Source organism: Saccopteryx bilineata, chromosome 1 (genome assembly GCF_036850765.1).
Source record: "Saccopteryx bilineata isolate mSacBil1 chromosome 1, mSacBil1_pri_phased_curated, whole genome shotgun sequence".
Taxonomy (NCBI): Eukaryota; Metazoa; Chordata; class Mammalia; order Chiroptera; family Emballonuridae; genus Saccopteryx; species Saccopteryx bilineata.
In genome coordinates, this window is record NC_089490.1 from 158,770,153 (window position 1) to 158,914,331 (window position 144,179).

Sequence of the window (144,179 nt, forward strand, 5' to 3'; positions counted from 1 at the left end):
TTCCTGTCAATGGGTGTTTAGAAGCAGTCATGGATGTCAATTGATGGTTATTTTCACACTGTTCAAGGCTGTCAGATGGAAAAATTCACCTTGCCCCGTGTGGTTCCAGAAGATAAAATGATGGATAGAAGTCACCCTGACTCTGCTCAGGAAAGTAACTATTTCTAATAGCGAAAGAACTTCATAAAGTAATAAACTGCCCATCTCTAGATGCATGCATGCTGAGACTGGAGGAATTCTGCTTCAGGATGTTGTACAGGGCACAGAAGTGTGAGCTTGGCTCAGAGGACCTTTCCAGTCCCTTCCAACCTCCACAGGCTATGATTCTATGAAGCCTGTACCTTATGCCTGTGAAGGAAAGCTAGAATCTGATTCTGAAACAAAAGAGATTTGTTTTTAAATATACGCACTCTATTTTGACAGCCATTTTCTTTTTACATCATTACATTGGTTTAGAAGAGTCAGGCATCATACACCTCACATTTCTAAGATTTCAATGGCAGAGAGCTTGGAAACTCATCTCCCACCCCCAGAGGTATAGCTTTTCCAGATGTGCTGTAAGATTCTTGGTACCAGAGGGGTACCTAGGTCCTGTGTTCAACCTCCCATTCAACAGCAAGAGCACAATATGGACGCACAAGGACATGGACGCTGAGACCTGTGCTATTCTCTCCTGCCACCTGCTGGCCCTTCCCTTCATCTCTCGTTTCTCCAGGACACTGGCGTTGTGCACTCAGGATAATACATTTCAGGAGTCCTCTGCCACCCAGAATTCCGTGTGTGTGTGTGTGTGTGTGTGTGTGTGCGCGCGCGCATGGGGGAGCTGCCTAAAAGGGTAAAGCTTGGCTGACTTCCAGTGGCTCCTGCTAAATCTAGGAAAACCCTAGCAGACAATGAGAACTGCAAGAGACCTTAGAACTCCTTCTACCCCAGAGCCCTCAAACTGACAGCCCTTGGGTAATGCAGAGCCCACAGACAGGCCGGTTTGGTCCAGCAGTGTTGAATAATTTTGAGCTGACATCTACAACTTGGGAAATTTGACTCAGAAATCATATTTGTAACGTAATTTGCTGCTGGATATTCCAAAGTCTCAAAGCTGAGAGCAGTCAGTAGTTGAGTACATCCACATTCCAGATGCAAGGCCCACCAATAACCAGACTACAACAGTGCCTGCCCAAAACGAGCGCTTCCCTGGCCCCTGTGGAGGAGGGTTATGGGTAACCTTCCTTAAAACCACTTCTGGAGAAGCGGCTGCTGGGGACAAGACTAGAACTAGAAGCTGGATTGATGGGTTGAATTTTGTGATTACAAATTTGATTTCAACAAGACTAAGACTTCTAATACAAGGAAGCTGACTGTTCCAGTACTGAGAAGTGACCAGAAAGTCACAGCAGCTGGTTGGTTATTCATCTAGGAAGCCGTGAAAGGGTAGGGAAGCGAAATCAAAGATTCCTAAAGAAAGTGACTGGAAGAAAAGACCATTTCTTTTTTCTTGCCTTATCAAGTCAGCCCCATTCAATAAAGTCATTGGTTTCTCTTATAAACTTTACTTCCCCATGGTGATTCTGAGCCAGGGCAGAGGAGTGGCTGTCCCAGCAGAGCGAGGAGCTCATTGCGGTGTATGCGTGCGCATGCTCACCTCGCCTCCCCAGCCCCACCCCACCACTTGCCTGAACCGTACTACAGCACTGGTGTTTATAATCCTTGCGCAAGTCCTACTCCACATTTTCCAGTGGGCACAAGGTGGTCCGGAGGGGACAAAGGAGCTGAGTTGCACTCTAAGAGTCACACTATAGGTAAAATCTAGGGGTGTAAAAGGTGTACGGCTCCCTTTGCTTCCTTATACTGTACACAACCTCACCCACACCTGATCTTTTTCTCCCATCCTCTGACATGGTAAGAAGAGGCGCTAGCTAGGGCACTGGGTGTTAAAGTAGCAGGCTGGGGGTGGGAGAGAGAACCAAAGGGGAGTTGGGGCACTGACATCTCCAGTTGCCTGAGGCCGGTCCTATTCCCTCTCTGCCCCAAAGCACAAACTGAGATGAAAGCAAGTGGCATTCTTCCTGTCCTTGGTTCATTCTTCATGGGCTAAGATTTAAACTGGAACATAGAAGCCTATTCAGAGACGACCTGTCCTGTACCTGGGTACACAAACACGTGGGTGGGGAAACCAAGGCACTCCTAACCCCCTGGTTCCTCTTTCCTTATGCTCCAGCAGCCAGGTGTGATGTCTCGGCAGTGGCTCAGCATGTTCTCTTGGATTAAAAGCCACCAGGATGCAAAGGCAGAGAGAAACCCCTCTGCCCTCATTCTGTAGCTGAGCCATGAACAGGCAGAATCCCCAAGCTCACTGAGTCCAAATCTGGAACTATTGTCTTTAATAACAAAAACTGGTAATACTGCTTGCCTCCAAGATGGGAAACTGGAAACACTTATCACCCTACACGCTTTTCTTCTTTTTAAGTAGACTCTTTTTTCGCAGTTTTAGGTTCACTGCAAAACTGAGCAGAAGTAGAGATTTCCCATTTACCCCCTACACACAAATGCACACAGCCTCTTCTGGTATCAAATTGCCTACCAGAGAGGTATAGCTTTACAGTTGACGACCCTACACTGACACGTCATAACCACCCAGAGTTCATAGTTTACAGCAGGGTTCACTCTCAGTGTTGGGTGTTCTGTGGATTTGGATCAATGTATGACAAGGACCTACCATTAGAGCATCATACAGAATAGTTCCAATGCCCTAAAAAATCTGTGCCCTATGCTCTTTTATACCTTTTGAATTCTGAACCATGTGTACCTATTCATATAAAGAAAAACATTTCAAACATTCTTCCCAACTTGGGTAGCCCAAGAGATCCTGGGGGTCATCTCCCAGTGGAGTTCAGAGCCGCACTGTGGAAGGAGTTGGCATGTGGACGAGAGGGAAGGCTGCGTGTTTCCCTTACCCTTTTTAATCCCTGATACATGAGTGGCTGTCGGGATAGAAGTGAGAGAGAAAAGAAGTCCAGATAATCCATGTATTATTGTTCTGCTCACCAAGGTCTTACTGTTACAAAGCCCCAGTCAATCACTGGTTCTAAACAAGGCAGCATAATGCTTCCACCATGGAAGAAGAGGGACCCAGCAGGGAGGGGCTTCCCTTCGGGAGGTGTGGGGCAGCACACGGACTGTCTTTGCTCTTCTTGTTGAAAAAGGCAACATCTTCTAAGGATTTATTTCAGACCTTCTACCCTTTCCTGAAGACTCTTAAAGCAATTCTAGTTTTAAAAAGTTATGTCAGCCTCATTGATGCTGAGTACATCAGCCATAAAATAAAATTTTTAGTGTTTTGAAGGGGTATAACGAAGCTAAGGGCTTCACAAATGAGGATCATTCTGGCAAGGCTGAGCTGGGCAAAAGCCTCTAATTTCTCTTTACCTTTTTCAGTCTGTAATTCTTACCTGTTGACCCTGAATTTGACCAAAGAGCCAACAGAGAAGCCTGTAACACCTGAAAGATCCTGTTCTAAAAAGTACGCCCCAGAAACGATAAGCAGATGCTGGTCTTCTCCATGCCAGGCAAACTGCTGAGGCAGAAACAAACATACCAGCAAGAGGGCAGACAGCTACAGCCCCACCTCGGCAGGATGTGGAATGTCAGGCCATTCGTCTTATATTTTCACTGCAGTGGCTACAGGATGGGGTTGGTGTGGGAATGAAAAACAATACTGACTCGGGAGAATTCCTTCTTTTTTTCAGCTTTAGATGATACCACTCACTAGGTTTGGAAACTAGCAAAAGCTATATGGGCTTCTAGGGTGAGCATTCATTTCCTCTGGCCTCCATTCCTTGGCTGTGGACAAAGGCTGAAAATGCCAAGTCAGCGCCCATCAGTGCATGCCAACAGCAGAGACCTGTTTCTTATTTCATCTGGCTACAGTGCAGAACTAGTCATAAGCACTAAGGTAGAAAGCTCAGAATTCCTCCAATAATTGATACCACCACGAAATCAGGAAGACAAAATGAAGCACTCATGGTGAGACAAAAAAAGAGGTACATGCATTCTAATGAAAAACTATAGTTAATGCAGGACATCTGATAGGTATTTGTATTTTCAGTATACTCCTGAGTCCACTAAGTATACACACAGATATCTACATTTTTCTATATGAAAATCCTGGTTTCAACTTACATTCCCTATATAGATTAATTTTACTCAAAAGCCTGAACCCTAGCCCTGGCTGTGTAGCTCAGTTTCAGCATTGTCCAGAAGCTCAGAGGTTGTAGGTATGATCCCAGCTCAGGGCACATACAGGAACAGATCTACGTTCCTGTCTCTCTCTAAAATAAATAAACAAACAAACAAACAAACCAAACCAAACCCCACTTAAACCCCAGAAATCTAGTAGCTAAGGCCCTTAAAAACCAAAAGGAGGCCCTGACCAGTTGGCTCAATGGTAGAGCATTGGCCCAGTGTGTGGATGTCTCAGGTTAGATTCCCAGTCAGGGCACACAGGAAAAGCGACCATCTGCTTCTATACCCCTCCCCAAGCCATGGCTGGATTGGTTCCAGCACATTGGCCCCTGGCGCTGAGAATGGCTCTGTGGAGCCTCTGCCTCAGGTGCTAAAAATAGCTTGTTGCGCGCATAGCCCCAGATGGGCCGAGACTCAGCCCCTGACAAGGCTTGCTGGGTGGATCCCAGTTGAGGTACATGCAGGAGTCTATCTCCCCTCCCCTCTCTTGGAAAAAAAAAAAGATCTAAGAATTGTCCCAATTACTGAGAAATAGAACCCACATGCCCACTAATAAAATATTTAAGAATTCAAACATGCTTTTACACCTGAAAAAGAAATGTGAATGTTTCTGTGGCTCCCTCTACCCCAGTACCTCTCTGCAATATACTGCGGTTAGAATAAGCACTACCACAGAAGGGGTGAAGCTATAAACAGAACATGGGTCCAGAGCCACTACCTTCATCAATGATACCCTTCCAAAAAGCCTTCATGTTGGCAGCCTTGTCTTGGTCAAGATCTCTGGCAGAATCCTAGAAACCTGGGGGTTGGGGGGATAAACTTCAAATTCTAGAGCTCAAACATCATGATCTTTGAGGTCCAGTTTCTTTAGTTCTCTTCTTGGAATCCTTGGGCAATCTTCCCTTTACTCTAATTTGCATTCGTCCTGCTAAGGAGCAACTCTGTTTGAAGGCATCATCTCAGGTAGCCAAGAACCTCCTTCTCCCCACTTGCACATTTGAGACTGAGGCATGGAGGAGAAAGGTGGAAAGTAAAATCACACATACACAATGGTTCTACTCAAAGTATATAAGCTTTTATTATATTTTATGTAACATTCATCGAAGACACAGTGAATAGACAGGTGACATCATCTCATTTGTGAAATGACAGAATGTACATCTTGCATTATATAGTCTCTCGCCTAAGCTAGGCCCACGTGTGCCTGGCAGAGCTCTCACCAGGTAAACTGAAACGTGAGTCTGTTGGGCACCCGCAGTGCCATCCCATTTTCGAGCTGTCACAGTCACTGAAGTTAGATGGGTTGAGAATAACATTTAGCTTGGACTTTTAAGTTTCTCATTTTATACTTTTAATTACTGTTGGATTGTTTTACAGACTTTACACCCGCTCCTCCTACTCTGATCATTCTGAGTGTGGCATATGTTATACACAATGCTGCATTTCAAATCTAACAGAGAAAGAGCAGGTTCCAGCATCACAGCTCAGGAGAGACTAGACAAGTGTTCCATTTCTTCATCCCGCTCAGTTTTTTCCATAACCTGTCCCAGCCTGGAAGATAAGAACTTCCCCTTTCAGATGTGAAAGTGGGAGGTAGAGCTTTGTTCTTCAACTGGAGGCCAGGGCCCAACTCTCCCTAACCTTCCTGTGTGTGCCCCCCTCCCTTTCCAAGTGGGGGGAACCGTTGGCGCTAAACAGTTAAAAGATTGACCAAAACCCATGCTTCAAGTAAGTTAAAAATAATATAACAAAAGATACTGAAAGGCTTCAACTAAAGTTAATGCCGCTGGCTAATGTACAAACCTTCCATGTGTTGGTAAACTTCCCAAGCACTGTGACAAAGTCCTCTTGTCCAAAGACTGTGACCCTAGATCCACAAAGGTAGATAAGAAACAAATTCTAAAGCTACAGGAATATAACAGAGCAGTGTGTGAATTAAGTGACAGTGTGAACCTCACCTGCATGCAAATCAGAGTGGGGAAAACTGGAGGTGAGAGTTAGAAAGAGAAATCTTCAGGATGATGCATGCATTACACCAAGGGCACAGCTCCTAAAAATACCGATAATTTGGAATTTTCCTATAGGAAGCTTAATAAACAAGCCAACAGCAAGAAATGAGATCACTTCAGGGTTGGCACTGAATCAGAGTTCTCAAAAGGCAAGATCCTTGCTTCCTCTGGGACCAGAAAGCTGTGGGGAAAGCTACCCTGCACACAGGCAGAGGTAGGAGGGAATCGACGTAGAGCAGCTGAAAAGGTTGGAGAGCTCAGATTCAACTTGGAGAACTCAGAAGAGAGGCCTTGAGATTTTAAACCAGCGAAAGCTGAAAAATGTATCATGTTTAAAATTTGGACTCCCAGATCTCTGACACTCGGTGAAAATAGACGTCGTCTTCTAAAGCTCCACCTGGGTATGCTGTCATGTGGGCTACCGGAGTTCGGAAGCAGCAGAAACCTGAGGGGACACAGGTTATGCTGGAGGCACTTGAGCAGTTTGCAGCAGTGTTACAGAAGTGCCCAGTAACCAGGGGAGAGCACAGCCGCTACCCTACACTCAGTCAAGTGTGCCTGGGAAAGGTCAGCCACTGAGACCTAGTGGGCATCTGGGGAGACACACATTTACCAGGCAGAGATGACACCCCATAGAACCAGCCTGATCAAACCTATGATAGACGATGTGTGTCTGTGTGTGTGTGTGTTAATAGCGAGAGCCCCTTCAAAACCAGCTAGGGGAAAGGGATTACAAACAAATTCTAAAAATTCATTTATCAATATCCTTACAAATTAAAAAGATTCTTTATTATTATATTTTTAAATCACAGAACGCCAGGCTGAGTATCATTAGACATACGCACACACTCAATCACTAATTTCAAGAGTTGTCACCCAGTCTCAAAATTTGGCCAGCTAATGTACAATTCAGGGGATTTTCCAGTTCAATCCCACACACCAATTTAGGATAAATAGGAACACTGAAGTAAGTCTTTTGGTGTCAGCTACCGCCTTAAGTGCTATTATAGACAGAAAATTTGTTGGAGGTCATTGTCGCTGGGTTAGAACAAGAATCAGAATGCTGCATGTCCAGTTCTTGGCGTAATTAAAATGTGAACTTGGGTGCCTCCTGGTCTGCAGGCTTTGTGCTCTTAATCCGTTGTGTTGTTTTGTTTTCTTTCTATGGGGCTGTCTTATACACATAAGTAAAATATCTTATGTTCAGAATCACACTGGTGAGCAGGTGGTGTGAATGAGCAGTACTGTTATGTATTAAGTTACTGAGTCTACAATTAAGAAATCTAAACTTTGGGGTTATAGCTCAAAATAAATATTATCTCAAGGTAAATAAACAAATTACTTGGCTGGCTAGTGAAATGCTTGATTCTTTTTTAAAATCATAATTACAACATGAACTTTACTTTATGCTGCATTCCAAGACAAAACTTAGGTAACCTGCATCTTCAGAGCCATGACTCAGAGCATCCTTCCTGTTTCTCCCCTCAGTGCCAAGAAACGGCTCCAGGGCCTGCGAGCTGTAGTCTGTGTGGCTCGGGTTGTTTGGTGTTCAGGTAAAAACTGCCACAAGCCCCAACCTTAACACCAACTACTTCTGTAAGTCTGATGGTACCGAGACGGAAGCTCTCCCTCACGGGTAACAAGGATGTGGAGTGCAGAGGCTAGGGCACGCTGAGAGCCGAGGACAACTCTGCTAACTGCCTTTAGACAACACAGCGGAACATGAGTACTGAAGCCAGCAATCTTCTCAAATATAACTATCCTTTTCAAAACCGATATGCTTCTTTCTCTAATCAGGAAATCAAGGGTGAGAGGAATTCTGCTATATATTGCTCACCAGTACATTCTTCTTAACAGAAGTGAAGCTATTTTAAGAATATAAAAAGGTTTCCAAGACATCTGTTTTCAGGGACAGCCACAAAAGCAGAAATACTTTTTCAGAACCGGTTCGTTCTGAAGTCTGCCCCAAGAACAGGGGCGCCAACTTTGTGAGCTGCCCACACGTGTTCCGGCACAGAAGAGTTTCCCTTTGCTACAGCTGTGATGGTTTCAGGTCTGACTGTATCTGATAGATATATACACACACACAAACACACATATCTTCTTCTGTCGGCAAAAGAGGGAATAATGTTTTTTAACTCCCAAGTTGATATTTGTATAGACTAAAGGTAGAATTTAGGTTGTTTTTCATAACTCAGAACATAGGTGAAATCAAAACATCTGCAACTGTCCCTAAATTCCCGTCTTTAAAAATGTCCTTTTCTCCAGTCACATGAATTCATCTGAATCATTGCCGTCCTGTAGAAAACAAGAAAGTGAAATCATAAAAGCCTTCAAAATAAATAACTCAGTCTGTAAAATTTACAATTAAGTGTTAATAGCAAGCCTTTCTGTATGTCTAATTGTAGAATTCAGAGAAAAAAAAAGTAAAATAATTAAATTCACTCATCACTCCTCTATCTTAAATTGTTATTTAGAGTAAGTGGTTAGCAGCTATAATCTCCAAGATGTCATTACATGGCCTGGATTACACAACAGGCGACAAATGATACCCAAAGTGTGAAATAAGGCCCAGCCAACTAAGTATAGGACGTAACAGGAAATGCAAGTGCTTCTTCCACAAATATACCATATAACGTGAAACCAAACACTGCCTCAGTGTCCTCACGCCAGCAATGCTGCTGATAGGCAAAGATACTTTTGGCCTAACTGCCACTATTTTGAGCTTCAAGATTGTCACATATTTTGACTTTAGAGATGGCTCTGATTTTTTTTAAACTAGAAAAAGTCATTAGGAAGCCACAAGCTAGTTACTAAGTTAGGTGGCCTGCCAAGTTTTTGATGAAAAAAACCTTCCCTGATAGTATACAGTATAAAGGGACTGACTTGCCTATGTGGCTTATAAACCAGTCCTGGAGAACAAGTACAAAAACAGAGCCCCGACTCCTCTGACAATACAGCGTGTCCTTGGCCAGCTCCCCTGAAGGCTGACGACATTCACTAAGAGTGTAAGTTCTGGTACCATTTGCTTGAAAATGTCACAACTTGAACATGTCACTTGTTTCAGCTTCTCTCACTTTCCCACTGCACAATACCTGGCTTAGAGGTATACATGCTTTTCTTCTTCCTAACAGCTCTTATTCAAGGTAGAGAGGCAAATATGAGATACAGTTAGAAAATGATTTCTGCAAAGTCTGGTTCAATCTCCACTTTCATTCAGTAGTTTCTGTGAGATTCTCTTCAATTAGCACAACGAAATGGGGCCATACTTAAAATGCCTTAGGTAAAAACTGTATAAAGAGCACACTAATGTTTGTCTTCTATGCAAGCCGCAGAACTGTGACAGCCCTAGAGACCTAAGCTGAGTAACAGCATTAGAGAGGTTGAAAGAAATCATCCTGTGTCTTTGAAGGCCAACTTTAGGTCCCAAACATTAAGAATGAAAAACTCACCAAGATAATTTAAGTTGGTGACCATGAAAATGCATTGCTCCCTCCCTATAAGGGCTGTGAGCTGTATTTGCAAAGAGTTCCCATGGGTCTGAGAATCTGTATTTTAGGATTATAGTGACTTAAATATACAGTATATCTAAGATTTAAGACTTTATTAGGACAATTTTTATATATTAGATTCCCTTTTAAGAGTCAATATATATATATTTCAATATAGCAAGAATAAGTTTCCTCTCATCCACTTATAAAATAAGCAAATAAGATGTTAAAAGAAATTAACATTAAAGAGAATTAATCTAAATAGAAGAGCACAAACTCAAAATTAAAACTAACTTCAGAGTAAAAGATTATTTTTCCCACTTGTATAAACTAACTTAAAAGTTTTATTATATAAATGCCACCCTTTAAACTAAAAATTGACTGATCATAGTGCCAAATTGGATCATAGAAGGTCTGTATCCCCTTAACAAAAGATAGTTACCAGGAGAAATAAAGATTATTCTTTCAAAGTAGGGGGAAAAGCTATAAGAATCTTTCCACTGCAAGAAAGAATCAATAAGCCCAGTGCAAAATTTCTCTGGAAACTTGAACCTGATTCAAACATGAAGCTCAGGAACAGGGGAGGGGCAGCAAGCAACAGAAGGACAGGAAAAGCAGAAAGATTAGTAACCCTTGGGTCCACAAATCTGATTTCCTAATCCTGGAACTTCTGTTTAACATATGTTGATAATCAGATGGTATATGTGTGTGTATTCATGTGAATGTATGTGTGTGTGTTTACTTCATAATTTCAGAATGACATCCAAACTTTAAAAATCCATAATGATGGAAATTAAAATGCCTAAAATCGTAACATACATATAGGTGCCAGATTTCTGCTGGAAAGTAGCCCCTAAATAACAGAAGCCTTCAAACACCACAACAAAGACATTAGATTTGGGGTATGTTAAAATTAAGACTTCTGTTTAACTGTTAAAATACTTTAAGAGTTTCAGGAAATCTATGAATAGTTTCCAGATGAGACTAAAAAAAATCTCATTTTTTGATACTAATACTTTGTGGAAAAATAATGACTAAGGACTATATAATTAACAACTAACAATGACCATTTATATTCATAGAATGACTAGGTCGAGGAAGAATGCTCACATATACTATGTCCTTGTTTAAATTTTAGAACAGCCCCATTAGGTAATTTTTTCTCCTTTTTATCGCTGATGAATATACCCTCAGAGAGGTTAAATGACTTTATTAGGCTTATTCAATTAGTAAGTGACAGTTTAAGTCTCCAAACTTCATATTCAAGTCTCTACTTAATTATATAATGATATTATGAATTTTTTCAGGAAAAAATTATAAAGAGACATCTCTGACTCATAAAGAAGCCTCATAAATTTAATTCTTCACAGAGATAAGAATAAAGATATAGTTCTTATTAAACTTAGAAGGATATATGGATATGATAAGATGTAAAATCCTATTAACATTTCCAATTCATGCACTAAATACAGAGTTTGACTAGATGACCTTTAAGGGACCTTAAATTCTGTTAATTATTTCCAAGTATTAAAACTGCTGTTTAATAGTATTTCCTGTGATGATAGCAATGTTCTATTTCTGCACTAAAATTATAGTCCCCGGCCACATGTGGTCAGTAATGACTAAGAAATTGAATTTTTAAATCATATTAAATTTTAATTAATTTAAGTTTAAATAGCCACATGCAGTCAGTGCTTAGTACTTTGGAAAACACAGCTCTAAAGCACATATTTGTAAACTATACTATAAAACATTCAATATATATCCACTCAGTTCTAATTCTGTGCAAAGACTGTTTAATAATAGCTAAACTGTGCTATCTCCAGACACTTCAAAATAAATTTTGGGCAGGACAGTACTCATGGACAGTAAGTCCCTGACAGAGTTCCAAAAAATAACTAGATGCTAATGCTAAGGATACCCTTTCAGCACCATAAGAGAGATTGCCATTTCTCTTTATCACAGGTCCCGAGGAGCATGAAAACCACCAATGCAGTCACTCAGACTACAGATAAGATCTCAGGGCTAATACCTCTGTTTTATTTTTAATCGGGATGATACTGTATTTCCCCATGTATAAGATGCACACTTTTTGGCCCTGGCCAGTTGGCTCAGTGGTACAGCATCGGCCTGGCGTGCAGGAGTCCCGGGTTCGATTCCCGGCCAGGGCACACAGGAGAAGCACCCATCTGCTTCTCCACCCCTGCCCCTCTCCTTCCTCTCTGTCTCCCTCTTTCCCTCCCGCAGCCAAGGCTCCATTGGAGCAAAGTTGGCCCAGGTGCTTGAGGATGGCTCTGTGGCCTCTGCCTCAGGCGCTAGAATGGCTCTGGATGCAACAGAGCAACGCCCCAGATGGGCAGAGCATTGCCCCCTGGTGGGCATGCCGGGTGGATCCCGGTCGGGCGCATGCGGGAGTCTGTCTGACTGCCTCCCTGTTTTTCCAACTTCAGAAAAATACAAAAAAAAAAAAAATGCACATTTTTTTTGAAAAATTTGGGGTCTAAAAACTGGGTGCATCTCATACAGTGGTTGTAGATTTTTACTTGCATTTCCCGCTTTTTCACGCTTGTTTTTGTGCTAATTGTTGAAAACAGTGATTCATCATCAGAGAGAGATGAGGAATTGTATGAATTTTATGATGAACAAAACTTGAGTTCGCCTGACCAGGCGGTGGCGCAGTGGATAGAGCGTCGGACTGGGATGCAGAGGACCCAGGTTCGAGACCCCAAGGTCACCAGCTTGAACGTGGGCTCATCTAGTTTGAGCAAAAGCTCACCAGCTTGCCTGACCTGTGGTGGCACAGTGGATAAAGCGTCGACCTGGAAATGCTGAGGTCGCCGGTTTGAAACCCTGGGCTTGCCTGGTCAAGGCACATATGGGAGTTGATGCTTCCAGCTCCTCCCCCCTTCTCTCTCTCTCTGTCTCTCCCTCTCCTCTGTAAGATGAATAAAAATAAAAAAAATAAAATAAATAAAATAAAAAAAAAAGCTCACCAGCTTGAACCCAATATCGCTGGCTCCAGCAGGAGGTTACTCAGTTTGCTGAAGGCCTGCAGTCAAGGCACATATGGGAAAGCAATCAATGAACAACTAAGGTGTCACAACGCGCAATGAAGAACTGATGATTGATGCTTCTCATCTCTCTCCGTTCCTGTCTGTCTGTCCCTGTCTATCCCTCTCTGACTCACTCTCTGTCTCTGTAAAAAATAAATAAAAATAAAAAAAAAGTCAGTTTAAAACTTGAGTTCAATAACTTTATGTAATACATTTTTTTTCAAATTTCGGGCCCCCAAATTAAGGTGCATCTTATACATGGGAGCATCTTATACATAGGGAAATATGGTAATCTTGTTCTCACTCAATTTTAATATAGAATCTATAGACACATTAATATAGAACACTATAAATAAAGGCTCTCTTGCATACCTACAACCAGAAAAGAGGGAAATGAGGAATGGGAAAGTCCTGCAGCTACTAAAAGACCGACATTTCACAACAGACAAGATACACACAAGGTGACCTACTTAAAAACAAGCCCACGGGGAAGTCCGTAGGGAGGAGAGGCAATGCCTAGAGCACATCTGAGTGGACTATAGGTGCCAAATCTCATCAAGCTATATGAACATGTGAGTCAATATTGACCAGTAACTCAATTATTAAAAGCTTTTAGTGAATTATTTCAAGGCACAACATTAGTGCAAATAACTTGAGCATACCTGATTTGAAGACATATTCTCAGCTTTCATTAGTGATGAATAGCTCCTGGAAGAAAAAACATTTAAAATAAGGTTATCCAAATGGCAAACATTATGCAAACATTACGTGTTTATATAAATACCTATAAACAATAAGATGTGCACAGCACTTTATAGTTTATGAAGCACTCACTCATACTCATTTCATGTCACCCCCAAAATAACTGTGTGGAAGGTGGCACTATTCAAATGAAGAAATTCATCCCTACCCCAGAGCAGATGTGATTCAGAGCTGAACTGCACTGCCCAGACAGCCAATGCTACAGGAATTCAGAAGAGGAAATGCATCAGTCTGGGCAGGGGACATGGGGCACTCTGTTTCCTCGGATGAGGCAAAATCCAAATTGAGCCCAACTAGTGGGGGCGAAGGAGGGGAACAGATTCAGAGAATGGTCTGAACAGCAGCAAAGGAATGGTATGTATAATGACATTTCAAACCAATGCAAGTGGAGCTGAAAGCAAAGTAGTGGGAAATCAGGCTGAATGTGTGGGACCCAATTATGTTGTCCTAATTGCATGAACTCGATGACATCAGCAAGAAGCCATAACACATGATGGAGTAGAGGAGAGACATATGAGATTTGATAAGTATTTATTAAATATCCACAAAAGACAAGACCCTGTGATATGGGTTGAGGATGGAATGGGAAGAAAATAAAAAAGATAAATAAAAACAAAGCGTAGCCCCCAAAGAACTTGCCAGGAGGGGAAATAAGATACACAGTGTGTCCGTAAAGTCATGGTGCACTTTTGACCAGTCACAGGAAAGCAACAAAAGACGACAGAAATGTGAAATCTGCACCAAATAAAAGGAAAACCCTCCTAGTTTCTGTAGGATGATGTGGCAGCATGTGCGCATGTGCAGATGATGACGTAACACCGTGTATACAGTGGAGCAGCCCACGGCCATGCCAGTCGAGATGTGGACGGTACAGAGGAAAGTTCAGTGTGTTCTGTGGCTCACTAAATTCGAATCCGTGACCAAAGTGCAATGTGAATATCGGCGTGTTTATAACGAAGTGCCACCACATAGGAATAACATTACTCAGTGGGATAAGCAGTTGAAGGAAACTGGCAGTTTGGTGGAGAAACCCGTTCTGGTAGGCCATCAGTCAGTGACGAGTCTGCAGAGGCTACCTAAGGAGCCCTAAAAAAATGTGTGTGTGAGCCCACATCGAACTGCATTGAATAGGTATGAAACTGGGAGAGTTTTCCTTTTATTTGGTGCAGATTTCACATTTCTATCGTCTTTTGTTGTTTTCCTGTGATCGGTCAAAAGTGCACCATGACTTTATGGATACACTGTATTTGACAATAGCTATGCTAAAAGTTCTATTAAAAATATACAAAGAGACAAAAGAAAGTGAGATAAAATACCAGGGTTTTACAAAGAATAAGGTAAAGCAGACAGAACAGAGAAGGGGAGATTTAAGCAAAGATCAGTTAATAGCAGAATTTACCAAATATCCTTTACTTGCCAGGACCTGTGTGTTATGTGCTTAATAAATCACTGCTAATCCTCACAACCACCTTATAAGGGAAGGGATGGATGTCATCATGCCCACTGTACACATAGAGAATAGTCAGGGAGGTTTCAGAGTCAGGGAAATTGAGAAAGTTATCCAAGGTCTCACAGAGAAGCTAGATTTTGGAGCCAGGTCTGCCTCTGATTCTCACTCTTGCCATCGTGCTCCAGTCTACTGCAATACTCCAACCCCAGAGCATACCACCTCAGCATGAACAGCTGTGCTGGTAAGAAGGGAATATCTGAGAGGAGTCGACAATGACATCAAGGCTTCTAGCTTGGATGAAATAATGCTCAAACTAAGAGAAATAGGGAACAGGACAATTTCACCGACAGTGAGCTAGGACAGTGGTCGGCAAACTCATTAGTCAACAGAGCCAAAATCAACAGTACAACAATTGAAATTTCTTTTGAGAGCCAAATTTTTTAAACTTAATCTATATAGGTAGGTACATTTCTTATTGAGGTAACACCTGCATGTGGTATTTTGTGGAAGAGCCACACTCAAGGGACCAAAGAGCCACATGTGGCTCACAAGCCATGGTTTGCCAACCACTGAGCTAGGAGAAGACATTCTGATAGAGATATTGGCAACAGTAAGTTCTATCTATAAGAAATAAATAAAGAGATAAGATCAATAAGCTACATGAGCGAAAGAGTAAGCCATATTGATTAAAAAATGGTTAGAACAGAGAATCTCTATCCTGGCTGCATTTTAAAATCACCTGGCAGATTAAAACATATTCAGGTGCTCGTTATGGGCATCTACAATCCATGTTCAAGAACCACTGGAACCCTGGCCAGTTGGCTCAGTGGTAGAGCATTGGCCTGGTGTGTGAAAGTCCTGGGTTCGATTCCCAGTCAGGGCACACAGCAGAAGCAACCATCTGCTTCTTCACACTTCCCCTTCCCCTCTCTTTCTCCTCCTGCAGCCAAAGCTCAAATGGTTTGAACAAGTTGGCCCTGGGCACTGAGGATGGCTCTATGGCCTGGCTTCAGGTCCTAAAATAGCTCAGTTGCCAAACAACAGAGCAGTGGTCCCAGATGGGCAGAGCATCACCTAGTAGGGGGCTTGCCGGGTGGATCCTGGTCCAGGTGCATGCGGGAGTTTGTCTCTCTACCTCCCCACCTCTCCCTTAATAAAAAGAACCACTGAATCTAAATTCCTACTTACCATATATGAAAGCAATACACAAATTTACCCTTCCTTAGGCCACACATTCCTTCTGAGCTCCATCATCCCATCAATCCAGCTACCTATTTGACATTTTTTTGGATGCTGTGAAGGCATTTTCAGGTTTACATATGCATACTGAACTCACGGCCTTTCCAACTATCAAAAACAGCTTGCTTCTTTTCCAGTATCCCCCAGCTCAAATAACTGCATCGCTACCCGTTCCATTTCTCAAACCAGAAACCCAGGAGTCATTCTTTTTCCCTGCCTCTCCCCTCAATCCAATCTATCTTCATTCAAATCTTGTCATTTTATTTTCCAGGCTCCCACTTTAAATACCCGTATCTCAGGCAGGCAGTCCCTACCCTTTGTCTTTTCTGATCTGTTACTCATTTATTCTTTATTAACAACATTTTTTATTGTTATAAACTGACTATTGTTTATTTCAATATCCACATGGTGAGCTTGACCTTGATGTTAAACATCTGTTACAATACCACAAAAGTCAAATAATACAGAATTAAAACAGCAGGTAAGCTTTCATTGGATTATAAGAACTTGAATCACTGAAGATTTAAAAGAGCTTTAATATCATTACTTGTGGCCCAATACTTAGATTCTCGCAGCCTGAGATCTGAAGCTCCTTACAAAAGCATAGCTTTGCTCTTTTGGGCTCCTAAACCACCTGCAGATCAAGCAGCCGCCCTGTGCCCATTGTACTGTTTGATAAATCATACTCTTTGCTTTGTTAATAAATAACACTCCCTATACTGTTAGTTGTGTGACAAAAAAACACCCCTTTTGTCCAACCTGCCTAGGCTGAAACTAGGACGCTGAGAAATGTTTAATCATGTATTACCCACTGTCCTCATCTCATAACCCTACTTGCTTGACCACTGAGTCAGTTGAATGTTGAAAGTCCAGTTGCCCACACCAATCAGAAAACAAAATGAAATTTGTGGTCTTGTTTCCTAGCAAACCATCTCTTTAATCATCAGCCCCTGTAGCTTCCGCTTTTAGAAACCCTGCCCCACCTCTCCCAACTCTCAAATTGTGAAGAGTATTCTCAGTTCATGCCAAGGGCTACATGTCTTGGTTTGCAAATCATTCTGAAAAAAAAATTTTAATTTCTCAAGAGGATCTTCTGGACTTTACCACAAATTCAACTCCTCAGATGAAATGTTCCTATGACACACTGAAGGGAGTCATAAATACTCTCCTGCATGTCAAGAAGTGCCAATTCCCGGCCCTGGCCGGTTGGCTTAGTGGTAGAGCGTCAGCCTGGCGTGCAGAAGTCCCGGGTTCGATTCCCGGCCAGGGCATTCAGGAGAAGCGCCCATCTGCTTCTCCACCCCTCCCCCTCTCCTTCCTCTCTGTCTCTCTCTTCCCCTCCCGCAGCCAGGGCTCCATTGGAGCAAGGATGGCCCGGGCGCTGGGGATAGCTCCTTGGCCACTGACCCAGGCCCTAGAGTGGCTCTGGTCACAACAGAGCGACGCCCCGGAGGGGCAGAGCATCGCCCCCTGGTGGGCAGAGCGTCGTCCCCTGGTGGGCGTGCCGGGTGGATCCCGGTCGGGCGCATGCGGGAGTCTGTCTGACTGTCTCTCCCCGTTTCCAGCTTCAGAAAAAAAAAAAAAATAAATAAATAAAATAAAAAATAAAGAAGTGCCAATTTCCTCCACAAGTTTGGCTGCTGTAGCTGTGTATCACCTGGACTAATATTCGTATCTATCTATATGCTGCCTTCATAGCCCTTCCGTTTTCACAGTCTGCCTACCTCTAAGCAGTAACATCCATTAAATCACAAGTCTGGCCCTGGCCGGTTGGCTCAGCGGTAGAGCGTTGGCCTGGTGTGAGGGGGACCCGGGTTCGATTCCCGGCCAGGGCACATAGGAGAAACGCCCATTTGCTTCTCCACACACGCCCCCCCCCACCCCGTCTCTCTCTTCCCCTCCCGCAGCCGAGGCTCCATTGGAGCAAAGATGGCCCGGGCGCTGGGGATGGCTCCTTGGCCTCTGCCCCAGGCACTAGAGTGGCTCTGGTTGCGGCAGAGCGACGCCTCGGAGGGGCAGAGCATCGCCCCCTGGTGGGCAGAGAGTGGCCCCTGGTGGGCGTGCCGGGTAGCTCCCGGTCGGGCACATGCGGGAGTCTGTCTGACTGTCTCTCCCCGTTTCCAGCTTCAGAAAAATACAAAAAAAAAAAAAAAAATCACAAGTCTGATGTGCTAGTTTTCCTAATACTCACTAAAAATAATTACATAACTGTTAAAACATGTCCATGGACATAGCATCTAAATTCAACTCATGATACCTGTGATATTCTTTCCACACTTTGAGTAATTTCTGAGCTGTCAATTTATGATATGGATAAACAATAAAACAATTATGCTAAAAAAAAGGGCAGTAACTTTGGACTCACAGGTATCAGTCTAAAAGACTTCTTTCTTTTGAAGATGTTATTTATTGATTTTACAGAGAGAAGAACTGAGGAGCGAGAAGCATCAACTCATAGTTGCTTCACTTTAGTTGTTCACTGATTGCTTGTCTTATGTGCCCTGACTGGGCAAGCCCAGGGCTTTGAAACACGCTTAGCTTAGCTTTCCAGGTCGTGACAATATCCACTGCACCACCACAGGCCAGTCAGTCCAAAGGACTTCTAAAACCAAATGTAGATTAAGTGAAAGATGTTCTGCTACTCTAATTCTCCCAGCAAGATCACTTCCACGGCTCCAAATACTTTCAAACCTATGTTGAGTCTCCTCTGCTACTTTCTCTTAACTCTGTGTAAGGCTTCCAGCACAGCAGGTATGGAAAGGAAACAACACATGGCTTCCTCCTCATACCTAACCCTACGCAGATTCTCTAAATGAAATCCCCACTACATCTTAACTGACAGGTGTGAGCCAAAAGAACCCAAAACACCTGTCTAAAGAGCTAACAAGTAAGATGGATAAGTGAAATTAGTATGTGAGGTCTAGCCTGGCCTGTGGTGGTGCAGTGGACAGAGCGTCAACCTGGAACTGACGTTGCTAGTTTGATATCCTAGGTTTGCCTGGTCAAGGCACATACAAGCAGCCAATGAACAGCTGGAATGAAGACACTACTTCTTGTCCCCAACCCCTACTCCCTCTGAAAAATCAGTAAATAAAATCTTAAAAAAGTAAGTATAAGGAAGGGGAAATTTTCATTATTGTTTAAATGAATAAAATGATTAGCACTAGGTGTTAATATATTGCTATTATCTATCCTTCACATTTTGACACCCTCTCAACAACCCAAATATTTCTAAAAAACTACCTAAAAATGGGACAACCATTATGCAGACCTGTTTACATTATTGGATCATTACAATTTCTGCACACTAAGGACAAGGAGCAAGGCGCTTATTTGCAAGAACAAGGTGGAGCTTCAAGAGCTACTGCTCTTTCATCAGGCCACACTTTCTATGCGGCAGGCTTTGCTCTGTTCACTTCCGAGCCATGGATCATGGATCCGGTCCCGGATAGAGCTCAGAGAATGTGGACTATACAACAGCACTTCTGCCCACTTTAATTCCCCAGTAGAAATTAGAAATAAAAAGCTTCCTGCCATTTTTGTTCAAATAGTTAGAATGGAGTCCAAAGTCTTAGAATTGGAAATAAGTTGAAATGTAGCTCTTCTTATCAGGCTTAGCACTTCTTCACTGAAACCATGTGGAAACACTAGTGATACTGCCTGGGATAAGAATATAGTCTTGATTTATCTGTGGAATCCGCTGAAGATTCAAAAGTCAATTTCTTAAGCAATCACAGCACTAAACTGGACAATCCTTACCAGATGGTCCAAATAAAAGGATCAACGGTTGGTGAAATTCAATGTTGTTTTCTGTGTCAGAAGCCAAGTGAAAACCTTTGGAATGAGATTTTATAGGCACAGCACTTGATCTCTTCGGTGGAAGAGTCAAAGACAGAAATAAAAGTGATGCCAACATTACGAATGCATAAAAACAGATTATAAAACATCAGAAGCTTAGACTCTGTTGTTAGAATTTCACAAAAGCAGAGCACAGCATGCAACAGCAGCTCTGCACATGCCGAGCAGACCTCTGAGACACCGCCCCGCCCCTCACGCCACAGCCTGCCTCACGTTCTGCCACCTTGTGTAGCACGTGGAAGGCGTTTACATGGCACGTTTCAGAGAAATAAACACATGAACTGTTTTTGATTTTCTGAGGCCCATGATGATTTATTAACAATAAAGCAGGAGGAATAAAAGTGTACGAAAAAACATGGGCTAGAAAAATTGCTTTGAGTTTTTATTTTACTTGCATTTTTCCTTTTTATATACAAGTACCAGAGTAATATATAACTTTATGTCTCAAACAAATGGAAAAACTACAAGTGACTAGTGACAGCTTAGAAAATGGAAATGATTAAATTTCTGAATCCAAAATTTTTATTGAACAATGAGAATTCTCTCCCTCCATTAATGTCTATTTTATAATGACATTATTAAGAAAGTCCAGGTGATATGAACACTGTTTTAAAGGATGGATGCTTGTAGTTCAAAAGCTTGCAAGTTTTTAAACTATGGGATCAAACATAAAAAATTCCCTAAATTTTTGCTGTGTATAAAACAAAAATGCAATTTAAGGTAAATTATGGCATCTATATATTAGTTGATCGATGTATATGGAAGAAACACTACTTTAACACTGAAGAGACTGAACAGAAGGCTGAAGAGTGTGGTGATAATGTGTGTGAACTTGAGGATTAGACTGAGACTACTGCATAACTTTGGGCAAGTTACTTAACTGCTTCCCAGTCTCCTCATCTACAAGGTGCAAAAGGTATTTACCTCACATGACTATTTTAAGGATTAAATGAGATAATGCAGTAAAGCACTGTATAATAGTTGGCAGATGACAAGTGTCCAAAAATGTTATTCTTTCTTACTAAATGTTTAAGAGAATTAAGTGATTTATATTGCTAACATATAACATTTATGTATCCAAATAAAACTGTTAGAATTGTAAAGGGCACAAGAAGGCATGTGTACAATTTTTCCCCACTCCACACTGAAAACAAAAAAGAATAAATGATTGCCCTGGCCAGATAGCTCGGCTGGTTGGAGTACTGTCCTGAAGTGCAGAGGTTGCCAGTTCGATCCCCAATCAGGGCACATACAGGAACAGAACAATGTTCCTATCTTTTTCTTTCTATCTCCCTCTCTTAAGTCAATAAATAAAGACTTAAAAAATTAATAAAAGAATAACTATTCAAAATCCCACATCACTCAAAATTCTACATATTATACCACACTGATGAAGTTGATTATTTTTCTTTCACTCCTAACAGAAACACAACCTACAATTCTAGGTCATATCAAATGTTTAAATCTATCATTAGTCTTCCTCATGTTAGCAAATGTAACTCAGAATAATACTTTTGGAGTTCTCCTTTTGACTATTATATTTTAAAGGGAACTTCTCACTCTGTTTTAGCTTCCTGAATGGAAAGAGGTGTGTGTGTGTGTGTGTGTGTGTGTGTGTGTGTAACTAATAAGTACCAGTACTTGATCATAATACTGAATTCTGACCCAACAATCTTTCCAACAATCCAGGTGTTCCAAGGAAACTGGGTCAAGACATGGCAAGACAGCTCATTTTGATACTATTCCCTTCCCAAAGGGAATAACACATCAACACCTTTTTTTTTTTTCTTTTTGGTATACTTAACTCATGATATCTATGAACAGTGGAAAAGCCTAGGAATTTGGTGACTGGAAGTAACAATCAATTTCCTTCTTTCACAAAGAAAAACTAGGGGCCTCTTCAGGTATAGAACTATACACTATATAGATTCAGTGTGGTAGCAAAATAACGATCCTATGAAAATATATCCACATGCTAATCTCCAGAACCCAAGAATATGCTACTTCATATGGCAAAAGGGACTACTCTGCAGATGTAATTAAGTGAAGGCTCTTAGATGGAGAGAGTATCATGGATTACCTGGGGGGCCAATATCATCATACTGGAATTTAAAAGCAAAGAAGTTCTGATCAAAGAAGGGGCTCTAACTATGGAAGAACGGTCAGAGAGATGCAATGTTGCTGACTTTGAAGATGAAAAAAGGGATCACAAGCCAAGAAATGTGGGCGGCCTCTAAGAGCTGGAAAAGAAAATCTCCAGATTCTTTGCTAGAGCTCCAGAAAAAAACACAGCCCAGCCAATGCCTGGATTTTAGCCTGTGAGAACCGCATCAAACTTCTAACATACAAAACTAGAAAATAATAGATCTGTGTAGAAAATAATATGTGTGTTGCTTTAAGCCACTAAATTTGTGGTAATGTGTTATAGTAGCAATAGAAAATTAATAGCCAGGTATTCCTACGGCCTTATGCACTAGAATTTCAGGATCCAAATTATATTTTAACTACTATTATTTAAAAATGCGGTGTTTTGGAAAAAAAACCCAACAACTCATAGACACAGATAATAAATAGTATGGTGATTACCAAAGGAGAGGGGTTGGTGTGGGGGGAGTACAAGAGGGTATGGGGGGAATAAATGGTGATGGGAAGAGACTTGTAGTGGTGAACACACAATACAATATACAGATGATGTATTACAGAATTGTACAACTGAAACCTATATAACTTTATTGACCAATGTCACCTCAATAAATTCAATAAAAAAAAGAAAAAACAATGTTTTAGAGACCTTACCAATTAATTACTTTAAGCTTTTAAAATATAAAAAGAAAAAAATGTAAAAAAGAAGTTTTAAAAACAACTTTTAAGTGCTACTAGCACTGGCCTTTAGAACTAAGACTTTAATCAAATATCATAGCTAGCCCATGTTAAACACTTAACACAGCATCTTTTCTTTTCCTAAAGGTGTTACAAACAGACTTTGAGGATAACTTATGATGGTTTATCCAAGTATCCTGCCCCTAAAAAAGGGTACTTCACTTGACCAACATATTAGATAAATGTCTTTTTCTACTCATTTAAAGCTCTGAACTTGTTACATGTCCCTTCCTCCATTTTTTTTCTTTCAATATATCATTCTTAAGGGATAGTGCCTGATTAAAATCAGTGAAGAATCTTCACGGTCAATACTGACACCACAGCTCCAACGTACCTAAGTTCATCCATTTCCCGCTTCTTCTTCATCTCTTCCTTTTCTCTCCTTTTCATTTCCTGGATTTGAGCTTTTTTCTCATTCCTCTCCTCACGGTCTCTGCATTCCTTCTCCGCAGCTAGGTCTGGGAACCGTTCCATTTTGGTCTTTTCTAATCGGTTTAAGATCTCATTCACTTTCTTCTCCACTGTCACAATTTTCACCTTTGAGGGACATGGGTAAAAGTATTGATTTTTTTTTTTTTATCAGCATGCGAGAGAGAAACAGGAGAGAGAGATGGGAAGCATCAACTCATAGTTGTGGCATCTTAGTTGTTCACTGATTGCTTTCTCATATGTGCCTTGGGGGGCTCAGCCAAACCAGTGACCTTGTGCTCAAGCTGGTGAGCCCAAGCTAAAGCCAATGACCTTGGGGTTTCAAACCTGGGTCCTTCAGCATCCCAGTCCGACACTCTATCCACTGTGCCACTGCCTGGTAAGGCTTGAATATTTATTATATGATTCCCCCCAGAATAATGAGAAGGCTTTCCAGGGGATCAGCAACCCGGCTAACTCCTTTTAGAAAACATATATCATGGCAAGTCCTCAACAGCAAAGCTGTCAGACAGAAAAGACAGACAGTCCACCCGGTGGCGGGAGCCCACCTCCTTCGGTGGTGCAGAACACTTACATCCCTCTGCCTGTGAAAGCCTATCTGGCCCACGTCCATGTCTGCTGTTTTCTTCAGGTTAGACCACGGCGTATAGACCACATTCACGTTGTTCATCTTGCAGCCTGCCAAGAGAGACTGTCTTCAATATGCAGGCAGGATGACACTGAGCAAAATGCTCCCTTACCCCCTGGCAAATTACCATAATCCAACAAAAGGAAAGCTTATAATGAACAAGGCATCAAGTGTTTCACATCACAAAATACTTAAACACACACGGCAAATGGTAAAGCTGCCAAACACAATCAAGCTGAAGTATTACAGTGGAAAGCAGGGTCCATGGGTTCACCTCAGGGACTTTTGAGACTCCCTGAAATTGAATGCAAAAGTTACTAGGTGCGTTGTTTTGAAAGAGAAAAGGTCCAAACAGATTTGCTCAGATTCTCAGAAGAGTCCTTCATCCAATAAAAGTTAAACAGTAAGATAAAATCAAATGCCATGGTCTGGGATTCAAGAGACCTGCCCTCTGTCCTGGTCCTACCACAACCAGCTGTGTCACTTGGGAAAAGTCTCAAGGCTTTTGGAATCTCACCTGAAACATGAGGAAACTGGACCAGTGCTGTCCAATTTTGTTTTCTTGTTTATTTGTTTTAGCAGTGGAATCTCTTTTACCAAAGAAACGTTTCAACTACTCAAAGCAGAGATGCTGCGGATGAACAGGGCACCAGGTACCCTGTTTACTCCTCCCCTCTCCCTCATCACGTCCATGCCCCGTTTCTCATCTACACCAGCAGCCTCCCAGGCAGCTCGGATTTCACAGTTTAATGGCTGGTGCAACACTTGGCCCTTCAAAACAGGATGGCGATTTATTTCATACTTTATTAAATCATCACATACATCGGAGAAATCTGGTGAACAGCACCTTCACTTATGAAGTACTCCTGCCTGAAAATTTGTCATGTGATCCTACTCAAGAGGAAGAACCAGACTGATCTAGTCTCCCCTAAAAGTATCAATGTCCTGAAAGACAAAAGAAGATTAGAGAGGCAGGACAAGCAAATTTAACACATGATCCTGGCTCAGAAAAAGTGCTCTAAAGGCACTGGGAAACTTATATACAGACTGTACAGCCATGAACAGTATTTGATTCATGTTAAATTTTCTTAATTAATCCTTGTAATGCAGTTACTTAAGAAAACATCTTTGTTCTCAGGACATAAATGACAGGTTACAATGTCTACAATTTTCTTTCCTATAGTTTAGCTAAAAATGTTATTCATGAGTGTTACAGAAAGAAAGCAAATACAGAAAAATTGTTGGATCTAAGTGAAGAGTATTTTTTTGCAACTTCTCTGTAGGTTTGAGATTTTTTCAAAATCAAGTTTTTGGCCCTGGCCGGTTGGCTCAGCGGTAGAGCGTCGGCCTGGCATGCGGGGGACCTGGGTTCGATTCCCGGCCAGGGCACATAGGAGAAGCGCCCATTTGCTTCTCCACCCCACCCCTCCTTCCTCTCTGTCTCTCTCTTCCCCTCCCGCAGCGGAGGCTCCATTGGAGCAAAGATGGCCCGGGCGCTGGGGATGGCTCCTTGGCCTCTGCCCCAGGCGCTGGAGTGGTTCTGGTCGCAGCAGAGCTACGCCCGGAGGGGCAGAGCATCGCCCCCTGGTGGGCAGAGCCTCCCCCCTGGTGGGCATGCCGGGTGGATCCCGGTCGGGCGCATGCGGGAGTCTGTCTGACTGTCTCTCCCCGTTTCCAGCTTCAGAAAAAATACAAAAAAAAAAAATCAAGTTTTTAACAAGTCTGCAATGCTCAAGGGGAATACGACATGGATTAAACAATGGATCCAGCCTTCCAAGACTAAAGGAGGCAGACAGATGAATAAGGGACTTCAGGTAAAAGCGGAACTCACTGAATACTGGAAGGAACAGGTAAATGCTAAGGGGTACAGAGAAGGCAGTGGTCGCTCACAGCTGGAGGAAAAGGCCCCATGAGAGGTTAGAGCTGATCAGATAAGACAGAACACTTTAAAGTCAGACTGCCGACTTCAAATGCGATCTCTATAGAGCTCTGGTACAGTGGGGAAATTCCTTAATTCTCTTTAAGTTTTGCTTTCCCGTCTATAAAATGACAATAATAATATCTAACTCAGTTGGGTTGATGAATGGAATACTCTGTCAAATTTCTCTAACATCATGCCACACATATTATTAACACTCAACATTAGCTATTGCTACAACTATTATGTGAACCTTGAACCTCAGCTTGGATCTGGACTTGATATGACTGACAAGGACAAAATGGAGAGCAGAGGGAATGATACAATCATGCACTGCATAACAAACATTCCGGTCAATGGCGAACCGCACATGACTGTTGTCCCATAAGATTATAATGGATTTGAAAAGTTTCTATTGCCTAGCGATGTATGAATGGCATCTGGAAGACACTCAAGAGGTTCGTCCATGACTTCAAAGGATTTGCCAAGGATGAGGAGATTGCAAAAATCAACAGGGCTGTGGTTGAGACGGCAACCAGCTTTAGCCTGGGTATGGTTAAGGATGACACTAAGAGGCCCCTGGAGGTGGGTCCTGAGGAATGACTAAGAAGTGGTTGCTGGAATGGGTCAGGAATGCATAGCTGAAGAGACAAGAGAACAGGAAACTCAGGATAAGAAAATGAAGAACCCCCAAGAAAATTCAGTGAAGGAGGGTTTAGCAGAACTTTTGCAGACTTCAACAAGATGCTTACAGTTAGAAAACGTGGACCACCACCCCTCCAACACCAAAAGGTTTCATTAATAGAGAAAAATATTAATATTTATAGTGTACTATCTGCTTACAAGCAAATCTATGATGGGAAAAAAAATCCAAAAAATAAAAAACAAGCCAAGCAAATCACCATGGACATATTTCTGGAAAGAGTGACACTTCTTCAAGAAGAGCCTCAGGCAGGTCCTTCAGGGGGTGTTCCAGAAGGAGGCACTGCTGTCACCGGAGATGACAGCTCCATTTGTGTCATCCCCTTAAGTCCTTCCCATGGGACAAGCCTTGCAGGTGGGAGACAGTGATATTGATGATCCTGACCCTGTATAGGCTTTGGCTAATGTGTATTTAGGTGTCTTGTTTTTAATGAAAAAGTTTAAAAAGTAAAAAAAAAAAAGTTTAAATAAATTAAAAATGAATAAAAACCTTACAGAATAAGGTTATAAAGAAAATATTTTGTACAATTGAACAATGTGTTTTAAGCCGTTATTACAAAGTCTAAAAGTTAAAAAAGTAAAGTTTATAAAGTTATAGTAAGCTAAAGTTACACTGAAGAAAAATTTTTTTAATAAACTTAGTGTAGCATAAGTATACAGTATTTATAAAGCTACAGCAGTAATCAGCACTGTACCAGGCCTCATACTCACAGTCACTCACTGACTCAACCAGAGCAACTTCCAGTCCTACAAGCACCATTCATGGTAAGTGCCCTACACAGGTGCACCATTTTTCATCTTTCATACCACACTTCTTTTTTTTTGTTTGTATTTTTCCGAAGTTGGAAACAGGGAGGCAGTCAGACAGACTCCTACATGCACCCGACCGGGATCCACCCGGTATGCCCACCAGGGGGCGATGCTCAGCCCATCTTGAGGTGTCGCTCTGTTGCATCCAGAGTCATTCTAGCGCCTGAGGCAGAGGCCACAGAGCCATCCTCAGCGCCCAGGCCATCTTTGCTCCAGTGGAGCCTTGGCTGCGGGAGGGGAAGAGAGAGACAGAGAGGAAGGAGAGGGGGGCAGAGAAGCAGATGGGTGCTTCTCCTGTGTGCCCTGGCCGGGAATTGAACCGGGACTCCTGCACGCCAGGCCGACGCTCTACCACTGAGCCAACCGGCCAGGGCCTCATACCACATTTTTTATTGTACTTTTCATATATATATGAATGTCATATATAGTGTATGTATGTGTGTGTTTCCGAAGTGAGAAGTGGGGGTGGGGCAGTGGGGGATGCCCACCAGGGGGCGATGCTCTGCCCATCTGGGGCGTTGCTCTGTTGCAACCAGAGCCATTCCAGCACCTGAGGCAGAGGCCATGGAGCCATCCTCAGTGCCTGGGCCAACTTTGCTTCCATAGAGCCTTGGCTAAGGGAGGGGGAGAGAGGGAGAGAGAGAGAGAGAGAGAGAGAGAGAGAGAGAGAGAAAGGAGGGGTAAGGGGTGGAGAAGCAGATGGGCGCTTCTCCTGTGTGCCCTGGCCAGGGATTGAACCCAGGACTTCCACACACCGGGCCGATGCTCTACCACTGGGCCAACTGGCCAGGGCCTTTCCTATATTTAGATACACAAATGCTTAACAATTGTGTTACAACTGTGTACAGTATTCACTACATTGACATGTTGTACAGGTCTGTAGCCTAGGAGCAATGGGCTACATGAGTAGTAGGCTATTCCACCTAGGTTTGTGTAAGTTCACTGTGTGATATTTGTACAATGACAAAATTGCCTAACAATGCATTTCTCAGAACATATTCTCATCATTTAGTGACACATGTCTGTATAGCAAAGGCACAAGGTAGAAAAACAGAAAATATTTGCTTTGGCTGAAGTAGGAAATATGTGAAGGGAAAAAGAATTCTGTAGTCAGATCAGATATGTTTAAATGCCAGCTTAGAAGTTTGGACTTGATTGTATAGACAAGGTGGGGGCATCATGAAAAGACTGAGCTTTAGAAAGTTTAATCTGGCAAGAGAGTATGAGATGAATAAACAGGCTGACCAGATGCTATGAAGACAAACAAGTTCACCCCAACTCCCTTGGTTCTCAGTGCTGAAGGTGGTCAACCACGGAGGAAAATATTTTAACTACACAGTGACACAGTGGAGTGTCCTTAGCAAATCTCACAGCAGAAGTAATCTTCAAGGCTCAACGTCCGCTGCTATTGACTCACAAGAGTGAGACTCTTAGGCCAAGCTCCTTTTTCTGCCAAGTGAGCTGCTGCTGCGAAAGACTGAAGAAGAGGAATTTTGTATCATGACTGTTCTCTCCTCTTTTCCTGTTTTCTCTAAAGCTAGTCATCTTTATTGTCTGACCTGTGGTGGCTCAGTGGATAAAGTGGTGACCTGGAACGCTGAAATCACCTGTTCAAAACGGTGGGCTTGCCCGGTCAAGGCACACCAATCAATGAACAACTAAAGTGAAGCAGCTATAAGTTGATACTTCTCACTTCATGACCTCTCTCTCTCCTCTCTGTAAAATCTATAAATAAAATCTTAAAAAAACCAACCAAACAAACAAACAAACAAAAACTAGTAATCTATAAAGCGATCAAGAAGAAAGAGGCCGGAGCTGTTTTCACACCTGTCAGCCAGGGGCACGGAAAGGGGAGGAGAACATGTAAAGAGGTTGCAACACACTAGGGAAAAAATGACAGTTTTAATTTATATCATTTTTATGCCAATAACTGAAGATCTTAACTATAAATCTTAGACACTGTTATATTCATTAAAATGGAATGTCCTAGTGCGGGGGACCCGGGTTCGATTCCCGGCCAGGGCACATAGGAGAAGCGCCCATTTGCTTCTCCATCCCCTCCCTCTCCTTCCTCTCTGTCTCTCTCTTCCCCTCCCGCAGCCAAGGCTCCATTGGAGCAAAGATGGCCCGGGCGCTGGGGATGGCTCCTTGGCCTCCGCCCCAGGTGCTGGAGTGGCTCTGGTCGCGGCAGAGCATCGCCCCCTGGTGGGCAGAGCAACGCCCCTGGTGGGCGTGCCGGGTGGATCCCAGTCGGGCGCATGCGGGAGTCTGTCTGACTGTCTCTCCCCGTTTCCAGCTTCAGAAAAAAAAAAAAAGGAATGTCCTAAAACGAACTGTAATTTAATGACTTATGGAGTGCAAATCAGTGGCTCTACAAGAGAAGATTTCCACCCTCTTTGGCAAGCTACCTGACTCATTAAAGCTGCCCAGTTAGACTAGGAAAGCACAGTCTAAGTGATGGGGGAGAGGTCACACTCCCCAGCTCCTGTTCTATAATCACCAACCCCTGGCACCTGCTGTTGGCTATGTGTCTGCCCCATGCTCATCTTCTATCCAAACCTTGTTTCTTCCCAACCCTCTTATCTTACCCCAACTTCATAATACCCAAACTTACTCCTACCCTATCTAGGTCTACACCCTCTCCCTAAAATCCAATCTACTAACTCAAACATTCTTGGCAGAACACCATCTCTTGGCTCCCCTTAACTCCCACCTCCACCTTAGTAATTGTCCTCCTTAATCTATACTACTATTGAGAGATTACACTTTGTACAGTAGAAACAGACAAGTATCAAGCCCTACCTAAAACACTTAATAGCAATTTTTCTCAACCCTCCCTGCACTCTAGAATCACCTGGAGAGCACTGCAACCACACTGATACTCACGGATTACCCAGACCTATTAAGTAAGATTCTCTGGGAGACAAAAATCAACTGACTTGATAACTTCCCAATTTACAGGGAGAAAAAAAGTAAGGAGAGAAGGGAAAAAGATAAAGCAATAGAGTTTGGAGACCTGAGTTCTAGTATATAATGACAAATAGTGGAAATAAAGACATCAAACAACTACAAATAAAGCCACGGGACACATTTCTTGCTTAGCTATTAACATAACCTGATTTCCAAAAGTCTCTCTACAAATAACTTAAGGGAAGGCAGGTACAGACAACCTATTATTCAAAGTAAGAAAAACAAAGTAAAAAGAGTTGAGAGAGGGCCATAAACATTAGAGGAGCGGGAAGATTAGTTTTTGTTTTTTGGTAGGTAGCAGAACTGCCATCTGAAGAGAACGAAACAGGGCAAAGGCATATTACATGTCAATCCTTTGGCACAAGCCAAAATCACGAACATGTTCTCTAAAAGGTAATCCATTTCAGACACAGAGAAATCCATGCTAGTTTTGGAAACACCACCAGGAAAACTGACCTTGAATGCTATTAGCCTTCACAAGATGGGCACAGTCCATCAATACTTCCTTTGGAATGTCTTCTATCGTCTCCCCCTGAAACACAAAAACAAAACAAATGGTCCACTACTTTGTTACTGGTCAATACTAGAGCACTCATTGGGCTTTGCTGCCTTACCAGGCAATTTTATTAAAAGCAGGGGCTCTTCAATTGTATTTCAGAACACTGAGCAATAAAGTCTGTTACAGGAGTGTTTATCTATGTCTGAATAATTTCTCTTCTTCTACTTATTTTTACTTCTAGAAACCTTGTGGGGAAATGGTGCCAATTTTTGACAACTGTATGTCTTCTTAGCTGAGGTCCCTACGACCTTCCTCTCAAAGCGACATCTTATAGTTTTAGATCTCAAACATCTAGTAGATCATCTACCCTCAGCCTTAGTCAGGAAGCAAACTCTTGGTGTGTTAAATAAAACCATCCACTATAAGGGAGAAATAATATTGATTCTTTTCTCTCCAGATACTGTATCAAAGTCAAAGCTGAATAAGCAAAGCCACTCTAGAAGAACATAAATATTTCAGTGGCAAGAGCAAGTGGAAATCAACTCAGTACTGGCTCCTACTAGGCATGGGATTACAGAATCACTTCTGTCTAGAAATACATTGTTCTACCTACACAGATATTTGAGATAAATTAAGTGTATTCCATTATGTTTCTACATTTTGTGTATTGACCATTTTAAATGAGAACCTCTTAAAAAAACATAAATTTGGATCCAAAACTAAGTGATTCAAGTTTGTAACTCCTTTAATGGTGCATCTCATCCTGTGTAATCCTTGACCATAGAAGATGCAAAATTTAACGTCTTGCTAACGCAATGACATCATTATGAATATCAACCATTATACTAAGCTATAATATAGTGACAATGATGCCTTCAAGGGCTTCCACAATACAGAGCAGCTGGCTGACCTTATGCTAAATAAATCAAAATAAATAATTTAAAAATACAAAACAATAACTACCTATGTAAATAGTCATATGAAATGGAGAGTATGAGCCTCACTTTACCAATGAAGAAAATGACGCTTAGTAAGGTTAAGTAGTTGGGCCAAGGTCCCACATATCTACTTAAGTGATAGAGCTGAGAGATAAACGCAGCACTAGAACTATGCTCTAAGACAGGGGTCCCCAAACTACGGCCCGGTGGGCGCATGCGGTCCCGAGGCCATTTATCCGCCCCCGCCGCACTTCCGGAAGGGGCACCTCTTTCATTGGTGGTCAGTGAGAGGAGCATAGTTCCCATTGAAATACTGGTCAGTTTGTTGATTTAAATTTACTTGTTCTTTATTTTAAATATTGTATTTGTTCTCGTTTTGTTGTTTTTACTTTAAAATAAGATATGTGCAGTGTGCATAGGGATTTGCTCATAGTTTTTTTTTTATAGTCTGGCCCTGCAACGGTCTGAGGGACAGTGAACTGGCTCCCTGTGTAAAAAGTTTGGGGACCCGGCCCTGGCCGGTTGGCTCAGCGGTAGAGCGTCGGCCTGGCGTGCGGGGGACCTGGGTTCGATTCCCGGCCAGGGCACATAGGAGAAACGCCCATTTGCTTCTCCACCCCCCCCCCCCCTTCCTCTCTGTCTCTCTCTTCCCCTCCCGCAGCCAGGGCTCCATTGGAGCAAAGATGGCCCGGGCGCTGGGGATGGCTCCTTGGCCTCTGCCCCAGGTGCTAGAGTGGCTCTGGTCGTGGCAGAGCGACGCCCCGGAGGGGCAGAGCATCGCCCCCTGGTGGGCAGAGCGTCGCCCCTGGTGGGCGTGCCGGGTGGATCCGGTCGGCACATGCGGGAGTCTGTCTGACTGTCTCTCCCCGTTTCCAGCTTCAGAAAAATACAAAAAAAAAAAAAAAAAAAGTTTGGGGACCCCTGCTCTAAGACGTGGTGCCAGAGCATGGTGCTTACAGAATTCTTGTGGAAACCTTAGTTTCTTGGCCTTGATGTCAGGCTGTCCCAATACCCCCTTCTTACTACCTGTGGCTGTCACTATTCCTGCAGCAATCTCTGCTTCCACTTTTGCAACTTCTAATATAAAATGAGGGAAAAAAACTCATTAGCATTATGCATAAACTCAGAGAAAACAAACTGAGTGGAGAGTCTAAGGTACTCTGAAGATGTAAAGGTAAGAACCTTAACTGCGGGCTTTGTGCCATCTATGTTAATAAGAAACCTCTAGATAAGGAGAATTGTCTTTGGGTTGTTAAAAATCAAAGAAGCTTAGGAAAGAGGACAGCTGAATATCTATGATCTTCAAGGTTTGGGTTGAAGTTAACTGAATTCAATTATAAAAAATTGGCCTGGCCTGTGGTGGTGCAGTGGACAGAGCATCAACCTGGAACACTGAGGTTCTCAGTTGGAAACCCTGGGCTAGCCCTGTCAAAGCACAAACAACAACAATCAATCAATCAATAAACAACTAAAGTGAAGCAACTAGGAGCTGATACTTCTCGCTTTTCCTCCCTTTCTACTTTCTTTCTAAAATCAATAAACGTAAAAATCTTTAAAAAAAAAAAAAGAATTGCCTGACCAGGCAGTGGCACAGTGAATAGAGCGTCAGACTGGGACTTGGAGGACCCAGTTTCGAAGCCCCGAGGTCGCCAGTTTGAGTACAGGTTCATCTGGTTTGAGCAAGGCTCACCAGCTTGAGCCCAAGGTCACTGGCTTGAGCAAGGGGTCACTCGGTCTGCTGTAGCCCCTCAGTCAAGGAACCTATGAGAAAGCAATCAATGAACAACCAAGGTGCCGCAACGAAGAACTGATGCTTCTCATCTCTCTCTTGTCTGTCTGTCCCTATCTGTCCCTCTCTCTGTCTCTGTCTCTGTCACACACACACACACACACACACACACACACACACACACACACACAATTAACACATATAGTGCTTAGCATGTGGTAGGTTTTATTCTAAGTGCTTCAGATAGGCAAGCTCATTTAATCCTCACAATGACCCAGCAGAACCAGTTCTGTTAGCTCCCTTTTACAGATGACAATACGGGCACAGTTAAATAATATGCTCAAAGTCACATCGCAAGCAGCAAAGCCAGGATTCAAATCCAGTGGGTTTAGAACCACTTAGTCCCACTTTATCTCCAACACTTACTTGGTGTCTACAAAGGACTGTGCTATTTACTGCAGGAGATCAACCAGGTAAGAGTTCCTTAAAGAGCATATATTTTTATTGAGCACATTATGTGCTTCCAAAAGAAAATATTACTAAAACTTCTGTTCAAACAACTAATAATTGGTGGTAATGTGAGCTTGGGGCAACCACCATTCTTTCCATTTTTTAACACAACAGAACTCAAAGGAAAAACTTTTAACATGAACCAAAGGGAACTTGGTAACACCACGCTCTATTTCTTCTAAACTTAAAATAGTTCCAAAATGGCAAGAAGTGGCCTAGGAGAATTCAGAATTTTGTTCAGGCAGAGTTCATAATTTTCCTGATTTTCTTTATATAGTATAGTTCTTAAAAAAAACAAAAGCACGAGTCAAGATGGGGTACAATGTTTAACCTTGCTAGCAAATTAAGAAATGACTATTATAACCATAATGAAATAGCACAAATGGTCAAAAGGTTGCTCACAAGTTAGAAAATTCCCCAAAGTGTTTGGAAAACCTCTATTTTTCTGATAGCATTATAATTTAGCACAATGCTTTCAGAGAGCTTTGTGGTATGTAAGGAGGTACCAAACTGTTTGTATCTTTTGACCTAGTAAATCCATTTCTGAGAATTACTCTTTAAAAAATAAATAAATAAATAAATAAATAAAACCTAGAAAGTAGTTTATAAAAATGTATTTCTTGTTGGCAAGCCACAATGCTGAAAACTAAACCTAGAGTTTGACATAGAAACTTTCATATTCATTGGGGCATACTGCCAACTCAACGCAGTCAGCCAAAAAAATAAATATGAAAATACACTGTAACATAAAAAAGTTTATAAAATTGTCACTTTAAGAAGTAATACAATCAGCCAGGATGTCATGTGAACTGAGACAAAAGAATCTAATTGTTGTAGGACACAACATCCCTGAAGGGGGTTGCCGGGGAGCGGCTTATATATTATATAAACAAACTCTGGAAAGCTGTTTTGACTGGAAGCTATAAGGCAAAAACACCCAAAAAACAACTGCACATAAACACTGCACTTTAGTTGATAAAGTCGTTTTGTAAGGGGAAGCGGGTTAACAAATCTGAAACCACTTACACATATATTGGAGTCAAAAATAAATAAGCAAATGAATGGTGGCCAATGGGAGCCAGGCTTCTCACTGTCTGAAGCAAGGGGAACAGCAAGAATAGCCCATGTAGTAATGGATCTGACAGACATTAGTATGAGGTCCTGTTTAGCTTAACGTGGATACAGATGGAGAGGTACAAAACAATTGTTCATATGAGTTCATATGAGTATGTACATGGGTTAGTACATATTTGTGTATACACACACACACAAACACACACATTTCCAGCTCTGTCAGGGAAGAGGGCCTCTGTGTTATTCTACCCCAAACCCATAACTCAGTCTACTCATGACAAAAACATAAACCCAATATAAAATACTTGCCCAATACTTCTCAAACTGCCACGGTCATGAAAAAAAGGGAAAGAGTGAGAAACTGTCCCAGACCAAAGACTGGGCAGACAGGACAACTAAATGCAACGTGGGACCCTGGACTGGATCCCGGAACAGAAAGAGAACGTTAATGGAAAAACTGATGAAATCAAAATAGAGTCTGTAGTTTAGTTAACAGTAATGTACCAATGTTGGTTTCTAAGTTGACAAATCTACCATGGCAATATGAGATGCCAACAATGAGGGAAATTGTGTGTGCAGTACATGGGAATTCTGTACTCTCTCTACAACTTTTCTGTAATCTAAAATCATTCTAAAATAAAACACTTAAAAAAGCAACACATATAACAAATGTATATACATTCTAATTCAACTATAAATCTTTTCCTCTCACTAATATAATGCTGTTTTAAACCTCCGAAAGCCCCTAATAACTGGGAACACCTGCCCTTGGTGAGGCAGGAAAACCACATGATCTCCCCTGCAGAAGACAGAAAGTCCAGCAGTGTCAATGGAAATGAAAGGGGGAGAGCCAGAGGCGACAGACAACACATCTGAACTGGCGGGAAAGGCTGTGCTTCTAGCTGGGACACAGGTACTGTCCCCAGGTCTCAAAATCACCAGAACCTGATTTTCTGGGTCAGGGGGAAGACAGTTCTTTATTTGCAAATTTTCAAACTTTTGTACATATTTATTACTTTAAGCAATTTAATTGCAGAAAAAAAGGATAGAGGACAGGATATGATACCCATCACAAAAGACAAAGTCATGAGTCCATGTTTAAATCCAGTTACCTTATGTAAGCGAAGGTATACATGAGCTGAAGAGAGTTTGTCCACATGAAACCTACAAAGAATGAAAACCACTTTTAGCACGACTTACAAGACAACCATCTCCTTGGGCCACTTGCACTTAGAGCACTCCAATTTAGACAGTATTAACTCAGTGCCTAAGACACACTCAGCACCATGGGGAGTATAAAAGTTACCACCTCCACAAGGCTCACTCTTCTCCAGGAGAGAGAAACATGGCAAGTTTTGCAGCTGTGTGAGACGAAGTGTCAGGATGAGTACTAGAGACAGTAAATGTTACATGCTCTGGGATGGGTGCTACTTCAAGCGAGAAAGCACTATCAGTGACCAAAGGCTTCACTGGCACACTGAGCTTTGGTGGGCCTCTGACTGAAGCACAGGACTTAGAGAAAACAGGGAAAGGAATTTCAGTGGAGAAGAGAAAGGAAGGAAAGTAGTCAGCAAGACTCCAGTGCTGTAAGCCTGGGGGACTTGCAGGACTGACAGAAACAGCTTACAGTTGGAGAGGGCACCAGTTTCGAGAAAAAGATGAGGAGTTTGGTTGGGGACACCCTAAATTTCAAGCAAAGGCAAAACAATCCAGAGAGAACATCAAGTAGAGTTAGAAGAGTTAGGTGAGGAATGAAGACAGTGAACAGACATAATAAAATGGGTCAGTGCAACAATTCGCCCAGCCTTATATCCAGGGATGGCACTAACATATATCTCCTGGAGGGCAAGGTGACTGCCCTTTATGACTCTGTCCTAAAAACATTCAGAATGCCCTTTGCCCCAAGTCCTAAATTTACCTTTCATTAAGGTGCTATCACCACTCACTTAATTCTTTTAAAAATAAACTTTTTCTCCTCATTGAACATTTTGTGATACTAAGTTTCTCATATTTATAATTCACCAAATGAAGTTGACATTCTCTCTTTATAACACAGAGATGCTCCCAGAATCCTAGCATTAAATGACAATAACACATGATTGTCACTGTGATTCTGTTAACTTTAGTTACATCCTCCAGAGTCCTAACCTTTCCAGACTGAAGACTATACAGTAAAACCCTAAGGTGCGATCTTGGGCTTGCCTGGTCAAGGCACATGAGAGTTGATGCTTTCTGCTCCTCCCCCTTCTCTCTCTCTCTCTAAAAATTAATAATAATAATAATAATAATAATAAAAATAAAAATCCTAAGGAGGTACCATTACACACCATTATATTATATATTTCCTAGACATTTTCTTAGCATTAATGTATTTTTTAGAAGTGAAATAGCCACACATTCATAGAGTGTGATTCTATATAAAGGTCCTCTTTAAAGAGGTTAAGCATCTTGCTAGTCACTTTGGATACAGGAAAATATTATGCATTTTTGGCAGCCTATGATGATGTTTAGCTTTATTCTTAATCAAAACTAATAGTCAGAAATGAGTAAAACATCTTAGTTTGATTTATTTATTCTAACCGTTCACTGACTCATTTGCATTCCATGTAAGAGATTCCTATAGATTATCATCTTCAGCTTGGCATTTCCTCCCACCCAGAAAATGTTTTGTTGGTTTGTTTTTTTGCAGATCTATAAATTACATATCTCACTACTCTCTTTCAAGATCTTAGGAAACTAGGCCATTAGTAAGAGAGCTCAGCTGAGAAGTAAATTTTCCCATTCTAACTTGTTTAATCCACTTCTCTATTTACAACAGCTCTCCTATAGACACATTATAGCTCAACTAAATTCTGCTTTTTCTTAATGGCCTCTGATGTCAAATTTTACTAAAAGAAATACACAAAAACGTTAGCTCTGCCTGCCTGGTGGTGGCACAGTGCATAGAACGCTGAGGTTCTAGATTCAAAACCCTAAGGTTGCCGGCCTGAGCTGGGGATCAACATGATCTCATTGTTACTGGCTTGAGACCAAAAATCATTGGCTTGAGCAAGGGGTCACTGGCTCAGCTGGAGCCCCCCAGTCAAGGCACGTATGAGAAGCAATCAATGAACTAAAGTGCTGCAGCTACAAGTTGATGCTTCTCATCTCCCTTCCTGTCTCTCCCGCTAAAAAAAACAAAACAAAACAAAACAAAAACCCAGCTCTGTAAATAAACTATCTTCCTTAAAAAGTCCTTTCAAACCTCCCAAAATGCTTACTCGAAGTTTAACTTATGCCGGCTGGTTCCCTGGTCCCCTCTTCTGTGTTAGCTTCCTCCCCCTGCTTAATCACTATTACCTTTACCGTGTGCAGAGACTAAATTTCAGCAAGTGAGCATCAGTGACCTGAGGATGAAGAGATGCAGGGCCTTAGAAGCTGGGTCGTTTAACTCCTTCTAGTGGGATCTCTAGAAAAAGTCATTAGGGAGTTTGGAGGCAGTAAATGTACATTACTTCTATTTTCCTTTGTATTAAGGTGAATTTAGCTCCATTCTCATTTACTGTGAAAAAAAATTTGATTACAGGGCACCTCAGAAAGTTTCCTGGTATAAACTCAGATGTCGACATTCAGAGGTAAAAAACCAGATCGAAGCAGTGAACCAGGAAAACCTGCCCTGGAATGTAGATCAACTGCACCCTTCTTAGCAAGCCCAGGAATGTTTCCAGGATTAACAGCTCATGCAGCAGAACAGGTCTTAAATTTAGGGCTCTTCCAGCTCACATCAGCTTCTGAAAGTAAGTCAATCACTTTCAATAACAGTCATTAATCTCAAGACTACTTAAGAGTGTCAAAAAGGGTAAAAGATGTCTAGGTATCAGCAGGCACCAATTTGTTTAGGCAGCATCCAGGAGAGAGTCAACGTTAACAAAATGAAAAACCCAAGTCATAACACATGAAGTGCATTAAGTTGAAAACTGGAAATTTCTCTTCCACTTATTTAATTTTTTTTTTTTAGCGAGGGAGAGACAGACAGACAGGGACAGACAGGAAAGGAAAGAGATGAGAAGCATCAACTCATAGTTGCGCACTTTCATTGTCCATTGACTGCTTTCTCCTACATGCCTTGACAGGAGGCTCCAACTGAGCCAGTGACCCCTTGCTCAAGCCAGCGACCTTTGAGCTCAAGCCAGCAACCATGGGGTCATGTCTATGTTCCCACGCTCAAGCCAGTGACCCTGGGGGTTTTTTTTGTTTGTTTTTTATTTATTTATTTTGTATTATATTTTTCTGAAGTTGGAAACGGGGAGGCAGTCAAGACAGACTCCCGCATGCGCCCGACGACCCTGGGGTTTTTTTTGTTTTTTGTTTTTGTGTGTGTGTGTGTGTGTGTGTGTGTGTATTTTTCCGAAGCTGGAAATGGGGAGAGACAGTCAGACAGACTCCCGCATGCGCCCGACGGGGATCCACCCAGCACGCCCACCAGAGGGCGATGCTCTGCCCCTCCGGGGTCGCTCTGCCGCGACCAGAGCCACTCTAGCGCCTGGGGCAGAGGCCAAGGAGCCATCCCCAGTGCCCGGGCCATCTTTGCTCCAATGGAGCCTCGGCTGCGGGAGGGGAAGAGAGAGACAGAGGAAGGAGAGGGGGAGGGGTGGAGAAGCAGATGGGCGCTTCTCCTGTGTGCCCTGGCCGGGAATTGAACCCGGGACTTCTGCACACCAGGCCGACGCTCTACCACTGAGCAAACCGGCCAGGGCGACCCTGGGGGTTTTTAACCTGGGTCCTCTGTGTCCCTGGTCAATGCTTTATTCACTTCACCATCACCTGGTCAGGCTATTTAATTTTTCCTAACTGTGGTAAATCGACTCACTTGGTGACCCGAATATATAACCTTTCCTATGCAGATATTTCTGCCTCAAACCTGACATGTCAAATTGACAATAGATAACTATGTAACAGGTGCAAACATTCTTTTTTCCCCTGACAGAGTCTGGAGATCTTTGGGCTCTAAGGATAACTGAAATAATCCAGCTTGAGGTGACAAGTGCTCAAAATGGAGAAAACCAGAATGCAGTTCCTGTGAAGAAATGTCCAGTGGAGACAATTTCTAGACAGTGGGAGAGCTTGTTAACTGAGAAGTCATCAAATAGCCTGACTAGAGGTGGTGTAGTGGATAGAGCATTGATCTGGGATGCTGAGGTCCCAGGTTGGAAACAGCAAGGTCGTTGGCTTGAGCCAGGGGTCACTGGCCCCTTGGTCAAGGAATGTATGAGATGCAATGAATGAAAACTAAAGTGACACAACTGTGAATTGATGTTTCTCATCTCTCACACTACCTGCCTTTCTCTTTGTTTTTACCACTCTCTCACTTAAAAAAAAAAAAGAAAAAGAAAAAAACCATTACTGAACACCTATAAGCCAGGTCCTATGCTAGGTACTGGGAACTACTAACCAAAACAGATTACTGTCCTCATGGGGCTTACAGTCTAGGATCTTAGGAAGGTAGGCAGCAACCAAACCAGAAGCCCTCAACAGTGCAAACTGCCCACGTGAGGTAAGGGAGTATTGTGCACTATCTCAACGACATATATGATGTGAGAAGACAGGTCATTGTGCTGGAACAGGGGGTAAAAAAAAAAATAAAACAACTTAAAATTCCTCAGGTCCTAGGGCCTTTTGGTTCCCTGGCATGTGGACTTTGGAGAGGGTAGACAGACAGGAATCATTTCCACTGGGATCATGAACTGGCCCCTTCATAATGGGGCAGGCTGGAGTAAGAGGGGAGGCACCCTACAGCAGTGCCTGCAGACAGGTCTGGGATAGAAAGAGTAAGCACACCAAGCCTAAGGGCAGTGTCAGTTAGTCTGTAATATTTTCCCTACTAAGTGTTCCATGCTGTACACCTTACTGAAAATCAACCAACTCTTCTGAAAAGTGGTCACTTAAACTCTGTCACTATAGGGACTTAAGTGAAAGACTTGGCACAGCAGGTGGAGAAAAGAGGTCCAAGAGAGAGCCAGAGCCACAGTGCAAGGGAAGAAAGCAGTGGCCTGCAGCCACGGGCAGCAGCTTAGAGGGACAGAGAAGCAGTGCTTTAGAACCATGGCCAGCTGGGGACCAGCAACAACCAGACCTATGCAGTTTCTCTTAGCCTTTGCTTACTTTATCTGAAAAATGGGCATAGTATCAGTAACAATTTCTCAGGGTTGTTGTGAAACTAGATGTATTAACGGAGGTAAACACTTATCTGTATTTGACATATAGTTCAGTGCTCAATAAATGTTTATAATTACTATCATTAAAGCAACAGGATCTTTAGGAAGAGCACCTAGTGGGTACATTAGGAGCTGTCGACAGGTAGAATTAGGCTCCAAGAGAGAGATATCACAAGATTCAGAATGAGTGGTGGAAGTTGAATATAAAAAAAATAAGCACACTGAGTTTGAGAATATCACAAGAAAGAAAAACAAAGTACCAGGAGTCCATGCAAGTGGCAGAAAAACCAACATGGTGTTCTAGGGCAGTTAGAAAAAGAGCAGAATTCATCTAAAATGAACAGGTCTTTTTTTGTTTATTTACTTTGTTGGGTTTTTTTGGACTAGGTTTTGTGAGCAGCATAATAAATGATCTTGAAAGGAGACTTAAGGAGTATGTATTATTATTTAATTGTCCATAAATTATTTTAGAAAGAAGGATAGGGGCTGGATGAAGACAGGGCTAAACTCATGAGGGAGTCAGAAGACAAAGGAAACCCAGTCTGTGTTGTCTTTAAAGCTGGATCTGGTCAGATGCTCTTCACAGTCCACCTGCATGGAAGCCTGTGTCTATTTTCTTCAATGCTTCTTGTGAAGCCCTCACACATCCACTCAAGAAGAGCACACTGGACGTGTATGTGCAGTGGTCTCAGTAACTTACCACGAGGAGACACACAGGAGACAAAAGAAAGCCTACGTCCGGAGGCCTTCACAGGTCTGAGATCTAACCCTAAGATATCTTTCCAGTTCAGATGGTAATTATGAAAGAAAGTAGCTGGCAGTCAGCTATCTGCCACTGAACATTCATTAATAAAATACAAAGCACAAGTTCTAGTTTTAATCGTAGGAGTCAGGCAGTTGGACAACTCTAAATAAAGTAAATGATAAACCATTAAAAGCAAAACCAAAATTGCTACTTACCAAATATCTTCAGGCCAGCCATACTTTATTAGATCCTCATCTACAGGGAGACATAAGAGAACAACAAAAGGTAAAAATCTGTCAACTAAAAATATGCCAGAGTTTACATATAATCGGAAAGGGGAGAAATAGCAATCCTTTCCACAACTTTTTTCCCTTCCTTAATGAAGAAAAGAGTAATTCAGATAGGCTTTGATGCATGAAAATTCTATAAAAATAGATTTACAACTGGGTGATTATAACTGTTATAATTTTTTATAATGGCCATTGCCAGTTGGCTCAGTGGTAGTGTTGGCCTGGTATATCATTATCCCAGGTTCGATTCCTGGTCAGGGCACACAGGAGAAGCTATCATCTGCTTCTCCACCCCTCCCACTCTCCCTTCTCTTTCAATCTCTCTCTTCCTCTCCTGTAGCCATGGCTCAGTTGGAGCAAGTTGGGTGAGGGTGCTAAGGATGGCTCCAAGGCCTTGCCTCAGGTGCTAAAATAGCTTGGTTGCTGAGCAACAGAGCATGGGCCCCAGACTGGCAGAGCATCGCCTGGTAGCAGGCTTGCTGGGTGGATCCCGGCCTAGGCATATGTAGGAGTCAGGCTCTCTGCTTTCCTGCTTCTCACTTAAGGAAAAAAATTTTTTTTATAATACTACTTATGATCTGAAGTTCAAGAGATTTCTATTTGAAGATAACAAAACTGACACATCAGAGCAGCTGAGAAGTTAGATGATATCTTACAAATGATTCACTGTAATAACACTTGTATGTGACGGCTTTGCTAAAATTTTAAAGCCGTTGAATTACATTTTACTTCTTAGGAAAAAACTCTCAATTATAAAATTGTTGAAAATTAAGGAATGAAACAACCACTGGAAGTATAAAAAAGAAAATAAAAAAACCTAAAATTCTGTCACATAAAAATAAAAATAAATTGCTAAATGTTAAAAGTAACTGTCTCGGGGGTGGTGGTGGAACATAGGTATTGGAAAGGATGGGGTAAGGAGCCTGGCCTGTGGTGGTGCAGTGGATGGAGCATTGACCTGGAACACTGAGGTTACCAGTTCGAAACCCCAGGCTTGCCTGGTCAAGGCACATGCAAAAAGCAACAATTACAAGTTGATGCTTCCTGTTCCTCCCCTCTGCCTTTCTCTCTAAAATCAGTAAATAAAACCTAAAAAAAAATTTTTTTAATTAAAAAAAAAAAAAAAAAAAAGGATGGGGTAGTGATACAGAACTGATGTGGTTTTTTTTTTTTTTTGTATTTTTCTGAAGCTAGAAACGGGGAGAGACAGTCAGACAGACTCCCGCATGCGCCCGACCGGGATCCACCCGGCACGCCCACCAGGGGGCGACGCTCTGCCCCTCGGAGGGTCGCTCTGTTGAGACCAAAGCCACTCTAGCGCCTGGGGCAGAGGCCAAGGAGCCATCCCCAGTGCCCGGGCCATCTTTGCTCCAATGGAGCCTTGGCTGCAGGAGGGGAAGAGAGAGACAGAGAGGAAGGAGAGGGGGAGGGGAGGAGAAGCAGATGGGTGCTTCTCCTGTGTGCCCTGGCCGGGAATAGAACCCGGGACTTCTGCACGCCAGGCCGACGCTGGCCAGGGCCGGAACTGATGTTTTTAATTACAAGCATTCTGTTAGTAATTAAAATTTTAAACTATGTATGTTGGGTAAAATAGATTTTAAAAAGTTCTTTGGGAACAATGACAATCCTATCAAACTTTCTACTGTTGACTTTTAGGTTGTTTACAATTATGAATGCTTCAATATATATTTTTAAGTAAATATATCCATATTCTAGATTATTTCCTTAAGGGGTATTTCTAAAAGGTAAGTATTCAAAATGTATACAGGTTAAGGTTAACAATATACATCACCACAGAAAGGTTAAATCCATACATACAGAGTGGGGCAAAAGTAGGTTTACAGTTATTCATATGGAAAATAGTATAATAATTAATAATACAAGAACTGTTTCATGTACTCATAACTATAAATCTACTTTTGCCCCATCCTGTACTTCTAATAGCCACATGAGTAATTACTAAGTGTGTTTAATACAGAAGCAGTAAAATATTATACACAAAGGTAAAAACTGTAAGGTAAGCAAAAGAATTCAAATATGATGATTTAAAATGTACCCAAGAAAGTATAACCTAGCTTCATTGGGGTCTTTATTTCCCAGAAACAGAAAAGGATGATGAACTCTGCATAAGGGTACTCTTAGCAACTGCAGATACCATTAGGCTGTGAAGGGCTTTCTACTAGGTAGTTTAAGTGGAAAGCTGAGCAAACAGCCAACAGGTAATTAGAAAAAGTGAAGGGAAATCAAAAAACCTCTTCCTCAGGTAATGTTTGGCACCCTGGTGACACCTGCTGGCTAATAAAAGAAACACACCTGAAAACTTTTTAGTGAAAGTAAATAATTCAATTAAAAATTCATTTATAGCCTGACCAGGCGGTGGCGCAGTGGATAGAGCGTCAGACTGGGATATGGAAGACCCAGGTTCGAGACCCCGAGGTCGCCAGCTTGAGTGCAGGTTCATCTGGTTTAAACAAAAGCTCACCAGCTTGGACCCAAGGTCGCTGGCTTGAGCAAGGGGTTACTTGGTCTGCTGAAGGCCCACAGTCAAGGCACATATGAGAAAGCAATCAATGAAGTAAGGTGTCGCAATGCGCAACGAAAAACTAATGATTGATACTTCTCATCTCTCTCTGTCCCTGTCTATCTGACTCTGTAAAAAAAAAAAAAAAAAAAAATCATTTATCGTCCATCCAGCCCAGTCTGAAGTCATCAAGGTTATTACAAATAAGTGTGATGTGCTAGAAGCACTAGAGGACAGGGTGCTTTAAAAATGTTATTTGCTTCTTACAAAGCCAAATAGGAAAGCTGACGTCTCCAAATAATTCCAAAAGTTCTTGGGGGAACAGTGTTATATACATAGAGTTTTCCTACATATATTTTAATAACAATAAAACACCACTCCAGTGAACTCTAGATAGAATCTAAACTTACATATGTAGAAATAAATTCTATATCTATATTTATATTTGTGGATATAAATTCCTCCAAAGGTCATTTAAAGGATTCCACTAAATAAATAAGTGAATGAATGAATGAAATAAGAGACTAAAACAAAGAATAAAGGATTCCACAATCTAGCCCATCCTATTCAACTCCTCCACAAAGTCTTCTCAGCTCTCCCTAATCACGTTTACTCTGCCTCCTCCACTTATACAATACTTGCTATTAATATTAATGTATTTGCCCATATTCTTATAGGCTTTACTTTTCAAAACAATTTGAGGTTCACAGCTAGTGGCCCACACATATTTTAATGTGTACCTCCCACTGAATACTGTGAAAACCCAGACTAAATCTTCCTCTTTGGATATCCATGGAGGCTGGCAGAAACAGACCCAGCAAACAGTAAATGGAAGTGAACGAACAAGAGATATGGCCAGAATGTCACTGGCACGGCTGCCTCTTGTCAGTCAGAACCACTGGCAGTCCATGGGCATGAACCAGAATCAAGGTCGCCCTTCACATTACAAAATACAGAAAACCCGCTCCTTCCCCCCAATACGAGCTGCACAACCACACACAGCAGCTCTGCTTAAAGTGCTGCTCAGTAACCCATCTTGGGTTTGTACACTGGATGTGGTAGAAAGAAAAGATCTGGTCAGGTTTGGATCCACATCTGCTGCAGATAAAACCATGGCTCTTATAACTGTGCCTTATTGTTCAATTTAATATAGGAAAGTAGCATCCCCTCTTCAGTTACATTCATCAGGAGGATGCTGAGGAGAAAATACAAACTACCTATGATAATTCATGGGTTACTAGGAGATATATAGAACTCTAGTATTGATATAACAGCTTCTCCATTAAGCCACATACACACATGGAGTCAATGTCATAAAATCATTATAATGAAAAACTTGATAAATGAATTACATTATTCTATTTTGGTTTTTTCTCTTGGCTAGGATGTGATAGTCTTGCTTATACTGATTCTGCTGTATAGCAAGATTCCAAACTGTTTATATAGATCTGATTTATACCTATATTTGTTTAATAATTACATATCATGTTATATATCATAATACTAGAGTATATTCATATCACATTTTAAATATAAGTATACATATACTAATTATATAATCACATCACTGCTCTCTGACATCTTTGTTTTTTTAATTACTTACTGGTTTTAGAAAGGGAAGAAGGGAGAAAGAGAGGGGGAGAAGGGGGGAGAAGGAAGAAGAGGGGGGAGGGAGAGAGGGAGTAACATCCACCTGCTGCTCCACCCATTCATGCATGCATTCACGGGCTGATTCGTGACTGGGGACTGAATCCACAACCTTGGCACATCGGAATAATACTCCAACCGAGACACCTGGCAAGGGCTATTTGGTATCTTTTCATTTTTGGCCTTATTTCATTGTCAAATGTCTCATACGGAAGAATGTTACACTTGCCTCTTTTAAAGGATCAAGTTTAAACTGCTGTCAGTTTCAAACTGCACCTAGAACAGACTGATGGTTTTAGAAATGAAAAAAAGCAATACCTGGAGGTTAAAGAAAGGTGACTGTAGTGACTTGGCCAGCTCTCGGAATACCGAGGCAGAATCCTCCAGCCCTGGAGTGTTCCCAGTGGAGGAGGTGGCGACTTTGCGGAGCTAAAGGAGCTCCAGTGACAGCAACTACTGCTCTGAGTGTCCGCTACAGCTCACTTTACCCAGGCACTCTCACTAATCCGCACGGTAGGTACCATTCCATGATCCTCTCCTTATATCTAAGAAATCTAAAGTTCTTAAGTATAACTTAGTGTTTTTCAACCCACTGGCCCACAGACTGGTCTGCCAAAACTTTCATGCCAGTATGAAAAGAGTTTAACACCCTGATGTTGTATGAATGTTACAGACCCAATGATCTTGGTCAAATTCACTTATGCTCAGGGTGATTTCTGCCTTAGCAGTCCCTGAAATAATTCTATTTTCACTGGTCCTCAAGTGTAAAATAGTTGAATAATACTTGTATAGCTATTTTGCTAAGGAGTTGAAATTTTAACCCAGATTGGGCTGATTTAAGAGCTGTCTTTTCTAAAACACTAGCCCATGAGATAAGCAGCTGTGTTTTCCAAGCTGGAAGGAGAGTAATTCTGGCATTTTCTCCCGTTGCTGTTCCTTTCTTCCTCCCTCAGTGTTCCACACTCAGGGCCAGCACCATCGGCTCAGGACTCTCCTGACCAAGGAAGCTGACCTTCACTTCCACCTCCTCCTCATGCCTGCATTCAAAAAGGTGATCCCCTCCAGTAATGTTTTCCTTTTAAACTTTAGTTCAAATTCTTTTATTTTATTTTATTTTATTTATTCATTTTAGAAAGGAGAGAGGGGGAGAGAGAGAGAGAGAGAGAGAGAGAGAGAGGAGAGAGACAGAGAGAGAAGGGGGGAGGAGCAGGAAGCATCAACTCCCAAATGTGCCCTGACCAGGCAAGCCCAGGGTTTCGAACCAGCGACCTCAGCATTTCCAGGTCAATGCTTTATCCACTGCGCCACCACAGGTCAGGCCTCAAATTCTTTAGTAAGTCAAAAAATTAATTTAGCAGGCTGAGATTAGCTTTTAAAACATGTATTAAAACCAAAAAGAGAGGGTATAGCAAATGATATGGGTATTTTTTGTAAAATTTTATTTTAGTTACATGAATGTGTGATAAGGTACTGAAGAATTGCAAAAATTGTTAACATTAGTATTTTAAAAGGAAGAGTCAGGCCCCCTTAACCCCTCCTCTCTGAAAAGAAATAAAACCTAGGGAAAGAGATTAAAGGAGCAAAAATTAGTCAGTAGCTAATCATAGTTCTCTGGAAGGACTAAGGCCCCTACTTGCTAGACAGTAAAGAAGGTAAAAGTTATCTGAAAACTTCCTCTTCCCCATCCTTAAGATCCTTTAGGAGACCATGTTTACATATCTTAATTAAAAATTCCTACATTGATTCTAACTCTTCCTCCCCTCCTGGAGTCCTGAGAGTAACGTATACCTCTAGACAAAGGAATCATGAGCCCACTCCCCTTGCTTAAAAAACCTGCATTCTGTAATATTTTATATGCTTTCTAATAAAAACCGGTAAACTAAACAAGCAGGGACAGTTTATTAGGTTTCCTAGCAAGCTAGCCCCAATACTTTTAGCAGGTAATTTCATTTAGCTTCTCTCCTTATCCTAAGCTAAGCATTTCATTGCGGTGACAGGGATGGGGGTAGACACTAGAAGATTTGGGAATGTCTTTGCCAGGTATGTAAAACAATTATCACTACTGTGTTATCTTGTGGTCTTGATATGTAAGAATGCTTTTTCCTTTTAATAGATCCTATAGCTAAATGTTGTAAGCTTGTTAGTAATTGACTATTGTATCAAGTTCCCTCTCCAGACCCCCCCAATCAGTACTTGATTTTTTTTTTTTTTTTTGAGAGAGGGAAGAGAGGAAAGAGGAGCAGCAGATGTGTTTTCTTTTTCTTTTTTTTCCTGAAGCTGGAAATGCGGAGGCAGTCAGACAGACTCCTGCATGCGCCCGACCGGGATCCACCTGGCATGCCCACCAGGGGGCGATGCTCTGTCCATCTGGGGCGTTGCTCTGCTGCAACCAGAGCCATTCTAGCGCCTGAGGCAGAGGCCATCGAGCCATCCTCAGCGCCCAGGCAAACCCTGCTCCAATGGAGTCTCAGCTGCAGGAGGGGAAGAGAGAGACAGAGAGGAAGGAAAAGGGGAGAGGTGGAGAAGCAGATGGGCACTTCTCCTGTGTGCCCTGGCCGGGAATCGAACCCGGGACTCCTGCATGCCAGGCCGACGCTCTACCACTGAGCTATCTGGCCAGGGCCCAGTACTTGATTTTGTATAAAAGAAGGATCAGAACTGTAAGAGGGCCTACATGTTTTGGGACCATGCTTCATGTAGCGTGCTCCATGTGGCTAATTAATAAACTCCTCAAATTTCTTCTGTAACCTGCCTGGTGTCTCTATGTAACCGTGGATTGCAGTGCTTTATAACAGATGTGTACACTGTTCAGTTATAATTGTGTACAGTATGTAATAATGTATATATTTCATTCTGAAAAGAACAGTCGACAAAGTTAGACAAAAACTGTTAAATTTCATGACTTAAAAAGTCATCTTCAGCCTCAGAAAACCAATAGCTATGTCTCCAATTATCTTAAATGTGCTAAAAATGTGCAGAAAATGATCTTTTTCAAAGCCTAAGTCATTTTTATTTGATTATTTTTATCTAAACCAGCAAAGTTGCCTGACCAGGCGGTGGTGCAGTGGATAGAGCGTCAAACTGGGATGCCGAGGACCCAGGTTCGAGACCCCAAGGTGCCAGCTTGAACGTGGGCTCATCTGGTTTGAGCAAAAAGCTCACCAACTTGGACCCAAGGTTGCTGGCTCGAGCAAGGGGTTACTCGGTCTGCTGAAGGCCCAGGTCAAGGCACATTTGAGAAAGCAATCAATGAACAACTATGTGTCGCAATGTGCAACTAAAAACTAATGATTGATGCTTCTCATCTCTCCATTCCTGTCTGTCTGTCTGTATCTATCCCTCTCTCTGACTCTCTCTCTGTCTCTGTTAAAAAAATAAAAAATAAAAAAAAATCATTAAACCAGCAAAGTTTAATCTCAAATTTGTATCAACCTAAACCAGATGATACCACAAAATTCTTTGTACAATAAGTTTCTATGAGCAACAGGTGGTCCAATTCTCTCAAATATTCTCTGATATAACTAAAGCAGGGGTCTTCAAACTTTTTATAAAAACCGCCCACTTTTGCAGTGCTGGTCAACCCAGTCCCTACCAACCAATGGGTGCCACGATTGGCCCATCATGAAAGCTGGACCGCCCACTAGTGGGCTGTAGGGACCAGGTTGACCAGCACTGCAAAAGTGGGCGGTTTTTATAAAAAGTTTGACGATCCTTGACAAGTCTAGGAAAGTTAATCACCTTGAGTTCTTTATAATGGGTTAGTTAGTAGTTGTTAGTTGAAAATTCATACCCACAGAGGGAAAAAGCAATTAACACTTACCTTCTGAAAATTTCAAAATCAAATGCTTTTGAAAACTTACTTTCGTATTTATCCTTTCCCATGTAAATAGTGTAAGAAGATGAGTTAACTAAGACAAAACAAAAATAAGATGTAGTTAGATAACTTTGTCACTAAAAGTGTTCAATAGTAAAAACAAGAGACAAATGTGTAGATTTGGGGTTGGCAAAACAATACATGGCCCACTGGCCAAATTCAGCCCTGTTTTTGAACAGCCCTCAAGCTAAGAATGATTTTTTTACATTTCAGCAGGTTGAAAAAGCAAAACAAGGATGAACAAGCAACAGAGATGTGGCTCACAGAGTGTTAGCCGGTGTGTGGAAGTCCCGGTTTGATTCTCAGTCAGGGCACACAGAAGTGACTACCTACTTCTCCACCTCTCTCTCTCTCCCACTCCCACAGCTATGGCTCAAATGGTTTGAGCAAGTTGGCCCAGAACGCTGAGGATGGCTCTGTGGCCTCACCTCAGGCGCTAAAATAGCTCGGTTGCCCAAGTGATGGAGCCCTACCCTCAGATGGGCCCAGCATCGCCCCAGAGGGGGACTTGCTGGGTGGATCCGGGTAGGGGCGCATGCAGGAGTCTGCCTCTGCCTCCTTGCTTCTCACTTAATAAAAAAGAGAGAAAGAGCCTGACCTGTGGTGGCGCAGTGGATAAAGCGTCGACCCAGAATGCTGAAGTTACTGGTTTGAAACCTCAGGCTTGCCTGGTCAAGGCACATTTGGGAGTTGATGCTTCCTAATCCTCCCCCTGCTCTATCTCTTTCCTCTCCCTCTCTCCAATAAAAATGAATAAATAAAATCTAAGAGAAAGAGAGATGTGGTTCACAAAGTCTCAAGTACTGTATTTATTATCTGATCCAAACAGAAAAGGTTTACTAACTTTATTTAAAATAGCGCCTGACCAGGCAGTGGCACAGTGGATAGAGCATCGGACTGGGATGCAGAGGACCCAGGTTCGACACCTCGAGGTCACCAGCTTGAGTGCAGGCTCATCTGGTTGGAGCAAAGGCTCATCAGCTTGGACCCAGGATCGCTGGTTCGAGCAGGGGGTTGCTCGGTCGCTGAGGGCCCACGGTCAAGGCACATATGAGAAAGCAATCAATGAATATCTAAGGTGTTGCAACGAGAAACTGATGATTGATGCTTCTCATCTCTGTCTGTCCCTATCTATCCCTCTCTCTGACTCTCACTCTGTCTCTGTAAAAAATTAAATAAATAAATAAAATAACTACTTTCCTGGATAGAGTTCAATGCAATTCCAGTTCAGTCCTATATATACCTTTGCCTTCTTCAAAAGAATTTTCAAAAAAGAAAATAACCAACCTTTACCTCAATCATTTAAAAATATGTCCCTATACTTAGTCAAATTTTATTTTTCATAATTTTCTTTAGCCAATATTAAATTATAATCCAGGTGTGTTGCAAATTATCATGGGTTCCCTGTCCCATTCAGAAGAAACACAGCTCTTAAACTTCTAAACAGTGGCTCTGAACCCTGGTAAAATATGTATTAGAGTTCCCTATCTCTTTATGCCCCAGTTTCACCTAAGACCAACCAAATCCTACTCTCTGGGGGGCAGGCACTGGTGTTTTCTAAAAAATCTCCAAGTGATTCTAGTATGAAGTCAATGTTGCAAACCACTATCCTGAATCAAACTAAATATTATGGGTATGGCTTACCTTAGGAATGACATTTACTTCACTGAGCTAGTGTGTTTTAACACTGAAACACTCCATCTGCAGTCAAACAAAAAGTTAAGTTTCCTAACTGAAATTCTGTGTACTGGGTTTGGTAGATTATCAAGCTCGTCTACTAAAACTTATTTGATCCCATTTGGATCTATACTCCTGGATTAATTGTCACTTGGCTCTTAGTCTATGAAGCCTGTCAGATAGGTGCAAGGTTGGGCTGGGAAGTCTATTTGCTGTCACTCTGAAGTCACATCAAACTACCAACATGTGAGTGGAGCTCTGAAGAGGGAGCAGCACTCTTTCATTACCCCATATTTTTCACTTCATAAGACACACCTGACCCTACGACACACCTAAAGTTTTAAGGAGGAAAATAAGAAAAAAAATATTCTGAACTAAATGGTGTGTTAAAATATTTAATAAAATAACGTATTTTCCATTCCATAAGATGCACGGGCATTTCCCTCTCCACTTTTTTGGGGGGAAAGTGCATCTTATGGAGCAAAATTATGGTAAGTTGTAAAATTTGGGATTGCCTGTACTTTCTGTAATGAGATGCTCCTTAAGTTATCAGACATAGTCACCTCTCTTGGGGAGGGAGAACTCTTAATTGCTTCAAAGAGCAGTTAAAATGACTGTAGTCCATAATTACTTGGAAGTAGTTGAGAGAAATATCTTGAAAGGAGAGATTGTTTGCATAGTTGATAGAAATATTTATCTATAATTGAGTATTATATTAGCTTGGTAAGCCCTTCTCATAGCATATAACAATTGTCAAAAGTGCAGGAATAAAACTAAAAAGTATTTCAGATTCTCTCTGCACAACTGGCAATATTATATGTGTATATCTTTTTGATCCTACAATGTCACCACTAGTAGTGTACCCTTCTAACTAAATATTCCATTAAACAATGATGTTCTTTTTACAACCTAAACACTGATTAAGGCTGGTTAGACACATCATAGTATATCCATAAACAAAAATGCCATGTACCCATTAAAAAGGACCACAGTATTTTTGAGTATCTATATACAGTAAGATTCAATTTGTAAAAAATAAATATGTAATTGATTATGCATATACATATTTACCTACATATTTTTAATATATGCATTCATTTTACTTATACATATGGAAGGATATACATCCGTTAACACGTTACTTTAGCTAGCTTGCTCACAAAATATACATGTGGTTCTTGCAATCAGAACAAAAGTAATTTTTAAAATTACTTTTTTAAAAGGTTAATTAAAATAAAGCTGTCCCTGTAGGACAAGTTATTTTACAGCCAAGAGAATGACAGATGATTGTTTGAATGGTTGATCTATAAAATGAGGTGATTAAGAACATTATTGGTGCAAACCCAAACTAAGGGGCATTCTACAAAATAATCCAACAGTGCCATGAAAGAGAAAGACTGAGCTAATGCTCCAGATTAGAAGAGACTAGAAAGTAATGACACCTGAATGCAGCAATGATTTGTAATTTTCCTTTGTTATAAATACATTAGGACACTGATTAGAATTGTTGCAATATTAATTTCCTAATTTTAATAACAAAGACTCTTTTAATAAGAAAATATCCTTGATTTTAGAAAAAAAAATACTTAAAATTTAGGGGTAAATTACAAATTACTAACAAACAGTTCAGGAAAAAACATTGTGCACGCATGTAGAAAGAGAAAAAAGGAAAAAATTAAGATAAGGCAAATGTTAAAATTTGGTTAGAAAAGGAAATGATTGGAAATATTAGAAAAGGTAAAAAGTCCATAGAATTTGGGGACTCTTAAGAGAATATAAAGGAAATCTTACTATATGTGTAATTTTTCTAAAAGATTGAAATTACGTCAAATATAAAATTAAAAATAAAAAGAACATGACTGCTCGTGTGGGTTAAAAGCATTGAGACAGAAAAACAAAAAGACAAACAAACAAGAACATCATTTCTGAGCACAGTCTGAATTAAGCTCCTGAACATGTAAGAGATAAAGGAAAAAATAAACTGAATTTATTTTAGGCCCTGGCCAGTTGGCTCAGCGGTAGAGCGTCGGCCTGGTGTGTGGTAAAACCCTGGGTTCAATTCCCAGCCAGGGCACACAGGAGAAGTGCCCATCTGCTTCTTCACCCCTCCCCCTCTCCTTCCTCTCTGTCTTTCTCTTCCCTTCCTGCAGCCAAGGCTCCACTGGAGCAAAGTTGGCCCTGGCGCTGAGGATGGCTCTATGGCCTCTGCCTCAAGCACTAGAATGGCTCCCGTTGCAGCAGAGCAACGCCCCAGGTGGGCCGAGCACCGCCCTCTGGTGGTCATGCCGGGTAGATTAACACCCCACCCCACCCCCACCCCCGCGCAGGGCACATGTGAGAATCTGTCTGTCTGCCCCCCCCAACGCGCTTCTCACTTCAGAAAAATACCAAAAAAAAAAATAAATTTTTTTTTAAATAGTATGGGAACTAGTCATCTTGAAAATACCTGATTCAGGTGTAGCAACTAACTCAACTTTAGAGGCCCTGTGATAATTTCCTAATTTACAGAACAATCTATCCTAAGAGAGATGCTATTAAAAAGTATAAAAGTTTGTGGGGAGGTTTCTTTAATAACCTTTACCAACTTGGGCTATTTAGGAGAATAAAGAAGACCACACTCCACAGTGGGCTATGTCACTAAACATATAGTTTGCTACTATTTTGTGGCCTACATAACAAAAAACAAACAAACAAACAAAAAGGTATTAAAAGTATGCCTGACCAGGTGGTGGTACAATGGATAGAGCGTCACACTGGGATGCGGAGGACCCAGGTTCGAGACCCCGAGGTCACCAGCTTGAGCGCAGGCTCATCTGGTTTGAGCAAAGCTCACCAGCTTGAGCCCAAGGCCACTGGCTCCAGCAAGGGCTCACTCAGTCTGCTGTAGTCATCCCCCCCACCCCGTCAAGGCACATACGAGAAAGCAATCAACGAACAACTAAGGTGCCGCAACGAAGAATTGATGCTTCTCATCTCTCTCCCTTTCTGTCTGTCTCTCTCTCTGACTCTCTCTGTCATTGTGACAAAATAAATAAATAAAATTTTAAAAAAGTACTAAAAGTACAAGTGGACTTAATGAGCAAAATACAGGAATTTTGTGGGTCTTGAATAAAGTACTTTATTTGGAAATAAAGTAAATGTTTCACTATGCCATTATACATATTATGAGAAAGCCTGAAAGACTACAATTGAACAGACCTTAGAGAACTAATCTTAAAACAAAAGGAAAGGCAAAAACTTTTTATTGAAAATTTCTCCCCATTTAAAAAAAATGGTTTTCTGCAGTAATCACTTGGTGGATAAGCTTGGCTACCTATTCGTAGTCATTACATGAAGATTCTGCATTTCAAGTTGTTTTCTGTATTGGAATATACAGTTTTACTGGAAAAATTATTTTTCCATTAACTTTGCTGCCCATGTGCAGTTGTGTTAGACTTAGGGGCTAAATATTTTTTCCAACAGGAAGCAGTTCTGACATTATAATGGAAACCAATGAGAAAAATATGATCCACAAATCTGCTGAAGCCCTCTATTCTATTAAGGGCACCTGTATATGTACGACTAGCGCTCAAAGAATTTAGAATAGGTTAAAGGAGACTAAAGTAGCTAGCATAAAATAGACTTAGTACCTACATACCCTGCCTGCACTTTTTATTCCCTTTCGGGTTTGTACAGATGTCTATGTTGGGGACTTTCAGGAGTGGAGAAGCTACGAAGAGATGTTCAAGTTATCTTATGACAGAGGGAGAAAAACAGAACAAAGGAAGAACTGAACATGCTACTAGCGGCCCAAATGATTTTTCAGACTAGTCTGAATTTTGCTTCTAGTAATTCTAATAATATGGGTAAAACAAATCAAATCTACAGAAGCAGAGAAACAGCATATGGTACACTGTAGAAGGCTAAACTATTGAGAAAAATAATGAGATGTGATAGTGATTGAGTAGGAGGGATGGGAGCTCTGTGAGTTACTTCTCTGGGCCTCAATGTTCTCATCTTTAAAGAGAAAGTACCACCCTATTCAAACCCACACAGATAACATGGAGCTCACCTTTAACAAGCAAGCAGAGACAGCAGCAACAGAATAGTGTAAGTAAAAAAATACATGCATTTATTCAACAAACATCTACTGAGTAACTATTATGAGCCAGGCGGGCACTATGCTAGGGAAAAAAGATAGGAGATCCCGTCCCTTCCTTGAAGGGGTGTATACGTCTAGCTCAAGCAGCCAGCCTTTAATACCGTAAGTGCAATGCCAAAGGTACATAGGAGTGTTATAAGGGGGTCTCTGAAGAAGTACACCTAAGCACTCTCTGGGTGGGAGCTAGCTGGGGAAAGGCATTTGAAAAAGATACCCCAGAGCTGTCTTAAGGGTGCAGCAGTTAAGTGGTGGCTGACTCTAGCAAAGGGACAACAAAGCCAGAGAAATGAAGTCTAGACACAGCATGCCTTGGAACTAAAAGCACCTTTTCCTTGACTGTCAATGACAAATCAGAAATATCATCACATGTCATTTTTCACGATCTGGGACAGCAATTCTGCCCAGTGAGTAGCTTTATTACCATTCTAGGGTCTTTTAATTGCTTTCTGTTGCATCCCAGGTTCTACAACCTTTTCCAAGAAGGGTAACGCGTAATGGGTCAGGCAGAGTTGCTGACAGGTGTCACCTTCCTTTTATCAAAGTCCACAATTTCCAGGCACAGGTAGAATAAAGGCCACGGATGGTGGGGAGGGTGTGGGGATCTTGAAGTGGGGTGCGAGGAAGCTCACAAACTGCCCAATTCCAGGTAACGACGGAAGGGCTTCCTGACTGAGACGAGAGAATATTCCCGGATGCAAAAACCGCAGAGAGGGCAGTCCCTCCACGCACCCCCAGGCCCTGACCAGGGGGCAATCGGAGACCACAGGGACAAACCCTGCAGAGGACCGACAGGGCGCAGGAAGAGGCACTCATCGACAAGGCGGCGCTTTAGGACGAGGTCCAAGCTCCGAGGTGGCATGGGGGGTCCCGGCTTCGAAAACGCACAGTGGAGCAGGGACCCCGGAGGTCGCGGCACCCACTCACCGCTGCTGCTGGTGAAGTAGAACACCATGATCCCGACCGCGGCGCAGCGGCTCCGGCGTGGAGGAGCAGCATCCAACTCTCGAAGCTCAGGTTACCAGACGCGGAGGCCGCCAGTTCCCTGTAGCCTCTCCGCGCACTTCCGGCGGACGTTGGATCGCGTCATAACGCAGGCCTGCCGGCGCCTTATTTGATCCTGGCGAGCAGGAGCGTGTTGGCGGTGCCAGGACAACTGGTGGTTGGAAAACATAGCCAGGAAAGACCAGCTTCTTAAAAGAAAAATACCATTCACTGACAGTTTTCAGAGCCTCCACTCAGTGGGCGGTTAAGCCCTAAGGGTTGTCTGTTGGTTTTATCTGCTTCCCCTCACCCTCACATGGGTTGCCTGAGGGCAGAAACCGTTTTACTTTTTCACAGCTGGGTGTTCATTGTGTCACTGTGTTATTTGAGACTTAGTGGTTCATTCAATGAATTTTGAATGAACCCAAATTCCTCTACTATTCTCATTCTAGCTCCACCACTTGTAAGGCACATATTTGGGCATACTCATTATTTCACTTACTTCATATGCAAAATAAAGATGAGAAAAGCTGCTAGTTCACAAATTATTTTGCTAGGGTTAAATAGGTTAATAGGAGGAAAGGGTTAGAACATAGTCCTCAGCTCGTGAGTTGTTAGTGATATTCCCAAAAAGTAATATGCCACCTGGAATAGGACTAGGACTGTTCTACCTTTAAGATGCCATCTGTTATCTGTGAACCTCAGATATCTTCCTGCTGTAAACTGGTTAATAATCTTCCTCCGTTAAAGCTCACAGAGTACTTAGCTTTGGTCTGTTTCTCTTTCATTCTTACTGACTTTATTCTATGAAGTTAAGTGCATCACTTAAATCTATTTAGAACTAAAAATGTTCCAGAGACGGTATCCAGGAGCTGCTTATACAAAGATAAAAGCAGTAGCTCACAACCAATGAGTGTTTTTCGAATGTTCCAGCTCCCCAAAACAAATACTTATTGAATAGTTATATTCTATAAATAATTGTTTTCAGGCCCTCGGTTTTATTTTCTGTAAAATGGAAATGATAATGCATATCTCATAGACTGCGGTGAGGAGTAAACTAAGTAAAACACCTAAAGCGTGCAAGAATGCCTGGGACAAAAAAGATATTAGTGCCATGATTTAATTTTTAAAATTAATTTTGAAAAATAAAATAAAAGAGCTAGAAATCTAACGTATTACTAATGAAAAAAAGTTAAACTAACGCTTAAGCTTCAAATTTTAAACATAACTGCCTGGAGAATCTTGTAGAGGCTACTTTACAACAACATCTTACACCAAGTTAGTTACTAGAGACTGTTCAAGAGAGCATTTTTATTCTATAGAGAACTACACTTCCCAGAATGCATCTAAACAAGGCCTGAGAAATGGAAACCCAGGGATTGTGGATGGCACGGTTTCCCAGAGAGAAGAGAGTGTTTCGTCTCCGCAGGGCGGGAGAGTCTTAGAGACTGCCTCTTGAGTGGGCGGAGCAAGGGCGAGAGTATGACCAATCACCGAGTCAGTTTGTGGAAGCTCTGAGGAGCAGCGAATCAGAACGCAGCAACTTCAGCCTTGCCTGGCGCGCGATAATTTGAATACAGTGGCAGAGCAACTGGCTTGGCTGAGAAGTGGTCGGTTCTGAGGTGCAGGTAATTTCTGCAGAGGGCCGAGTGGTGGGATGGACGGCTGAGGAAAAAGGGAGATTCTATAGAATGTGGAAGGGTCAGTGTCAAGGGGAAAAAGAACTTCTGCTTTGGGCTTGGCGCGTTGGCGGCCTGAGACCGAAGCCACCAGAGGTTCTCCGCGCTTTCGGGTCACCGGGTTTCCACCTTCTTGATGCCATTGATCTTTTGCCCTGAAAGGTATTCTTTTACTCATTCAGCCTTAAGCTGAAGCTGGACCTTAATTCCCAGAGACTCTGGTATTTCTGTTTGTTAAACTTTGAAACCACGCTTGTGTCATTTAGGGAAAATTTCACTGAGCAACATGCCATCTGCTTGGGAGTTTAAGGTGCATGACTTTATTTTCAGCAGCCTGAGGAGGTCAGGCTGTTTTATCAAAGGAAACGAGCGGCTTGGTCTGGGCTCCTCGGCTAATAAAATAGGAGAGGGTTATACTTCCCCATTTTCTTGCTGGACTCACATAAAAGTTAGAAACGCTTCATTGGATATGCAGGCTTCTGAAAATCAATTACAGCGACAAGACGGTGTGTTAAATGGAATATTAAGCATAAATGGAATAGAATCCTCGGGCAGCATCTGAGAGTGGCAGGGGTGGGTGAAGGCAATGGCAAGGTAGGCATCGCAGGAGATGACTGTTTAAATGTGATATGAATTAATCAAGCTAATTAAAGAGGAAAGCATGCCCTGGAATGGGATAAAAAATACTTCCTTCTTGGTAGGATAATTTTCCAGCTGAAACATGTACTATCCCCGCTTTTATTTCCTGTTCTAATCGCTACGGTGATGTAGTGTTATGCATTTTTTTTAAACTTCATAGTTTAAATTTTTATTAAAGTGATTTGGTTTTTTTAAAAAAAAGCCCTCTTCCTGTATCTTTATGTAGCATCACGCATCTGAAAACTTTTTCAGATCTTTCAGGTATAATTTTTTTTTTTTTTTTACAGAGACAGAGAGTGAGTCAGAGAGAGGGATAGACAGGGACAGACAGGAACGGAGAGAGGTGAGAAGCATCAATCATTAGTTTTTCATTGCACATTTTTCATTGCAACACCTTAGTTGTTCATTGATTGCTTTCTCATATGTGCTTTGACCGCGGCCTTCAGCAGACTGAGTAAACCCCTTGCTGGAGCCAGCAACCTTGGGTTCAAGCTGGTGGGCTTTTTGCTCAAACCAGATGAGCCCGCGCTCAAGCTGGCGACCTCGGGGTCTCGGACCTGAGTCCTCTGCATCACAGTCTGATGCTCTATTCACTGCGCCACCAGGTATAATTTTGATATAGTGGTTTTTATGTACATTGGATGAATTTGGTTATTATGATTGTCCTGTTGCTTTTAGGAGTTCAATTGAGAAGATGTCAGCTTTTACTCCAAGGAAAAGGAAGCAGAATCCTTTGAACTGTGACAAGTGAGTCTCATCCTATGGGTAGAAACTTAAAAAGAAAAACTCATTTTTTTGTCTTTTCTTCCTTTTCTATCTCTTAAAATTTTCATTCTTCAACTGGCCTACTACTTGTGGCCATAGTAATATTTTATGTTCCAATCCTAGCTTGGAAATACTGTATGCTTTCATAATTAATTATTTAATGCTTTTGTAGGGAATCAGAGAAAGAGCTGTTTACTATGGCTTCAAAATGTATGGCAAATCTTTCATTACCTTGCTCCTTTCTGCTCTTTTATGTAATACTTAATATAATGTTTTGCATACAGTAGTTGCTTGATAATCCTAGAAAGTCTGTGTACTTAGTACTTACTACATGTCATAAATTACTCCCTCAGAACAGGCCCTAATTACATAGAATTCATCATTTGGGGGGACTTATAGCCACTCAAGCAAAGTGTAGAGGCTATAATTTGTAAATGGCCAGGACTTTGAAATTGGTTTTAAAACACACACAAATACATGTATATCAAAGCTTCTTTGTAAAGTGTTTTCACAAACAGTCTTACTTTTGAAAAATATTTGAATAGTTTATTTGGTAAAAACAATTTGAGAAGCTTACTGTTAAACTCATAGATAATGTATATGGATATATTCTTTTTATTGTAGTATGACCTATAGGTAGATTGACATAAAATTGAAGCAAAATAACAATTCGTATCGATGATTTTGTTTCTTTTCATAGCCTATTATCAGATATTCCATCAAAGAAATCAATTTTGGACTTTACTGAAAATGTATTTTCATCGCCTAATAAAAAACACATTTGCCAAAGTAGTGATAATGAAGAAAAGGTGCGTTGCTCTCAACAAGGCCATTTCATTTCAGATCTGCTCAAGACAACTGAAAATAATAGACTACCATCTGCAAATCACAGCTCCCCTTTTAAATCTTGTGTATCTACTGTATCCTTTTACAACAAAAATACATGTTATCTCAATCCATTGGAGAGAAAGGTGATAAAAGAGAGTAGATCTATCTATCTAAAAACTAATAATGAAGATCAGTCTTTGCCCAGTGTTAAAGAAAAAAGGCAGGGAAAACCAGTTTGCTCTAAGAAGAGGAATAAAAAACCACAGAAGAGTTTAACTGCTAATGGTCAACCAAGTTATAAGTGCATCAAGCCTGCATCGAAGAATTCTAAGAATTCCAAGCAAAATCGAGTGGCCTATAAGCCAATTGTAGAGAAAGAGAACAACTGTTATTCAGCTGAAAATAACCTGAATGCTCCTCGAGTTCTAAGCCAAAAAGTCAAACCGCAAGTAACACTCCAAGGTGGAGCAGCATTTTTTGTTAGGAAAAAATCCTCTCTTAAAAAATTGTCTCTGGAAAATAAACCATTACTAGGACTCACCCAAGAGACTAAATCAGAAGTGCTTGAAGATCCTGATGTAGAGACTGTCAGTGAAAGAAAAAGTTTTGAGACAAGGCAAGTGCCAAAGTGTGTGTTACTAGAAAAGGAGCTGAACATTGAACTGCTGGGTACAAAAACTAAAAATGAGAAATTAATAAAGGTAAGGACAACTAAATATATCATCTTAAAAACTAAGGTGGGACCCTGGCCAGGTAACTCAGTTGGAATATCCCAATATGCAAAGGGTGCAGGTTTGATCCCCGGTGAGGGCACAGACAAGAATCAACCAATGAACGCATAAATAAATGAAACAACGAATTGATACCTCTCTCTCTCTCTCTCTTTCTCTCTCTCTCTCTCCCCCCCTCTCCTCTCCCTTCAACACATCAATTAAGAAAGAAAAAACTAATTGACTATATAACAAAACTTTAATATGCATACTATAATACTATACATGTAACATAATTGAACAACATTTTATTTTCTTTGCAGTCTGAAAGACTATTCTTGTGAAACCAAATACAGGAGGTCCTCAGGTTACATCACAGTTCCATTCCTACTACAGTGATGTAACCCAAATTTTGGTGTGAGTCAAAACACACCCTAGCCTAAGTAACTTACCTGTCCTAACACAGTTGTAAAATCATAATCTAGAACAGGGGTCTCAAACTCGCGGCCTGCGGGCCGCATGCAGCCCGCCGAACAATTTTGTGCGGCCCGCAGACTAATCCACGAAGTTCAAAATATTTTGGATAAAATTAAGTAAGCCTAGGGGATTAGTCTGCGGGCCGCACAAAATTGTTCAGCGGGCCGCGAGTTTGAGACCCCTGATCTAGAACATAAAAACATAACTAAGCCACAGAAAAAGAATAGTTCAGGATCTTCAGCCATGCACAAACTAGCTCATCCACATAGTAAGTATGACGCTAATGATGTAAGCTGAAATCCTCTCATTTTTTAAGTGTTTATGGGGTTAGCGTCATAAACTCAAAATGTCTATGTCTAGACTGTTGTAACCCAAGGACCCCATAATATAGTTTAATCACTATAAAAAATTTATAAGCAAGGTAGAAAGATGGGACTTTTCTCTCCTTTTTGGCTTAAGAAAGCCTACCAACATTTTCTTGGCATTAAAGTATACATTTTTATTAAATTCCTTCATGCCTGAACTTAAAGTCCAGAGAAGCTTAATAAGTTTTATTTGGTAGTAGTGCTTTTAGAAAGTAGAAATAAGCCTGACCTGTGGTGGCACAGTGGATAAAGCTTCGACCTGGAATGCTGAGGTCGCCGGTTCAAAACCCTGGGCTTGCCTGGTCAAGGCACATATGGGAGTTGATGCTTCCTGCTCCTCCCTCCCCCTTCTCTCTCTCTCTCTTTCTTTCTCACTCTCTCTCACTCTCTCTCCTCTCTAAAAATTAATAAAGAAAAAATTTTAAAAAAAAGAAAGTAGAAATAAAATTTATGTAGTAGATTTCCAGAGCATGAGCAATTTTTTTCCTTTTTTTTAAGCTAGAGAGAGATAGACAAGAAGGGAGAGATGAGAAGCATCAACTCAGAGTTACATCACTTTAGTTGTTCATTGATTGCTTCCTATAGTGCCTTGATGGGGCTGGTGTGGAAGGGGATTGCCCCCAGCCAAGCCAGTAACCCCTTGCTCAAGCCAGCAACCATGGGATCATGTCTGTGATCCCACACTTAAACCAGTGACCTCAGGGTTTTGAACCTAGGTCCTCTGCATCCCAGGTCAATGCTCTATCCACTGCGCCACCACTGGTCAGGCAGAGTATGAGCATACTGTTTTTGTTTCAGCTTATTTAAAGTACAAGATTATTCTAGAAAATTTAGAGAATACAGAAAGTGTAAAAAAATACCCTATGTAAATCCACTCCTTGGAGGTGATCACTGTTAACATTAACTAGGTTTTTATTTTTTGTAGTATGTTTTCATGATTGCCATTCTATACTTTTTTTTAATCTTACTCAAATTTAACACAGCTATCCCAGACTAATACTGTCTGATAGAAATATAATACCAACTGCATCTAATTTAAAATTTTCTAGTGGCCATGTTAAAGTTTTCAAAAAAAAGTTTAGCTCAATAGATTTTAAGTGTTACCATTTCAGTGTAATCATTATAAAAAATTATGAATACTATTTTACATTTTTTTATACTAAATCCTTGGCATCCATGTTTATTTTTCTCTTGCAGCATATTTCAGTTGGGACTAGCCAATTCTTGTGAATTCTCATTAGCCACTCGAGCTGGTGGCTACCGTAATAAACAATACAGGTCTACCCCTTCTCCTGTTGACTTCCTATCAGTAATATCATCAGAGACAAGTTTTTTGGATTTTGTTTGCTTTTTTTGTTTTCGGGTAGGTAGGGACAGAAAGCAGTTGAGGCAAGAGGCTTTAAGAAAGGTTATCTTCCAGTTTGGGGCTTCCATGTTTGTGACTTATTTATATATATCACAATCTTTGCAGCTGGAGAAGTGATAGGCTTTTACACAGTGTCCGGTATACTCTGAGACTTATATATTGAGCAATTCAAACTCTTTATAGTAATTTATGTCCATACATACCTTCTCTCATTGTTCTCTTTGTTGCCTTCTCTCAAATTCAATCCCAGATCATCTCTTGTAGTCACCTAAATTTTAAATCTCAATGGCAAACATAAATTGGTAGACAGTGAACCAAATTCCGCCATGAAATGGTTTGCTTGACCTATATAATATTTAAATTTTTTTTGAGCCAGAATCACTTTTAAAATGTAAGATAATAGGCCTGACCAGGCAGTGGCGCAGTGGATAGAGCATCGGACTAGGATGCAGAAGACCCAGGTTCGAGACCCCGAGGTCGCCAGCTCTTGAGCGCGGGCTCATCTGGTTTGAGCAAAGCTCACCAGCTTGAGCCCAAGGTCACTGGCTCGAGCAAGGGGTTACTCGGTCTGCTGAAGGCCCGTGGTCAAGGCACATATGAGAAAGCAATCAATGAACAATTAAGGTGTTGCAACGCGCAAGGAAAAACTAGTGATTGATGCTTCTCATTTCTCTGTACCTGTCTGTCTGTCCCTCTCTGACTATCACTATAAAAAAAAAAAGGAACTAAAGTGAAGCAGCTATGTCGATAAATCTTGCTCTCCCACTCCCTCTGCTCTGTCTGTAAAATCAATAAATAAAACCTTTTTTTAAAAAAGAAAAGAGAAATTAAAATATAAGATAACAGATTTCTAGTGTTTTATGAAAAACTGAGGCACAATGCTAAACCCTAATTCCTGCATGGCAATACTCTCAGAGTATCAGGCTACCATTTTACAAGTATGGGTTCTTCATTTCTCTCCACTAAGTCAGCACATGTATACCAATTTAGATCAGTTTTGCTATTTTACTTTTGCTATTAATTTTACCTACATACTGTTCTTGTAGACGTTTAAGCTTGCAGTTCCCACTGTAAATGTTTCTTCCTGTTTCTCAGGTGTTGCCAATTATACATTGTGAAATGGAACGTATTTTTACTGGCTAAGCAATGTCAGTGTAATTTTACTTATTCTTCATATTAGTAGTGCTAGTGATATTTGTCAGAATTTTTTTCTACTTTGCTTTTCCCACTTCTCAGCTACTGCCCAAAAAGTGGGTGTTAGAAGCCTCTCCAACTACTCCAGAATGTTCCTTTCCTTTACTGCCCGTTTTTAAACCTTATGATAAAAGGTTGTCCCTTTCAAGTTTGGTGGCTACTGGGGACATTTTTGCCATTTTTACTATTTTTTGTTGTTGTTCAGTTTATTATGGAAAGGACATTCTACGATCTCCCTTCAGCCACCTTTATCAGAAATTATACATTTTTGATAGGATGACAAATTAGATATGCACTCTGTCTTTTAAAAGGTTATGTGTGCTTAGTAAATATAGAGAGAATTTTCCTTAAAATAGGCTGAAAATTGAGGATGTTATAAAATAATTTATAATAAACTATGTATTTTGTTTTAGAAATAAATCTGTTGGAAATCATTCACTAAATGGAAGATGATTAAAAATTCCAGGTTTCCTTTCATTTTACCTATTCATTATCTGTAGGAATCATCAAGTGGAGTAGTTTCTTCAAGGGAACAGAAACCTGAAAATAAGTGTTCAGACGATTCTCACAATGAGAACAAGGCAGGTAAGAGAAAACTTTTCAAAATGAGTATTTACTTATTACTTCATTACATGTATCAATATGAAATCATATACAACAATATATTTTTTAATATTTAGTATGTGTGCCCATGTTTGTATCTTTTTGTGTGATAAGCCATGCAGTGCATTTTTAAAAGGAGGAGACAAGGAGACCTTAGGCTGGAGCTTAAAACAAAATACTGATGCTCAGTTGCAGATGTGGCTATGTTACGTAAGCTCTAGGGAGCTGGGTGTTTTCATACCTACCCTACCTTTTACACTAAATAATAGGAAGGACTAAAAGTTTATGTTATGTATTTGACCAAAGCCCAAATATAAGCAGAATTTACTAAGCCATAGAAAGGACACCAAATTGGGTGGGCATCAGGAACCTTGGGATTTTGTCTAAGTGTGCTACTAATTAACTGTGTGAGAGAAGCGATCTGTAAAGTAAGGGTTAATCTTAATTTTAAATTCCTCTTTATTCTGAAATCCTGTTACTAATTTATAGTATCGTTCAGTTAAACAGTATTTACTAATCTATGAATGTATAAGATGTTAATTAACATTCTACTTATCAGCCAGGTTCTTGGTAACTACCTTGTTGGTTATATCTATAAATTTGGAAATAAGTTTAAATTCTAAGAGCAGATATACTGACTAGATATAGTGAGAAACTGTATCTCATAGGGAAAAAAACCAAAAAAAGATAAAAACTAAAAGCATTACCTGGAACAATAGCCCTTAAGAGGATCTAAGTTTATATATATATATGTGTATATCTATATACACATACATACATACATACATACATACATACATACATATAATTTTATAGCCCTGGCGGGTTGGTTCAGCGGTAGAGCGTCGGCCTGGCATGCGGGGACCCGGGTTCGATTCCCGGCCAGGGCACATAGGAGAAGCACCCATTTGCTTCTCCACCCCCACCCCCTCCTTCCTCTCTGTCTCTCTCTTCCCCTCCCGCAGCCAAGGCTCCATTGGAGCAAAGATGGCCCGGGCACTGGGGATGGCTCCTTGGCCTCTGCCCCAGGCGCTGGAGTGGCTCTGGTCGCGGCAGAGCGACACCCCGGAGGGGCAGAGCATCACCCCCTGGTGGGCAGAGCCTCACCCCTGGTGGGCGTGCCGGGTGGATCCCGGTCGGGCGCATGCGGGAGTCTGTCTGACTGTCTCTCCCCGTTTCCAGCTTCAGAAAAATACAAAAAAAAATAAAATAAATAAATAAATAAATAATATTATAAATATATATATTTATACAAATATTTATATATAAAGTGATTGTTTATACTGGTAATAGCTAGTATTTACGGGGTGCTGAATATGTACCAGGCAGTGCTGTTTAGTATGCATTATATTTCCCATGGCTTGTGCTATCACTGATATAATGGAACATGTGACAAAAATAATGGCTTTCTAGTTAGAGTAGTTAAAATTTTTTTTAATTATTTTAGTACATTGTCTTAAGTCTATATAAAGAAAAATATTTAGTGAATAAAAATAATACAGATGGTATAAGGATATGGCAAAATTCATGAAGGTAGCATACAAGTGATAAAAGTTTACTACTTAATAGCTATAGTTTAGTATCAACAACCGTAAATAAATTTGTATGCACCTATTACATATGAGGAAACAGACATGGGCTAAGTAACTTAGCCATAGCAGATCAGACTCTCACCTGTCTTGACCTTGTTTCTAGACAGTGAGCTCTAATTATTTTTCAATGCAAAGTTAAGACTTTGCTGTTTACTAAATAGCCCACTTTCAGTGTGCTATTTTTATCTTATTTTAATTTTGGTCTTTTTTTTTAATAAGCTTTATTTTGTGATAACTTTAGATTTACAGAAGAATTGTGAAGACAGTACAGATAATTCCTGTATATATTCCTCACCCTATTTCCCCCATTGTTACCATCTTTTTTTTTTCCCCCTTTGGTGACAGAGTCAGAGAGGAACAAATAGGGACAGGCAGGCAGGAATGGAGAGAGATGAGAAGCACCAAAAATTCTTCGTTGTGGCTCCTTTTAGTTGTTTATTGACTGCTTTCTCATATATGCCTTGACCGAGGGCTACAGTAGAGCAAGTGGCCCCTTGCTTAAGCCAGCGACCCTGGGGTCATGTCTATGATCCCATGCTCAAGCCAGTGACCCCACACTCAAGCTGGTGAGCTCCTACTCAAGTTGGATAAGCTCAAGTCTGCGATCTCAGGGTTTTGAACCTGGGTCCTCTCCATCCCAATCCAATGCTCTATCTACTGCGCCACCACCTGGTCAGGCCATTGTTACTATCTTATATTACCACGGTACCTTTGTCAAAACTAAGGAACTGACATTAGTACATACTATTAACTAAGCTCTAGACTTTATTTGGAGTTCACACTAGTTTTTCCATTTATGTCCTCTGTTCTAGGATCCAGCTTAGGATACCACATTGCATTTAGTTTTAATGTCTCCTTAGACTATTCTCTGACATTCTCTCAGTCTTTTCCTTGTTTCCATGGTTTTTTTTTTTTAACTTGACATTCTTGAGGAGTATTGACCAGATATCTTACAGACTGTCCCTGAATCTGAATTTGTCTGATATTTTTCTCATGATTAGAATTGGGGTAAAGGGTTTTGAAGAAGAATGCCACTGAGTTGAAACGCTCTTTTCACCACATAGGGTCGAGGGTTCTGGTGTCCACATGACATCACAGATGGTGTTAACCTCTCTCACTTGGTTAGGGTGAGGTTTGCCATGTTCCTCTACTGTAAAGTTATGCTTTTCCCTTTTCATACTCTGTTCTTTGGAAGCAAGTAACTAAGTATAATCCTTACTGGGAGGGTTGGTAATTAAGCTCCATCTCCTGGAGGGGAAAATAGTTATATATATTATTTGGAATTTTTCTGTAAGGAAGAGTTGTCCCTTTGTTTTTATTTATTTATTCAATCCTTAGATAAATAAATGGACTCATGGATTCTTATCAGTATGGACTTATGGCTCATGAATATTTATTTTATATTTTGTTTTACAATCTATTTATTTATTTATTTTTTTGTTATTTTATTTTTTTCTGAAGTTGGAAACGGGGAGGCAGTCAGACAGACTCCTGCATGCCCCCGACCGGGATCTACCCAGCATGCCCACCAAGGGGCGATGCTCTGCCCATCTGGGGCATTGCTCTGTTGCAACCAGAGCCATTCTAGCGCCTGAGGCAGAGGCCACAGAGCCATCCTCAGTGCCAGGACCAACTTTGCTCCAATGGAGCCTTGGCTGCGGGAGGAGAAGAGAGAGACAGAGAGGGAAGAGAGGGGAAGGGGTGGGGAAGCAGATGGGCGCTTCTCCTGTGTGCCCTGGCCGGGTATCGAACCCGGGACTCCTGCACGCCAGGCCGACGCTCTACCACTGAGCCAACTGGCCAGGGCTATGTGTTACAATCTAATACATTATTCTATTGCTCGTTGTTCCAGTCATGCATTGGGGGGTCTTTTTAGGTCAGTTCTCTTTGGCATATTCCATCCGTTTGTATTTTTGAGCACTTCCTTACTTTCTTGCACTAGTAAGATGCTCCAAGTTCCTCTTGTATTTTCCCTACCTCAGTCCTAGAATCAGCTATTTCTCAAAGGTTTCTTCTATTGGGGAAAAATACTTAGAAACCAGTGTCTGGACACAGTATGCTCATTGCCATTGGAGTGTCTTTGTTTCTAGGTCCTCTCAGCAAACAGAGCTAGGAAATACATGTATGTATGTTAACACATGTATACACACATATCTATGATTGTTTCTGTATCTCTTCATCTGTATATATGCTAAAGAAACGTAAATTCAAATTTGACGTTTCTGACTCTAATCCAGTATCACAGGGTTTATCCCTTCCTTTCTTATTTATCTGTAACTTCCCTCAGATGGTGAGAAACCTGGTTCTCACCATTCACTATTCCCCTACATAATTCTTCAATCCCATACCTGCATAACAGTTTCAGAATTTTTTTTTAATCTTTTTTTTTTTTTTTTTTTTTTTTTTGTATTTTTCTGAAGCTGGAAACGGGGAGAGACAGTCAGGCAGACTCCCGCATGCGCCTGACCAGGATCCACCCGGCACGCCCACCGGGGGCGACGCTCTGCCACGACCAGAGCCACTCTAGCGCCTGGGGCAGAGGCCAAGGAGCCATCCCCAGCACCCGGGCCATCTTTGCTCCAATGGAACCTTGGCTGCGGGAGGGGAAGAGAGAGACAGAGCGGAAGGAGGGGGTGTGGAGAAGCAAATGGGCGCTTCTCCTATGTGCCCTGGCCGGAAATCGAAACCGGGTTCCCCGCACGCCAGGCCGACGCTCTACTGCTGAGCCAACCGGCCAGGGCCAGTTTCAGAATTTTTAATTCCATAATCCTGCGAGAAACAAATTTACTGACAGGAGTATAATATTTAAGTATGGTCCTTTTGTCTTTAGCTTTATAATTTCTATTCAAAACACTGCTTTGTAAAATTTCTTAGGTCAGCTTCTCTTTCTTTCCCTACCTCCTTTAGGACAATTATGCCATGCAGTTCTAATACAGTTAGGTTTATTTGTCACAGTCTGCAGTTCATCTCGGGATCCCTCAACACATGGTTGATTTTTTTTTTTATACATTAAATTTCACTCTTTGTTATATACAGTTCTATGCATTTTGTAAAGTGTGTAGAGCCGTGTATCAACCATTCTAGTACCCTACAGGACAGTTCTCTTAGCCCAAAATTTCTCCTGTGTATACCCTTTGTAGTCACCTGCTCCTCACTTTCCCGTCCCCTTGGCAACCACTAAATTGTTTTCTGTCCCTAATGTTTTATTGCAAATGAAATTGTGCAACATGTAGCCTTTCAGTTCTGACTTCTTTCTTTTAATAAAATACACTTAAGATTCATCCATGCTGTGCTTGTATCAATAGTTCATTGTTTTTATTTTGTTGTTGTTGAACTATAGATATACTCTACATAGTCTTTTTATCCATTTCCCCATTGAAGGACATATTGGTTTTTTTCCAGTTTTTAGCAATTATGAGTAAAACTGCTATAAGCATTTGTGTACATATTCTTGTGTAGACATAAGATTTCAAAACACTTGGGTGAATACCTAGAAGCATGATTTCTGGGTTGTGTGGTAAATCTAAGTTTTCCCTTTATAAAAAAACAGCCAAGCCTGACCAGGTGGTGGCGCAGTGGATAGAGCGTCATACTGGGATGCGGAAGACCCAGGTTCGAGACCCTGAGGTCTCCAGCTTGAGTGCAGGCTCATCTGCTTTGAGCAAAGCTCACCAGCGAGGACCCAAGGTCGCTGGCTTGAGCAAGGGTTTACTTAGTCTGCTGAAGCCCCATGATCAAGGCACATATGAGAAAGCAATCAATGAACAACTAAGTGCCACAATGAAAAACTGATGATTGATGCTTCTCATCTCTCTGCATTCCTGTGTCTGTTCCTATCTATCCCTCTCTCTGACTCTTTCTCTGTCTCTAAAAAACAAACAAACAAACAAAAAAACAGCCAGATTGCTATCTCACAGCAACTGTGCCATTTTGCATTTCCACCTGCAATGAATAAGAATTCCTGTTACTCTGCATTCTTGCTACCATTTTTATTGTGGGTTTTTTTGATGTTTAGTCATTCTAATAGGTGTGTAGTAATATCTCATTGTGCTTTTCACTTGACAAATGTGTTCCTCCTTCAACAAATGATTCAGAGTATCTTTTCATGTGTTTATTTGCCATTTGTATGTCTTTGGTGAAGTGTCTATTTAGATCTTTTGCCTGTTTTTAAATTAGATTGTTTTCTTGTTATTGAGTTTTAAGAATTCTTTTTGTATTATTGGTACAAATTCTTGATCAGAAATATGATTGCAAGTATTTACTCCCAGTCTGTAGCTTGTTTTCCGTTTCTTAAGTATTTTTTTTTTTTTGCAGAGCAAAATGTTTAAATTTGATCAAGTCCAACTTAATTTTTCTTTCATGTATTATGTTTTTTGTGTTTTATCTAAAAACTTAGCACCAAACCCATGTTCATGCACTTTTCTTCTTTATTTTTTTTCTAGAAGTTATCTAGTTTCACATTTAGATGTGTGATCCATTCTGAATGTAATTTTTTTGCATATGAACATTGAATTGTTCCAGCACTATTTGTTTACTGTCCTTTCTCCATTCGATTACCTTTGCCTTTTTGTCAAAAATCAGTTGATTATATTTCCATGGGTCTGTTTCTAGACTCTATTTTCTTCCATTGATCTATTTGTCCATCTTTTTGCCAATACCATACTGTCCTGATTGGACATAAGTCTTGAAGTCTAGTAATGTGAGTATTTTGGTCTTATTACCCTTTAAACCTAAGATATAAAGCTTGAGTTTATTTTGTAATACAAATTATTGTTATTTTTTCCCTTACCAGTTTCTCCTGAGTTTGTTGTCTATCCCATCTTCAGTGCATCTTCAGTCAACCCAAAAAGGTAGGCATCACTCTTATTTTAATGTTCAGTGATAATTTAATTATGAATCCTATGGGTCTCTTTTTCTTCTTATACTATTTAATTTAGAGAGCAATTTTCCCTTCTCTGTTAAGGGGATATTAAGAAATAGAAGATGAAATCAGATTCTTTCATAGAAACTTCCTAAGAACCTGCAAGTTGAGTGAAGAGAAGGATCTTTACGGGCTTGAGTAATAATAATTGCTAAAATTTTCATATAGAGCCTGGCTCATAATAAGTTGTTTATATTCATTATCTCAGTTAATCCTTACAACAACCTAGAAGTAATATCCTATTATCAATTCCGTTTTTAGCTGAGGAAACTTAGTAATTCAGCCACAGTTGCACAGCTATTAGGTGGCAGAGCCAGGACTAGAATCCATATCTGAATCAAAGCCCATTAGGCTATATTGTCTTCCCTAAATGAAGATATATTAATAACAGTTAATGTTTAATGACATTTACAACCTTATGATGTACGTAACATTTTTACCCCCGTTTTATAGACGAGAAAACTGGCCAGAGGAGTAAGTAACTTGCAGCAGTTTGACGCTGTTATAAATCCCAGCTGAAGCTACTTCTATCCTGGTCAAAGCTGAGAATGGAAAAAAAAAAAGCTGAGAATGGAAGATGGGGAGCATGGGTGGGTGTGAGCATGATTGGTGGAAAGCTCTGAAAAAGAAGTTCCTTATAGTCTGAGCATTTTCCTATGCAGCTTTGGTACTTCTCTCCTATTTGATGATAAATAAGAACATTCCCCCTTTAGAGGCCATAGTCCTATTTTCTTCACCTTTCCCTTTTCTCATCTTTGTCTTCTTTCATGACTTTATTAAGCGTTGAAATCTATCACAATTAGATAAAGGTGTGTAAACTAATTCAATCTAATATAAGGAGATACTAGGATATTATTGGTTGAGTCTTTTGCAATTATTCTTTATGTGGGACCCAGAAGGTTATATATCATCGATTTCTTGTGGTTTAGTCTATTACTTTTACTTTAAGTAGACTACAGATTCATTGGGTTCGCAGTTTCACATTCATTTTTTGTTGTTGTTGATTCCTTCATTTGGCAAACATTTATAGAGTACTATGTGGTATTTAGCTATACTGAGTTTTTAGAGATAGGAAGATAAATAACACATGGTCCTACTGTCAAGGAAGTTATGGTTAGAGGAGAACAGGCATGTAAACAAATACATATAATAAAGTGTTAAAATTGCTAAGATAGAAGTAGAGATTGTGGTAATGCATGCTGGAATGGGAAAAGCTGAGTCACTTAGCAAAGGTTGCATAAAGAGGAGGATGTCAGCAACCTAGACGAGTGTTTTTTATATTACAGGCATTTGCCATTAGTAGCTTGTCAAATCAGTTTAAGGGCATAGTATCCAGCATTTAAATGGAATAATGCATCTCTAACGTAGGGTGTTTAGTGAAACCCCCCCCCCTTTTTTTTAGTTAAACATGTGTGTCTCTGTAGGTCATGATGTAAAATAAATTTCTCATTATAGGTTTATTAAGTCAGTTTGAAAGCCATTCTAATCAAATGATTACAAGACAACAAGACAGGTTGGCTTAGCTGAAAGCATTCAACATTTTTTTTCCCAGTGTTTTACTTGTCAGATTTTTTCTGTTTGAATCTTTTGCTTTAGGCACTTGGTTTGTTTCCTTGCCTATGTTCTCTTACCTCTACTCTAGAGATATCTATTCCTTGGTAAACCAACTTCCTTTTTATTACAAGGCAAGGGTTACAGCCAGTGCCCTGGCTGGCTCTGTAGTGTGCGCTGTTTAGCTTCATCTAGTAGGTTCTTTGAAGAAATAGAGGTCTGGTGATTTTAAAGTGTCTTCTGCAATATTGGAAATACACATTTTTAAGTGAAATCTCTAGATTTTAAAAATATTGGTAGCTATCTAATCCAAAGTTTTAAATACCATGTGAGTCACTCAAAGCATATCTGCTACCTGAATTTAACCTGAGGGTCTTTTGTTTGCAACCTCTATGAGTCCCAACATTCTTTCCTATGGGGAGAGGGTTGCCTCAACATTTATCCAGGCCAAAAAAAAATTTTTTCCTAAGAATTTGAGAATAGTCAGGTGCTGCTTTAGGTATAAGGATAAGTGCATGTATTAGCCTCAACCACCACCCAAGTAAAAGTTATTGGGTCATATATGCTGGTGGCTGATTCCTGTGGATGTGTGAGCTTTAGTATTAGAGTATACTTAAATTTGTTGCGATATTCAGGAATTTCTGCATACCTTCAAGGGTAAATTTTGTCCTAAGATTTGATAAAGCAAACTAAAGATTGTTTTTTACAAGTGAAGTCAATTTATGAAGTGATCTTGTATATGTGCATCTGATACCACAGATGAAAGTCCCTTGGACTTGGAGTTGTAAGATGAGGATTTGAGTCTTGCCACTGTTCTTTACCTTGAGTAAATTACCGATTCTCTCTGAATGGGCCTGAGGTTTCCCATCATTCCTAGTCCTGTTACTTTGTCAAGTTAAATAATGTTTATCAACTTTCTATTTTAAGATCTCTAGTTGAAGAACCATCTTCTGTGGGATCCATCACACCTACTAATATCTTGAAACAGATGAATACACAGAAAAGTACTAATGCCAGAGATACCAATAAAGAAACAAAAGACCAGCTCATCATTGTGAGTAGATTTTTAAAAAACCTCCTCCTGTCTGACCTGTGGTGGCGCAGAGTGGATAAAGTGTTGACTAGGAATGCTGAGGTCGCTGGTTCGAAACCCTGGTCAAGGCACATAGGGGAGTTGATGCTTCCTGCTCGTCCCCCACTTCTTGCTCACTCTTTCTCTCCTCTCTAAAATGAATACATAAAATCTAAAAATTTTTTTAAAAAGTAAAACAAAGCTCCTCCTGCATAAGCTCTCAAAAGTCAAACATGAAATCAGACACCTTGTCTTATTGTAGTTAACTTGGTTATAGATATTTTGGGATATGTAAATGTCAGCTTTGTTGTTGTGGCATCATTTGAAACTAGTCAAGTATATTTTCAAATTGATAGTGTTGGGTGATACTAGTAATTTAGCAGAATGCAGATGAATGACTTGTCTTTAGATAAAGAAAATTATTGTTGATCAGCAAAAGATTTAATGAGAATAGCTGGGTTTGGCAAGCTAGGCTCATGGGCCACTTTGAACCATGGTCTATGAGCTTAAAATGGCTTTTTCATTTTATTTTTTATTTTTTATTTTTTTGTATTTTTCCAAAGCCAGAAACAGGGAGGCAGACAGACTCCTGCATGTGCCCGACCAGGATCCACCCGGCATGCCCACCAGGGGGCAATGCTCTGCCCATCCGGGGCGTCGCTCTGTTGAGACCAGAGCCACTCTAGCGCCTGAGGCAGAGGCCACAGAGCCATTCTCAGCACCCGGGCCAACTTTGCTCCAATGGAGCCTCGGCTGCGGGAGGGGAAGAGAGAGACAGAGAGGAAGGAGAGGGGGAGGGGTGGAGAAGCAGATGGGTGCTTCTCCTGTGTGCCCTGGCCAGGAATCAAACCCGGGACTACTGCACGCCAGGCCGATGCTCTACCACTGAGCCAACCGGCCAGGGCAGCTTTTTCATTTTAAAAGGTTAGGGAATAGGGAGAAGACTATGAGACAAATCATGTATGATCTGCAAAGTGTGAAATACTATTTGACCGTTTGCAAAAAAGTTTGCCAGCCCCTCTATTAGACTATTCAGAACTGGGTATTTTTAGTAGCATTAAGCAAGGCCTTATGAAATAAAATGGAACTTAGTTAATAAGCCATGACATTGAATATTTCTGACTTCCCTATATTCATTCATTTGTCTTTGCTTTCCCTTAAATTTTATTATATATTATATTTATTTTTATCAACTTTTAAGGCAAAGAATTTTAATATTCTTAAACACTTAAGGAAAAAAACACTGTGCAGTGAATATGAAAATCCTAAAGTTTCTGCCCTTTTTTGAAATAAGGCTTTTTTTGGTTCTCTATTTAAGAGCTTAATAAAGAAGTTTCAATTGTTAGCTATAAGATTTGTGATTTAATCTTATTTATTCCTTCTTAGAACTGTGGGACCTATCTAGCTAAAGAATCTTGATTTTTTTTCTTCACTGCCCTTTCCAAAAGATAGTTCCATTTCTTTTATTAATTTATTGCATTTTTAGGTCTTTCTCTTCCATTTTGTTTGGGGTGAAGGAAAGGAGGCTATAGTGACCAGATTTTCATTTAGTATTTCACTTGTGCCAGCATAAAAGAAAAATGAGCGATTTGAATGACTAGTTATATGAACTCAGTGTAGAACTCTGCCCCCTTAACAGGATGCAGGCCAGAAACACTTTGGAGCCACCATGTGCAAGTCTTGCGGCATGATCTATACTGCTTCCAGCCCTGAGGATGAGCTGCAGCATCTGCAGCATCACCACAGGTTTCTGGAGGGAATCAAATACACCGTAAGTCACAAAGTAGTCTTCCAGTTTGTTCTACAAGTTAAACTGCTTTGAAAGATACATTTCTTTTGCTTAAATTTAATGGAGAGATCTATATATATCCCTAAATATTTCATCATCAACAGTTTTGTCCTTTACTTTTGAGGCTGACAGTATTTAAAAGTTAACTTTTTTTAAAAGTGCCATTTAAACTCTCTGTACTAAAATTAGAGAAGTATTGTTCTAGGTTAAATGAATACCCTGCATTCTTACCTGTAGATTTCTGAACAGAGCTGAACAGTCAAAATACAAAATTCACACTTGAGGATTTTCCTCCTCAGCTTAATTTCGTCTTTGTGGATAGCTTCCTTTCTTGAGGGGAAAGGTCTCTTTATCAAGTAACTTTCTGGTCCAGATACATCCTATTGTTGGCCTTGTCGTTATTCTTGTACCTGCTACTCAAGTGCATCCTTTTTCTCCTGTTTTTATTGTTATAGTTCATACCTTCATAATAGTTTTAGCCTTGTTTATTATCCTACCCTTGCCCACTTTTCTGCTCCTAATAATTTATTTTTTTCCAAGTTAGTAGGTATGATGTAGCCCACATATTTCTATGAAGAGCACTTATTTAACTTTGCCATGTTTTATAATAGATTAGGTATGTACATGTCTCCCAACAGGGTGTCAGCCCCTTGAGGACAGGCACTTTGTTTTATCCATCTTTATTGTGGCTTTCCCCTATTTTGTTTGTTTATTGATGGATTTTGTTATATCTTTTTTTATATCATTCACTGTTTTTTTTGTCCTCTCCAGACTAAATTATTTAATGTTTTGTCTTTTTTCTCCTTCAAATTGAACTGTGACTTTTTTTCTTTGGCAGGGCTGGAAAAAAGAACGTGTAGTAGCAGAGTTTTGGGATGGGAAAATTGTGTTGGTCCTGCCACATGATCCAACTTATGCTATCAAAAAGGTATAGAATAATCCTTTTCTCCTACTGCCTCCCTCTCCCCCACCAAGAAATCGCCTATGTTGAAGTACAAAACCCCTTTGCTGAAAGATAGTCCACTTTGGTACATACCTAAGGATGATTTTCATAGTAGTCTTATAAAACTAAGCTTAGAATTACAAAATAAGTAAAGAAATGGCATCTGGAGATTAAAGAAAAGAGCTTATTCTTTACCTTTATCTTCCACTTGTGAATGATTAACTTTTCAGTGTTGACAGGTGAATGGCCCCAGAGTCTATTTAAGTTTGTGTTGCCTGTGTTTCTTGGGCCGGAGGGTTAGCCCCAGTGAACAAAGAGTGAAGCTGAGGCCCTGGCGGGGTGGCTCAGTTGATAAGGTGTTGACCTGGCATGCCAGATATCACGGGTTTGACTCCAGGTCAGGGCTCGTATGAGAAGCAATCAGCCTGACCTGTGGTGGCGCAGTGGATAAAGCGTTGACCTGGAAATGCTGAGGTCGCCGGTTCGAAACCCTGGGCTTGCCTGGTCAAGGCACATATGGGAGTTGATGCTTCCAGCTCCTCCCCCCTTCTCTCTCTCCTCTCTCTTCCTTTCTGTCTCTCTCTCTCTCTCCTCTCTAAAAATGAATAAATAAAATAAAAAATAAAATTAAAAAAAAAAGCAATCAATGAGTACACAACTAAGTGAAACAACAAATGGATGTCTCTCTCTCTCTCCCTCTCTCTCCCTCTCTCTCCCTTCCTCTCTTGCTCTCTCTCAAAATAAAAAAATTAAAAATTAATAAATAAGTAAAGCTGAAACAAAATCTGTTTTGGCACTTTCTACTCCTTATCCCTCCCAGTAGTCTGAATTTCTTTCTGCTGAAAGTGATCTTTAAAATAGGTTCTTTTTTTCTTTCTTTTTTTTCTCAAAATTTTTTTTTTTATACAGAGACAGAGAGTGAGTTAGAGAGAGGGATAGACAGGGACAGGCAGGAATGGAGAGAGATGAGAAGCATCAATCATTAATTTTTCATTGTGCGTTGCAACACCTTAGTTGTTCATTGATTGCTTTCTCATATGTGCCTTGACCGCGGGCCTTCAGCAGACCAAGTAACCCCTTGCTGGAGCCAGCGACCTTGGTTTCAAGCTGGTGAGCTTTTGCTCAAACCAGATGAGCCCGTGCTCAAGCTGGTGACCTCGGGGTCTCGAACCTGGGTCTTCCGCATCCCAGTCCGACGCTCTATCCACTGCGCCACTGCCTGGTCAGGCTCAAATTTTTTTATGTATTAATTTTTGAAAGAGAGAAATATCAGTTTGTTCTTCCACTTATTCACACATTTATTGGCTGAGTCATGCATGTGCCTTGACCAGGGATCAAACCCTCAAACTTTGCGTATTGGAACAATGCTCCGATCCAGTGTTTTTCAACAGTTTATAGTCATTGGGTCTATAATCTTTGTAAAGCATTCGGGTGGATAATACTTTTGCAGACCAGCGGCTGAAAATCACTGCTCTAACTATCTGAGCTACCCAATCAGAGCTAAAAGAGGTGCTTAAAACCCTGTTTCCAAAGTGACAGATACATGTGTCAATAGTGAAATAATTTGGGGGGGGTATGTAAATTTAGGAAATAAAGATAGGTTAAAATGATAGTATCAGATTTTGTGTATAGTTTCTATTGTACTTTTTAAAACAAATTCACTTCTTTTGACTTTTAACATCATTAGGTAGAAGATGTCCAAGAACTTGTTGATAATGAATTGGGCTTCCAGCAAGTTGTTCCCAGATGTCCAGACAAAACCAAAACTTTTCTCTTTATATCTGATGAAAAGAAAGTAGTTGGGTGTTTAATTGCAGAGCCCATCAAACAGGTATGTTATGAATCTTTTAAATCATTGGCATAATTTGTGAGCAAAATAAAGTAGTTGGAAAGAGTCTCAATAAGCATTTAAGACTACTACCATAAATGACTTTTTTCTCACTAAACATCCTTGACCATATGAATAATTGAAGTTATTTCTGACAGTGGTATTTTGCCGCATATAAACAAGATAAGTCCATTTTATGTTCATGTAATCATTTCTATCCCTGGCCTGTAAAGTCTAGTGATGTATAAAATAAGCAAATGTAGAGCCCAGTTACTGAATATGTGGCTTTAATGCAGGTCAGTAGTAGGGTGGGCAAATGTCGGTTTATAGTTGTGAATGTTATTATTATTTATTTGTATTAGTCTTCTTTTTCTTCTTACTTTATACCCTTATATCTTTTAGGTAATGATGGCCAGTAATTTAACATACTTTTTCCCACCCTTGTGCATTTGGCAAATATACAGTCATCATTACTTGTCCCTTAATTAGAATCTACTTTAAAGGCCCTGGCCAGTGGCTCAGTGGTAGATCGTCGACCTGGTGTGTGCAAGTCCTGGGTTTGATTTCCTGGTCAGGGCACACAGAAGAAGCGACTATCTGCTTCTCTGCGCCTCTCTCTCTCTCTCTCTCTCTCTCTCTCTCTCTTTCTCTCTTGTGCTCGCGCATCCATGGCTCAGTTGATTTGAGTGCATTGGTCCCGGCCCTGAGGATGGCTCCATGGAACCTAAAAATAGCTCAGTTGCAAGTATTGGCCCCAGATGGGGGTTGCTGTGTGGATCCTGGTTAGGGTGCATGTGGGAGTCTATCTCCCCTCCTCTCACTTAAATAAATAAGTTAATTAATTAATTAAATATAAAACAAGGATCTAATTTAGGCACTAATTAGCAATGTTCTAGAAAAGAAGTTGGCAAACAACAGCCTGTGAGCCAAATTTGGCCACTACTTGTTTTGTAAATAAAGTTTTATTGGAACATAGCCATGCTCATTCATGTCTATATTACCTGTGGTTGCTTGTGCTACAATGAATGGCAGGGCAGACTGGGTGTAGCAGAGTAGGCTCAAAGAGCCTAAAATCTTTATAATTTGGCCTCCTTACAGAAAAAAGGTCGTCAACCCTTGGCCTAAAGTAGAGATGTAGCTTTTGCCTTCAAAGAGCTTGCAGGATAATCTTTAGCTAGAGATTTATAGTTCACATGTGTTCTTTTTATCTGACTGTTTCATATTCCACACTGATGGATCCTTCCTTTTAAAAATACTTAGTACAGCCTGACCAGGTGGTGGCGCAGTGGATAGAGCATCAGACTGGGATGCGGAGGACCCAGGTTCGAGACCCTGAGGTTGCCAGTTTGAGTGCGGGCTCATCTGGCTTGAGCAAAAAGCTCGCCAGCTTGGACCCAAGATCGCTGGCTCGAGCAAGGGGTTATTCGGTCTGCTGAAGGCCCACAGTCAAGGCACATATGAGAAAGCAATCAACTAAGGTGTCACAATGCGCAACGAAAAACTAATGATTGATGCTTCTCATCTCTCCGTTCCTGTCTGTCTGTCCCTGTCTATCCCCCACTCTGACTCTCTCTCTGTCTCTGTAAAAAAATAAAATAAATAAAAATAATTATTAAAAATACTTAGTACATTGAAATGAAGCTGGCATAAATTTATCTTATTTTTGGTTGAGGGCGATGGTACATGTGATTGTAAAGAGGTAGTAGCAAGAGGAAGATTTTGGTAATGACGCAAAACCTCTGTATTTTGAGCATGGTGGTGGTTAAATGAATAAAGCATACAGGTCTGATGAATTGTCACAAAAGTATACATATGCATTACACCCAGGTTAATTTCTTGGTTTTGGAAGATGTGACCCTTGGGAGAAACTGGGTAAAGGATACACGGGGCTCTATACTAGTTTTCAACTTTCTGTGAATCTATGATTATTTCAAATAAACTTTTCTTTACAAAAGACCTTAGATGCCAACCAAATTTTGTAACATATAAAAAATCTTTAGTGTTATCAGTTTTTTAAAATATCATATATTTTTCGGCTGAAGAGAATGGGAGTGTACGTATCTTATGTACTAAAAGTCAGAGTCGGTATTTTCAGTAAAGGAGGAAAGTTTCATAATGTACGTAATACACCAGCAGGATGGAAAAGTCTCAACACCACTAGTATTTTTTCAAACACTATGTGAGTATAAAAGAACAAGAATTCAATAAATATGATAGAATTTTAACACTCTTGGTGAAGGTATATTAAGATTAGTTTTAGATTCTTAAGTTTTGTTTAAGGAGTGATTTTTAAAAAGAAATGTGAATTTATCTGTATTGCTAACTCTAGGTGCTTCTCTGTATCATTGCAGGCCTTCCGTGTCCTGTCTGAGCCAACTGGTCCAGAATGCCCAAGTTCTCAAGAGTGTCACAGGGCTTGGCAATGCTCAAATGTACCAGTACCTGCAGTCTGTGGGATAAGCAGAATCTGGGTTTTCAGACTGAAGAGAAGAAAGCGCATTGCAAGAAGACTGGTAGATACGCTCAGGTAAGAAAGAAAATCGATTTTGACCCAAATTAGCTTTCCCAGAACCTTTCCTGGCTCATGACCCACAAGGAATGACATTGATAAGACAACTTCTGTATAAATTCTATCATAGTCAGGCTAAGTTGGCACTGAAAAAAAAATACTAAATCTACTCTACATTTCTAGTAAGCTCTCAGGTAATGCTGAATGTTGCTGGTCTGCAGATCATATTTTGAGTACTAAGGCAGTTGGTTACAAATAAAAATTAAGTTGCCCTCAAAGGAGAAATATAAAACACATTCATTTGAGAACATATCTATCTTTTCCCACACATCTGAGTTGACAGCTATCTTGTCTATGAGGAGGCTTCGGCTGAATTATTCTTGTCTAACAGGCAGTACATGTTTAAATCTTCACAAGAGAATATTATTCCTATTTTAATGAGAATCACGTAAGACTTACATGGACTTATTAAGTAGAAACTTACACTGATGAGCTAGTAAAAGGACCGAGTAAGGACTCGAACCCTCAGATGTAATTTTTTTATAGCTGATATCACTAATAAAGACAGTAAGAACAATTTAATCAAACCAATATTTTGCTTTGGACAGTTAGCAGTAAACTTTGTATTGTTATGTAGTCAAGATACCAGAAGCTTCTATTTTAACTTCTAATTGAATTCAGTTCTTTAATTTTTTATTTTGAAGTAATTTTATTCAGAGTAGCAAGAATAGTACAAAGAAATGCCTTTTTTCTGATTCACCAAGTTTTAACATTTACTTTCTTTGTACTTTAGTGTATATTTCTTAAGAACAAGGATATTATTCTCCTACATACGCACATTTTAAATGATCAAATTCAGGATATTTAATATTGGTGTAATGCTTTTGTTCTAATGTATAGTTCATATTTCAGTTTTGTCATTTGTTTCGAATGTCCTTTATAGCATTTTTTTCCCATCCAGTATCACATATTGTGTTAGTCATCATGTCTCTAGTCCTCATTTGCCTTAACCTGGAACGGTTTTTAGCCTTTGTCTTTTATGACACTGAATAATTAGAAGAGTACAGGCCAGTCACTTTATAGACTATGCCTCAATTTTATTGAATTCTTTCAACCATTTAATTTTATTACTTTTAATCCCAATTGAGCTCTGGAGAGTTGTAGTCAAAATGCAGATTTGTTTTTAAGTCCTTAAAGCTCTGACTAGGTGGTGTAGTTGAAAAGAATAGTTATTGATTGAAATCGGTGATAGGTTTCCTTGGTTTTAATTATGTGTGGATTTAATTAGCAATATTACCTCATATTAGGTGCTTATTACCATGGATCACCTGGAGTCAGCTGAATGGGTTGTATGATTCCCTTTGTCTCAGCAGAATATTTTCTGGACCTCAATTTTCTCATGTGAAATATTAGACTTCCATCTCTACAATCTAAAGCATTGTCATTTTATCACTTAATAAAAATACTGATTTTAATGGAGTATTTAAAGATTGAGTTTTTATATTTGGATTTTTTAAAAATAAATTGTGCTGATGTTTAATCAAAATTTTGATTTGGTTCCACTGTTAAATTGTCTTTTCATCTTTTTTAGGAATCGCTTCATGTTTGGCTGTTTTCTCCGCACTGATGAAATAGCATTTTCTGACCCAACACTAGATGGCAAGTTATTCGCAACCAAGTACTGCAACACACCTAATTTCCTTGTATACAATTTTAATAGTTAAAGTTCATTTCAACTGCAGACAGTTACTATATGGATGAGTTCAGACATCTTATAACTATTTAGCAAATGTCAAAATAAAAATACTGAGACACACACACACCCTGTATTGTTAACTCTGGCTGTTACTTATGAATTGAAAGCGCACACACACGCGGCTGTTCCTTTTGAATCGAAAGTTACCAATAGCTTTGTTGAAAATTATCTGGAGATTTAAAGAAAGGAAAAATCTTAGGATGATATATACTAACACTTTGTATCCTTAATTATGAAACTGTAGACATACTGGAAAATTACTTGCCTCTTACATAAGAATACTAAGCAAGGTGGTTTTCCACAGAAATGTGACCACTTACTTTTATATAGCACATTTGAACTAGAATTATCTCATGTTTAATCAGAAGCAAACAGGAAAATTTAAAGACAAATAATTTCCATGCCCAACTTTTAAAGGTAATTCCTGAATTCTGTACATAGAACTCTCACCTTATAGGTAGCAGCTCAGTTTGAATATATTTAAAAAGTGTTTTAAATTTCTAGTTTGTAACAGGGTAAGATGATAAGAATAAGATTTCTATATCCTTTTATGTACTGTACAACAGAATTCTCTAGCTTAATGTTTTAATCTTTAAAAATCATTTAAAAGCACCTCACCAGATTTAATTAAAATTAAACTTAGTAATTGCACTACTACCATTTAATTTTTGTTGTATGAATATACTGATTGTGCTACTTATCTTTAGTGAACTTATTACTGGTGATTGAAATCTTCAACAAAATGAACTCCCAGTTGGGATTAGATGATTCATATGGTCGCATTTAAAATTTTTTTGCATGTCTAAAATATATCTTGTTCTAAGACATCTGACAAAATGTATAATTATCAGAACCAAGGTTAATGAATACGTATATCTAAGCTGATGGTCCAGAGAATACATTATGTAAATATACCTAAATGTTTTAATCTATTTTAAAATCAGTTTTCTAGTATAATTCTTGGATACTTTGAAAAGCAAAGAATTGCTCCAATAGTTGATTCTAAAAAACATTTCATTGCTATCTGGCAATAACACTCTAGAAAAGTAGTTTTCCAGGTTATAACTTTATGTAGAATATGTTCATTTACATTCTTTTATCTGCCTGTAAATTAACATGATTCTAAAATCTAAAAGGCCTAAGTTCCAAAAAGAATGTGGAAGTGTGGATATGTGTAATTTGCAAACATTTTAATGTTATTTTCTGCATTGCTGGTTTTAAGTATTTTATTTAAAAATTTTTATTAACATTATTTGCTTGTTCAATGCTTTAGTGATGAATTAAAATTCTTTTCATTATTCTTTGTCTATCCTCATATAATTGAATTTACTGATTTTCTTTTTAAGTTATTTTTTGTGGTTATAAAAGTAGTATATGCCCTTTGTAAAAAAAGAAACAATCATTGAAAATCCATCCGCACAAAAACCTGCACACAGATATTTATAGAAGCTTTATTCATAATTGTCAGAACTTGGAAGCTACCAAGATGTTCTTCAGTAGATGAACAAACAGCTACATCCAGACAGTGGGTTGCTATTAGGCACTAAAAAGAAGCCACAAAAAGGCATAAAGGAACCATAAATGAAAGCCAATATGAATTGACATTCTATGATTCCAATTATATGACATTCTGGACAGCAAAAATGTGGAGACTAAAAATGTATGTGGTTGCCAAGGGTGGAGGGAGGGATAAGTAGGAGCAGCACAGGATTTTTAGGGCAGTGAAAATGGAGTATACTGTGTATACTGTAATGGTGGATACATGCTAGTATATGTTTGTCCAAACTCACAGAATGGACCCCAAGAGTAAACCCTAATTTGTCAATGTAGATTCATCAATTGCAATAAAGATACCACTCTGGGGATGTTGATAATAGCACATGTGGTGGCAAGGGGTATATGGAAAATCTCTACCTTTTAATTTTGTTGTGCAACATAATAATGCTCTAAAAAAAGTCAAAAACAAGAAGTCTGGAAGATATAGCAGCCAAAGACTTAAAACAACTAAAAGTAATGTATTCTGAAAGGTATACTGGAACAGAAAAAAATGGTATTTGGTAAAAACTAAATAAGCCTGAATAAATTATGTACTTAAGTTAATAGTAATATATCAATATTGATTTGTTGTGACAAATATACTAATTTAAGATGTTAATAAGAGGAATAGGTGTGGGGTATATGGGAATTTTGTTTTTGCAACTTTTCAGTAAATCTAAAACTTCTTTGAAGGCTTATTTTTTAAAATGTACTATTATCACAAATACCTTAACTACTACCCAGATTAAAAATAATAAAACACTGTCACCTTCCCAGAACTCTTCCTCTTGTTGTCATCAATCATTACTACACCGTCTTTCTCAAATGTAACTACCTTTTGATGACTCTTTAGCTTGTTTTTGAACTTTATGTAAACTGAATCTTTAAATATATGTCAAAATGCATTTGTTATTGCATCTAGCTGAAGCTCATTTTCATTAGTGTATAATATTTCACCCCTGAGAATATACTGTTTTATACTACTGTTTATGAGCATTTTAGGTTGTAACTGTTCAAGTCTCTCGTACTTCTATCAATGTTTCTTTTTTCTTTTACTTGATTTTGCTACCTTTGACAAAATTGGTGTCCATATATGTGCAAGTCTATTTTTACCTTCTTATTTCACTAGTCTCACTCATTGGTTATTCTTATACCAATACTGCATTTTTTTTTTTTTTAGCAAGAGAGACCCAGACAGGAAGGGAGTGACATGAGAGACATCAATTCTTCATTGCTGCACTTTAGTTGTTCACTGATTGCTTTCTCATATGTGCCTTCACCAGGGGACTCACAGCTGTGCCAGTGACCTTGGGCTCCATTCCAGTGACCATGGAGTCATGTCTATGAGCCTGTGCTCAAGCCGGCATACTCAGGGTTTCAAACCTGGATCTTTGTCTCAGGCTGATGCTGTATCCACAGTGCCATAGCCTGGTCAGGCAAAATAATCTTGATATTTGGTATAGTAAAGTCTCCCACTTTCTCTTTTTATTGCTAGAGAGTGTTTTGTCTATTCTTGGTCCTTTGCATTTTCATATACATTTTAGAATCAGTTTATTAAGTTCTTCAAAAAGCTAGTATGAAGGTTAAAAGATTAGTTTTTTAGTAAAAATAATAATTAAAGAACACACATGATTTTTAAAAATGTAAAATATGACATCTAAAACAAAACATGGAGGGGGTAGTAAAAACAGAACTTTAGAATGTATTCAGGCTTAAGTTATCAACTTAAAATAGGCTGTTATAAGTTGTTATGTGTAAGTCTCATGGTAACCACAAAGCAAAAATCTGTAATAGATAAAATATGAGAAAGGAGAAGTATACCACTAAAGAAGTCATTAAACCACAAAGGAAGAGAGCAAGAGAAGAAAGGAACAGAAGAACTACAAATAACCGGAAAACAATTACCAAAATCGCAATTAGTATATACTTATCAATAATTACATTAAGTATAATGGACTAAATTCTCCAATAAAAATACTTAGGGTGTCTGAATGGAATAAAAATAAGACCATCTAGATGCTGCCTAAAAGAGACTTCAGCCTGACCAGGCAGTGGCGCAGTGGATAGAGCGTCGGACTGGGATGCGGAGGACCCAGGTTCGAGACCCCGAGGTTGCCAGCTTGAGCGTGGGCTCATCTGGTTTGAGCAAAGCTCACCAGCTTGGACCCCAAGGTCACTGGGTCGAGCAAGGGGTTACTCGGTCTGCTGTAGCCCCACGGTCAAGGCACATGAGAAAGCAATCAATGAACAACTAAGGTGTTGCAACAAAAAACTAATGATTGATGCTTCTCATCTTTCTCCGTTCCTGTCTGTCTCCCTATCTATCCCTCTCTTTGACTCTCTGTCTAAAAAAAATAAAAAAAAAAAGAGAGACTTCAAACATAAGTGTACACATAGACCAAACAAGGGAGATGGAAAAAAAGATAATGTAAATGGACACCAAAATAATACCTGGGTAGTTATATCAGACAAAATAGACTTTAAAATAGACTGTAGTAGACACAGGAGGGCATTATATAACAATAAAGGGGTTCATCCAACAAGAGGATATAATATTAGTAAATATACTGCTCACAAAACGGGATTTTTTTTTTTTTTTTTACAGAGGCAGAGATAGACAGGGACAGACAGGAACAGAGAGAGATGAGAAGCATCAATCATCAGTTTCTCGTTGCGCATTGCGACTTCTTAGTTGTTCATTGATTGCTTTCTCACATGTGCCTTAACCGTGGGCCTTCAGCAGACCGAGTAACCCCTTGCTGGAGCCAGCGACCTTGGGTCCAAGCTGGCAAGCTCTTTGCTCAAGCCAGCTGAGCCCGCGCGCGACCTCAGAGTCTCGAACCTGGGTACTTCCGCATCCCAGTCCGACGCTCTATCCACTGCGCCACCGCCTGGTCAGGCCAAAACGGGATATTTTATCGCTTTATATTTACTTTGAAATACCCCCTAAGTTCTATGAGCAGTATATTTATGCACTGAACATAGGAACATCTAAATATATAAAGCAAATATTAACAAAGGGAGACTGGCAATAATAGTAGGGGACCTTAAGAAAAGATAAATCATAGCAAGCATTTTTTCCAACAACATTGGTATGAAACTAGAAATCAATTATAAGAAGGCCCTGGCCAGTTGGCTCAGCAGTAGAGTGTCAGCCCTGTATGTGGAAATCTCAGATTCGATCCCATCAGGGCCCACAGGAGAAGCAGCTATATGCTTCTTCACCCCCTCCCCTCCCTGCTTCCCACAGCCATTGTTAAAATGGTTCAAGCAAGTTGGCCCTGGGCACTGAGGATGGTTCCATGGCCTCACCTCAGGCGCTGAAATAGCTCAGTTGCTAAGGAATGGAGCAGCAGCCCCAGATGGGCTGAGCATCGGCCCCAGACAGGGCTTGCCAGGTGGATCCCGGTCAGGACACATGTGGGACTCTGTCTCTCTGCTTCCCTGCGTCTCAAAAATAATTTTAAAAATTATAAGAAGAAAACTGGAAAATTTGCAAATATGTGGAGATACATGCTACTGAACAGCCAGTCACCAAAAAATCAAGAGAGAAAAAATACCTTGAAACAAATGAAAATGGGAATAAAACCAAAATTTGTGGGATGCAACAAAAGCAGTTCTAAGAAGGAAGCTTATAGATGCCTACTTTGAGAAACAAGAAAAATCTCAACCTCTAACTTTATACCTCAAGAGACTATAAAAAGCCTGACCAGGCAGTGGCACAGTGGATAAAGCGTTGGACTGGGATGTGGAAGGACCCAGGTTCGAGACCCTGAGGTCGCCAGCTTGAGCGCAGGCTCATCTGGCTTGAGCAAAAAGCTCACCAGCTTGGACCCAAGGTCGCTGGCTCCAGCAAGGGGTTACTCAGTCTGCTGAAGGCCCATGGTCAAGGCACATATGAGAAAGCAATCAATGAACAACTAAGAAGTCGCAACGCGCAACGAAAAACTAATGATTGATGCTTCTCATCTCTCTGTTCCTGTCTGTCTGTTCCTGTTTATCCCTCTCTCTGACTCTCTCTCTCTGTCTCTGTAAAAAAAAAAAAAAAAGACTATAAAAAGTAGAAAAATTTAATCCCAAAGTTAGTAGAGGAAGGAAATACAAAGATTAGAGCAGGAATAAATGAAATAGACCTACTAATAAGACAACAGAAAAGGTCAATGAAATCAAGAGCTGGTTCTTTGAAAACTAAATGAATTGACACTTTTAGCAAGACTCACTAAGAAAGGTCTCAAAATCAGAATGAAAGAGGAAATGTTACAACTGATACCACAGAAATACAAAAGATCATAAGATACTCTGAATGTTTATATACCAAGAAATGGGAAAACCAAAAAGACATGGGTAATTCCTATAAACATATATAACCTGCCAAGAATGAATCATGAAATAACAGAAAATCTGAACAGATTATTAGAAAGATTGAATTAGTAATTAACAACCTCCCTACAAGAAGTCCCAGAGCAATTGGCTTTACTGGTGAATTCTACCAAAAAATTAAGAATTAAGATCAACTATTTTCAAACTGTTCCAAAGAATAGAAGAGGAAGCACTTCCAAACTCATTTTATGAGGTCAGCATTATTATGCTAATACCAAGACCAGACAAAGACATACCTGACAAAAATATTATAGGCCAACATCCCTGATGAACATAGATGGAAAAATCCTCAACAAAATATTAGCAAAGTGCCTAACCTGTGGTGGCACAGTGGGTAAAGCGTTGACCTGGAATGCTGAGGTCACCGGTTCAAAACCCTGGGCCTGTCTAGTCAAGGCACATATGGGAGTTGATGCTTCCTGCTCCTCCCCCTTCTCTTTCTCTCTCTCGCTGTCTCCTCTCTCTAAAATGAATAAATAAAATCTAAAACAAAAAAAAAGAACTTCTGTTTAAAATATTAGCAAATTCAACAATACATTTAAAAAATCGCCCTGGCCGGTTGACTGTGGTAGAGCGTCAGCCTGGCGTGAAGTCCCGGGTTCGATTCCTGGCCAGGGCACACAGGAGAAGCGCCCATCTGCTTCTCCACCCCTCCCCCTCTCCTTCCTTTCTGTCTCTCTCTTCCCCTCCCGCAGCCGAGGCTCCACTGGAGCAAAGATGGCCTGGGCGCTGGGGATGGCTCCTTGGCCTCTGCCCCAGGCGCTGGAGTGGTTCTGGCTGCAACAGAGCCATGCCCCGGAGGGGCAGAGCATCACCCCCTGGTGGGCGTGCCAGGTGGATCCTGGTCGGGCACATGCGGGAGTCTGTCTGTCACTCCCCGTTTCCGCCTTCAGAAAAATATAGAAGAAAAAAAAATCATACACCATGGTAGCACGATTTATTCCAAAGAGGTAAGGATATTTCACTGTCTACAATCAATTGATGTGATAAGCCACATTAACAAAATGAAGGATAAAAATCATATGATCATAATAAATGCAGAAAAAGCATTTGACAAAATTTTAACATCCATTTATGATAAAAATTCAACAAACTGAGTATAGAGGGAACATACTTCAATGTAACAAAAACCATGTATGACAGCTAACATCATACTCACTGATGAAAAACTAAAAAATTTTCCTCTAGGATCAAGAACATAACCAGGCCTGGCCTGTGGTGGTGCAGTGGATAAAGCGTCGACCTGGAACACAGAGGTCGCCGGTTCGAAACCCTGGACTTGCCTGGTCAAGGCACATATGGGAGTTGATGCTTCCTGCTCCTCCCTTCCCTCTCTCTCTCCTTCTCTCTCTCTTTCTCTCCTTCTCTCTCTCTCTTCTCTAAAATGAATAAATAAAAAAAATCTTTAAAAATATATATAAAAAAAAAAAAAAAAAGAACATAACCAGGATGCCGCTCTTACTTTTTTTTTAATTTTTTTTTTTTTTTTACTTATTCATTTTAGAGAGGAGAGGGAGAGACAGAGAGAGAGAGAGAGAGAGAGAGAGAGGAGAGACAGAGAGAGAGAAGAGGGGGAGGTGCTGGAAGCATCAACTCCCATATGTGCCTTGACCAGGCAAGCCCAGGCTTTCAAACAGGCAACCTCAGCATTTCCAGGTCGACGCTTTATCCACTGCGCCACCACAGGTCAGGCGCCGCTCTTACCTTTTTATTCAACCTAGTACTGGAAGTCTTAGAGCAACTAAGCAAGAAAAAGAAATAAAGGGCATCAAAACTAGAAAGGAAGCCCTGGCCGGTTGGCTCAGCAGTAGAGCGTCGTCGGCCTGGCGTGCGGGGGACCAGGGTTCGATTCCCAGCCAGGGCACATAGGAGAAGCGCCCATTTGCTTCTCCACCCCCCCCCTTCCTCTCTGTCTCTCTCTTCCCCTCCCGCAGCCGAGGCTCCATTGGAGCAAAGATGGCCCGGGCGCTGGGGATGGCTCCTTGGCCTCTGCCCCAGGTGCTGGAGTGGCTCTGGCTGCAACAGAGCCATGCCCCGGAGGGGCAGAGCATCGCCCCCTGGTGGGCGTGCCAGGTGGATCCCGGTCGGGCGCATGCGGGAGTCTGTCTGTCTCTCCCCGTTTCCAGCTTCAGAAAAATACAAAAAAAAAAACCTATTAAGGAAGAAGTAAAACTATTTGCAAGTGACATGACTTTATATAAAGAAAACCCTAAACACTCTATTTTAAAAAAAACCTGTTAGAATAAATGAATTCAGTAAAGTTGCAGGATACAAAATTAATATGCAAAAATATTTCATTTTTATACACTAATAGCAAACTATCAGAAAGAGAAATTAGGAAAACAATCTCATTCCTAATTGCATCAAAAAGAATAAAAACCGCCTGACCAGGCGGTGGCGCAGTGGATAGAGCCTCGGACTGGGATACGGAAGACCCAGGTTTGAGACCCTGAGGTCACCAGCTTGAGCGAGGGCTCATCTGGTTTGAGCAAAAACCCACCAGCTTGAACCCAAGGTCGCTGGCTCCAGCAAGGGGTTACTTGGTCTGCTGAAGGCCCGCGGTCAAGGCACATATGAGAAAGCAATCAATGGACAACTGAGGTGTTGCAACGCGCAATGAAAAACTAATGATTGATGCTTCTCATCTCTCTCCGTTCCTGTCTGTCTGTCCCTGTCTATCCCTCTCTCTGACTCACTCTCTGTCTCTGTAAAAAATAAAAAAAAATTAAAAAAAAGAATAAAAACCTAGGAATAAATTTAACCAAGGAGGTGAAAAACCTATACATTCAAAACTAAGTCATCAATGAAAGAACTTGAGGCACAAATGAAAGAAAAGAGTCTGTAGTCAGATTGAAAGAATTATTAGTTAAAATGTCCAAACTACCCAGAACAATCCACAAAGTCAATGCAATCTCGATCAAAATTCAAATGGCATTTTTCACAGAAATTTTTTTTAAATCCTAAAATTGGTATGGGACAACCAAAGACCCCAAATAGCCAAAGTAATCTTGAGAAAGAAAAGCAAACCTGGAGGTCTCATGCTCCCTGATTTCAAACTATATTACAAAGCTATAGTAATTAAAACAGTATGATAATGGCATAAAAACAGACTTACCAGATCAATGGAACAAAACAGAGTCCAGAAATAAACCTATGCATATATTGTCAATTAATTTATGACAAAGGAGCCAAGTATATAAAATGAGGAAAGGACAGTCTTTTCATTTTTGTTTTAAGTGAGAGGATGGGAGAGAGAGAGACTCCTGCATGCAGTTTGGGATCCACCTGGCAAGCCCGTCTGGGGCCGTTGCTCGAATCAACCAAGCTATCCTCAGCACCCTGGGCTGATGTTCGAACCAATCAAACCACTGGCTGTGAGAGGGGAAGAGAGAAGGGGAGAGAGAGAGGAAGAGAAGCAGATGATTGCTTCTCATGTGTGCCCTCACGGGGAATTGAACCCAGGATGTCCACATGCCAAGCCGACGCTCCATCCACTGAACCAGCCAGCCAGGACCAGGAAAGTCTTTTCTATAAATGGTTGGGAAAACTAAAACACTACCACCATAGACAAAAATCAACTTAAAATGGATTAAAGTCTTGAATGTGAAGACCAGGAACCAGCCCTGGCCAGATGGCTCAGTTGGTTGGAGCATCATCTCAAAGCACAGAAGTTGCTGGTTCGATCCCTGGTCAGGGCACATACAGGAACAGATTGATGTTCCTGTCTCTCTCTCTCTTTCCCTTCCTCTCTAAAATCAATAAAATAAACATTAAAAAAAGAGGAACCATAAAATTCTTAGAAGATAACACAATAGTCTCCTTGACATTGATCTTGTCAATGATTTTTTTGGATTCAACACCAAAAGCGAAAGCAACAAAGGAAAAAATAAAGAGATGGGACTGCATCAAACTAAAAATCTTCTGCAAAGCAAAGGAAACCATCAGCAAAATGAAAAGGCAAGCCAGCAAATGAATGGGAGTCATATAACTGATAATGTGTTACTATTCAAAATACAGAGTTCATATAACCTAATAGCAAAAATAGAAGACAATCCAATTTAAAAATAGGCAGAGAATCAAAACAGACATTTTTCAAAAGAAGATATTCAAATGGCCAACTAGTAAAGGAAAATATGCTCAACATCACTCATCATCAGAGAAATGAAAATTAAAAGCACAATGAGATATCAATGCACACCTGTTAGAATGGCTATTATAAAAAAATCAAGAAATAACAAGTGTTGGCAAGGATACAGAGAAAAGGGAACCCTGGTGCACTATTGGTGGGAATGCAGACTGGTGCAGCTACCAAGGAAAACAGTACAGAGCGTCCTCAAAAAACTAAAAATAGAACTACTGTATGACCCACCAATTCTACTTCTGGGTATTTATCTGAAGAAAACAAAAACACTAACTGGAAAAGATATATGCACCCCCATGTTCACTGTAGCATTCTTCACAACAGCCAAGACGTGAAAACAACCTAAATGTACATCAATGGATGAATGAATGGATAAAGAAAATGTAGTATATATGGTTATTTGCCACATAACGATGTCCCATAAGATTATAATGGAACTGAAAATTTCCTTTTGCCTAGTGATATCAAAGTCATCATAACCACACATTTCTCCTGTGGTTTGTGGTGATCCTGTTTTAAACAAACCTGAGTTGCCAGTTGTATAAAAGAATAGCACTTTTTTCATTATATCAGTGTACTTATTAAAAAAGGTCTACTCTAAACTAGTATGCTGTTACACCAGTAGCAGCCTCATATAGCTCATGTTTAATGCATCTCTTAACTGCATCATTTTCTCTTGTACTTGATTTCACCTCATGTTTTGTTCATCATGGCGCCTAAGCATATAAAATCCACTGCTAACGTTGCAGTAAGAGGTCACCTTGAGTGACTGACCTGGAAACAAATTTAAAGTGATTAAGGACTGCAAAGGTGGAAAATCAGTGATGGTTTTTGCTCACCAGTCAGATATGCCCCATTCCACCATAGCCGCAACGTTGAAAAACAAGAACAAAGTGATGGAAGCTGTTAAGGAACCTGCTTCACTGAAGGCAATGAGACTAACGAAAATTGCAGAAACTTCTAAACCTGGAGACCAGACATTAGGCATGACCCTGTCAGCATGATGATCACTGGCAAAGCAAAAACTTTGTTTGGGATGTTGCTGTTGAGATGTTTGCTAGCGCTGAGTGGTTTAAATGAATGGTTTTCAACCTTTTTACACCTGGGGACCATGAAAATAGATTTCGGAGACCACTAAGGCAGAAATCACCAAGCATAGCCGAATTGAACTGAAACCATTGGGTCTATAATCTTCATACATCAGGGCAGTTGGTTAACTTTTGCAGACGGGCACGAAATTTCTGGCAGACCAGCTTGCAGACTAGCGGTTGAAAAACACTGGTTTAAATGATTCAAGAATTGTTCTTTATCCACTGCCTAATATAAAAGTGAGTGAAGAGTCACTAATGTGAAAACAGCTGAAGAATTTTTAGAAACTCTAGATAAGCTGATTGTGGAGGGAAATTGCATGCCAGGGCCAAAATTCAACATGGATGAAATCTTATTCTACAAATCTTGCTATCGCCCACAAGTTTATACAATATTCTCATTATTAAAAAAACTTTCCTAATTTTATTTTGATTAGCAAATTATAGGCTAAGTACTAGGATGAAATAATAGTCCTCAAATTTTCTCCAGCAGCTGCTTGTCCACTTTATAGTGGTGCAAACAGGTTCCTGAAGTCCTTACACTAGAGTGAAAGTAGATTTTCTCTTTGGGAGAATCATGTTAATGAGGCAAATGGCTAAAAAAGGAGATAGTATCTGAGACTAAAAGAGCAAGTTCTAGGACAAGAACAAAAAAGTTTTCTTGCGGTTGGTAGCAAATTGCGACTTGGTGTTGAGGTCTTCAAGGCTTATCCAAGCTCAAGGGGAGCCCAGCATCATTCTGCAATGTTTGCCATAAAAAATTGTTGTGAATGTGCTAGCCCAGTCCTTGTTCCCATTTAGATATTCCAAGTATAGGAAATGGAAATAAATTTCTCAAGGAAAGGTATTTAAGTACTAAAAAAAAGTTGCAATTCATAATGATGGCTTAAAATAAAGTGCTTTTAGCTTGGCAGGCCTAGTAAGAATTGACACAACATGTAAGTCAGAGAGGTAAGTTGTGTTGCAAAATTGTACATAGGATTCTTCCATAATAAAGTCAGCTTTCATAACATTTTTGTCGTTAATTTTTTTTTTTTTTTTAGTGAGAGACACAGAGAGGGACAGACAGACAGGAAAGGAGAGAGATGAGAGGCATCAATTCTTCATTGCAGCACCTTGGTTGTTCACTGATTGCTTTCTCACATATGCCTCTACTGGGGGGCTCTGGCTGAGCCATTGACCCCTTGCTCAAGCCAGCAACCTTTGGGCTCAAGCCAGCGACCCCGTGCTCAAGCCAGCAACCTCAGAGTTTTGAACCTGGGTCCTCTGCATCCCAAGCCAACACTCTATTCACTGTGCCACTGCCTGGTCAGGCTGTCACGTTAATATTTTGATAGAAGTTATGCTCATTAATGACATGTGTACCACTGCTTGATACAATCTCACATAAAAGCAACCCTCCAGTGAATTCTAAAATTGCTTAAACCTCAGAGTGCAATGGTTCCTAATCTAAGATCCTCAATTTGACAGTAATTTTAAAAATTCTTTCTTGAATCTAGGCATATCACCTAAATTCACAAGCACAATTCAATAACTGAAAATTCCCTGAGGTTCAGCTAGAAACGACTGATCCAAATCACCCTCATTTTACAGCTTAACAAAATAAGGCTGAGAGAGAAAGAAACCTATTCAAATTCACTCAGCAACTTTAATGACAACATAAGATCAATGGAGTATAAAATAGATAATACACTTTCTGGTAACTAAAGTATCCTTTATTCTATTATCGTCCTATCAGCTTTATTATTTTTATACCAGAACTTTGAAATATTAATGCCCTAGATTAGTAAATAAAAAACTAAAAAAGAGATCTCAGTGCAGAAAGTACATTTAATAAATGAAAGCAAAAACCAAAGATCAGGGGAGAACCAAGAGGGCAAGACAAGTCTTAATGGAAAACGTTTCGAAATACCCAAAGAGCTGCTCTTTGAGCCATATTCTCTCAGCTTCCAGTGACCATATTTAAAAAGCACATCAACCAGGAAAGACCAGGGAAGTTTAATGTTTTAAAAGATAAGCAAATGTAGACTTATTTTGTACTGCATAGTGCTACGTTAAATAGATCCATTAACATACAGACTATTTAAGAAAGATCATTAATAACAGTATCGGTCACTCTACCCAACTTAATACTAGATATAGGAGTTTATAGCATTTTATTGCTAGTGGTTTAAATCTCTAGGAATGGTTCAATACTTGTTTCTTAAACTTTATAAAAAAACTCACTACAATATCAAATGTTGATCATAAGGATACATAAAATACCTTTATAATAGAAATAGTTTTCAAATATTAACAAGGTATTTTGGCTCTAAAATAAGCCACATTCAAAGAGTCTAATAACTATGGATTATCACACTAACTACATAAATGTATCATAGAAAGCAGAACAGTTATATGCATGAGCCATACTTGAAGCTCAGGTAGTCATAAATATGAGGTCACTGGACATCTATTTCCAAAGCTTCAACAATGTGTGCAGCAGAAGGCCGATCTTTAGGATCTTCATTAGTGCATACAGAGAAGAGCTCAATCACCTTCCGGTACGTTTCATCCAGTTCTTCCATATTAACAGGTGGCCTGGTTCCCAAAGCTGCATAGTATGCTTCGTCATCGAAGTCACTTTCATCAAAAGTTTTATCTGCACATGAAGGAGTTTGAAACAAATACCACTTTAAATCGTGGAAAAATTTATCAACTACTCAAACACCCTTCTGAAACAAGAATTTGTCATCCAATATACTTTTCATCATACTACAAACTCAATTGTCCTGCAATGGTGTAGATCAGGGGTAGTCAACCTTTTTATACCTACTGCCCACTTTTGTATCTCTGTTAATAGTAAAATTTTCTCACCGCCCACCGGTTCCACAGTAATGGTGATTTATAAAGTAGGGAAGTAAATTTTATAAATTTTACTTTATAAAATTTATAAAGCAGAGTTACAGCAAGTTAAAGCATATAATAATAATTACTTACCAAGTACTTTATGTCGGATTTTCGCTAAGTTCGGCAGAATAAATCTTCATAAAACAACTTACTATAGTTAAATCTATCTTTTTATGTATGCTTTAGCTGCTCCGCTACCGCCCACCACGAAAACTGGAACACCCACTAGTGGGCGGTAGGGACTAGGTTGACTACCACTGGTGTAGATGGTATAGATTAGCTATTGTCATGGATTTAATCCATGGTTATCAACCCTTACTATTATTGTTTTCTAATCTTTTCAGGCCATGGGAGTTTTTAAGGTAATTCTTTGCTTCTCTGAATTTTGTCAATTTATCTGTTCTGAATTAATTTATCTCATTTGGATGAAATTAAACTAAGATGGTACCAAATAAGTCAATCAGCATTAATATAATCTATATAGCTCATTCCATTAAATCAAACACCTTGTTATTTTTTAAATTAACAGAAAAATAAGATATTATTTTATAAACTAATCTTATTTCAAACTATACAGATTAAGATTTATGTGAAAAGTATATAATTATACCTTCATCATCATCATCATCTGAAAGAGTAATGTGTGGAATAGATAAAGTCAGCATTTCCCACAGAGTAAGGCCAAAGGCAAATATGTCTGCCTTGTCAGTAATAATACCATTCTCCTCCAAAGCTTCCTTAGGTTTCCAAGGCTCAGTGCCAATATAACAGGCCTCGGGATCAGTTACTGAAACAAGTGAAAAACAAGTAAAATTGTCATAAGGGCAAGCACTGGAAATCACTAAGAAAGACATAAAATCCCCCCTGCTCCCAAAAAATATGGGCAAATGATTTGACAGGTAATTTAAAAGTTATTAAACTCTGGAACTAGACTGCCTTGCCTGGGGTTCAAAGACATTTGCATGCTGAATTACCTTAAGCAGATCATTTAATTTCTGTGCCTGTTTCTTCATTTTCAAACTACGTTATTATTAAGCTGAGACAAGTACCTTTCTATGCTTCTCCTGATTGCTAAATCAGGGAAAAGGGAAAGGGTCAAATCACATTTTGGCTTCTGCTCAGGAATGACAAAGATCCACTCACATTTCCATTTAAATTTCAGTCAACTTGTCGATTTCAATGAAAAAGCCAGCTAAAATTTTGATTGGACTGGACAGAATCTCTAGATCAATTTGGGAAGAATAAATATCAGTATTGAGTTTGCTGACCCACAATCATCTTTCTCCACTTATACCTTATTCCATTCTCTCAGTGATGTTTTATGGTGTTCAGTATATAGTTCAGACTTTTTCGTTAGGTTTATTCTGAAATATTTTGTTTTGGTACTTGTAAATAGAATTATTTTCATTTTCCAATTATTAACTATATATAGGAATATAATAGTTCACTTATTAATTCTAGCTCTTTTTAGATTGAGATTTTCTCCTTAAACAATCACATCAATTGTAAATATGAACAATTTCCTTTCCTTTCCAATTTTATGCCTTTTCTCTTGCTTTAATAGTAGGACTATAGGACAGTATTAAATAACACTGTCCAGAACAGGAATGCTGACCCTGTCCTCTATTTAAGTATAATGTTGCCTGTAGGTTTTCCTGTAGATACCCTTCTGAGGTTAAGTTCCCTTCCATGTCTATTTAGCAAGTTGGTTTTTTTTTTTATCGTGAATGGAAGATAAGATTTTTGTCAAATGCTTTTTCTGTATCTATTGAGATAACTAGTTTTCAGATCTGTTAATATGGTGAATTGTGTTGACTTTTAAGTATTAACTTGTCTTTCCTAGGATAAACCCTAGTTGCTCAGATGTATTATGCTTTTTATATACTGTTAGATTCAATTTCCTAATAATTCTGTTAAGGGTTTCTGTAACTATGCTTATGAAGGATTCTAGACTATGATTTTTCTTTATAATGCATATATCAGGCTTTGATATCAAAGCTATGCTGGTCTCAGGACAAATTGGGCAGTGTTCCTCGCTCCCCTATTTTCTGAAAAAAAATTGTATAAAATCAGTGTCATTTCTTCCTTGGATATTTGATAGAAAATAACTGTGAAAACATCTGGGTTTTGGGTTTCCTTTGGGGAATGTTTCTTTCATATAGGGCTATTTGGATTTCCAATTTCTTCCTGTATCCATTTTGGTAAGATGTATTTTTTTAACTGATTTTTTTTAGAGAGGAGAAGGAGAGAGAGAGAAATATCAATTTGCTGTTCCACTTATTTATACATTCATTGGCTGATTCTTATATATGTCCTGACAAGGGATTGAATCTGCAACGTTGGTATATTGGGACAATGCTCTAACCAACTGACTACCAAGCCAGGGATCACTTTTAAACAAACAAGCAAAAAACAGGGAGCATGTTTAATGAAAACTTATCTTCAGAACTAAAGACCTGCTTTGAGAGTCTCAAGAAACTCAAAAAAAGGGGAGAAAGAAGAAAACTAGTATTTGAAGAAGAGGTCTGAGAAAAGTAAGAATCGAGAAACTGAGGGTTCCAGTCAATAAGCACTCATTCATTTGTTCAACATTTTGTTGGGTATAGTTAATAAGAAAGTAGGCTTTGTTTGAAGACTAAGGGAGAACAAAGATGCCAGATCAGGTCAGCACCCAGCATCATGTGCAAGCATAAATCTCTACTACAGCCTTTTTACTTAACTCAGCTTTAGGACAGTCATGTCCAGTATAAGCTCCCTGAAAGTCTTCCCTTGTACCACCTTACTCCTAAGAGGCACTAAACAGTATAAATAACTAGGTTAGAGTCTACAGACATGGTCCACTTGGCACTGCCTGGCAATAAAGGATTCTTATGCCATTCTAAGTCAAAGTACTACAGGGATCTGCCAGGCTGAAGAGCAGCTTTCTAGAATTCTGGGTCTAATATATCATTTCCAGTTGAAGACTCTAGCAACCACAAGTGCATTGCTTATCAGTCTGCTTACATTTATCCAAGTTTGTGATTAGAATTTAAATATAATGAAAGCAGTTCCCCGATGTTGCTGATTAAGTTTGCTCCTCTATGAAGATGCATTGTTCTGACAAGTTTGATGAGATCATAAATTAATGGTCAGTCATTCCTTTTTGTCAATACAGAAACAATATTATTTTATTGCCCTTAAATAAATGCAAAGATCTTGCCTGACCAGGCAGTGGCGCAGTGGATAGAGCGTCGGACTGGGATGCGGAGGACCCAGGTTCGAGACCCCGAGGTCGCCAGCTTGAGCGTGGGCTCATCTGGTTTGAGCAAAGCTCACCAGCTTGGACCCCAAGGTCACTGGGTCGAGCAAGGGGTTACTCGGTCTGCTGTAGCCCCACGGTCAAGGCACATGAGAAAGCAATCAATGAACAACTAAGGTGTCGCAACGAAAAACTGATGATTGATGCTTCTCGTCTCTCTCCGTTCCTGTTTGTCTGTCCCTATCTATCCCTCTCTCTGTAAAAAAAAAAAAAAAAAAGCAAAGATTTTAAGCGAACACTACCTCAGTTCTCATGAATACTATCTCATTAAAAATGAAACTGCGGCCTGACCAGCGGTGGCGCAGTGGATAGAACGTCGGATTGGGATGCAGAGGACCCCGGGTTCGAGACCCCATGGTCGCCAGCTTGAGTGCGGGCTCATCTGGTTTGAGGAAAAAGCCCACCAGCTTGAACCCAAGGTCGCTGGCTCCAGCAAGGGGTTACTCGGTCTGCTGAAGGCCCGCGGTCAAGGCACATATGAGAAAGCAATCAATGAACAACTAAGGTGTTGCAACGCGCAATGAAAAACTAATGATTGATGCTTCTCATCTCTCTCCGTTCCTGTCTGTCTGTCCCTGTCTATCCCTCTCTCTGACTCACTCTCTGTCTCTGTAAAAAATAAATAAATAAAAAAATTAAAAAAAAAAAAAAAAGAAACTGCGGCCTGACCTGTGGTGGCGCAGTGGATAAAACATCGACCTGGAAATGCTGAAGTCGCCGGTTCGAGACCCTGGGCTTGCCTGGTCAAGGCACATATGGGAGTTGATGCTTCCAGCTCCCCCCCCCCCCTGTCTTTCTCTCCTCTCTAAAAAATGAATAAAAATAAGTAAATAAATAAATAAATAAAAAGATTTCATTCCTTTGCCTGACCTGTGGTGGCGCAGTGGATAAAGCGTCAACCTGGAAACGCTGAGGTTACCGGTTCAAAACACTGGGCTTGCCTGGTCAAGGCACATATGGGAGTTGATGCTTCCTGCTCCTCCCCCCTTCTCTCTCTCTCTCTTTCCCCTCTCTATAATGAATAAATAAAATCTTAAAAAAAAAATGAAACTGAAGCTGTTGTTCATCCTTCAATTCTCAACTTACCATTATTGATTTTAAGACCTTTCTCAGCATCTAGGCTGAATAAGTAGCACTGCTGTGTTTACATAATTCCTTGTATCATAATGGTCATTTATTCTAGTGATATTGCTCAAGAACTACTTTCCATCCTAGATTATGAGCCCTAAAAGGGTAAGGACCAGGTCTACCCCATTCTCCTCTACATATCATTTTTTATAAAAATTTCCTGATGATATTTGAAAATGCATCCTCAAGGATAAACTCCGCATTCACTTTGACACTCGAAATTAAAATAGGCCATATCAAAATATAGTCCCTGGCCAGTTGGCTCAGCAGTAAAGCATCAGCCTGGCATGTGGAAGTCCTGAGTTTGATTCCCAGTCAGGGCACACAGAAGTGCCCATCTGCATCTCCACCCTTTTTCCTCTCCTCTCTGTCTCTCTCTTCCCCTCTTGCAGCCAAGGCTCCACTGGAGCAAAGTTGGCCGGGGAGCTGAGTATGGCTCCATGGCCTCCGCCTCAGGTGCTAGAATGGCTCCAGCCCCAATGGAGCAATGCCCCAGATAGGCAGAGCAACACCCCCTAGTGGGCATGCGGGTGGATCCCATTTGGGCACATGCAGGAGTCTGTCTCTCTGCCTCCCCACTTCTCACTTCAGAAAAATACAAAAATATATATATATTATAGATTTGAGACTTATTCATTCATTCATTTCTGCTTTCTAGGGAGCTTCATTCTTTTTCCTGATTTGAGTTAAATACTTAACTTCTTTAAGGTTAAATAATGAAATTTTCCTTTGAGTAGCTTTTGACCTTATCAAATAGCTTTTGATTTGTTATTATACTCTCAATGTTTTCTAAATATTTTATAACTGGAATTTGATTTCTTCTTTCAGCCAAGAATCAATCAGAGTATTTTAAATTCCTAAAAAACGTAACTGTTCTTGTTTTCAATTGTGTTATTAGTGTCTGGATGTATAAAACTGAGGGCACGAATGTTGGCCATTAAACTATTTCTACTTTTTTGTAAACAGGTTTTCCTTTGTGGAAAACCTAACTATGTGGTCACTTTTAATAAAACTTTTTTTAAGATTTTACTTATTGATTTTACAAAGAGAGAAGGGAGGGGTGGAGCAAGAAGCATCAACTCCCATATGTGCCTTGACCAGGCAAGCCTAGGATTTCAAACCGGCGACCTCAGCATTCCAGGTCAATGCTTTATCCACTGCGCCACTACTGGTAGGGCCTAATAAATAATCTAATGCATAGATATTGACCTTATTATCTACTTAATCTTCTACATCTCAGTTTTATCTATTTGCTTTATCAAGAACTGAGAAAATTACGTAAAAAGTCCTTTTTTTATTCTTTTTGACAAATTCTTTTATTTTCTAATGTTTCAAATTTGTAGCAGTTATTTAGCCTGAGGGTCCATGACTTCATTTATTTTGACTTTTTCCTTCAATTCAACTCATAGGTTTAAACTTTAGAAATTGCCTGACCAGGTGGTGGCACAGTGGATAGAGCGTCGGACTGGGATGCGGAGGACCCAAGTTCGAGACCCCGAGGTCGCCAGCTTGAGAGCGGGCTCATCTGGTTTGAGCAAAAAGTCCACCAGCTTGAACCCAAGGTCACTGGCTCCAGCAAGGGGTTACTCGGTCTGCTGAAGGCCCATGGTCAAGGCACATATGAGAAAGCAATCAATGATCAACTAAGGTGTCGCAATGCGCAATGAAAAACTAATGATTGATGCTTCTCATCTCTCTCTGTTCCTGTCTGTCTGTCCCTGTCTATCCCTCTCTCTGACTCACTCTCTGTCTCTGTAAAAAATAAATTAATTAATTAAAAAAAAACTTTAGAAATTAAGGTGTACATATGTTCTAAACAGCATTCATATAAAGAGGAAAACTTAAATGTTATTTATTAAATATGTTGAAAGCAGCTTTCTCTTTGAGGCTGTCTCTTGGTTCTCACTAAGAATGTATCTTTATTCCCCAGGACAAGAATGATCAGTTCTTACAACAGAGAGAGCAGAATGAGTGGGTAAGACGGGGAATAAGCAGAAGCCTGGCCTTTACCAGCAACCCCTCTCCTACTTCCATTCCACTTCCTTCTTCCATCAGTTCCCGAACCTTATCACTACACTGATGCTAAACGAATTCCTTCCTAAAACCGGATTAACATTTTATTTTCTATCCACAGGTCTTCTACCACTTATCCCAATCTAGGTTAAAAATTGTTCCCAAAGTTATCTTCAGTTAAAATATATATTAATAAGGAAACAATAATTTATATAGTATATGTGGCAAGAGGAGGGCTGGAGGCTGAGTGAAAGAGACAGGAGGAATACTTTTTATTGAACAATTCTTTAATTAATAGTTTTTGATTTTTGAAGAATGTGATCTTATCTGTTTAAACACATAAAAATTAGAAATTTAGAAATTATGTTAAAAAAATTTTTTTAAAGTAGGATACTACTCACCTGTCATATTTTCATCCAATGGTAAAGAGACTCCTACATCACAGATTTTAATTGTTTCAAAATCACCTTTAATTACAACATTTGAAGATTTTATGTCTCCGTGAAGCAATTTCTTATCTTGGTGCAGATACTAAAATTGTAGAAGATTTAATAAATCTGAGCAAAAATACAAACTATATAAAAATATATACAATAACCTTTAAGCAAATATAATTTGAACCACTTCCTAAACTAAAAAATTATATCTGTCCATCATTTCAAATTACTTGCAGCTAGAGATGGAAGCATCCATGTTATCTGCCATACCAACAAGAAATATAGAAGATTAATTGGAAACAGAAGTCTATTTATAGACAAACTTAACTGTTTATTTACAAACCCATCTGAGATACTTTTATACCAGAAGATGCTACAGCAGATAACAAAATATACCACAATTTTACTTGAGGCTAGAAATTTTTAGGAATGATTTTGGAATCTCTTCACAATGAGGCATATTTTCTTCAAGCAAATTGAGATAATGCAAAATAATAGATGACTCAGGGCTACACATAACTCACAAGATGAAGCAGAAGTATAATCTAAGACAGAGGTCCCCAAACTTTTTACACAGGGGGCCAGTTCACTGTCCCTCAGACCATTGGAGGGCCGGACTGTAAAAAAAACTATGAACAAATCCCTATGCACACTGCACATATCTTATTTTAAAGTAAAAAAACAAAACGGGAACAAATACAATATTTAAAATAAAGAACAAGTAAATTTAAATCAACAAACTGACCAGTATTTCAATGGGAACTATGGGTTTGCTTTTGGCTAATGAGATGGTCAATGTGCTCCTCTCAATGACCACCAATGAAAGAGGTGCTTCTTCCAGAAGTGCGGCGGGGGCCGGATAAATGGCCTCAGGGGGCCGCATGCGACCTGTGGGCCGTAGTTTGGGGACCCCTGATCTAAGACTATATTTCGTTTTACACATTAACCCTTTCTTAAAATTGACAAACAACAATATTCATCCATAATCCATAAAAATGTCCTATAAAACTTATTTTTTTATCAGCATTTGAGCATCTAATCTGTGACCGGGTTTGAAAATCACACAGAGACAATTCTTGGAATGTAATTTGAAACTCACTGTGCTTACTTTAAGTATTGCTCATCATAAAGAGAATATGCTAGAACATATTTATAACATCCAATGGTAAAGACACTCCTACATCACAGATTTTGTTTCAAAATTACCTTCAATTACATTTGAAGACTTATTAATTCCATTATATATAAATTCAAAAACACTTATTAAATAATTTAAATTATTTACTTTATCCTCTCCGTTTAAAATTGGTTTTTCTACACACATTTTAATATATAATTAGAAATATCGCCTTTCTCCAGTTTCATGAATCAATTTTATTTCAACTTTAGATGTCAACTTTGACATCAGTATCACTACATGATCTGCTTTTGAGTCACACCACAGTTTTCTGGGGCCATCAATACTTCTGTTATTTGGAATATAGAATTCTTTTCATTTCTTAAACTATGTCTGTCAAAAAGCACAAAAACTCGTTTGCATAAAATTGAGAGCACTTTTCATTTGTGCTATAGATGACCATTCATGATGCCCAAAACTTACCCACAAAGCAATCTTTAAGTGGCTTGTTTACATCAGTAAGGAGTTAGGCTATACTCCCAGGAATAATTATTAAATTTGTGTTAAATATAATAACTTTATAGCTTAATCTAATATGTAATCTCTGTAAATAAAACCACCTGACTTATTTCAGGCTATGCAAAGGCCTCAAACAATCAAATTTGTTGATCAAAATAAGGAAATATTTTTCCCTCTGCAATATAAAAGATTCCATAAGACAACTTTCATTTAAGGAAACCCCTTCTTTTGGAGGGAAAAAGTTCTACCATCTAATTAGGTATATAAAGTATTTTATTTTTTTTAGAGAGAGAGGGAGGAAGGGAGAAAGAGAGAGACATCAATTTGTTGTTCTACTTATTTATGCATTCATTGGTTGATTCTTTTTTTTTTTTTTTTTTTGTATTTTCCCAAAGTTAGAAGCAGGGAGGCAGTCAGACTCCCACATGCGCCCCACCGGGATCCACCTGGCATGCCCACCAGGGGGCGATGCTCTGCCCATCTGGGGCATTGCGCCTTGCAGCCAAAGCCATTCTAGCGCCTGAGGTGGAAGCCATGGAGCCATCCTCAGTGCCCAAGCCAACTTTGCTCCAGTGGAGCCTTGCCGGCGGAAGGGGAAAAGAGAGATAAAGGAGAGGAAGAAGGGTGCAGAAGCAGATGGACACTTCTCCTGTGTGCCCTGGCGGGGAATCCAACCCAGGACATCCACACAACATACCACGATCTACCGCTGAGCCAACCGGCCAGGGCCTGATTCTTTTATTTGCTCTGAATAGGGATTGAACCTGCAACCTTGGTGTATTGAAACAATGCTCTAACCAACTGAGCTACCCAGCCAGGGTGTGTTTCATTTTTTTAATGTTTCATAAAAGTCACATAAAATGTAATGACATAATTACCTTTAACCCTCTTGCCATGTTCAAAGCAACTTTTAAAATTACGGCTGCTGGAAAAGGACAGTGGCTATCTTTATTTCGTTCTTCTATTAAGTCATTTAGAGACTTTTCACCCCCATATTCCATAGCAAGACACAGACTACCATCACTGGCTTCTGTGAAAGCACGATAACCTTAAAGAAACATAACATTTTCTTACTTGAATAGGGAAGAACAACAGTACTTAAGTTTTTTATAGTACGGTGACTGAAAATGGACCTGGATTAACACTGACAAATATACAATGAAACAGCTTTATTTACATAACTAATTCAGTAGATCTAATTTAAAATGCCTTCAGTGTTTGCAAATAGTATCACAAATTAAAATTTTTAAGTACTTTATGCATTCCTAAATATAATGGTTCATGAGCTCTATAAATATGTATTAAAAATGAAAATAAAAAAATTATCTCAATGAAGGTCATTTTATATGTCTGAATTCTTCATGACTGTATCTATTCCCATAAAGTTTTAAATATATACTTAAGCATCTAAAAATATTATGGTAAATACTAATTTTTATTTTACACTGTTCACATTAATTTGATTCTTACCAAACTCTGCCACCGTCCTCTCCCTTTTTATTACTGAAACTGGTTAAGAGATTATATAAACTGTTTCTGATAAACAGAATAATATACCAGGCACTGCTACCAAGTAAATTTAAACTTACCTATAATGTTTGGATGATGAAGGCTTTTCAAAATCTTAGCTTCATCAGTTAGTCTCTTTTGATACATACTTTGATAATGGCCATTACATCTAGAATTAATCTTCTTCACAGCCCAAGGAGAATGAGACATGCCTCTTGGCGATCTTTAAAAAAATAATAATTTATCATAAAATTTATAAAGACTAACAACCATAATACATTTCAAACGACTAACAAGAACTTCCAAATTTTGAAAAGAACTTGACAGTAATCTGTTGCTTTTTAAAAAAATATTTACAAATTTTATACCCTCAAGCACTCTGCTACATTTCCTTTTTAACTGGGAGATAAACAGCTGATACATCTATTGAACAAAAGTGGTCTGTTATCTATTGCTGGAAGGGATAAAAAGAGAGCTAGAAGAAAAAAGATGAAATTTTCAACTTTAAGATTAATATTTTTAAATTTTCTATTCAAGCATGTTGCACTACCAACCAAGTCAAACATTTAACTATATGTACCAGAAGAGAGTTCTAGAATGCCAAAGTAACAAACATTAATGTCTTAAAACAATTTAAAGAGACATACCAGAAATATTAGGCCCATATATAATCATCCAAAGAATAGAAGACTATTCCTCACCAACAAATATTTTGCCTCTCCACTAACCAGTCGACCTTATACCTTTCTCTGCATCCTCAAAGACATGAGCTTAAAGCAATGATACAAAAGAGAAAAAAAATGTAAGTTGTCTATTTTCTAAGAATATCAGCCATTTTCCTATTTAAAGTATGTTTTGAGACCTAAATAAACAAACCGATAAAACAAAGTCAGAGAAAGGTTTACCCGATAAGGTAGCCATTTATCTATGAGTATAGCGAATTAAGAAAGACAAAGTAGCCCTGGCCGGTTGGCTCGGTGGTAGAGCGTCGGCCTGGCATGCAGGAGTCCTGGGTTCGATTCCCGGCCAGGGCGCACAGGAGAGGCGTCCATCTGCTTCTCCACCCCTCCCCCTCTCCTTCCTCTCTGTCTCTCTCTTCCCCTCCCACAGCCAAGGCTCCATTGGAGCAGAGTTTGCCCGGGCGTTAAGGATGGCTCTGTGGCTTCTGCCTCAGGCGCTAGAATGGCTCTGATAGCGACAGAGCAACGCCCCAGATGGGCAGAGCATCGCCCACTGGTGGGCATGCTGGGTGGATCCTGGTCGGGCGCATACGGGAGTCTGTCTGACTGCCTCCCCGCTTCCAGCTTCGGAAAAATACAAGAAAAAAAAAAAAAGAAAAAGAAAGACAAAGTACATGCAACATACAGGCCTGAAAGAAAGAGAGCCTCAAAAGTTCAAGTTTATCTAGAGGAGCATAACAAGAAGCAAGAATCCAGATAACGGAATGATATCCTCAAAATTCTGGAGGAAAATGATGTCCAAACGAGAATTCTGGCCCAGAAAAACAAAAAAAGGCCATTCAAGTTTGAGGGTAAAATGAAAACATTTTCAGAAATGCAAATTCTCAAAAATGTATCGCTGGTGTATAGGGAGCTGCCAGATGTCCTCAAACAAAACATGATATAAACCAAGAAATAGTAAGACATGAAAGACAGAGGATCCAATTCACCAGAAACGCAAAGGAAACCTCCAGGTTTGCATCGGGATGGGATGCAAAGAAAGGGACACTATACTGGTAGGATCAGGCAGGAGCTGCTCTTTTCCAATTATTAGCTGTATGAAGGGTTTTGATTAAGTTACACACAGTATAACTTTGTTAACACACTTTACACTTTACATTTAAAAACAGTTTTTATAAGAAGTAAAAAAGAAACTAGCCATGAACCCACAAGAATGTTTTTCTTTTAAAATAACTTAGACAAGAGTTTTTAGGCACTAAAAAAAATGAATCTTCACAAAACAGCATATTAACACAGAGGTTCTTTAAACTGCACAAATGCTTCAAGAATACCCACTTACATAATATTGCTATGCCAATCTCCCTTCATTAGCTTTTTATTAAAGAAAGCAGTTCTGTCTAGAAACAACATAAAACTAAAAACATGCTGTTTGGGTCAGGCTAATTCCCTTTCCCTTTCCACACAAGCCAAGGAAAACTTGTAAGGTAAATTAGGGCTCCTTTAATAATCCATCAGGAGAAAAACTAGAAGAAAAGTATACCGGGTAGAGTTCTGGTAGTTATACAAGGTTCTAAGACAGGCATATAGCAACCAGGTAGGACCAGGAATATACTTCAAATCTAAATATTTAAATTTTCATAGTCTTTTGTCTCCAAGTACAGTGCAACTATGGTTCCATATAAAAATGTTAATCTAAAATCTTTTATTTACCTTTTCATAAGGTAGACATTGACCCCTGTGCCATAGCCAAGCTTCTGCATAAAAGGAGAGGCAGGAATATTTATACATGGAGTTGAACCTAATACTAAACATCAGAAAGAAATAAAAAATAAAATTAGTATTTGAAAAGGCCTCTACAAATGTATCCTAACATTTGCAACATACTTTAGTTAAGAGTATTAATTGGCCTGACAGGTGGTGGCACAGTGAATAGAGCATCGGGATAAGATGCAAAAGACTCAGGTTCAAAACCCCAAGGTCATCGGCTTGAGCACAGGCCAATCGGCTTGGGGAGGGGGCACTGGTGAGCATGGGATCATAGATATGAATGACCCCATGGTTGCTGGCTTGAGCCCAAGGTTGCTGGCTTGAGAAAGGGGTCACTCACTCCCCTGTAACCCTCCACCCCCCATCAAGGCACATATGAGAAAGTAATCAATGAACAACTAAGGTGCCGCAATGAAGAATTGATGCTCCTCATCTCTTTCCATTACTGCCTGTGTGCCCGTGTCCCTATCTGATCCTCTCTCTCTTTCTCTCTCTCTCTCTCTCTCTCTCTCTCACACACACACACAAAGTATTAATTGGCACAACATTTTGAGAGCCATCTGACACTATTCATCCTAATTTTAAATGGTGACCCTTTGACCAAGTCTACTTCGGGTGCTCTTATCTTAGAGTAACACTGAAGCAGCGGTCAGCTTATTTTTGTATGGCCCACAAGTTAAGAATTGTTTTTTAAAGGGTTGATTTTAAAAATATAGTAAAAAAGAATGTGCAACAGTCCCTGTGTGGCCCACAAAGGCTAAATTACTTACTCTCTGGCCCTTTACAAAGAGTGTGCCAACATTCATAGTACAGTATGTGCCCAAAGACATCACACGTACTCATGCATGCCAACATATATATTTGAATATTGGGATTCACTTTTCTGGCTGAAGAAAACAAACCTAAAAAACCCTGAGTAATCATTAATTATAATTATAGTATATCTACATTACAAAGCATTATACAGTTCTTATAGAAGAGGAGACAGAGGAGTCCTACTGTTGCTAATAAATAATTAACTGCTCCTGGAATTGTCATTTAGGAAACCTGACAAAATATGTTTTCATATACCTGACAATGGGCAGAGCAGGACTGTGATCTCTGAGAGAGAGAAACAGAGGTGAGACCTATCACTGCCCTAACTTACTGCTTACAGGCAGTTTCCAGGCCCAAACAAAACATTCCAAATAATACCAGTCACAGTCCAATATCCCTCATGAACACAGAAAATATTAGCAAATTAAATCAAGCAATATACAAAATATATCATGACTAAATTGGTTTTACCCCAGGAATGAAATGTTGGTTTAACATTTGAATATTAACACAATTTACCATTTCAACAGACAAAAAAAAGAAAACTATCCCAAGAGATTCTGAAAAAGCTCTTGACTAAGTTCTACACACATTCATGCTAATCAGGCAGAAAAGAAAATTCCTCAACCTGGTACAGGGTACCTGTGAAAAACCTACAGCTACTCCGCTGGGGATGTTGATGGGGGAGGGGAAAGGGAAATCTGTACCCTCCGCGCACCGCAATCACTCATACTGCTCTAAAAATATTATATTAAAAAAACAAACACCTACATCTAATAATACTTCATGTGAACAGGGCAAGGATATCCACTCACACCTCCTATTAAAAAATATGCTGGGGCCTTAAGGAATGAAAAAAAAAAGTAAAGTAATACAGATTAGAAAAAAAAGTAAAACTCTTTACATTATCAACTTTGTACAATATCCTAAGCAATCTATTAAAAAGCTACTATAATAGAATTTAGAGTTTAGCATGGTTGCAGGATACAAGGTCAATATACAAAAATATATATATTAGAAATGCATGAGCCTGACCAGGCGGTGGCACAGTGGATAGAGCGTCAGACTGGAATGCAGAAGACCCAGGTTCAAGATCTCGAGGCCGCTGGCTTGAGCAAAGCTCACCAGCTTGGACCCAAGGTTGCTGGCTCGAGCAAGGGGTTACTCGGTCTGCTAAAGTCCCACGGTCAAGGCACGTATGAGAAAGCAATCAATGAACAACTAAGGCGTTGCAACAAAAAACTGATGATTGATGCTTCTCATCTCTCTCCATTTTATAACTTGGACCATTTTTTTTGTACTGTGTGAGGTAAGACTGATTTGCATATCAGTGTCCAAGTGTTTTTATTTGTTGAGATTATCCTTTGTCCTTTAAATTGCCGTGGAAAATATTTTTCCCTCACAAAAGTAATGCATGTTTGAGAGGAGGGAAATGTAAGTAGTTCCTTAATGGTTTAAGTTGATTCTTCACCGGGAAGAACCTTCAAATCTATTACAATGACAATGAAATTAGGCCAATTGGCTCAGCAGAATAAGCTCAGTGATAGAGCTTTGGCCCAGTGTGTGGAAGTCCCGGGTTTGATTCCTGGTCATGATTATCTGCTTATCTTCCCTTCCCCCTTCTCTCTCTCCCCCCCTCTCTTCTGCAGCCAAAGCTCAAATGAACAAGCTGGGGCCGGGTGGCTCCATGGCCTTGCCTCAGGCACTAAAATAGCTCAGTTGCTGAGCAACCCCAGATGGGCAGAGCATCAGCTCCAGATGGGGGCTGCCAGGTGGTATCAGCCAAGGCACATACAAGAGTCTGTCTCTCCACCCCTCTGCCTCTCACTTGATAAGAAAAAAAAGACAATAAAACTAGCTTACATTTGATCCCAGGTCAGGACACACAGGGGAAGTAACCATCTGCTTCTCTACCCTTCCTCCTCCCCCTTCTCTCTCTCTCTCTTTCCCACTCTCTCTTTTTCTCCCACTCTCTCTTCCCCTCCCATAGCCATGGTTCAATTGGTTGGAGTGAGTTGGCCCTAAGTGCTGAGAATGGTTCCATGGAGCCTTTGCCTCAGGTGCTAAAAATATCTAGGTTGTTGAGCAACCAGCAACAGGGCCCCACGTGCACAGAGTATTATTGCCCAGAGGGGGCTTGCCAGGTGGATCCTGGCCCAGGCACATGCAGGAGTCTGTCTCTGTCTCCCCTCCTCTCACTTAAAAAAAAAAATTAGCTCACAGATGACCATATCCTGACCTAATTTGTTAAGATCAACATTATAAAGAAGACTTATTCTAAAACTGAATATGATAATATAGCATCAAACTACAATAAGACAGTTCTAATAGCAATAGCAATAAAAGGTTTTATAACTATCTTACCAGATTTTCTTCTTTCAGATAATTTGCATGGTGTCTTGAAATTATTGATTTCTTCCATTGTAAGAATCACTCTAGGTCCTATGATAAAAATAAATCAAAAGTTACACTGCAGTTATAAAACTCTCTCATGAAGAAAAGCTTCCTATAATACTATCACTCATGTTATCATGTAAGCATAAAATTTGAGAACTGAAAAGTACCATGGCAAATATTTAAGTCCAATTGTATTTACAATGACAAAACTGAAACCCAGAGATGTATCATTACCTACCCAAGGCCATATTATTAGTAATAATTGGGGTTTTTTTCTTAATTAAAAATATAGCCTGACCAGGCGGTGGCGCAGTGGATAGAGCATCGGACTGGGATGTGGAGGACCCAGGTTCAAGACCCCGAGGTCACCAGCTTGAGCCGGGCTTATCTGGCTTGAGCAAAAAACTCACCAGCTTGGACCCAAGGTTGCTGGCTCAAGCAAGGGGTTACTCGGTCTGCTGAAGGTCCGCAGTCAAGGCACATATGAGAAAGCAATCAATGAACAACTAAGGTGTTGCAACGAAAAACTGATGATTGATGCTTCTCATCTCTCTCCGTTCCTGTCTGTCTGTCCCTATCTATCCCTCTCTCTGACTCTCTTTCTGTCCCTGTAAAAATAATAAATAAAAATAAAAAATAAATAAATATATGCACGTGGTTAAAAAAAATAATCACCTCGCACAAAAAGGTAAAGAGTAAGTTTCCTTTTCACATATCCTAGAAGAACAAGGGTTAACAGGTCTTTTATACCCTTTAAGGAAACTGTCTATGCAAATAGCATTATTCATAATAGCCAAAAAGAGGAAACAAATAATCAGATGATAAATGATTAAACACAATATGATATACAATACACAAAACAGAATATTATTCAATAAAATATATATTCTATACAATAAGTTATTATCAGTCATAAAAATAAAGTTCTGATTGATATATACATCATCAATGAACCTTGAAAACATTACGCTAACATTAAGCCAAATACAAGCAGCCACATATTTAATTCTGTTAAAACCAAATGTCCAAAATAGGCAAATTAATAAACAGAAAATAGATTAGCAGCTGCCAGGGCCTGGGATGAATGGAGGATGTGGATGAATGGAGGTAGTGTGTGCAGGGCTTGTTTTCAGGGAGATAAAAATGTTCCAAATTAGATACTGGTTGAATATATTCAACTCTAGGTTTGAATATGTCACTGAATCATATACTTGTAAAGGGTCAATTTTATACCATGTGAATTATATTTCAATCAGCTATTATTAAAAACTGTCTTGCAAATAAAATATACTTATTGCACCTACATGCAAGTTCATCCAAACTTTTTATTTCTTCTGTACATTTCGTTAAGAATACTTTTTCGCCTGACCAGGCAGTGGCACAGTGGATAGAGCATCGGACTGGGATGCGGAAGAACCCGGGTTTGAGACCTCGAGGTCGCCAGCTTGAGTGTGGGCTCATCTGGTTTGAGCAAAAAACTCACCAGCTTCGACTCAAGGTCGCTGGCTCCAGCAATGGGTTACTCGGTCTGCTGAAGGCCCGCGGTCAAGGCACATATGAGAAAGCAATCAATGAACAACTAAGGTGTCGCAATGCGCAATGAGAAACTAATGATTGATGCTTCTCATCTCTCTGTTCCTGTCTGTCCCTGTCTATCCCTCTCACTGACTCTCTCTCTCTGTAGGAAAAAAAAAAGAATACTTTTTACAAAAATTTTAAAAATTACATTAGTTTTTATTTTTTTTTAAAGTTAGATTTCATATTATTAGAACTGTACTGTAAAGCAAACTGTTCCTACATGTCTATAAGCTCATTTGGTTTGTCTATAAAAAAATATTGGGGCCTGACCAGGCGGTAGCGCAGTGTATAGAGCGTCAGACAGCGATGCAGAGGATCCACGTTCGAGACCCCGAGGTCGCCGCTTGAGTGCGGGCTCACCTGGTTTGAGCAAAAGCTCACCAGCTTGGACCCAAGGTCGCTGGCCCCAGCAAGGGGTTACTTGGTCTGCTGAAGGCCCGCGGTCTAGGCACATATGAGAAAGCAATCAATGAACTAAGGTGTTGCAACGCGAACGAAAAACTAATGATTGATGCTTCTCATCTCTTTCCGTTCCTGTCTGTCTGTCCCTGTCTATCCCTCTCTCTGACTCACTCTCTGTCTCTGTAAAAAAATAGTCTTTCTTGGCCCTGGCCGGTTGGCTCAGCGGTGGAGCGTCGGCCTGGCGTGCGGAGGACCCGGGTTCGATTCCCGGCGGCCGGGGCACGTGGGGGAGGCGCCCATTTGCTTCTCCACCCCCACCCTCCTTCCTCTCTGTCTCTCTCTTCCCCTCCCGCAGCCAGGGCTCCATTGGAGCAGGGATGGCCCGGGCGCTAGGGACGGCTCGGGTGCTAGGGATGGCTCCTTGGCCTCTGCCCCAGGCGCTGGAGTGGCTCTGGTCGTGGCGGAGCGACCCCCGGAGGGACAGAGCATCGCCCCCTGGTGGGCAGAGCTTCGCCCCTGGTGGGCGTGCAGGTGGATCCCGGTTGGGCGCAAGCCGGAGTCTGACTGTCTCTCCCAGTTTCCAGTTTCAGAAGAAAAAAAAGAAAAAGAAAAAAAAACTTAAAAAAAATAGTCTTTCTTTAAAAAATAAAATAAAATTGGGAAGCAGAGAGAATATTTTCAGTTTTTGTAGAGCCCTTAGCATCTTTAAAAACTCTGGGCCAAGAAAAAAAGAAATCATCTCAAAGGCCCAGTTCTAATTTTCTATTAATAAGAAGTTTGTTCGTTTTTTTTAAATGCAGCTACATCACCTTATTCAGGCTCCCCTGAATATAGAACACTGAAGATCCCCTTTTCATGAACTTCTAAACCACTGTAGGACTAAACAAGTACATAGATAAGCAGATGAAAAAGGGACCACATACTAAACCTGACAAGCTCAGGGGAGGCATTGGCCTGTCTTACAAACTCAGAACCCTAAGGTAACCACATAGGAGGAGGGTCTGAAATTAAAACTTTTCAACTAAAAGCAGTTTACAGCAGCTAATCATGCCCTAGTCTTATATTTGTCCCTAACAAAGGTCAATCTTTACAGTAAGTGAGCCTGTCTGTCATCTTTATACAGCTATGATAAATACCTAATAATATACCTTTGGAATATCAAAGTAACTTCTCTTTTTCTGGACCCCTCAAAGCACAGCCACATACCAGAGCAGAGACTATAGATCCCTCACCGTTATTAACATGTTAAGTGTTAACTGTTAGCTATCTTATACCCACCTATGTAAAAAGTATCTACTATTCCCTTTACATTTTATCCAACCCCAGAGATTGTTGTTGCTTTGCTTTCTCCTGCCTCCCTAAATCTGTCACCAATGAATTTCATAAAACCCCCTTATTCTTTCCCTTCGATTCTGACATATAAAATAAGTGGTAAAACTGTCATTTCCTAGCACATTTTCTCAATCCGTTGAGATTTTGCTTCCTAGCAATCATCATCAGTTTGGGTCAAATAAACTCATAAAAATTCTTACACGTTTGGATGTTTCTTATGTTGAGAGATACTACTGGCAAACCTAAGTACAAATAGCCAGTAGAAAAAAGGAAAAACAAAGACGGAGAGAAGCAAGCAAAGATAACTGGAAAATGGCCCTGGCCAGTTGGCTCAGTGGTACAGCATCGGCCTGGCGTGCAGGAGTCCTGGGTTCGCGTCCCAGGTTTGATTCTCGGCCAGGGCACACAGGAGAAGCGCCCATCTACTTCTGCACCCCTCCCCCTCTCCTTCCTCTCTGTCTCTCTCTTCCCCTCCTGCAGGCGAGGCTCCATTGGAGCAAAGTTGGCCCCGCCACTGAGGATGGCTCCGTGGCCTCTGTCTCAGGTGCTAGAATGGCTCCTGCTTCAATGGATCAACTTCCCAGATGGGCAGAGCATCGCCCCCTGGTGGGCGTGCTGGGTGGATCCCAGTCGGCGCATGCCGGGGTCTGTCTGACTGCCTCCCCGTTTCCAGCTTCGGAAAAATACAAAAAAAAAAAAAAAAAAGGATAACTGGGAAAAGATAAGCAAAAGAGAAAAAATGCAAATGTATAAGAATGGGAAAGTTCTAACCAGATTATTTCTAAGGTCCTTTACACTTTACACCCTCAGTAAGACTCCTGGGGGTTAGAGGCACTCTAATTTTCCCCCTAATCCAGGAGTTTCTAGAGGGGCTGGTTGTTAAATCCTTCTTCCACCTGCGCAGCCAGCTCACCTGAAAACCGTAAGTAACATTAGTTGAGGGGTTCAAAATAGGTAACTGTGCTTCGCACTCCTTTCTCATTCTCCAACCCCTTCCATTGTCACCAGGAATCCTTCACCGTTCTAGCCTCCCTTAAGAGCTGGAGCTGAGACGCACTCGGCTGAAGTCGTGAACTGTCTCCGCCAGGTACAAGCCCCAGTGCTGGGACCTGGTGACAACTAAGGTGTGTCTCCAGCTTTGCACCCGGCCTCCCAGTCTGCAGCAGTAACGCCATTTGTAAAACAATGGCAGCCTGCCACATCAGGGGTTCCCAGACTTGCCCAAACGTCGTATTCTCCTATAGAACTCTCATAAAAAGCACAGGCAGCCAGGCTTCGCTTAGAGAAGGCGCGGTTCCTTTCCTGACATCCTCCCCTACCCCGTGATTCAGATGCGCACTCGAGCTGGGGTCGCAAAGATGAGTCCTAAAATAATTCCCAGTTTAACTCTGTATGTCCAACGTCTTCCTCTTTTCCTTCTAGGCCTCGAGCTGTCCCGACAGCAAACGCAGAGACCTCGGCTGGAGGTCCGAGGGGGCGCTCGATCCCCCACCAGGCCCTCGCGCGTCAGGGTCCCGAGAAAAGCTCCCCTTACCAAAGCCGCCCGGCGCAGCAGTCACACTCCAGGTATAAAAAGAGCCGGTTGACGAGAGATCCAAGCCGAGGCTGTCTTAAAAACTGGTCCCGAGTGGCCGCCAACAAGCACAGGCCGCTACCTTACCTTCCCAACCGCCAATCAATATATCCACAACTGTCTCTTCGACTAGAGATCCTCCTGGCTTTCAAAAGCGCGCGCACCACCCTACTGTTGCCCGCGAACTACGGGGTGGCGCGAAGGACAAAACTAGCCGTATTCGCCGGTCCTTTTTTTTTTTTTTTTTTTCCCGGTCCTCTTTATTGATTATTTTACCACCAAATAGGAATATTTTAAAGACAAATAAAAGGAAGGAAAGCCCAGGACATAGTTGACTTTTTTTATAGCCACTGCCAGCACTTCAGAGGAACAACTCTGGTTTAAAAGAATATATATGTATATATACCTGTATTTAAGGCTGAAATCCTTCCCCAATTATAAATACTTCACTCAGAATATGTAATGATTATGATATAAAATTTTATTACAAATTTATTTGGCCTTCAAACACTATAGCTAAAAGTGCATTAGCCTAGAGTAGCAATAATTTTTGGCTGGGAAGAAAAATAGATATTTAGAAATTCTGCTAACTTGTAATTACCACTTTCAGCGCAATATTTGTTCAATTATTCAACAAATATTTATAGAGCATCTACTATGTTTCAGGTGTGTATTGAATGCCCATCGCATAGGAAATGCTGTAATAGTCAATATAAGAGATACAATGGTGATTAAGTCACAGAAGTCCTTCCAGCTTGGTAGGAGCTTAGACTCTGTAGAGAGTGGGGACAGGTGGGGAAGTGCCGGGAGAACAGAAACACACACACACACACACACACACACACACACACACACTTCATGATACAAAAGAGATATTTATGTAGGTGGCTATGATCATATACTTCACTTCCCAAACCAGGAAACTATGGCAAAGAGTGATTAACTAATTTACCTAAAGTCACAGAGCTAATAAATAGTAGAGTCAGAATTTGAATCCATGTTGAGCTTAGACTTCTTCTTTAACAAATGTGCTCAAAATCTCTTCCATCTGACACATACCTCTCCACCTCCAGAGCCTTCCCATTTTTGGTCGCCCTCTTCTGAGTATAGATGGTCACATTGCACATTCACTTTATTCTCATTCTAATATTTTTGTGGAGGCATAATATAGACCTCCTCATCTCATAAAAATATCTTAAATTACCTGACCTGTGGTGGCACAGTGGATAAAGCGTTGACCTGGAAATGCTGAGGTCGCCGGTTCGAAACCCTGGGCTTGCCTGGTCAAGGCACATATGGGAGTTGATGCTTCCAGCTCCTCCCCCCTTCTCTCTATCTCTCTGTCTCTCTCCTCTCTCTCTCTCTAAAATGAATAAATAAAATAAAATAAAATAAATAAAAAATAAATTAAAAAATCTTAAATTTTCTATGCTTTTTATTAAGTCTTATATTTTTACAAGCCCTCTATTTTCTATTCTTACTGGCTGCTAAAATCCTACCCAAAGCCAGAAACCAAGAGCTTCTTAATTAACCACTGTTTGTGAAAAGAAACTCTGGGGAGATGAGGATATTGACACAGGTGTAAGATGAGGCAGAAAATATTCACAAGAATGAAGATCCTTGGGTAAAAACACACTCATAACTGTTCTGTTCCCCATCTTAAATTTCCTTTTCTTCTTATTTTTTAACTTTTAATTGATTTTTAAAGAGAGAGAGAAAGAGAGTAGAGAATTAGGAAGCTGTAACTCAGTTGCTCCCCAAATGTGCCTTGACAAGGCAAGCTTAGGGTTTTGAACCTGCAACCTCAGCATTCCAGGTTGATGCTTTATGCATTGCGCCACCACAAGTCCTGTTCCCCATCTTGTAAACATAAAAGTACCACCCAAGATTATTATTATTTTTTATTGATTTTTTTTAGAGAGAGAGGAGTGAGAGAGAGAGACACAGAGAGAGAGAGAGAGAGAGAGAGAAGGGGGAGGAGCAGGAAGCATCAACTCCCATATGTGCCTTGACCAGGCAAGCCCAAGGTTTCGAACCGGCGACCTCAGTGTTCCAGGTCGACGCTTTATCCCACTGCGCCACCACAGGTCAGGCAACCCAAGATTATTTATAAAAACATCAAAACTCCACAAGCTTAATGTTAGTCAAATGTCATCATTAATCTCAAAACCTTGCATATCAGTTAGTTGTCATGGGAAACAGCTTCCAACCTGAATCAGTAATTTCTCCCAGTGTGTATATGGCCTGGATTCCTTGGCTTAAGCAAAACAGCCCCAAACTCTGTATTTCTCTCTTGGCTAGTTGTGCCCACAGGAACGTCTGCATCATCACCTTTATGATATTAACTGCAACTTTTGTTCCATTTGGGGCCTCCCCTTTGGACTTCCAAGAGTCTAGTTTGAAGAGGGAGAGAATATTAGCATTTTTCCTCCTCTTTTCTACTACTATTATATTTGAATTCTCTTTGAGGTCATATATATATTATTGATTGGCTAGATCGCTAGAAGAATAGTTAGAACATTTAGGGAAAAGAAATAAAAATATTTTATTTTCAAAATTTTATCTTATTATATCTGTATATTCAACCAGTTAACTCAACATGTTCATAGGGTACTACTACTCAGGCATCTTGAGCTATTGAGTCCACAGCTGAGGTTGTCTGAATACACCCCCCACCTCCCCACCTCTCCAACCATGCTTCTCTTCTGGGTCCCAGTTTTAGTGAATGGTACCTCCATTTATCCACAGGGCATGAGCCAGGAGTTTCCCGTCCCTTCACCCATCCAGAGTTCTGACCCTTACTCATGCATCTCAAAAATCCTTTTTCTCTTCCCCATCTCACCTTCCTCTGCTTTGCATCATAAATTCTCACATCTCACTTTTGATGACTTCAGTAGCCACATTTGCCCCCTGAGTCTGGTTTGTCCTCTCCTCCAGTGATTGCCACATTGCTGCATGGTTAATCTTTCTGAAATGTAATCTGGTCAGATCACTCCCTGGCTTGAAATCCTTCAGGGCTCCTCATTAACTTCCAGGTTTAAAAAACAAACAAACAAACAAACAAACAAACACCTCTTAGGGTATGACCCCGAGTGTCTCCAGCTCCAAATCTGGTCTCCAGTTATACTGAGTCAATGGAAGTTCCCAGAGCGGTCAGGTTTTCTCATGTGTCCAGCACACGCACGCATTCCCCCTCTGCCAGAAAAGCCCTTCCCCCTCTTTCTAACTGGATTAGCAGCTCCTCATCCTTCAATGTGAAGCTCTGAATGCTGAACAGTGAATATGATATGTGAAAACTTTGTCTTTTGCACCACCATGTACTGTGCTGCCTGCCCCAGACACTCCGTCTAACACCCTCAGTCTAGGTTATTCCTCCCCCAAGATCGTAGAATGCTGTCCCTTTTCCTGTCCCATCATGTATCCCTATGCACTGGAATTTTCTGTCTTTTCCCTGGAGTGTCAGCTCTATATCAATCCCCTACATGCTTAAGTGAGTGCTCAGAAATGTTTGGTAACTATGTAAGTGACAGGAAGGATAAACATCATTGCATATAGAATTCTGTCCATCCTTCAGTGACAAAGAATATGCCATTTGGGGGAGGGGAGGGAGGAGTAAGTGAAGGTAGGCAAAGGAGGGAAAGTGGTGATGGAAAGAGACTTTGCTTGGGACGGTGGGTGTATGATGCAGTGTGCCGGTGATGTTTTATGGAGTTGTACACTTGAAATCTGTGGGAGACAGGCTGTAAACTGACAAAATCCTTACAGCCTAGGGCTTAGTTTAAGACTAAGTTCTTCTCCAGCCTTCTAATACTAAGATCTTTCACATACCCCTATAATACTAAGATCTTCTCAATATCCTTCTCAAAACTAAGTTTTTCCCCACATCCTTGACTGTTGCATGATGTAGGGTGGTGCACTCTTATGAGGAATCCCATTTATGCCTAAGATAAGTGGCTTTGTGTCAGAGACTTCATTATTTGTATATTGGCTTAAAGGCTTTCATTGTCTATGCCAGGGATCCCCAAACTACAGCCCATGGGCTGCATGTGGCCCCCTGAGGCCATTTATCCGGCCCCCGCCGCACTTCCAGAAGGGGCACCTCTTTTATTGGTGGTCAGTGGGAGGAGCATAGTTCCCATTGAAATACTGATCAGTTTGTTGATTTGAATTTACTTGTTCTTTATTTTAAATATTGTATTTGTTCCCATTTTGTTTTTTTTACTTTAAAATAAGATATGTGCAGTGTGCATAGGGATTTGTTCATAGTTTTTTTTATAGTCTGGCCCTCCAACAGTCTGAGGGACAGTGAACTGGCCCCCTGTGTAAAAAGTTTGGGGACCCCTAGTCTACACTATAGAATAAAGCAAGACTGGGGGCTTTCTCTCTCTGATCTTGCTATTAGCATTGCAGAGGCCTCCCAATCCCATCCTCTTTTCTCGGTGAGTGTATTTTCTTAATTCTGCACCATTCTCCCTCAGGACCTAGAATTACTAGCTGCTCTGGTTTGTGGCAAGTGGTGCCCGAACAGGGACCTGGGTACAAGAAAATTAAACTAAAGGCAGGTGATGGAACTCCCCAAGTGTGCATAGTGAGTAAAAAAAATTTTTTTTTTTTACAGGGACAGAGAGAGAGTCAGAGAGAGGGATAGATAGGGATGGAGAGAGATGAGAAGCATCAATCATCAGTTTTTGTTGCGACACCTTAGTTGTTCATTGATTGCTTTCTCATATGTGCCTTGACCGCGGGCCTTCAGCAGACCGAGTAACCCCTTGCTCTAGCCAACAACCTTGGGTCCAAGCTGGTGAGCTTTGCTCAAGCCAGATAAGCCTGCGCTCAAGCTGGCGAACTCGGGGTCTCGAACCTGGGTCCTCTGCATCCTAGTCCGATGCTCTATCCACTGCGCCACTGCCTGGTCAGGCATAAAGAAAGTTTCTGGGGAGAGTATAGTCAGGAGTAATAAATTATGGGACAGTTAGGGTCAAAAGTAAATGACCTTTTGGTAGAAATGTTTCCATATAAGAACAAATCATTTGACGAGTATCAGGGTGAGCTAGAAATGAGGAGATGTGAATATGAGAAGACCTTAGAGTCTGAGGTTAACTCGGGAGAAAATAAGGGTATCACGGCTATGGCTGCCTTAACCATGGCACCTCTGCCACCCTCTGCTCCTTCTTATGCTCAACCCTCTGCTCCTCTGTACCCTTATTGGTTGCTTTCAGAGTCTCTAGCTCAGGCCCTTGGAAATCCCAGCTCCAACAATCTTTAGATCAGGCTCAAAATATAGGGGAAACAATAAATGGCTTTGCCTGTTTTTCTGTTGTAGAAAGACAGGACGATCAAGGGAATGTAGTGCGAGAGCATGAGCCTCTACCTTTTAAGACTCTGAAAGAATTTAAATTTGCTTGTGCTCAGTATGGGCCTACTGCCCCTTTTACACTTGGTTTATTAGATACTATTAGTGCAAAGGCTCTTCCCCCAAGTGACTGGAAGGCAATTGCTCGTGCCTGTCTCTCCTCTGCGGGGTGATCATTTGTTATGGAAATCAGACTTTTCTTTTAATTTTTTTTGGAGGAGGGGTCGGAGAGGAGACAGAACTGCAGTTTGTAAGGAGGGAAGATAGGTCAGAGATGAGACAGGCACTGCAGCCAGAGCCACAGCTTCTAAGGGGGGGGGGGAGATGACGAAGAACACAGTGGAGAAGGGAGAGGCCCCTGGCCAGCAGGGGAGGAGAAAGAGACTGATGAATGAGAAAACAGGATTTAGTGAAGGGAAGAGGCTTTCTGGAGGGAAGAGACTCCAGTAAAAAAGATTTGCTGAGGGAGTAGAGAGGGGTCCCGAGAGAGGGGTGCCCCGGGGGTCAGGCAAGAGAAGGAGAGAGTTTGGGAGTCCGCGGAGAAGGAAAGATTAGGAGCAGAGGTTTTAGGTGAGGTTTCTTTGGCCAAAACCGGCCTGCGTGTAGAACAGAAAGTACAGAAATTAAGGACAGGAGAGAAAGGAGAAGAAAACCTGCACGTAAGGAATTTCTGATGCCCTCCCCGTCCGGTGGCAGAAATTGTCAAGATCTCTTAGGATATTATAATCGAATGTCCTGTTTTCAGGCCAATGGGAGTCATTGTCTAGTCTGTACTGAGGCCATGCTGTGTTACAGAAGAAGGTTAATTTCTTTGGTTTGAGGTCTGAGAGACCGAATTTGGCGAGGATTTTTATGAGACATCCTAGAGGGGTCTGGTCGGAAGGCTTAGACTCTGAAGAGCCCATAGTGGAGACAGGTGAGCAAGAGGGGGTGTCCCCGCCTTTTGTCACTGTCTCAAGAGGAGAGAATCTCCGTGTGGGGGAGTCGTCCCTGATAGAGGTTGTCACCACCTGTCAGGGAGCTCTGAGGACGAGAAGTCCGAGAGAGTGGAGAGGTTTGGCTAGGTGCCTAGTCTTTCGTGCAGTCCACTGAGACTGAGTCAAACCCCTCAAAACGTGAGGCGTATCAGAGAAAACCGTCCGACCAGAAAGGGGTATTTTTAGAGAGAAATTTAGAGGCCAACCGGGAAAGGGGAAGGGAGAAACTCCTTACCTTCTGGTCCAGCAGGGGTTCAGGACAGGGTTAGACTGCCGGCTAATCAACCCACAATTACACGTCCAAACAGAATCAGGGAGTAAGCCCGGGACGAGCTGCCGCTGCCCATTGCTTCCCTGGTTGTAAGTTTGGACGGCAAAGAGGGATCGTCCAGGCAGTTAGTACCCTGTCCCGGGTTTCGGCACCAAATGTTGGAATCCATGGGAGTCCGAAAGACCAGAGTCACAGGCTTTATTGAAAGGAAGAAAGGAACCCTGCCGGGCACTTCTCCCGGGGGAGAAGAGCCTGGAAATCAGACTTTTATGAAAAGGTCACTGAGCAGGATGAGAGCAACCAGCAAGAGCAGGTTGCTATTACTGCTGATATGTTAACTGGAGAAGGACAATATGCCCCTATGGTGGCTCAATTAGAGTATCAACTAATTACCTATCAAATGATTAACCAGATAGCCACACAGGCATGGAAATGCCTGCCTACTACAGGGGCCAAAACAGAGGAATTGAGCAAAATTAGGCAAGGCACTGATGAGCCATTTCAAGAATTTGTTTCTCGGCTGATTCAGGCAGTTGAAAGAATAGTGATAGACAAAAAGGTAGGAAGGGTTTTAGTAAAACAGTTAGCATATGAAAATGCTAATTTTATTTGCCAGGCTGCACTTCAGCCTCATGGCAAGAAGGGAGATACAGAGGACTATATCAGAATATGCACTGATATTGGGACTTCGTACATGCAAGGTCTTGTTATTGCCACAGCGCCTAGGGGAGGCTTCCAGGATACTTTGATAAAATGCAAAACAAGCATGTTGGGCAGATAAAATATATTATGCTCACTTTGTTAAAGATGGCGCTGCCCACGTGGAGGCCGTCGCCCAGGTGATATTAATGTGTGTTGGGGTCAGGCTGTGGGTAGGCAGAATCCTTGTAGCCTGGGGCTTGGTTTTAGGACTAAGCCTTTCCCACTCTTTTTGATATGGGGTGGTACAATCCCATTATGACTCAGATATGTGACTTTGTATTAGAGACTTCCCTATTTTGTATATTGGATTAAGGGTTTTTGGTTTTCTACACTATAAAATGGGGACAGAACGGGAGCTTGCTCTTAGTTTCTGAGATTAGCATTAAGAGGAGAGAGGAGAGAGCAGAGAGCAGAGAAAGGCCACGTGGAGGAGGCCAGGGGAAGCAGACAAGATGGTGGAGTGCTGAGTGAGAAGCCAGTTTGTGCAGGGAGAAAGAAGGAGATGGGGAACAGAGGTGAATTAGTCTGGTGAGCTAGAAACCTTTGATTCTAGGAAACTCGGATAAGTCAGTAGCTTTGTGAGCACTGAATGTGATTGGGTTTTGGAGCTCAGTGTGTGTTTTTACTTGCCTGCCGGGTGCAAGCTAGGATTAAAGATGATGGTCCACCAGTTTTTGGCTCCTTTGTTTCTTTACCGACTGTCTGAATCCAATGCGAACCTGCATGGGCCAGGCTGCTGTGACAGTGGCCCTGGCCACTGGCTTTACAAAACGAAAGAAGGAGGGTGAGGGAAGTACTTCTGCCCATAGATCTTGTTACCAATGCGGGGGTGTGGGACATTTTGCTAAAAGTTGTCCTACTCCCCCTGGATGTCAGTCTCAACCTCCCCTTCAAGGGCAGCCAGCTCTTAAAACTCCAGACCTCTGGCCTGACCAGGTGGTGGCGCAGTGGATAGAGCGTCGGACTGGGATGCGGAAGGACCCAGGTTCGAGACCCCGAGGTGGCTAGCTTGAGCGCGGGCTCATATGGCTTGAGCAAAGAGCTCACCAGCTTGGACCCAAGGTCGCTGGCTCCAGCAGGGGGTTACTCGGTCTGAAGGCCCGCGGTCAAGGCACATGTGAGAAAGCAATCAATGAACAACTAAGAAGTTGCAACGCGCAACGAGAAACTGATGATTGATGCTTCTCATCTCCCTCCGTTCCTGTCTGTCTGTCCCTGTCTATCTCTGCCTCTGTAAAAATAAATAAATAAATAAATAATTAAAACTCCAGACCTCTGCCCACGCTGTAGGAGAGGGAAACATTGGGCAAATGAGTGTAAATCTAAATATACTGCTGAAGGACAGGTGATACAGGGAAATGGACAATGGGGCCTTCCCCAGCCCCTTCAAACAATAGGGGCAATGTTATGTTTCCTCAGCAAATGCTGATACCAGCAGGCCAAACATTGCCCAACTATCCCGAGCAACAGCAGGCAGCGCAGGAGTGGACCTCAGTCCCACCTATTCTTTGAAAGAATCAGGACTTTATATAGCCCCTGAAAAGATACAGCAGTCCTTGCCTTTCTCTTATTTAGGACAAATTATTGAGGGTCAACAAATTCATCCACAAAAATTAGAAATCAGGACGGATCATTTTCAAACTTTAAATGATTTTCAGGAATTGTTAGGAGACATTAATTAGCTTAGACCTTTCTTGAAATTAACTACCGGGGAGTTGAAACCACTTTTTGATATTCTTAAAGGTTCGGCTGAACCAGCTTCCTCTTGGCAACTTACAGCTGCAGGACAGCTGTTATAAAGTATATTACTGCCTGACCAGGTGGTGGTGCAGTGGATAGAGTTCGGACTGGGATGCCAAGGGCCCAGGTTCGAGACCCCGAGGTCACCAGCTTGAGCGCGGGCTCATCTGGTTTGAGCAAAAGCTCACCAGCTTGGACCCAAGGTCGCTGGCTCCAGCAAGGGGTTACTTGGTCTGCTGAAGGCCCGTGGTCAAGGCACATATGAGAAAGCAATCAATGAACAATTAAGGTGTCGCAATGCGCAATGAAAAACTAATGATTGATGCTTCTCATCTCTCCATTTTTGTCTGTCTGTCCCTGTCTATCCCTCTCTCTGACTCTCTCTGTCTCTGTAAAAAAAAAAAAAAAAAAAGGATATTACCTTAATTCCGCGGGTCACATAGAGACACCAAGGCAGGATACAGAAGAAATATTAGGAGGAGATTTATTAATAAGCCGGCTACATATGACTTACACAGGGTATAGCTAACCCAAATCGTGTAGCCTCAAATATAGCTCTGAAACTAGTTATATAGACTTGATCACATACAGGTTGGGGGAAAAAGAAGGGGAGCATGACACAATAGTCAATTATTAACAAGCTTACAACATTTATCTATAGGATCTATTAAAAGAAAAAAACAGTCCTACATACCAAAACTTACAAGGTAACACAGTAGCGACAAGTGTTGTTTTACATATCAAAGACATTCCCAAATCTTCTAGGGTCCTTGCCACACAGTGAAAAGTTTTAGCTTAGGATAAGGAAATAGTTCCAGAATGCAGGTTTTGCAGGCAAGAGAAGTGGGCTCGTGATTCCTTTGTTTAGAGGTATATGTCACTCTCAGGACTCCAGGAGGGGAGGAAGAGTTAGAATCAGTGTAGGATATGTAAACATTGTCTCCTAAAGGTTCTTATGGAAGGGGAAGAGAAAGTTTTCAGATAACCTTTGTCTACTTTGCTGTCTAGCAAGTGGCCTTCCAGAGAACTATAGTTAAACTATGATCAGTTACTAACTTTGGGTTTTTTTTTTTCTTTTCAGAAAGGAGGGGTAAGGGGGCCTGACTCTTCCTTTTAAAATACTACTGTTAATTTTTGCAATTCTTTGGCACCTTATCACACAGCCAGCTTTACAGCTTGTAGAAAAGGCCTTGCAGCAAGCATAAGAATAATGCATAAACCCTGAAGAACCAATTGCCTTGCTAATTTGTCCCTCGAGCTACACTCCAACACAGGGGTCCCCAAACTACAGCCTGCGGGCCACATGCGGCCCCCTGAGGCCATTTATCCGGCCCCGCCGCACTTCTGGAAGAAGCATCTCTTTCATTGGTGGTCAGTGAGAGAAGCATAGTTCCTATTGAAATACTGGTCAGTTGGTTGATTTAAATTTACTTGTTCTTTATTTTAAATATTGTATTTGTTCCCTTTTTTTTACTTTAAAATAAGATCTGTGCAGTGTGCATAGGGATTTGTTCATAGTTTTTTTTATAGTCTGGCCCTCCAATGGTCTGAGGGACAGTGAACTGGCCCCCTGTGTAAAAAGTTTGGGGACCCCTGCTCCAACAGGACTATTGTGGCAAGCTTCAGGTCCTATTGAATGGATTCATTTAGCTGTTACTCCTAAGGAAGTCTTATCTCAATATTTTGATCTTGTCGCTTCCTTGATTATCAAAGAGCATAGATGACTTTTACAGCTTATAGGTTTTGAGCCTCAACTTATTGTTGTTCCTTTTTCAAAAGATCAACAACAATGGCTCTGGGAAAATTCCACAAGATGGCAATTGCTTTTGCAAATTTTACAGGTCAAATTGATTCTCACTAACCAGCTGATAAACTAGTACAATTTTCATTAGTTACTACATTTGTCTTTCCTAAGACAATTGTTAATGAGCCCATTCCTCTTTTTTTAAATTTATTCATCTTTTTTAGAGAGTAGAGGGAGAGACAGAGAGAGAGAAAGGAGAGACAGAGAGAGAAGGGGGGAAGCTGGAAGCATCAACTCCCATATGTGCCTTGACCAGGCAAGCCCAGGGTTTCGAACCGGCGACCTCAGCATTTCCAGGTTGACGCTTTATCCACTGCACCACCACAGGTCAGGCTAATGAGCCCATTCCTGAAGCACCTACAGTCTTTACTGATGGGTCCAGCTCAGGAACAGCAGGCTTACTAATTGATGGACAAGTTTATACTGAAACAGTCACCTTAAAATCAGCTCAAAGGGTAGAATTACATGCCATTGGTGTGGCTTTTCAGCATTTGTCATGTTTCTCCTTTCATCTGTAAACAGACAAAAATATTTACTTATGGTTGTTTCCACTATAGAGATTGCTGTCTTTTTTTTTTTTTTTTTTTTTTTTTACAGAAACAGAGAGAGAGTCAGAGAGAGGGACAGATAGGGACAGACAGACAGGAATGGAGAGATGAGAAGCATCAATCATCAGTTTTTCGTTGCGCATTGTGACACTTTAGTTGTTCATTGATTGCTTTCTCATATGTGCCTTGGCCACGGGCCTTCAGCAGACCGAGTAACCCTTTGCTCGAGCCAGCGACCTTAGGTCCAAGATGGTGAGCTTTTTTTTTTTTTTTTTTTTTTTTTGCTCAAGCCAGATGAGCCCGCGCTCAAGCTGGTGACTCAAACCTGGCATCCCAGTTTGATGCTCTATCCACTGCACCACCGCCTGGTCAGGCGGCGAGACTGCTGTCTTAGGGACAACTGCTGATGAGGAACTATTTTAGCAATTTCTCCTTCTTCAAAGACTTGTACGTCAACATAAAGCTCAATGTTTTATAAGTCATTTGAACTCACTCCATGCTCTCTGGAGCTTTAGCACAAGGGAATACCCTTGTTGATCAAGCTAATCAAAAGAAGATTATTGGAGCAACCATGATAGATCAAGCAATTCAGTCACATACTATTCATCACCAGAATGTTGCAGCCCTGTGTAAACAGTTTCAACTCTCTCAGAAGGCAGCATGGCAGATTGTTAAATCCTGTCCAAAGTGTCCTATACTACAATCTGTCCCCTCGTTTAGAGTTAACCCTCAAGGACAACAACCAGGACAACTTTGACAAATGAATGTTATTCATATACCTTCATTTGGCAAACAGTCCTTTGTCCATGTTACATTGGATACTTATTCTAGATTTATAATAGCCTCTGCCAGACCAGGTGAAGCCGCTAAGCATGTTATAGCTCAGGGGTCCCCAAACTTTTTACACAGGGGGGCAGTTCACTGTCCCTCAGACTGTTGGAGGGCCGGACTATAAAAAAAACTATGAACAAATCCCTATGCACACTGCACATATCTTATTTTAAAGTAAAAAAACAAAACGGGAACAAATACAATATTTAAAATAAAGAACAAGCAAATTTTAATCAACAAACTGACCAGTATTTCAATGGGAACTCTGAGTTTGCTTTTGGCTAATGAGATGGTCAATGTGCTCCTCTCAATGACTACCAATGAAAGAGATGCTTCTTCCAGAAGTTCGGCGGGGGCCAGATAAATGGCCTCAGGGGACCCCTGTTATAGCTCATTGTTTGTATACATTTTCTATTTTAAGACTTCCTAAGGTAATTAAAACTTACAATGCTCCTGCATATATAGGAAAAGCATTTACTACATTTTGTCAAACTTTTAGAATTGACCTGAGGATTATTTCTCACAATCCTCAGGACCAAGACATTATAGAGCGTGCCCATCAAACACTTAAAAGTCAATTAGAAAAAATAAAAAGGAGGAGTCATAGCCTGGAACTCCTGCAAATCTTCTTTATCATGCCCTTTTTTACTTTAAAAAATTTTTGAATGCTGATGTACAGGGCTATTCAGTGGCTTAGAGACTGGACTCCAACAAGGAAAGCCTTCCCTGAAGTACAACAGAAGGACCTGCTTACAGGAATCTGGCAAGGGCCAGACCCTGATCTCCTATGGGGCTGGGGATATGTTTGTGTTTTTCCTAGGACTGCTGAGGCTCCTTGGTGGGTTCCTGAATGTTTGGTGAGACACCATGAGCCAGGAGGAAAAACTTTACTTCACAAGAACAATCATGTAAGGCCATTTTATTCCATTCTTGTCCTTTTCTCTGTCAAACCTGTTTCTGTAAAAAGCTTAAGTTGGCAGTGGAGGGCCTTCAAACCCCTCAACAAGATCTCCTGAGCATGGCTTTTAAGGTCTATATTGACCAAGAGGAACAGGAAAAGGCAGACAGAGCCCAAAGAGATCTGGCAAAATACCAGCTCTTGGCATACGCCCTTACAGGCTCCAACACCCTTAGGGGCCTCATAAGACTCCATCAGGGTCCTGCTTTAAGAGTGGAAAGGAAGGTCATTGGCCTAAAGCCTTCCTGGCTTCTCGCCCCTCCCCCCCAGGAACATACCTTTGCTGTGGGAAAAAGGGACACTGGAAGGTAGGCTGCCCCCTCACTCCTCCAAGGGAGGGTTCAGTCTCTTCCAGCCCTACCCCAGACACCTCTGACCTAACCTTGCTCAGTCTGCTGGAACTAGCCACTGAAGACTAAAGGTGCCCAGGGCTGTTGGCCCCATCTCACATCACCATGGAGGAGCCTAGGGTAACCATTCATGTAGCAGGTAAGCTGATTTCATTTCTTATAGACATGGGGTCCACTTACTCTGATTTGCCCGAATATTCGGGTCCTGCTCATCCCTCGAAGATCTCTGTTGTGGGTGTTGATGGTCTTATTTTCCTCTTCATTTGCCACAGATCCACTGCTTCTTTACACACTCTTTTCTCCTCCTGCCTCGGTGCCCCAACCCTATTTTAGGCCAAGAATTCAGAGCCTTTCTCTTCTTTCATCTCCCATCCTGAGAATCAGCCTTGTTGATACTTTTGGCCAGCCAGATTTGCTCACTTCTGTTACATACTTACCTCTACCACCCAGCATAGTAAATCACAAGGTTCTCCTCAGCACCTCCATGGCTGCAAAACTCCAGGAAGGGGCCCCCTGGTCTCATCCCTTCAGGCTGAAGAGAACAGGGGCTCCATCTCCACACATGCCTGTGGATGGCCCTTCCAGTTTACCTGAACCATCACCAGAAACCCAGAATTAACATTAGGCTTGAGACAAAAGCTTAATGTGCTGGAAGCAGTGGTCATGGGACTTGGAGGCTAGCTGCAGAGTGTAGAAACGTGACAACAGTTCCAGTGCTATGCGGACTTTTCCTGGATGTGTTCCTGGACTCCTGGACTTTTCCTGGATGTGTTTCCTGGACTCCTGCTCCTTGTGACAGTTTTCAACGGACTGAAGTGGGGTTGGTTTGCATTTGCAGGAAATGCGGAACAGTAATGTATCAGCATAGACTTAGTGAACATGTTAAGGACATTCAAAACAGCAAAGACTCTATTATAAATCCTGTTATATTGGCTAAGAATTGGCTTAAAGGCACATATGGGAGTTGATGCTTCCTGCTTCTCCCCCCTCCCCTCTCTATAATGAATAAATAAAATCTTTAATAATAAAAAATAAATAAATAAAAAAGAGGCCATCGAAGAATTTAAACTAGAGGATGACACGGTCTGATTTTTAGTTTCAGGGATCACTCTGGCTGGATCATTAAAAAAACAACCTGTCGCCCTGGCCGGTTGGCTCAGCGGTAGAGCGTCGGCCTAGCGTGCGGAGGACCCGGGTTTGATTCCCGGCCAGGGCACACAGGAGAAGTGCCCATTTGCTTCTCCACCCCTCCGCCGTGCTTTCCTCTCTGTCTCTCTCTTCCCCTCCCGCAGCCAAGGCTCCATTGGAGCAAAGATGGCCCGGGCGCTGGGGATGGCTCTGTGGCCTCTGCCTCAGGTGCTAGAGTGGCTCTGGTCGCAACATGGCGACGCCCAGGATGGGCAGAGCATCGCCCCCTGGTGGGCAGAGCATTGCCCCTGGTGGGCGTGCCGGGTGGATCCCGGTCGGGCACATGCGGGAGTCTGTCTGTCTCTCCCTGTTTCCAGCTTCAGAAAAATGAAAAAACAAACAAACAAACAAAAAAAAACCTGTCATGCCTTTTCAACAAATGATGCTGGAACAATTGGGCATCTGTAGGCAGAAGAAGGAGAAGGAGGCAGAGGGAAGGAGGAGGAAGGAAAGGAGGAGAGGAGAAGAAAAGAATCTTTACTTAAACCTCACCTTATACAAAAATTAACTCAAATCATAACATCATCTTCATCTGGATATATACCCCAATAAATATACATCTGTGCACCAAAAGACATGCATACAATTGTTTATAGCAGCATTATCTGTAAGAGCCAAACTGGTAAACCACCCGAATGTCCATCAACAGCAGAAAGGCTAAGTAAATGGTGGTATATTTATACAGTGGAACACTATACGGCAGGGTCACTGCCCGCACCAAGTAGGAGCAAAGAAGCTTGACACAAACAATAACACTGCAAAATTCTATGCATATAAAGCTCACAGCCTGACCAGGCGGTGGCGCAGTGGATAGAGCGTCGGACTGGGATGCAGAGGACCCAGGTTCAAGACCCCTGTGGTCACCAGCTTGAGCGCGGGCTCATCTGGTTTCAGCAAAAGCCCACCAGCTTGAACCCAAGGTCGCTGGCTCCAGCAAGGGGTTACTTGGTCTGCTGAAGGTCCGCGGTCAAGGCACATATGAGAAAGCAATCAATGAACAACTAAGGTGTTGCAACGCGCAATGAAAAACTAATGATTGATGCTTCTCATCTCTCTCCGTTCCTGTCTGTCTGTCTCTATCTATCCCTCTCTCTGACTCACTCTCTGTCTCTGTAAAAAAAAAAAAAAAAGCTCACAAACAGGCAAGATGAAATTGTAGTGTTTACGGGGGTGTGCTTAACTGGAAAAATTTTTGAAAAAGCCATCAAAGTGATAAGCATACGAATCAGGTTAGTTGTCACTTGGGAGGAAGGGAGCAGGAAGTGACTGGGAGAATGTGGGGGCTCCTGGAGAGCTAACCGTCTAGCTCTCAATCTGGTTGATGTTGCATAAGGGTTCTCTCTGATAAATCACTGAGCTGAACATTTTGTTTTGAGTGATTTCTGTATTTTTGTAATATTTTATAATAAATGAGCTTTATTTAAAAAAAGAAAAGTAAAGGAAGGAGAAGAAGGTATGTGATAGAAGGTGTACCTGGAAGCTTTAGTGACCTGAACAGTGGACATAGTGAATGGGCTCTGGTTGTGAATTTGATCCTGCTAATGAGAGGTACTTGGTGCAATTAGGAAGGCAAAAGGGAGATGGAATCACCTTCCTGCCCCCTCACCTGTGTCCCCTGGCAAGCAGAGTTGTGTGGAGGATTTGGGGGTTTCCACAGCTGTGGTCTAGAGCCTATTCATTCACTTCGTGGGCATTGAAAGAGATCTAAGGTGGCAGTGATGGTCTCTAGACTCCTGGATCATAACTACACTGTCAATGTCCTCGGACCTGACATTTCAGTCTCCATCTCCTGCCTGGCAGTGGGCACGGAGAGTGAATAATGCAAACAGTAATATGGTCTACCAAAGTACCCTAGAAATTTCCATAACTATGTAACAAAGCTCATCATGGCAAACAACAGGAAAAACATGGATTCAAATGTAAAACATATCATATAAAACTTTTAGGAAAAATGTAAAACATAAAACTATGGAACTTTTAGAAACAGCCTGGTGCTACTTGGGGAAAAACTTCAGACCCAAGGGCTAGGTGAAGAGTTTACAGACTTGACACTAAAAGCATGCTCTGTAAAAAGAAAAATTGACCAAGTGAACCTCATCACAATGAAAAACTTCTGTTCTGCAACAGACCCTGTGAAGAGGGTGAAAAGACAAGCCGCAGACTAGGAGACAATATTTGTGAACCACATGTCTGCAAGGATTTGTATCTAGACTATTACATAAAAAACTCTCAAAATTCAACAGTAGAGAAAACAAACAACCTAGACAGAAAATGGGCAAAAGACATCATAATAGGCTGGATAATGGCCCCCAAAGACATCAGGTTCTAATTGTTGTAATTGGTAAATATTTGCTCATTTGGAAATAGTCTTTGCAGAGAGGATTAAGATAAAGGCTGTTGAGATGGAATGATTATCATGGATTATCTGGGGAACCCTAAATGCAATCACAGGTGTCCTTTTAAGAGGAAGCAGAGGAGATCTGACACAAACACCCGAAGAGGAGGCAATGTGAAGATGAGAGAGAATGGAAGAGACTGACCTTGAAGATATGGCCTGTGGCCACAAACCAAGGCATGCTGGCACGGACCAGAAACTGGAAGAGGCAAAGAATACATCATCCCCTCACACTATTCCGCACGGCTCCAAACACCTGCTAAAGATTGCTGCTGCCTCTCAGGCAATGTGACTATTATGTTTGCCCTTTTCACTTAATCTCACAAAGAAACCAGCTTTGGCCTAATTTTTTCATCCTTTTCATGTGTGCACCTGAGGGGAAATAATAAAACATGGGCAAACATAACACCTTGTTATAGAATTACTTTTGGCTTCAAACTGCTCCTTCTTCCCTAGGGACAGTTTAGATGAATGATGATCATGAGATGGAAATGAGAAAACAGAAGTGCGACCATTGGTGAACTCGAGCAGGTGCTCTGCTTGCCTTTCTAAAACTGAGGATCTGGGAGCAGGACAGTGCAGCCGTGGAGCAAAGCGGGAGCTGGGAAGCTGTCCACACAGCTGCCTGTTAGGAAGGCTGGACTCCACCAGTCTTCACTCATCATCCTCAAAGGCTAAAGATTTCCACTTTCAGCTCTCTAACTTTTCCTGCCCCAGATACAAAGAGAAACTTTGCTGGTTCTGGGAATATGGGACTTAAAAAACAAGAAATGCTTTGGAAAATGTGCTGGGATTGGAGTGATCTGTAATTGATGAGTTGCTTCCTCCACTGTGGTCCAGAGAGCTGAGAAGCTGTGACAGGGAATTCTAACCCTCCCTCAGGGAAGACGCCTACTTAATGCCTCACAAAGATGAGTAGTCCATCCTCTGTGATTGTGTAAGACTTCTGGGCTGGCCCTGACATCTGGCTATAATTTCAGCACTGTGGCGTTGATTTTGCTCCACTATGCTGTTTGCTTTCTAAGCCAGCCAGAAAACTTTTTTTGTGTGTGTGTGTGTGGCAGAGACAGGGAGAGTCAGAGAGAGGGACAGATAGGGACAGACAGACAGGAAGGGAGAGAGATGAGAAACATCAATTCTTTGTTGCAGCTCTTTACTTCATTGATTGATTTTTCATATGTGCCTTGAGGGGAGGGGGGAGGCGCTACAGCAGACCAAGTGACCCCTTGCTCAAGCCAGCGACCTTGGGCTCAAGCTGGTGAGCCTTGCTCAAACCAGATGAGCCTGCGCTCAAGCTGGCGACCTCGGGGTCTCGAACCTGGGTCCTCTACATCCCAGTCCAACGCTCTATCCACTGCGCCACCGCCTGGTCAGGCCAGAAAACATTTTCTTTCTTTTTTTTTTTTACAGGGACAGAGAGAGTCAGATAGAGGGATAGACAGGGACAGACAGACAGGAACGGAGAGAGATGAGAAGCATCAATCATCAGTTTTTTGTTGCGAGACCTTAGTTGTTCATTGATTGTTTTCTCATATGTGCCTTGACCACGGACCTTCAGCAGATGGAGTAACCCAGCGACCTTGGGTCCAAGCCGGTGAGCTTTTGCTCAAACCAGATGAGCCTGCTCTCAAGCTGGCGACCTCGGGGTCTCAAACCTGGGTCCTCTGCATCCCAGTCCGATGCTCTATCCACTGCACCACCGCCTGGTCAGGCCAGAAAACATTTTTTTTTTTTTTTTTTTACAGAGACATAGAGAGAGTCAGAGAGAGGGATAGACAGGGACAGACAGGAACGGAGAGATGAGAAGCATCAATCATTAGTTTTTCGTTGTGCATTGCGACACCTTAGTTGTTCATTGATTGCTTTCTCATATGTGCCTTGACTGTGGGGCTACAGCAGACCGAGTAACCACTTGCTCAAGCCAGAGACCTTGGGTCCAAGCTGGTGAGCTTTTGCTCTAACCTGATGAGCCCGCGCTAAGGCTGGCGACCTTGGGGTCTCGAACCTGGGTCCTCTGCATCCCAGTCCAACGCTCTATCCACTGCGCCACCGCCTGGTCAGGCCAGAAAACATTTTCTTGATTCTCAACTTCTTAGGGTGAACCCATACAGTGAGTAATAGGAAAGGATTTTGATGGTTTACCTTTAAACTATTCAATACCCACTTGGAATGTATAGGGAGGCCGGGGGCTTAGTGGGAATGGAAGTCTTGCATACTGCATGCTGTTGGAAATGACCCTGTCAGTTAGGAACAGCATCTACTGAACATATATGTGAAGGGAAACAAACCAGATATTCTCAAGGCATATGAAAATCATAGGTTCAGACTCTTTCCTCCAAGAAGGTAGTTAAATGGAGAAGCTGGTTGGGCTATACACACAGGTACCATATATTAAAATGCATAAAGCATAAGCCGAGAACTTGTTACCATTAAATCATCCCTAACTAGAGATCAGTTTTCAGCAACATGATACTTCCCAGACACTGAAGAGCTAGGTGGATATCAGAAAGGAAGGTCCCCTAATGGCCCAATATCTATGCCCCTTCCTGTACCTATTAGTATTATCAGCACAAATTCAGCAATCCTGAATCAAAGAACAGTCCTGAGCTGGGTATGTAGCTTATTAGAAATGATGGCTATAATGAATGGGAGATAGATAGATGATAGGTAAGTGACAGACAGATAGATAGAAGATTTAAATGTAAACCTGAATTGAACTAAGTGGACTTCAATGAGATTCTTTCCTGTGTGTGGGAAGAGGGACTGAACTTGAAAAATTGCTCTTGAAAACTTCAAAAGTAAGTGAACTCATTTACTTCTTTCCTCTCTTGCTTCTTTCCTCTCTCTTCATTGAACAAATGATCCTGAGCCAGGGAGTTGCATTAAAATAATGCAACCATATGTATTTATAAACCCAGCCTACTTTGGGGGAACATACAGACTAATTAACCAATTGCTACAATACAACATGGTGAGTTGATAATAGAGCCTGACTGTGCTTGAAGTGTGAGACAGATTTCACAGCTGTGGGTTTCAATGGATGAAAAGTTTGCATGACCATACTGATTAGGGGGTAGAGGGGAGAGGCAGGGCTCTCCCAAGGATAGAATGTGCAGAAACAAGAGAAAGGATGCATAGTTTTAGAGCAATACATAGTAGAGAAAAGTGACTGAGAAAAAAAGTAGAAGCCAGATTATGGGCTCTTCTAATGGTAGGAATTTGAATTTTGTTTCGTAAGTGTTAAGGAGTCACAGAAGGACATAGCGCAGGAGAATGACAGAATCTGAATCATGTGTTAGATGAAGAGAGCTCCTTGGTACATATGTACTGCAGGAGACAGGCAATGTGAGATTGCTGTGGAAGTCCAGGTGAGAAACCAAGCAGAATTAAGCTGGCCAGTGGCAGCAGTCTGGGAAGGACAAAATTAATGGGGGTGGTGTTTATAGAGTACAACCAGCTTGCAGGACTTGTGAGGCCATTAGAGACTTTTTGCCAGAAAAAAAGGAGATTAGTCCTGCAAGAGGAGTATTGAAATTGGTCAAAGAGAAGGGCCAAAAAAGCTTTCCCTGGTTCTGCTCCCCTGCTGCAGGGTGATCAAAGAGCTAGAAGGAAAGGAAGCTAGGTAAGGCATCCACCAAGCTGAGCTGACATCATATTGGATTCACATGTGGGTCCTGGTGAGTTGGCTCAGTGGTAGAGTGTCGGCCTGGCATGTGGAAGTCTCAGGTTCGGACCTGGGTCAGGAACGCAGAAGTGACCATCTGCTTCTCCACCCCTCACCTTCTCTCTCTCTCTCTCTCTCTCTCTTCCCCTCCCACAACCATGGCTCCATTGGTTGGAGTGCATCAGCAGGGGGATGGGATGCTGAAGATGGCTCTGTGGAACCTCTGCTTCAGGTGCTAAAAATAGCTTAGTTGCTGAGCAATGGAGCAGCATCTCCAGAAGGGTACAGCATTGCCCTGTAGGGGTTTTGCAGGGTGGATCCCAGTCAGGGTGCATGCAGGAGTCTGTCTCTCTGCCTCCTCATCTCTCACTTAATAAAGAAAAAAAAAGAATTTATATGTGATTTTTGACCTAAAATTCCAAATAGAATATAGTTTAAAATTCCAGGCTGAATCAAGACTGAAGGCATGCCTTTTTGCATCTTCTGTAAGTTCCTTTAAAAAAACACAAAAAACAAAAAACTACTTTAAAAATGTATTTATTTTAATTTGTACTGAATCCAACTTAATTCCATTTAGTCAGAGAAAATACTTTGTAAGATTTTTATTTAAAATTTATTTTTAGCCTGATCAGGCAGTGGCGCAGTGATAGAGCGTTGGACTGGGATGTGGAGGACCCAGGTTCGAGACCCTGAGGTCTCCAGCTTGAGCGTGGGCTCATCTGGTTTGAGCAAAAGCTCACCAACTAGGACCCAAGGTCGCTGGCTTGAGCAAGGGGTTACTAGGTCTGCTGAAGGCCCACGGTCAAGGCACATATGAGAAAGCAATCAATGAACAACTAAAGTGCCACAATGAAAAACTGATGATCGATGCTTCTCATCTCTCTCCGTTCCTGTCTGTCTGTCCCTATTTATCCCTCTCTCTGACTCTCTCTCTCTGTCTCTGTAAAATAAAAAAAATTTTTTTAATTATTTTTAAATTTATCAACACTTATTTTTAGGACCCAGGACTGGTCTATATTAGAAAAATTTCCATGTGCATATAGAGAAAAAGGTATATTGTGCAGTTTGGAGTGGATTAGCTTATAAATGTCTATTAGATCAAGTTGATCAGCACAGCTATTCTACATATCAAATAACATACTATATATTCTGTATGCATAGTGTCTTCTATATACTTAATAATCTCTCTACTTGTTCTATTGACTAGTTGAAGAAGAGTGCTAACATTCTTGGCAAGATTGCTCATTATAGCATTGTCCTTAAGCACAGAGCTTGCTCGTTCTATCACCAGACAATGTTCTTGTCTCTCTCAATAAAACATTTAAAAAAAAAAAGAAGGTGCTAAAATCTTGAATTATGATCATATAGTTCTCCTTTTTTCTTGTAGTTCTGTTAGGTTTTGTTTCCTGTGTGTTAAATCCTAGCTGGTGGCATATTTTTTCATTAGAAGCCACATGTCTGGTTGTCTCTCTATGATGCTAGTTATTGATGCTCAATCCCTGGATCCATTAATTTACTGGAGGTTACAAAATGGTGATATTTTATTTATTTAGTTATTTATATTTACTTTATTGGGATGACATTGGTTAATAAAAGTATATGGGTTTCAGATGTACAATTCTATAATACACCATCTGTGCACTGTATTGTGTGTTCACCACCCAGAGTCAAGTCTCCTTCCATCACCATTGAGCCCCCTTTACCCTCTTCTACCTTCCTCCACCCCCTCTCCCTCTGGTAGTCACCACACAGTGCTGTCTGTGGCTAAGAGGCTTTCTGTTTGTTTGTTTTGCTTAATCCCTTCCCCTTTTTCACCCATGCCCCCAACCCCTCCCCTCTGACAGCTGTCAGTCTGTTTTCTGTATCTATGAATCTGTTTCTATTTTGTTTATTTTCTTTATCAAGATTTCCTTTTTATGGCTAAGTAGTTATTCCATTGTGTAAATAAAATAGTGATATTTTAACTCCATCAGTCATTTTTCATTTATTAGTTTTCTCTCAAATACTATTTTGTTGTCCAGTTATATCACTTATATTTTAAAATGTGGAATAAATAAATGCTTCATTCTTTCCACTCACTTAGCAGTTTTCAAAATAATGAATTGGTTACCAATCATCCTCCAAAGGTGACTACTTAACATTTTTAAAAATATCATTATAAAAATGTTTTTTTGTTGTTTTGTTTTGTTTTTTGCATTTTTCTGAAGCTGGAAACGGGGAGGCAGTCAGACAGACTCCCACATGCGCCCAACCGGGATCCACCCGGCACGCCCACCAGGGGGCAATGTTCTGCCCATCCAGGGCATCGCTCTGTTGCGACCAGGGCCACTCTAGCGCCTGGGGCAGAGGCCATGGAGCCATCCCCAGCACCCGGGCCATCTTTTGCTCCAATGGAGCCTCGGCTGCAGGAGGGGAAGAGAGAGACAGAGAGGAAGGAGGGGGGGTGGTGGAGAAGCAGATGGGCGCTTCTCCTATGTGCCCTGGCCGGGAATCAAACCCGGGACTCCTGCATGCCAGACTGATGCTCTACCACTGAGCCAACCAGCCAGGGCCAAAAATGTTTTTATAACATTTTTTGGTAACATATTTGATGAATTTTGATACATTGCAACTATTGTCCTTATTGAGACTCATAGCATAATATGTTTGGTCAATGGGAGTCTCTTCAAATTGGCTCCTAAATCTTGTTTATATGACCTTAATAGTTTTAGATAGTTTCATTTTTAATTGATATGACAAGATATTTCAGACTCATCTTGTACATTTCCCACTCCAGACTTGGTATCAGTCACTTCTTCAAAAAGCTCCCACGTTTTTCTTTTTAAAGTGAGAAATGATGCTTTAAGACCACAGTCTGGGTACTAGGGCTCATTATTGTTTCTGGTTTGAATGCTGTTTCTTAAAACAAATGAAAACTAATCATCTAGTTTTAGCCACATTTTCATCCCCACTTCCAAAAGCAGCTGCTGCCTCTGAGTCCGAGCTTTTTGGGAATTCTGTAGCTTCCCTCACTTCATGCTTAAAATTCAGCTCTTTTTTTCTTCTTTTCCAAGGTGAGAGGAAGGGAGATAGACAGATTCCTGCATGCACTCCAACTGGGAACCACCCAGCAGCAAAAGATGCTCTGCCCATTAACTGAGTTATTTTTAGCACCTGAGGTGGAGGCTCCATGGGTCTATCCTCAGTGCCCAGGGCCAATGCTCTTGAACCAATGGAGCTATGGCTGCAAGAACAGAGAGAGAGAGAGAGAGAGAGAGAGAGAGAGAGGGAGAGGGAGAGGGGTAAAGAAGCAGATGGTCACTTCTCCTGTGTGCCCTGACTGGGAATCAAACCCGGGGTATCCACATACCAGGCTCACACTCTGCCACTGAGCCAGCTGGCCAGGGCCACCTTCAGCATTTTTTGGTTGTTTCTTTACCTTTTTTTTATTTTTATTTAGACAATTAAATTTAACAGGTCAATCAGAGTACATAGATTTAGAGAAACATCTCCATGTCCTTGGACAGTCGATTATGTTGTATACCCATCACCCAAAGTCAAATCATCTTCTGTCACCCTGTACTTTGTTTCTCTTTAAGCCCCTCCCCATTCCCCCATCCTCCTCCCTCTCCACCCTTCCCTTCCCCCTGGTAACCACTGCGAGAGGCTGTGGAGAAAAAGGACCCCTCATTCACTGTTGGTGGGAATGTAAATTAGTGCAACCATTATGGAAGAAAGTATGATAGTTCCTCAAAAAATTAAGAATAGAACTACCATATGACCCAGCAATCCCTCTGCTGGGTATATACCCTCAAAACTTGAAAACACAGGGTATGTAAAGACACATGCACCCTCATGTTCATCACAGCATTCATTGTTCACAGTGGCCAAGACGTGGAAACAGCCAAAGTGCCCTTCAGTAGAGGATTGGATAAAGAAGATGTGGTACATATATACAATGGAATTTACTCAGCCATAAGAAATGATGACATACTATAATTTACAACAACATGGATGGACCTTGATAACATTATACTGAGTGAAATAAGTAAATCAGAAAAAGCTAAGAACTATATGATTCCATACATAGGTGGGACACAAAATTGAGACTCATGGACATAGACGTTCAACTTTTTTATTCTAAGTCATTTATCATCATCCACCAGCTTTCCAGTTTCAAAAATGTTGCCTTTTCACCCCTTTTCTTCTGTTAGCCCATTCTTCTAGGTTTATGCCTTTAAAAGACAAGATTGCTTTATCTTTGTTTTATTAGAGTTTGGGAAGGAATGAAAGGTGGTGCATATGTCCAATCTACCATTTTTAGCTCTAAAAATCTTTCCATTATCTTTGTATTCCTTTTCAAGTATAGACTTTGTTACTTCTCAGTAAATATTCGTGGAAGAGAACTGCCCTCTCCTGGTCTTGTGTGTGACAAGATGGGTCAGACCAAGGCATGCTGGGACAAAATTTTTCCTTCTATCCCAGTCCCCGACATGGCCATGTATATTCCCTGGCAATTGCCTCATTATTTAGGTTTTAAATCTTGCCCTTGTGCAACCCTGAGGGCCTCTAGTTTCAACACATATCTGATTGATATAGACTTTCTGATTCTGTTGGGGTTAGTGTCTGTCTTAGTTATTATCCTTGCTACTGACTGGTCACCAAAGCTTGACCCACAGCTCTGATTCCCAGGTGATTTTACTGCCAGCAATAAGGCGCACCAGAAACCCTTATAGCTGAGCAAGCCCTGAATGTGCTGACTTTAAGTCCGGCAGGCCTTCCCAAACAGGAAGAAAGCTTTAGGAAAGGACTGTTCTGATCTGTGAAGCATGGAATGTCATCAACCCAGATCTCCCTGTGGCTTGATGGAATCTGAGCTTTTCTTCCCACCCTAAGTCCAGAGGGGGGAGACATTTTGCCAGAATGATTATTTATTTCAAAACATGTGATTTTGTGAGGAACAAGAAAAAGAAG

The 144,179-nt window shown here is 40.8% G+C and overlaps 3 protein-coding genes and 1 non-coding gene across 9 annotated transcripts; 2 read left to right on the forward strand and 2 right to left on the reverse strand.

Moving 5' to 3' along the window:
• Nucleotides 1-5,614: 5,614 nt before the first annotated feature.
• CCDC25 (coiled-coil domain containing 25) lies at nucleotides 5,615-57,338 on the reverse strand. Of its 4 annotated transcripts, XM_066278577.1 has the most exons (10): nucleotides 57,202-57,332; nucleotides 52,104-52,160; nucleotides 50,446-50,493; nucleotides 42,343-42,382; nucleotides 36,301-36,352; nucleotides 30,895-30,970; nucleotides 23,985-24,088; nucleotides 23,316-23,518; nucleotides 13,455-13,500; nucleotides 5,615-8,546 (listed from the first exon to the last, which is right to left on the reverse strand). In XM_066278577.1, the coding sequence occupies exons 3-10, from the start codon at nucleotides 50,465-50,467 to the stop codon at nucleotides 8,517-8,519; spliced, it is 573 nt and encodes a 190-aa protein (XP_066134674.1). In that variant the 5' UTR covers nucleotides 50,468-50,493; nucleotides 52,104-52,160; nucleotides 57,202-57,332; the 3' UTR covers nucleotides 5,615-8,516. The 4 variants fall into 4 exon arrangements, with proteins under 4 accessions (XP_066134674.1, XP_066134672.1, XP_066134671.1 ...); XM_066278575.1 differs by lacking the exon at nucleotides 52,104-52,160 and having other exon boundaries at nucleotides 57,202-57,338; XM_066278574.1 differs by lacking the exon at nucleotides 52,104-52,160 and having other exon boundaries at nucleotides 50,406-50,493; nucleotides 57,202-57,338.
• Nucleotides 54,668-54,811, forward strand: LOC136321192 (small nucleolar RNA SNORA4). Its single transcript, XR_010728475.1, has one exon. It is a non-coding gene; the product is annotated as a small nucleolar RNA SNORA4 (small nucleolar RNA).
• A 1,482-nt stretch (nucleotides 57,339-58,820) lies between the features above and the next one.
• ESCO2 (establishment of sister chromatid cohesion N-acetyltransferase 2) lies at nucleotides 58,821-86,077 on the forward strand. Of its 2 annotated transcripts, XM_066278579.1 has the most exons (11): nucleotides 58,821-58,886; nucleotides 60,255-60,323; nucleotides 61,042-61,870; nucleotides 65,782-65,866; nucleotides 72,269-72,326; nucleotides 74,876-75,002; nucleotides 76,660-76,791; nucleotides 77,648-77,737; nucleotides 79,440-79,583; nucleotides 81,932-82,107; nucleotides 83,681-86,077. In XM_066278579.1, the coding sequence occupies exons 2-11, from the start codon at nucleotides 60,271-60,273 to the stop codon at nucleotides 83,811-83,813; spliced, it is 1,827 nt and encodes a 608-aa protein (XP_066134676.1). In that variant the 5' UTR covers nucleotides 58,821-58,886; nucleotides 60,255-60,270; the 3' UTR covers nucleotides 83,814-86,077. The 2 variants fall into 2 exon arrangements, with proteins under 2 accessions (XP_066134676.1, XP_066134677.1); XM_066278580.1 differs by lacking the exons at nucleotides 76,660-76,791; nucleotides 77,648-77,737.
• A 10,615-nt stretch (nucleotides 86,078-96,692) lies between these two features.
• On the reverse strand, nucleotides 96,693-118,574 carry PBK (PDZ binding kinase). Of its 2 annotated transcripts, XM_066253408.1 has the most exons (8): nucleotides 118,407-118,574; nucleotides 113,528-113,605; nucleotides 110,291-110,384; nucleotides 107,981-108,123; nucleotides 107,270-107,439; nucleotides 104,720-104,849; nucleotides 98,490-98,666; nucleotides 96,694-97,631 (listed from the first exon to the last, which is right to left on the reverse strand). In XM_066253408.1, exons 2-8 carry the CDS (start codon nucleotides 113,583-113,585, stop codon nucleotides 97,432-97,434), a joined length of 972 nt encoding a protein of 323 aa, XP_066109505.1. In that variant the 5' UTR covers nucleotides 113,586-113,605; nucleotides 118,407-118,574; the 3' UTR covers nucleotides 96,694-97,431. The 2 variants fall into 2 exon arrangements, with proteins under 2 accessions (XP_066109507.1, XP_066109505.1); XM_066253410.1 differs by lacking the exon at nucleotides 110,291-110,384 and having other exon boundaries at nucleotides 96,693-97,631.
• Between the last annotated feature and the right edge of the window lie 25,605 nt (nucleotides 118,575-144,179).

Excerpts from the sequence above, each read along its gene's own strand:
- ESCO2 (XM_066278579.1), top strand. The coding sequence starts at position 60,271 with ATGTCAGCTTTTACTCCAAGGAAAAGGAAGCAGAATCCTTTGAACTGT. Across the intron at positions 60,324-61,041 it reads AATCCTTTGAACTGTGACAA|CCTATTATCAGATATTCCAT; the intron begins GTGAGTCTCATC and ends TTCTTTTCATAG. Across the intron at positions 77,738-79,439 it reads CAACTTATGCTATCAAAAAG|GTAGAAGATGTCCAAGAACT; the intron begins GTATAGAATAAT and ends TAACATCATTAG.
- PBK (XM_066253408.1), bottom strand. The coding sequence starts at position 113,585 with ATGGAAGAAATCAATAATTTCAAGACACCATGCAAATTATCTGAAAGA. Across the intron at positions 108,124-110,290 it reads AATGTCTACCTTATGAAAAG|ATCGCCAAGAGGCATGTCTC; the intron begins GTAAATAAAAGA and ends ATTTTTTTAAAG. Across the intron at positions 98,667-104,719 it reads ATTGGATGAAAATATGACAG|TAACTGATCCCGAGGCCTGT; the intron begins GTGAGTAGTATC and ends CACTTGTTTCAG.
- CCDC25 (XM_066278574.1), bottom strand. The coding sequence starts at position 57,273 with ATGCTGCTCCTCCACGCCGGAGCCGCTGCGCCGCGGTCGGGATCATGG. Across the intron at positions 50,494-57,201 it reads CTACTTCACCAGCAGCAGCG|TTAACTCATCTTCTTACACT; the intron begins GTGAGTGGGTGC and ends GTTTTGTCTTAG. Across the intron at positions 30,971-36,300 it reads TATACCTTCGCTTACATAAG|GGGGAGACGATAGAAGACAT; the intron begins GTAACTGGATTT and ends TTTGTGTTTCAG.